Consider the following 144,179-nt stretch of genomic DNA (forward strand, 5'->3'; position numbering starts at 1 on the left):
CAGTGAGCAGCTTTTCAAAAATCATTTGCTGATTGCCTATGAGTCCCCTGCTGATCTTACCATTTGATTCTCCATCTCTCTATGCCTAGGACACTATCCTGTGGACACATTCTAGAGAGTAGAAAACAGTAGAGTATATTAAGTGATTTACATTTATAGTATTTTATTTTTAAAATATTCTTAGACATCATAACAATACCAAAAATCAAAAGAAAATACATCAATAGATATTCTACTTCCCTGCAAATCAACTTTTTATATCTTTGATCCTTTTCAGTTTTTCTAAATATATGCATCTACAATTTTGCATAGCCATAATCACAGGTTGTATATAATTTTTTATTCTTCATGGAATGTATCTTAACTTGAAATATTTGAAGATGTGTAGTGTACTACAGCCTGAATATTTAAAAAGAAAATAGGTTAATAACTGTAGTTAATAGAGGTAGTTAAAAATTAAATTAAATTGATAGATTATATTAAAATATAAATAAATAAATAACAAATGTTGAGGTGAGTTACAATGTTTTTAAAGTTAATATAATATACAATAGAAAATACTGGATTTTACTCCTACAAATAGTAAACCCCCTAAAATAGAGGTTTTAATGATATATAAGCATGTTTCATTTGGGAAAAATGTACGTCATAGATAAGAAGAGAAATAGATTTAAAAAATAGGTTAAAATATAAGGTTTGAATTTTGTATTAACAATTGTACACCAAACAAAGCAGCCTGAAAGACCAAATGGATTGTTCCAAATCTCAAGTCACTCAAAATTTTATCTACTCTACCTCAAAATAATGAAGACCATATATGACAAGCCCACAGGTAACATACTCAATGGTGAAAGGTTGAAATTTTTCCCTCTAAGATCAGGAACAAGTTTCTCACCAGTCCTATTTAACAAAGTACTGGAAGTCCTTGATAGATCAGTCAGGCAAAAAAAAAAAAAAAAAGCCAACATAATTGGAAAGGAAGAAAAGCTAAAATTGTCTCTATTTGCAGATGACATGATTTTATATACTACAGAGTACCCTAAAGACTCCACCCAAAAACTGCTGGCCCTAATCTACAAATTCAGTAAAGTTGCAAGATCCAAAATTAACATACAAAGTCAGTAGTGTTTCTATACACTAACAATGAATTATATGAAAAATAAATAAAACAGTCTCACTTACAATAACATCAAAAACAATAAAATGCTTAGGAATAAGCTTAACCAAGGACATGAAAGATCTCTACACTGAAAACTATAAGACCTTGATAAAAATAACTGGAAAAGACACAAATAAATGGAAAGGTATCCCATGTTAATGAACTGGAAGAATCAATATTGTCAAAAATGCCCACACTTCCCAAAGCCATCTATAGATGCAACACAATCCCTATCAAAGTTCCAATGAAATTTTTCATAGAAGTATAAAAAATAATACTAAAATGTTTATGGGACTACAAACAATCCTAAATATTGAAAGTAATCCTAAGAAAGAACAAAGCAGAGAACATCTCCCTTCCTGATTTGGTATTGAAAATATGTAGAAATCATTTTCTGATTTCTTTATTCTCTTCAAGGGAAGGGAAATGGTAGTGCATGTTGGAAGCTGAGTAGTCAAGATGTGTGAAATAAATGTCTGGGAGAGTGGCTGAGTGAATTCACCAGTTTCAATGAGTAGAATAGATGGGATCCACTCAGGGCTCATATGGTTATAAATTTAAATTGAGACCAACTATTAGCTTGTTTATTTTTCTGTATCCATGGACAAAGAGTGAAGAGATAGCAGTATTGAACTCAGATTGGAGGTGTGTTAAGTTGAATTCTCAGAGATAGAGGTAATAGAGTTAAGATAATAACAATTAAGTCATTAAATGTAAAGAAGGAAAAGAGTAGAATAAGAATATAAGGTATATGATAGGCTGTGGAAAGACCACTAGATAGGATGTGCCAGTGAGGCAAATTTTACTTGGGAGTTTGGATATTATAACGAGTAAAATGGAAAAATGGTAGGCAGCCATTGGAACGTGTTGATGCTTTAAGATTTTGGAAGGTGTAAAATTACTGTAAAGAAAAAGATAAAGCCATGGTAGTGTTGGGAGAGGGGATTGAGGGTCATAGGAGATGGAAAGCCTAAAGATGTAAGAAGCTCGAGAATTGGAGAGGGGGAGAGAGAGAGAGAGAGAGGATACTATTGAGAAATGAAGGCGAATGTCAAAGATATACAGGAACAAGGTGTGGTACAGGTGATATAATTAATGTAATTAGCTTCAAATGAAGATGACAGGGAGGAGAGAGTAACAGTGGTATGGAAATATTAATAAGGACTAGATAGCACAATCCTTGGAGTGAGATATAAAGTTGTTCTGCTATGTGATGTAGTGTCCCCATAGGACATCCAGTTTTCTGTTAGAGTGAGAAAGGGGATTTTCAGACAAAACATTAGGATAGAGGCAGCTTTGCTGAAGCCCTATTATGTGTTCCAGGGGTCATAGAGAAATAGTTTGGGTCATCAGGAGACATAATGAGAGAGAGTTTACAGAGATGAATGAAGCATAAACTATGAGTATTGAATATTCTGTGATTACTGAGGTTAGCACAGATATAAGTCAGGATGAATTCATTCTGAAAGTCTCTTAGAAGAGGTCAATTATCCATTTTAATTATAAGCTTCTTCCTGGAACTGGTGTCTTAGACAGATTGTGATGGTAATTTGCATAGTATGAGTAGAAAGAAAGGGGAATCCTGCCAAAATTTTCAGCATTCTATGGGTTCCCTTTTTAAACCTGCCAAGAGCAATGTCAATGCCAAGAAATTAAAATATTTCTCAAAGGCGGGAAGTTATAATATAGTTGCTAAATTTATGTTTTTGTGTATATTTTGAAATATTTGGCTAAAGAGTTTCAAACAGTCTTCTGTTAAACAACAGGTTTCCTTTTAAGCATAATTTTATGTAAGTGTTTTTAAATAATACTATGAAATACTTAAAATGATAAATATTCAGGTGTTTGCCTGTCCTATAATTCAATCTAGTGTTTCCTGGCAAGGAAAATGTAAAACAGTTTCTTTCCTATTTTCATTTATTCTTTATCTTCCCCATCATTGGAATCAGGTAGAAATAAATAAAATCACATATTGTCTAAAACTAAAAACCTAAAGCACTCATGGCATTGTATATAATAAAACAAAAAACCTATACAGAACATATCATGTATATACTAGATCACATGTTATCAAAATGTAGTCCATCGACCACCCTAATAAGAACCATCTAGGGTGTTTATTTAACATATAGATGTTCTTATTCCTCAAAGCACCTCCTAAATCATATTCTCAATGTATGGGATCCTAAAAGACTTATATATACACACACACATATATGGATATAAGGATATATATATAGAGATAGATATACACACACACGCAAGCATGCGCATGCATACACACTAAAATATGACAACCGTTCTAGTTTCAGAGAGAGTAGGATATGGAAGATGAAAAGACCACATATTGATGTTGCCAATCATCACACACTACTGTTTTGACTAGGATCATAGATAACAAGATTTTTTTAATTCTTACTATATGCTCTGTAAGTAGTGTTTTAAATTGTGTTCCCATCAAGAAGAAAATCCTAGACCCAGAGACAAAAATTTGAGTACAAATAGTTCATTTTAATGATGAAGGAAATGTTACTCAGGCAGAAAAAAGTGGTGATTTTGTACCGTGTCAACTATGTTTCCCACAATTACCTTCCCTGTATGGTTTCAGGTTAAAGTTGGCTGCGAGGTAAATGTGCACACGACTGGGAAGGCAGCCATGAAGCAGCAGCTATCATGCTGAGGAGGTCAGAGGAGAATGCCAGGGATTTGTGTCGCTCAACCAGGTTTCATTGATCTATTGGGTTGCCTTGGTAGTGAGCGGCAGCAGCCAGGTTTGCACCTCCCCCTGATCCCATGATATTCCCTCTCTAGTCTTTCAGAGTCCTGAACAGGCACATATACATTTCTGTGGCAAACACCTCAAGCTTTTTCTATGAAATCACCTGTGCCAATAAGGTCAGAGACAGTGTGAGACAAACGTGGGTTCCTGTCTATATTCGTGGATTCCACTCTGTCTCTCTTTCCCTCTCATCACGTCAAACTTCTTTTCCTGACTTCAAGGACTGCTGATGTAGCACAACTTCAGGCTCCCAAGTGATGCACAGGCAATGACCTTCCATATTTTGTTCTCCAAGCTCTCAAAACTTTGTAAATTCTAATCTCTATAGTAAGTCCTTGATTTCATTTCACTCATAGGGAGCCTACCTTCTTAATAAAACCGTAATTAAAGAGACAGGGAAGGGAAGAAAATCAGTCAAGAGGGAATGATCAAACACATTGCTATTATGGTTGACCAGAGCTCAATCCCACTGGAGACTCTGGGAGCCAATACAAAACATACCTTAGAGTTATTCCACTCTAGCAGAGAAGGAGCTGAAATATTTAGCCACCTACTTCTGTCAATCACAGGTTAACAGCAGCTCTCAAAGAGTAATTCTCCAGGTCTTCTAATCTGCTCACATCTATGAACAAAGCAGGCTCAGGTGGCCAGATAAAGCCCTCCAGCAAAGAGACACTACTGCTGGAAGATGGAGGTTGGATGACCTGAGCAGAATAGTGGCGGCCTAAAAGATATGTGGGTCACTGTAAGAATCATTTATGAGAACTTTATAAGAATTAGCTCTTTTATCATCACAGCAACTCTACAAGGTATTCAGTATTGTTTATACTTGTCTTCTGCATTAACAAAAAGAGGTTTGGATAGCTTAGGCAAATTTCCCAAAAGTCACAGAGGTGATAAAGGAAGGAGTTAGGATTTAAACGCAGGTACAGATGATTTCAAAGTCTGTATTATTAACCACTATGATAGCTGTCAATCTAATTTCTAATAAGAAATTTTAGCCAGTTTGTCAAATGCATGATTAATATTTTAAAAAATTAATTGCATCTTTATGCTATCAGAAAACAATAGCAAGATAAAATTAAATAAATTACATTTTTAAAGTGATGAGAAATACAATATGCTTAAGAGAAAATTATCAAAAAGAATATAAGACCTCTGCACCGAAAACTACGGCAGGCGAAGAGAAATGAAAGGTCTAAATAAAGGTAGGAATGTTGTTAACATGGCAATTCTTCACAAATTGATCTATAGATTCAATTTAATCCAAATCAAATCCCAGCAGGCTTCTATGTAGAAACTTACAAGGTGAGTCTAAAATTTATATGGGAATACAAGTGTTCTGGAAGAGCCAAAACAATGAAAAGAAGAACAAAATTTGCAACTTGCACCTGATTTTAATACTCTGATTAAAAACTTCCAACAAACAAAAATCCAGGACCAGATGGATTCACAGGTGAATTCTATCAAACATTTAGAGAAGAGTTAACACCTATCCTTCTGAAACTCTTGCAAAAAATTGCAGAGGAAGTAATACTCCCAAGCTCATTCTGTGAGCTTCTCATTCTACCATCAATCTCACTTCTTAGCAACATATCCAAAGAATGAAAATCCAGAGATAGCTGTATTCCCGTGTTCACTGCAGCATTATTCAACGTAGCTAAGATATGGAAACAAACTAAATGTCCATTGATGGATGAGTGGATAAAGAAAATGTGGTATATACATACAATGAAATATTACACAGCCTTAAAAAGAAGAAAATTCTGCTTATGTGACAACATAGATGAACCTGGAAGACATTATGCTAAGTGAAAGAAGCCAGCCACACAAGGAAAAATGCTATATGAACCCATTTATATAAAGTATATAAAGTAGTAAAACTCATAGAAACAGACAATAGAAAGATGGTTTCCAGGGTCTAGAGAAAGGGGGAAAATGGGGCTTTGCTGTTCAACTTGTATACAGTTTCAGTTATGCAAGATGAATACGTTTTAGAGATCTATTGTACAACGCTGTCTCTCTAGTAAACAATACTGTACTGTGCACTTAAAAATTTGTAAATAGGTAGATCTCATGTTAAATGTCCTTACTATAAAATCAATCAAGCAATCTCTTGAATAACAGTTTTTAAATTATAAATTTAAAATTATAAATTTAATTTTATAAAAAAATTATAAATTTTATTTAAAAAATTATAAATTTAAAAATATAATTTTTAAATTATACCTCATGTTGACAGTAAAAAGTAATGGCCAGGTCTAATTATTTACTGTATCACACACACCACACAAAAAGAGAGAGAGAAAGGAAACAAATAAAAATCTCTCCAGCACCTGCTTAAATAATAGCCTGACAATAAAAAAAGAAAAGGGTATTACATGAATATAGAGTGTTGCACCAGAATAACACAATTAAATTTGCTGCACTTTTAATTGATATCTATGTCATTATAATCATTCATACTAGGGTTATCAAAGTTAATAAATACTTGTTAGTTGCCAATGGCAATTTTTCACATTCTGCCTGGCAGTAACCTGCAGCTGTGCCAGAACCATTTTTGCAGCTTTAAAAGATCTGCTCTAAAGAGCTGCTGAGCATGTCATTTCACTAATAATTGATTTTCTTCCTTTCATTTTCACAACCCTTCAAGTAGAAGAAACACAGGCTAATAAATTCACAGCACCACAGGGAAAGATCTTTTCATATGTTCAGTTGTGATGCTGATATCCTATTGGGCTCTATCTAAATAAATGTGTGTACATTGTCTTATGTCTCTATGTGAACTAATACAGATTTTTTCCTCAGTATAAGTAAAACAATTATTGAATTTTATATTCTGCTTAGATGGTACTGATTACCTTCTAAACTATTCAGCACATTTAAAGCAATAATTTCTGAATGTTCTCTTAGCTTCTTGAAAGAGTTTAAATTATAGAATTATGGATTTTAATTCATTGCTTCATCTTTTATTTTTGTGTTTGCCACTCTGCTGTGTCACATCACAACTACAAATAGTAGTAAAGAACGGAAATAATTATGTGAGATTACAGATTTTTATCTACATGTATATGTAAAATTTACATGCAATTATTAAACATTTACTTTTTACAGGGTATGGAGTTGAATTTAAAGAGAGTTAAGGCATAGTTTCTTCTCCAAGATGGTCTTATAATCTCCTACAGCATGTTAGTTCGCTCAGATTCTTTGATGAGGAGAAATCAAGGCAGAATTATATGTGCAAGAGATTTATTGGATAGGGGAATGCTTTGGGGGAGGGTAAAGAGGAGAATGCATGAAAAGGCAGAGAGAGCCTTCAGACCAGCATATAATTCTGACATTTTTGAAGAAGTGGGGGAAGGAAAGAAGATTGGGTAAGGAAGAGTCTTAGATTTCAGCACAGTTCTAAGAAAATTTGATTAGGCAAAAAGAGAGAGATGTGTCAGAGTTGCCTGTCAGACAAATCCCATATCTTGCAGGAATGGTCCAGAATTAGTATCTCTACCACAGTAAGCCATCGAAGAACAGCCCACAGGAAGAATATTCCTGGCACAAATGCCACCCTAAATTTACATGAAAGCTGCTGGAGCTATCAGCCAACAACACACCTTCCAGTGGACCTAAGCAGTGCATTTCATGACCACATGTCACCACTTGCACCACAAAGATCATCTTCACCATGCAGTCAGCACACAGCTTCTATATAATTCCTATCGGGCTCTTTTTCTAAGGGGAAAACTGAGAAAAGGGAGGGCAAAGAGTAATGGGACAAATGTAGTTTCCATCACTACAGTTGGTCTTGGGCTACAACTGGTACTCATTCTCTCCAGTCAATGGATTCTAGATCAGAAAATTGGCAAAGGATCATAACTTTGTACTGGGGCTACTGCCCTCTAAGTCTTCTGCTTTGTCATTCTTCTCCTTTTCTGGTTGTAGATTGTATTAGTCAGTGTTCTCCATAGAAACAGACTTACAGGAGTTGATGGATAGATAGATAGATAGATAGATAGACTGATAGATTGATAGACGGATTTATTATAGAAATTGGCTCATGTGGTTCAGGAGGTGATACATCTCATGATCTATCATCTGCCAGTTGTAGAATCAGGAAGGTAGGTGGTATGATTTAGTCCAATTCCAAAGGTCTGGGAACAACGGGACTGATTATGTAAGTCCTTATCTGAGTCCAAAAGCCTGAGAACCAAAGGCACCAATAACTAAGGGGAGGAGAAGATGGATGTCTCAGCTCAAGCAGTGAGAGGGCAAATTTACCCTTCCTCTACATTTTTGTTCTATTCAAGCCCTCAACAAGTTAGATTATGCCCACCCACACTGAAGAAGGTCATCTGCTTTACTCATCAACTCAAATGCTAATCTATTCCGGAAACACTCGGAAATGCAGTTTTACCAACTATCTGGGTACCCCTTAGCTCAGCAATTTGACATAAAATAAACAATCACACAGATGCGAAGTAGGACCTTTGTTGGCTGCTCATCTATTTTGCCTCTAGGGAGAACATGCTCTATCAATCATTTCCACAATTCCCTGCAGATCAAGCTCCCTTAGCTTCCTCTTTAACATTGCTAATAATTGAGGTCTTCAGACTTCTGGCTGTTAGGCACTGTTAGGTGACCTCAATTACATAGGGTCCCACAATTTTATTAGATATTAATGAGCCCAACTGTGTGGCACCTCTCCTGTTGTCAGCACTTGCCTACAATGGAGAGTTATCACTGAACTTTTTTGTGATGTTGATTCCCCTCTCAGCAGAGTATTCCCAGTGCTTCTGGTGAAGGGTGTGTTCTCTGGGCCCTTCCATGGTACATAATACTCTGATGGGTCTTCTGTTCTCAGACAACACACGCTTTCCAGTGTGACCACTTCACCCTCTTTATTTAGTCTTTGAGGGTCCGCCAGGGCAATTTAGACATTACTTCACTCATTATTTTCCAGTTCTCCAGGCTTCTAAGAGTCACTTAAGGAACAATTTTGCTTTAGTGCTCAGCACAACCTTGTTAGATAGGTATATCAATATCCATATCCTGTTTACAGTTGTGGAAACCTAGGCTTTAAGAGATAAGCAACTGGCCTAACAGCATGCAGTTAATTTGTAGTCAGAAGTAAATGCAGACCTGTCTAGCTCCAAAATCCATGTTAAAAAATAAATAAATAAAGAGTAATCTGACTCCACTTTGTGTCTTTTTGCTAGGATGTTTAAATCCTGTATCTTGAGAAATGCACAAAAGTCAATGGATTCTGGGTTGTTCTGACCCACTTGGTCAGACACCCTTAAAATCCAATCCTATTCTTTTGGCTATGTCACAATACGCAAATTAATTCCTTTAGCTTCTTTATTGTATAATGCATTTCTTCCCTTATTAGGCCCAGCATGTCCCTGGCCAGGTTATGCTGAAATTTAACCCAAGTCATCAGCCTGGTCACAGGAGAGGAGATTTGAGCTTCTGAGGGGAAAACCTGCTACTCTGCAGTGGCAAGACTTCTGCAGCACCTTCTAGCAGAGTAGTGCTAGCTTGTGCTAGGGAAGGGTGGCTAGCCTCTCTAACCTCTGAGATTTGAAGAAGATCTGAGCTAAGGTCTTCAGAGATTCCACCAGATATCCCCATTCACGTTTCAGGGTCACAGTTTTCCCAGTTAGGGTTCTGTACTGATAATAAAAGATCTTCCCTGGCTGGGCATTTTTACATCTCTAAAGCTCTGGAACTCTGTTAGGTTAGCTTCTGTTCAGCTGTTCTGGCTTTTCCAGTTCAGGAGATAAAGACCTCTTTAAGCTGTCAAAGAACCTCTTTGCTCTTACATTTAGGACTTAACTGCTTGTTAATAACCTCAGTCTCTCATTAATACCACTTGGCAGTAATCAGCCAACTCTGCTGGCTTTGTTCCCCCTCATATATTTCAAATCCTTGAATCATCAAATGTACTAGGGGTGTTTTCCAAGGTCACCAGCAGTGATAACAATTGGGCTGTCAACCTGTGCTTTATTATATGACTCAGGATGGTGCCTTCTCGGAGGTGGTGAGGGAGCCAGCCTCCAAACCAATTTTTGTTGCCCATTTTCCTATGATATTTCTGGCTCCACTTGTTTTACTTTCGGTCCTCTGAAAAGCAGGTGACAAGATTATACATGCGAAAAGTGTACTGGGAGAAAGGCCTATGAAGAGTAAAGGGGAGCAAGTATGAGAAGGAGGGAAAGTTTTCACACCACTCTGCAATGCTGACGGCTGTGAAACAGAGCAGGTAAAGGAGGATCATTTAGGAAGAATCCCAGGCTGTAGCTCAGTTCTAAGGAGATTTTGAAGAGGGAGGAGTGTACTTCTCAAACCATGCTTTCCCTGTAGAACCACTCCTCATCCTGCAGGAATGGACTTCTAATATTACTCATGCTATGCTCAGTCAACATTTGGGAGCAGAATGTGGGAAGCATAGTTTTGGCTTGAATGCGGTGTAAATCTAGGAGGGCAGCAGCTGGAGCTATTCTCTTCACAAGAGAAGAGTGATGTGTTTTCATGATGTCCACATAGAGGAAGTAATTTATATAAACAAATACTCAGATACAGTGTAAAGTGATAAGAACCATAAGTGAGATATGGATGAAATGAACTAGCAGTTTAGAAAAGTAGAAATTATTTGATGGAAGGGGAATAGACAGGGAGTACTGGTCTGGAAGGAGATAATGTCTATAGAATATTTCACGAGGTAGGTGGCATTGGTAATTGAGATTTAAAGCATGTGAAAGAGGAATGGGGTTGGATTTTGAGGCACAGAGTAAAAGGGCATTCCATTCAGAGTGAACAGTCAAAGCAAAACATTAGCCTCTTTGGGAAATGGCCAGCAATATGATTTGAACTGTGTGAAATGGAGTTATGGATACACATGGAAAGATTGTTATGAGTAGAATTTGTCATCTGTTCTCCATTCTGGGCTCTGAAATCACTTCTTATAGAACTCAGTCATGTTAATTTGTGAGGTTGGTTGGTTTTTTTAACTACTGTGAACTCAAGATAAGAAATCTGATTATGATTTTTAAACTCTTGTACCTAAGAGAAAGCTAACAATGAATAATGTTCAACGAATCCGTGCTGAGTTAGAAACTGATTGCATACTAATAGAGATAAACAACTTTGGATACCGGACTTACAAATTTGTCCTTTTTGCTGCTGTTGCTACTACTTTTATTTTTTTCCTCTTGTGAGTGAGGTCAACAGTGAATCAAACATTTAAATGAGAAATACGTTAAATAAATCTTCATAGTAGTTTGTATTTCTAATAACAAACTCAAAGAGCAATGACTCATTTTTAGTTTACTTCTTCCCATTACTGTGCTAATGCTGTTTTTAAAATTACTATCTAGCTACCTCTTAATATTTGATTTAAAAGGTATTACTCTTTTTCTGATTATAAATGTAATATATAGAATAAAAATAAATCACTATAATACCACAACTGAGAAATGATTACAGTCAGTATTTTCATATAGTGTATTTTAATATTTTATTTAAATATTTCTTAATTTCTATTTAATGGAATTTAATTGGCTCAAGAGCTGCTTTCACTACATTTTAAAAATACGGTGTAAGAGGGGAGGTACAGGAGGGTTTCAACCATTTTGAAAATAATCTAATATCAATTATTGCTTTGCCCCAAATAACCAGTATGGTTCCTTCCTTTTTATAAAGAGAGATACATTTTTATATTTTCTTTATTCGTATTTGTTACTGAAGCTTGGAAACAAATATGATGCCCAGATTATAGCATCTTTTTCTAATCCTTACTCTTGATTTTTCAAATTTCATTAACCTTATTATAAAATCTTTATTCTTTTTTAAAAGGTTTGAATGCATACTTTAAAGGATCTCACTTGGATTTTTAATGTTGTCACCATTTGTCTGCCCAGAGCTCTTCCTAAAACAGACCTGTGATAATATCCAGAGGGATAAAACAGAGACTCAGGAAGTATACATAATTTTAAAATATTTAGCTATTTTATTTTATTACTCATAATACATGTTATTAAATGCTTCTGTTTTCAGGATTATTTTCAACGTAAAGGGACTCAGCCACAAAAGCATATAGTCTCAACTGTTAAAGGTTTATAATAAATAGAAGCACTGAATCATCTCTGCCTCTGTATGGAATTTGATCTGCTTGTTAATATTTAGTAAGTCTTCAAATCTATCATTAAAGCAATTTCATTTAAATTGAGGACTTCAAGAGGCTCTTGGCTTTTTGTGGTTAGTCCATTGAGAGGAAACATAATTAACATAACTGTGGAGCATAATTTCCTAAAGTGCTATTAAAAGAGTATAAGGCATTTGAGTTTATAAAGTCACATCTGTTTGTGTCAGAAGGCTCATCATCTAGTCCAATAAATGGAATGAAGATTGATGTTTTAGAAGTTTTTTTCAAAACTAAAAATTACAACATTAGAGAATATTGAGTTTTAGAATTAAGAGAGATCTTGTAAATATTCTAGTACTTGATGGCAAATGAATTTTTCTCAAGTAGCAAATCTACTTTATTGTTAGTGGTCACATGAAGTTCTCTCTTAAGAACAATTTTAATGCTGATACTGGTTCCAGTGGTGGAAAAACTGGATAGTTGTCCTTTGGTATCTGTGGGGATACCAAAATCTGCAGATATTCAAGTACCCTATATATCCAGTCAACTCTCCATACCCATGGGTTCTAACTATACTATGAATAACAAAAAACATACATTTTGACTGTACTATGGATAGCAAAACCTACATGTAGGAAATAGACCGGTGTGTCACCAGCAGGGTATTTGACAATTTTAATTTAATTCCTTCTAAAATTTTAAGTAGGAAGAAATTGATTTTCCAATATTATGTATAGTATAGTGGATCCTAAGATAGAATTTTGGTCTCCCAGTTCCTAGATTAATGCTTTTTCTGCTGTCCCATGTTTTCCCCTGCGAAAGTGCTATCAAATGGTAGATAAACTAACTGCCTAAAACACCTGTATGTAATGAGAGTATAAGTTTTAACTATAATATAAATGATTAAGTATCAAAAGCTGAGTCTTTCATAAGGCACCCATAGAACTTAATTTTTGAACAAATTAATGATGGCATAATTAAATATTATAGTATTACATTTTTGATGTTTTTGAACAAAACTGTGATACATTTGAAATAATTGCTAGTTAGAAAGCTTTAAAAAATTAAATTCATTGAAGACTAACTGTTGAGGTCAACTAAGTATATATATCAGTGAATAATTAATAAATTGTTAAAAGTTTTGCTTTCTACGAAACATATTTTAAACAAATCAAGATATTTTAGTTATATCATTGTCTATAGAAGATACTAAAACGCATGTTATAATGTTTTTTAATGATTCACTTTAATGTTAAAAATTTTGACACATTTTTTGTTGATTTTATTTCAAAATATTGCTTGTAACAATTAAAGTGGTGTCGTGGCGGTTATGTAATTGTTATGCATAGAAATTATTAGAGAAACCAATATTCCTTGGGTACTTTGAAGGCAATGTATCCAAGGAGTCAGCAAACTCTCTTCCTTTAGTTCTTATATATTTACTGTAACATAAACACATTATATGGGAATTAGTGTCACTCACAAGTCAGTAAACATTGATCTCCTTAAGGGCAAAGGTCATATCTTTGTCAAAATTCACAGCTCATAAGATCAATTACTGATTGGTGATTGAATAAGAGAGAGATAAAGAGATAAGAAAATTAAATCAGAAAAGTAATTACATCAGGGGGTTAGCCATTAAACCAGTATAATTTAAGACAGGAGTTAGAAAAATGATAAAGGAACTTTCTTATTTTACTCATCATTATCTTGATCCTGTTTTTGTTTTCTATACAACTTCCTCCACATATTTTGTCCCATAGCTCACTCATATCCTGTTCATATTTTTCAAGTACATTGTTCTCTGTGTGGCATAGTTTGGATTTTGAATATTTTGGATCGTTTCTCAATTCTATCTTCTGTAGTGTTAATCTGCTATTGATCTTATACGTTATATTTTCCATTTCTAGAATTTTGATGAGGGTCTTTTTCATACCTTCTATTTCTTTTCTCACATCATGCTCACACTTTTCCCAACCTTCCCTGCATCCCCTTCTCTCTTATACACACACACACACACACACACAGACACACACACACACACACACACACTTTTTTATTGCTTTGTCTACTACTTCCATTATCTATGTAAGTCTTGAATCTATTTCTATTTATTTTTCTCACCAATATTTTGATCTTTACATTGTTTGTTACTTTAAAAAAATTTATATTTGAGCTTTGTTCTTGGATACAGTTAAGTTAAATGAAAACTGATGCTTTTGAAGCTGGTTTTTAAATTTTGTTAGGTGGGGCCAAAACAGCCTTTAGACTGGGCATATTTGGTTCTATTCCTGAGGATCCCTTTCTGATACCGTCCTAAGGACTCCACTCAGTGCCCAGTGTATTAGGAGGAATTTGCACTCCGGTTGGGAGGCACATGGAATATTCCATACCCTTCTCTCTTTTTGAACAACTCTGCCTGTTGTCCAATATAATCATATCTTTTTTTGTTGAGTTTTTTAAGATGAGAGCCAATTTCTTTTCTTGTCACTTCATAATAGCCAGAAATATGAACCCTTTGCATAGATACTTTAACTGAGAAAAAGCATTTGACTAATTTTCAAGTAAAGATGAAAAAAATAGACATATGCATTTTCTTCTGCTCCCTCCTAAAATGGTACCAGTAAAATAATAAAATGTTTATGAAAAAAGCATACAAAACCATATGAAGGGAAAATAACATTAGCAAAATTTTGGCAACTGGAAGGCAGATGATGATTGTTACCAAACTAGGAAACCAAAGAAAACTCATTTCTAAGCAGTCAGTGGAGAGAGCCAAGAAACAGCTCAACATGCAGTGTGAAATCCCCGAGATGTGTGGGCATTAACAGTAATCAGGACTTCTAGAGATAAAAGTAAATGTTGGACTTAAGAGCATTTTTAATAAGTCACAAACACACTGTACCAAGGGAATAAAGGCAAACTCATTAGGTTGCATACTGTATGATTACATTTATATGGTAGTCTGGAAAAAGCAAAATTGTCTTCAGACAATTATTTAGCAGAAGTAGCCAAGGAAAACGTGAAGACCTGATCTCTGTGTTCTACAACTTGAGATAACATCCTGGATTGATTTTGCTTCAATTATTAGTGCCCTCTGAGAAATATTCTGGTTATATATATATATGTATATATTTTTATATACATATATATAAAAATAGCATAGATATATATATATATCTAACTTTATGGTTTTCAAACGTTTATTTATCCACTCTCCACAACTGTATAATGGAAGTTATTTTGATACATTTTTAATCATGCTACTCCAGATCTAAGTTATTACCTTGATCTACCACCTATAAAAAGAGATAGATTAGCTATGATGGTTCATTAATTTCTTTATCCAGAGATCTCAAACAAAATCCATATAAATATTTTGTGAAAGGGGTTCTACTGTCAAACTTGTGGTTCTGTAGATTCAGGCAATCACTTAATCTCTATTAGAAAATTAAGTAGCGGGTGGGCATCTTCTGGCTCTGACATGTTTCATATCCTCCATGGTTTATCAAATGCCAACATATTTTCTCAGAAATTGCATTTTCTCTTTCATTCAGTACCTTGGAGACAATGTTCTTGGCCTAAAAACCAAATTCCTTAAATCTAGCTTAGTGCTCCCTAGCCATCTATCTTGGGACTTATTTTTTCCCTTAGCCATGTACTTTCTACTTCCACAGATTAAAAATCATTTTCCCTTGACAAGATAAAAACACAATTGGAACTTAGTAAGACTTATTTTTCTGTCATCTGTAAAAATTCTGAGATCAAACAATAAGTAAATTTATTTTGTTCCCTTTCATACTCCTAACAGTTATTTCATGTTACAGGGTACTGTGGATTTTAATTCTAAAGTTATATAATATTCTCTAATTATTATTGGGTTTTTGGAGTTTATTAATATGAGACAAGATTCTTCCTTGTATGTCAGAATAATCAGTGATATCTTGATTCATCTCTTCATGGAATTAGGTTCAAGTCACATACTGAGTTATAATACATGCTATTTTTTTCCAGTAAGCATTTTCATAACTTTTATTTGAATGTATTTTAAAACTTAAGTGTAATACAAAGAACCCTCCTATACCCTTTACCCAGATGAATTAACTGACCCATTGCTTTACTATTTCTGTTCTTTTCTCTGGATCAGCTGACAGTAAATTGCAGATACTGTACCTTTTATGCATAAAGATTTTACTGTTTACTTCTACAACTACTATAATAAAGTAAGATATTTGATATTTCTATTACCTTGATATTCCTATTATCTAATCTACACTCCATATTTGCAATGATTTTTTTTTTTTTTTTTTTTTTGCGGTACATGGGCCTCTCGCTGTTGTGGCCTCTCCCTCTGCGGAGCACAGGCTCCGGACACGCAGGCTCAGCGGCCATGGGTTACGGGCCCAGCCGCTCCGCAGCATGTGGGATCCTCCCGGACTGGGGCACAAACCTGTGTCCCCTGCATCGGCAGGCAGACTCCCAACCACTGCGCCACCAGGGAAGCCCTGCAATGATTAATTTTAAGTGTCAAGTTGACTGGCCATGGGGTGCCCAGATTAAATATCATTGCTGTGTGTGTTTATGAGGATATTTCTGGATGAGATTAGCACTTGAATCAGTGGCCTCAGTAAAGTAGATTGCCCTCACCAGTGTGGACAGGCATCATCCCATTTGTTGAGGGCCTGAATAGAACAAACGGTGGAGCAAGGAGGAATTCACTCCCTTTATCCTTGTGTGACTGCTTGATATGGGACATCTCATTTTCTCTGGCCCTCAGACTGGGATTTACATTAATGGCTCCTCTGATTCTCAGGACACACGTATACAGTTGACACTTGAACAACAGAGTCTGAACTGTGCAGAACTACTTATACTCGAATTTCTTTTCAGTAAATACTACAGTTGTACTACAGCATTTGTGGTTGGTTGAATCTGTGGATGCACAACTGAGGATATAAAGGGTGGACTGTAAAATTATACTCAAGATTTTCAACTGCTCTGGGGGTCTGTACCTCAAACTTCCACATTTTTCAAGGGGTTTTCTCTGGAAAACCCTGACTAATACAATGTTCAATTTTTACCAATTTTGTTCTCTATGGCTCATTTGTTTTCCCAATCTACAATCCAGTTTAGGATCGTACATTAAATTTAGTTATGGTTCTTTAGTATCCTTTAATATGTAATATTTCTGCATTCTTTTTGTTGTTGCTTTTCATGACCTTGTTATGTCTGAAAACCCCTATCAGTTATTTGATAGCTTGTCCTCAATTTAAGGTGGTCTGATGTTTCTTCATAAACAGATCAATTTGATGCATTTTTAGCAAAAACACCAGAAGTGATACCAAGTCCTTCTTAGTATATCACATTAGGAAACACATGATATTGGTTTATCCTATTGTTGGTAATGTCAACTTGAATCATTTGGTTAAGTGGTGTCCACAAGATTTCTCTGCTCTAAAGTTATTTTTTCTCTTTGTAATTAATGAGTTAATTATAGAAACAGTTTGAGTCAGGGTAAATATATATCTAGTTCATTATCAAGCTTTCACTCATAATTTTAATGTCCATTTATGATTCTTGTCTGAAGCAATATTTCTATGATGGTTGCCAAACTGATATTTTCTAGTGTTACTAATTTGTATTGTATTGCAACTAGAGCTCTTTCTTTCTAGCACTGTAAACACATGTGTTCATATTTTATTCACTGGGGTACTATCTTTATTAATTTTGATAGTCAAATTATCCCAGATTTGGCCAGTGGGAATCCTGTATCTTTATGTCTATGCCTGTCATTTTTTCGAGCACTTTTTAAAAAAAGTTTCTAACACAACAAGATATTCCAGGCTCATTTTTACTTTCCCTGTCTCAGCCTTGGAATCAACCATTTGATTGATCCATTTTTCAAAGGATCTCTGGTCCCTTCAGAATGGTATTTAGAAATCAATATCTGGCCTCCTAAGTATTTTGTATGTGCATTAAATTAATTCAGACTTCTTGGTTGAAAATAACAATTTTACAGCTAAAGAAACTGAAAAATATACAGGTAATTTTACCGAAGTCAGGAAAATAGTAAATGACATATAAAAAATGTGAATATTCAACACCTGATTTCAGGTGGTTATATTAAATAATAGCTGCTTCCGATGTTGTATTTCACAGTAAAGTTTAACCATTCATTCAAATGGGTTTTATTAAACATTTACAGGCACTCTTATAAGCACTAGAGATACAGCAATGAAAAAATTGGATAAAAATCCCTGCATTCATGGAACTTATTTTCCAATAAGAAAAGCAGTCAATAAGAAAAAAAGAATGTTAATAACATAGTATATCAGATGGTGAAAATTACTATGAAGAAAAAAAATAAGACAATAGAGTACACTAGGTGGAAAGTCAAATGTACCAGATGGTGCTATAATTTTAAATAAATTTGTCCAGGAAAGCATCACCCAGAAGGTTCCATTTACATAGACCTGAAGCTGGTAAGGGAGATGACATGTGGATATTTGGGTATAGAGCATTCCAGACAGAGAAAGAGCGTGTGTTAGCCACTAGTGCTGGAACATGCCTTATATGTTTGAGAAACACTGTGCCTGGAGAGGAAGAGCACGGTAAGACGTTAGGTTGGAAATGCCCCTGTCCTTCTCTCAAGAAAAAGAGAATAAATAAACTTTTACACAGATAAGAAAACAAAACTATAATTTAAAAAGCAAATGAATACTACGCTTTGAGTAAAAGCTTACAAAATAATAAAAATAAAATTATAGAAACCAAAGTAAAATTTTAAATACAACATACTAAGCATATGAAAGGATCAAAGAACGGGCACAGGACCTTATGCATGGTGGTTACTCAGCTTGAATTTTGAAATGTTTAAGAGAGTAAAAGGAGCAAACATAGGCAACATTAGCAACCGAGAAGATCAGAAGTTAGCATTAAAACATAAAGGAAAATATAACAGAATATTAGAATTATTTCTTTGAAAAACTTAGCATAGTTTTTTTTGAAAATTTTAAAAAAAGAATTCATCTTCATTGAAAAAAATCTTATAGTATGTAATAGAATTAAGGAAAAATAAAATTTTACCACATGCTAATATTATCTTATATATTCTTATTTCCTCTGTATATGTGTGTGTGTGTGTGTGTGCGTGTGTGTGTGTGTCTCATAATGTGATCAACAAAATGTCCCGGGTAAATTTTCATAGTAAAAAAATTGTATCTGTACTATTTATTTTATTAGGATTCAGATACATCTTTAACAGCTAGTATTAAAGTTTTTCTTATGAGAGATGAAAAAGTAAGGTCTGTATCTGTAGACCATTGTGGAGGAGGTAGTGTGTCTTTAAGGTGCCTTGTAAGAAGCTACGAATACAAATATATGCTAAACTTTCATGAATGAGACATATTATAGGTTGGAAGTGAGATGGAGGCCAGAGAGAGGAAAGGACCCTGATATCATAGGAGGCTAGATCCTGGATTTGAAAGATGGCTTCTGGGAATTTCCTGTTTCCTGGTACATTGTTGCCACATGCTTTAAAAGGTTTTGTTATTAGTAATCAGTTCTAAATAATTTGGGACTTACGTGAGATAAAACACATACATTGTCCTAAAACCTCAGGAAAATCTGAAATAATATAGAAATTTGAGGGGTATTTATTTGCTTAAGGAACATTAACTAAAAGGTACTATGTTCAAGGTCTAGGCTGCATGTTTAACTCTTGCAAGAATGTGAACCCAGATGACTAAGAATATAAGCCCAAACTATCCAAGAGTTGTTTTTGTTTGTTTGTTTTATTTTTTACTATTCCAAATGCTTTATTTTCAAAAATTTTTATTGGAGTGTAGTTGATTTACAATGTTGTGTTAGTTTCTGCTGTATAGCAAAGTGAATCAGTTATACATATACATGTATCACCTCAATGTTCATTGCAGCACTATCCAATAGTTTTAATGGTAAATGCTTTCTCACAACTTTTTCATCCTGGTGAGGTTTTTTATTTTAATCTTTACCAAATTCATTTATTCAATAAATATTAATTAATTAACAGCAGTTCTAGGCCCTGGGGGTATAATATCAAAACAAAGCATGCTTTTTGTTCTCACAGCGCTTACAACATGGTGTATATTTGCGAGTGTAATTCAGGAATGGAGGGTAGAAGGAGAAGGTGGAGTAAGGGTAAAATAGACAATAAAAAATATTTATGTGAAAAATGATAACACAAATAAAATATAAAGAATTGATAGGTACAAAATGACATCTCATTATGTTAATTGTGTTTTTATTTCTGTGGGTGTTTCCAGAACACATCTCCTGTTTGTAACAGTAACTGAATAAAGATGCTATTCTTTCTGATCTCATTGTCAGTCCTAAAGATGCACTCAGGAAGAATATTACATGATCTATCTTTTTACAAGTCAGCAATTCAAATCTGAGTCCCTTCAGAAGAAGTAAAATTCAACTCTGCTCCACTAGAAATTATCTCCTCTTGGAATTTTCTTATACACTGAGAATACTGTAATGCATTAAGATTTTATTCAAGAATCAAAAGTACATTTATATTTCCTATATTATCTGAAAGCATTTTTCCACTTAGTGCAATTTGTTGCCCCTAATTTCTTCAATGATATGTCTAATTTTTTGCCTATTGAACATGAATGTTCTTTTATATAAGCTTGCTTTTCATTAAACTCTGGTTTTTATGGTTGAGATGTTTTATCAATTGTGTTAAGTCATGAATATTATTCATAAATGAAGTTACATCCCAGAAGACTAGTCTTCCTATATTAGGGAGCTGATGAAGCTAATAAAATAATTGGAAACTTATTTATTACGGCTTCATCTATGCTTGTTTGACCCTTTCTCCTCATCATTAACTATCTTACATATGAACTTAAATTGTTACGTTAAAGAATTTTTAATTGATTCTGTCCTTAAAAGCTCAATTTCTGTTTTTCCGTATCTCACTTGCTTTATGAAGCTGTTTTGAATACCAGATTATGACTTCAGATTAAAAAACAAACAAAACAAAACAAAAACAATTCCTAGATGCCATTAGCAATAGATAAGAAAGCGATTAAATAACATTTATTGATTGTACAGTATGGTCCAGATATTGCTAAACATTACAGAACCCATCCCATGTAGTCCTTGTGTTCTTTCACTATTTATTTTCTGTAGTAAGACTGAAAATTCTGATTCATGGTTTGCTGTGCTCTTGCTATACTCTCTTTGATTGGAGTGATAGATTTCTTTATTATGAAATAAATGCATTTTCAATAATGTAGCCAAACTTACTGTTTTTGCAAGGAAATTCCTATTTACAAAGAACTGAATTACCAGATTCTTAATAAGGGAAATGTTTGTGTCATGTGCATGCTACTAAGTATGTCGAGGGTTGGTAGTAATATAACGTCATAGTCACTTAAGGACTCAGGTTAATGTAAGCCCATCTGTGTGCTTCCAAAACACCTCAATATAGGAAAAGGACATAAATCACAATCTGGCTTATAAAGTTTTCTTCCCAAAAGGGACATATATCAATTCCATCAATACTTTATTGGCCACTGAAAATAACAATGGTCATACCTGATTTTAAAAGGGGATGAGGAAAGACATTGCTATTATGTCTCTAAAGGGAGATAGTTGAAAATATTTGGTGAACACCCCTTTGACTATCACATGCATAAGGCTTATTTTATCAATATCTGTTGTCTGATTGTATCATAAAATTTCAATAAACCACATTTAAATTGACACTATCTTTCAAAGTGATTCAAGAGTTTATATTCAAATTGATTTCGTAAAAAATCCTATGATAACTGAAAGAAAAACATCTCACTAAAAAATCAGCTGATAAACTGAAATCTAATACTTCTCATTTTTATATCAAACAGGTTAATATTATCTGCAAGGATAAGTTTCTGATTCATATTTAATTTTACAGCCCTTTTTGTGTATCAACGTTATCTTCCCTTAAATTACTATGTACTACAAAATATATTACTAACATATCAAACACACAAAATTAAAAATAACTGACCCTCCAAAATTTATAATCAACATAACAGTACTTTTTTTTCCAATATATTATCTTCCAGGCTTTCATCAAGAGACAGAAATATGTTTTTAAAAGGTAGAACATTATTGAAGGTTCAACTTTTATTTGCTTTATTTTCTTATACATATTAATTTTTGTTAACATTATGTTCAACTGATCCTTCACATGGTGACACAATAATTTATTTTTTCATTCTTTAAATGTTGCTTACACAAATTTATTAGGTAAGTAGCACTAAAATAAGTACAATCTAGGCTATGCTTTTTGGCTTTTCTTTGATTCCTAGGGATGGAATCACTGCATAATTCAAAGATGACCATAAATCATAGATGATGATTTATCTAATTATATGCACCTATGATCCATAAAAGATTACTTCACAGATGAATAAATAAGTTAAATCTTCCCATCTAAATGAGTAAGCAGTTTTATATCTCCTGTAGTCTATTTTCATTTCTTTTTACCCAGAAATTGCATCTATTATTTCAATATCTGTTTGTTTTTATTAGATTCAGGACATTTTAATAAAATTTTTAGAATACACTTTAATCTTTAAACAAATCACTGCATGGCAAAATTATGTGGTTTTTTGACAGGTAATAGGATTCTGATAGCCTTAACATGACCATTCAACATTCTTAATGACATTTGAATGGAGTAAAGCATTTTAAAGAATTAGAATAGTTGTAATTTTTAGTTTGTCTATTCATCAGTTATTCATGTATTTTTGAGTATTTAATATGTGTCAGACTCTGTTAATCATTAGAGATAAAAAGTAAATGATACAAAGTTCATATTGTGGAGATGAGGTTAATAAGAGGAAAAAGTTCACAATTTTCCGGTGAGAGCAGTCACTAGTGTGGGCATGGAAAAGCACTGAAACCTGAAAAAAAAATGTTTCTGTCCATGCTGTCCAATACGGCAGCCACTAACCACACGTGCTATATAAATTTAAATTCAAATAAAACTTAAGTAAAATTTAAAATTCAATGCTTCAGTAACACTAAATACCTTTCAAGTGCTCAAGAAACACATGTGGTTAGGGTCTATTATATTGACCAGTGCTGATTGTAGAACATTTCCATCAACCCAAACATTTCTATTCTACGTATTGTCTGAAATACAAGTCATGTGGGAATGTGGCTGGGTAGATACGTACTCCCCATTCCACTTTCCCTATTTAACTGTTAATGGGAAGAGAGAGGCTTCCTAAATTGAGTAAAAACTAATGCATTTTCTTTTTCTTTCCTTTGAGTTTCTTCTTTTTTTCTTCGTTTTTCTTAATTTATCTGATTTTTAAAAATGTGTTGGATAAAGCTGAATAAACTGTTATTTGTAATTTGCGGTATTCTGTCTCACTAGAGGTGAAGACTTCTACCTTTTGGAAACAAATTTCTTCGACTTAGGTAATCTCTTGAACGGACCCTTTAGATATTTCAGATGTGGAATGCAAAGTAACTTTACAGGCATGGCTCTGTGGGAAATCAGTGAATCTGTTTGTCCTGTAGTACTGGAGCACCTCTTCTTCAGAGACTCCTCAGATTTGTGATATTCAAGCTCACGTCAGGCCTAAACTAGCATTTATTCCTTGGGACACAGTGAGGAAGCGTAAGGGCCTTAGCTCAAAGGAGACAAGGCCCTGGTATGAATACTGTAAGTCCCCTACATATGAATGAGTTCCTCTCTGACAGCGTGTTCGTAAGTCCTACAAAGTTAGCCTAGGTACCCAACTAACACATTTGGCTATATAGTACTGTACTGTAATAGGTTTATAATACTTTTCACACAAATAATACATAAAAAACAAACACAAAAATTTAAAAAAACATTTTTAATCCTATAGTACAATACCTTAAAGAGTACAGTAGTCCAGTACTACAACTGGCATACAGGGGCTGGCATCGTGTGAACAGGCAAGAAGAGAGTTACTGACTGGAGGAGGGAGAAGAGGTGGGAGATGGTAGAGCTGAGGGATCCTCAACAATAGGAGGAGGGCAAGCTGCAATTTCACTCACACCTGACGTTGATGGCACAGGCTCTGGTTCCTTGCTAGATTCAATTCTATCTACCCTCTTGAAAAAAATGATCCAGTGATGTCTGGGTAGTAGCTCTGTTTTTTCTCATCATAGATGACACAGTAGCACTGGATTGCATTCTGAACGGCTGCTGCAGGCTTTGTGTACCATTCTATGTTCAGGTCCTGTGCCTCAAAAACTAACGGGTGCCTCCTCAAATAAAGAAAATCCCCTTGCCATTTCCTGCCTTGTGAATTTCTTTGGCTCTTCAGTTACTTCTTCTTTCTCTTGTCTCTCTTCGTTCTTTCTCTGGGCCTCCAATTCCACCAGGTCGTCATTAGTAAGCTCCTCATGTTGCACAGCAAGTTCAATGGAGTCATCCTTTTGCAGATCTACCTCCAGCTTTTCTCCTCGCTCTACTCTCTCAATTATTTTCATTTTTGTTTCCATCGTTATCACTTGGAGCTTCTTAGCAGTACCAGCTACATCACCACTGCTTTTACGCTTGCTTCCGGACGTCCTGGGCTTGAAATATATATACTGTACTACTGTACTCTACATAGTAGTGTACAGTAAAGTACACAAAAGCACAACCACTTGTAGAGGATGCATGCACATGACAATGTACGCCAGACACGTGAACTAATTTACGTGATTGGACGTGTGAACGCAAGTTTGCATCTTTGAAAGTTCCCGACTTGATGGTTTGTATGTAGGGAACTTACTGTAGTTATTTGGTCCCTGAAAGGTATGCTGCTTTGAAGCCTTCCAATAATCATTAAGGCAAAGAAGGTAAATTTGAGGTTTTTATTCTAGATTCATTTTGGATTTGATGTGTAAAATTATCATCATTATAGTTTTAATATTGTGCCACAACATAGTAGTTGAATGTTCCAGTGTGTAGCAATGGGAGATGGATACTGAAATGATGGAAAAAAAAAAAAAAAAAGTAAAATGAAAGGAGGTTGGGAAGAATTGAAGAGGAAAGAGATCAAATTTGTTGGTTTGAATATAATACAGACCATTGAAGCTCTATTATTTGGTGGTTCATCTGCATGGACAATATATCATCCTGATGATGACAGATGTTGGGATATAGGGTGTCTAGGACTGAATTGTCAAAATTGTCAGTGAGTGGAAATGGGTGACAGAAGCTTTGTTGATGACTATGACAAAGAAGGACAGAGTCTACAACAGTAAAATGAGAGATTAAGAACTTCAAAAGGGTTTTGGTTGTTACAGTATGTTTGTTTTAAGCAAGTGGAAAAGAACTATCTTGAAATTAGTGATAAGGAGCTTGAAAGTTGCAGATAATGTCTCTAGACTCCTACACCTCTGGGGTGTGAGAGAGAAAAGTGCTTTCATTTAAAAGGGACATAGGGAAAGTGGTACCTCCCAGAAGATCCAGTTGTAGTTGAGGCCAGCAGGTAGAGATTACATTGTGATAAGTGGAAGAAGTGTGGACAGGAATATTGAAAATGTTAACATGTGCTGAGGGCTATGGAAGGATAGTTGAAAGTTGTTAGGCAGAACCTAATAATCAAAGACAGAAACCAGAGCACAATAGACATAAGGAACATGACTTTGGCCAGAGGGAACTGCATTTGTTTGGTGACAAGGATGGCAGATATGAGACAAGGAGCAGGGGAAATTGAATCTCTGAAAGCTTGATTACATTCAGGGCCCAGGTGGAAGGTGGAGAAATCAGCAAAAGAAATCTTTGCTCAACATTCAATATGAGTGTTACTGAGTTGTTTGAGCATCCCCTGAAACAACAACAGCAGCAACAATCACTTTTCATAAGTTGTTAGTGGGATGAAATCTTCTGGAATTTTCAACTTTTTAAAATCGTAACTGTCCATGGGTTTAGGTGGCTCAAGATTTTCCACAGCGGACTATCAAATTTTACCCTAGAGGTTATGGGACTCAGTCAATGTTTTGGGGGACCCTGTTGTCTTTGGACCTACATTTTAGAAAGCTCATGTGCCTTTGGTAATTTAATAAGAATTTAATGAATGCCCTCTGTCAAAATGATTGGGCTAGTTCCTGATATAGAAGATAAAACCTCTTCAAGCAAGGAGCTAACAGTCCAGCGATGAAACAATTAAGACAATTAACAACAAATTAAAATTCATTATTTTATTTAATATCAGTCATTGTAAGCGCCCCACAAAAATTTATGAAATGAAATTGAGTTATCTGTAGTGAGGTGGATGGACCTAGAGCCTGTCATACAGAGTGAAGTATGTCAGAAAGAGACAAAACAAATACCGTATGCTAACACATATATATAGAATCTAAAAAAAAAAAAAAAATGGTTCTGAAGAACCTAGTGGCAGGACAGGAATAAACACACAGACGTAGAGAATGGACTTGAGGACACGGGGAAGAGGAAGGGTAAGCTGGGACGAAGTGAGAGAGTGGCATGGACATATATACACTACCAAATGTAAAACAGATAGCTAGTGGGAAGCAGCCACATAACAACAGGGAGATCAACTGGGTGTTTTGTGACCACCTAGAGGGATGGGATAGGAAGGGTGTGAGGGAGACACAAGAGGGAGGAGATATGGGGATATATATATATATGTATGGCTGATTCACTTTGTTATAAAGCAGAAACTAATACACCATTGTAGAGCAATTATACTCCAATAAAGATGTTAAAAAATTTTATGAAATGCTATGAAAGTATATTGTAGGACAAGCTGGCCTAATCTGAGTGAGTATAGTGAGTGCCTGGGGTGACTGGGGAGAGGAGAGACAGGGAAGTTTTTTATAAAGAAATACAATTTCAGCTGAAAACTGAAAGGAAACTGGTGTGAATCAAGGAGAAAGGAGGGAAGCAAAGTATATTCAAGGCAAAGAAAATTGCACACCAATTTCCTCAGGTGAGGAAAAAGAACCCAAAAAACTTGGCTCATTTGAATAACCCGAAAAAAGGAAAGTGTGCCTAGGGAAGAGTAAACTAGAGAAAGTGTGACCCTAATGTAACCATTTTCTAAGGCAATGCTTTTCCTCTTCCTTTGCATGCAAATTCACACTCTCTGGAGCAGTGGTCAAATTCTTTCCTTCCAAACTAGGTGCCTCTGTCTTCTCTAGCCCAGTGTGCTCAGCCCATCTCTAATTTAATTTTTTTCTGTGTCCCTCTGTTTTAAGTGCTCACATAGAGAGGCTCATATTTTCACTTACTTAATTGTCCTAACTACATTTGGTTTCCCACTCATATTGTCCCAGAGGGTTTCCATTACGTCTTACATTTTAATATATTGCATTCAGCATCTGGCACACACACCTGGCACAAAACAATAGGTTTTTAACTAATGCTGGCTAAATTTGTGAATTGTCACTAATAACAAGTCTTAGGTATACACAATATGCCTTTGATTATTTTCTGACCAAATATTTCTGAGCACCATCTCTGTGTTGGGCACTACTTTTTTTACATGTTACCACTGATTTTTATTTTCAAATATTCAGAAGAAATTCTTTTTTAGTTTTTATTTTATATTGGAGTATGGTTGACTTACAATGTTGTATTAGTTTCAGGTGTACAGCAAAGTGATTCAGTCATACATATATTTATATCTATTATTTTTCAGATTCTTTTCCCATACAGGTTATTACAGAGTATTGAGTAGAGTTCCCTGTACTATACAGAAGGTCACTGATTATCTGTTTTATATATAGTGGTGTTTATGTTAATCACAACCTCCTAACTTATTCCTCCCCCCACCTTTCCCTTTTGGTAACCATAAGTTTGTTTCCTCAGTCTGGGAGGCACTATTTTGAGCACTGGGGAATGCAATGATTGTTCCTGCTCTCAGCAAGTAAATGGTCACAACATTACTGGAAGTGATCAATGAAAGTGACTGCGAATGTCTTTCATGAATACATAAGGGTCTACCTACAATCTCTTTTTTTTTTTTTTTTTTTTTGCGGTACGCGGGCCTCTCACTGCTGTGGCCTCTCCCATTGCGGAGCACAGGCTCCGGACGCGCAGGCTCAGCGGCCATGGCTCACGGGCCCAGCCGCTCCGCGGCATGTGGGATCTTCCCGGACCGGGGTATGAACCTGTGTCCCCTACATTGGCAGGCAGACTCTTAACCACCGCGCCACCAGGGAAGCCCTACAATCCCTTTTCAAAAAAAATTCTTTTTGACACATATTATGTGTCATTGTTCTAAGAACAAGAGATACACTAGGGAATGAACAAGGTAATATATGCCACCGTAAAAAGCTTGCATTATAGCAGAAGAAATTCATAGATGTGCCAAAGATATAAGCATCCATGTTCTATTTTTTTTGTGTGTCATTGAGCCTGCACTGAGCCTGGCCAGTACCCACTATAGAGGACTAAGAATAAATCCCCAAAAAGGGGGTGGTATATAGCACTTTATCCATTCATTTATGGATGGACAGGTTGCTTTCATATCTTAGCTATTGTAAATAATGCTACAACGAACACAGGGGTGCATATAATTTTTTGAATTTGTGTTTTTGTTTTCTTCAGAAAAATATAGTGGAATTGCTGGATGGATGGTATGGTAGTTCTACTTTTCATTTTTTGAGGAACCTTCATATTGTTTTCCATAGTGGCTATACCAGTTTACATTCCCACCAACAGTGTACCAGATGAATGGGTAACAAAGATGTGAGATATATATATATATATATATATATATATACACACACACACACAATGGAATATTACTCAGACGTAAAAATAAATGAAACCTTGACATTTTTGACAATATGGTTAGACCTAGAGTATCATTTCATTCATATGTGGAATCTAAAAAAAATGAAACAAATGAACAAACATAACAAAACAGAACAGACTCATAGATACAGAGAATAAATAGGTGGTTGCCAAAGAGGAACGGGATGGGCAATGAGTGAAACAGATGAGAAAGATTAGGAGGTACAAACTTCCAGTTAGAAAATAAATGAGTCATGGGGATGAAATGTACAGCATGGGGAGTATAGTCAATTACATTGTAGTATATTTGCATGGTGACAGATGGTAACTAGACATATCATGGTGATCATTTTGTAATGTATAGAAATATTTAATCACTATGCTGTGTACCTGGAAATAACACAGTGTTGTAGATCAATTATACTTCAATAAAAGAAATATGTAGACACTGGGAGGAAGTGAAGCAAAATGCTGATGATGGTTATCTCTGGGGGTTGAAATTATGGATTGCGAATTTTTACTTTATGCTTTTATGTATTTCTAGTTGTCTGCAGTGATATGTATTGTTTGAAAAATTAGAAAGAAAACAATAAATGTCATTAAAAATCAAAATAAGCAAATAAATAAAGATTTAAAGAAAAAGAAGGAAATGATGATTCCTAGTAGCTACTGAGTAGCATGACTTGGCATACTGCTACCTTCTCAGCAGCTCCAAACATCATGAGGTAGTACAACACTGACTTACAGGAATGCAGAGAGCAGAATGGGGAGAGGAAGAGGTCACTGAGTTGCTTCCTCTTTAGTGAAATATCTCAAGTGTCATCTCCCAGATGTCACAGTGGCTGAAGTTTGGGATTCAAGATTGCCCTTTGGGGATATTCCTTGTGACCTGAGAATAGCTACAATAACTACGGAACAGGTTTTCTGCCCACTGAACAGGACGATGACTAGCAGGCTTTCGTACTCTTTCTGTGACAGAAAAGGACTTTATTTCAGAAAGGCTGAGGTGAAAAGTTGTTGGTCCTGTGCTCACTAAACCCTCACCTTCAGAAATTCCATACCAAATAGTTGAGTCCTTAAATAAGTCTCGCAAAGTTCGTCACTGCGTGTGGAATGCCTCAGACCTAATATTTAATAAGGTAAAAACAGTGAATGGCTTTGCTTTCCCTGGGCCCATAAATGGAAACAGTCGATCAGGGTCATTATATTCAGTCCACTAAAGCAAATATTTCCACAGTATGCCCACTTCTCCCTCCGTTAAGGCTAATTCCTCAGAACTTTTTAAGTCTGGCAGCTACATCTGTAACCTGATGTTGATCTTGAACTAGGCACTACTGAACTTGAATGTGAATGTGGCATGGAAAAAGAAAAAAAAAAAAAAAAATATATATATATATATATAGTTAAATATAGTTAAAGAACTAAAATCATGTGATAATGATATTCAGCAACAGTAAGTCTCTTTCAAGGCTGGTTTTACACAGGTTACTTTAAGAATATTTGATTACCTGGGTTGATATTTGGCTACTATCTTTGTATTTCCTTTGTTCTTTTGAGATTCATCTCCTAGCTTATATCAAGCAGGCCCTGACAGCTACTTCTTATCCACTTATTCATTCATTCATTCAATAAATATTGTGTGTTTCCTATGCTATTGATACTTGAGATGCACCAGTGGAGAAACAGAAATCCTTACCCTCATGAGGCTCACCATGTTGATTTTTATGTTGATTAACATCTTCATAATATTTTATTTCCTGTCCTATCCAGAATGAGGCTTTTTTCCTATATTTTTTCTGCTTTTTCCTCTGATTCCTGCTGTCTGTCAGTAGTATCTAGAATATACCGACCTGAACACTTAGATACCCACTTTTCATCTTTATCTTCACATCACACAATCTATTGCTTTACCAGGTCCTCTGAATAATTGGCCATCTGTGCACAGAACAAAATAATTGCCATAATATTTCTGAAAAAAGAATGATCAACAAAACCAAAACCTTGTTCTACATTTTCAAATTTGTTTTTGAAAAGCTTTTAGAAAAATCTCCATTAAATGTTGTATTTCTTTTGGCATGCTGCAGCAATTCTATTTGCTATAATGATGTCAGGATCACATAATGGCCCCTCTTCAGTAAAAATGAAAAAGTGTTGCCTGTTCTCAGAAACATTATTCCATTTGATTCCAAATTAAAGAGATAATAGAATCCTTATAAAAAGTCTGTGTTCTAATGTTACTCCTGGAGTTACTCCTGGAGTACAGTTCAAACTGTAGTTTGAACTGTATTCAAACTACATTTAGCAGGCAGTGGGGTAATCTAAAAACAATACAAAAAGAAGTGGAGCTATGAAAGGACATAGAACTATTGATAAGTTAAAAAAGGAATAATAAAATTATAATTCTAGTTTTAATTGTGAATGTAATTGTTATTTTGAAGGAAGAACTATAATGTAAAGTATTTTTAATATTAGAATTATGGCTTATTTTTATTAAAAACAATTCATGAGTTCTTACATTTAAACATCATGTACTAAATACCTTTTTCTGTGAACCTAATATTTCTGTGTGCAGTTAAACTGCCAGACTTCCAAAGTTCACGACACACACATACAAGTAGACATGAAACAAGCAGAGAGTGCATTTTGTGACTGTTATTCCTGGTGAAGAGTGATTCAGGAAGTTACCAGAAAATTAAGATTCTGTAAATCGATGGGGAACAATATTTCACTGTGTTTTGGTGAGGATGATTTTTTTCCCCTTTTGGGTGAAAAAGGCTATATGGGAAAGCCAAAGTATGGAAATGATTTTGAAATGATGGAGCAAGGAATGTGGTAGTGCTCAGAAAGAAACAGAATGAATTTCCTGGTGGAGGATTCATTGATTTAGAGAGGAAGACAAAGTTTGTTAATCAAGTAATATAAAAGAAAACATCAAAATGAGGTTAGACCCATGTAATCAAGGGTAAAGCAGAAAGAACTGCAACAGAAGACTGACTCTTAAGCTTCACTTTTTTCTGTACAGTGCCTGAGAGTGTTTAGTAGATTGTCTTAATCTGATGAGAATGAAAGGTTTATTAGCATTTTAATAATATTTTATAATATATAGATTTAAAGTATGTCATATATGTATACATACCCAAACATATACATGCACAATGCTAATTTATTATTCCCTCAGTATTGTCAATTAGAGTATTAGTAAAAATGGTTTAGGTATTACCTAGACTTATTTTGGAGATAGGGAAATAAACTATCACACATTGAGAATACATAATGCAATATTCTCAAATTGTGAAACCTATTGGATGAAGGTGACATCTATTTATAATTATTATTTGGTATTAGAAAATGCATTGTCCAAAGTAAATCCAAATGCCACTATTTGTCACTGTGAGTTGACTATTACCAAGCACCATATTTAGCATTCTCTGTGGTTATTAGTTGGTGCTATTTAAGCTACTCACTAGGAGTTTATCTAAACTATCAAGCTAATCTTAACAAACTTGAGGTTATGTACAATTCAAGCAAACTTTAAAATTTCAGGGTATTTTCTAATCTTATAAGCTATGTGATTTTACTGGAATTATTTGAATTAGTCTGAGACTTAGTTTCCTCTTCTTTGTAATAATCCTGCCTCACAAGGTTTTCCTGGGCTCAACTATGTTAGTTTTTATGAAAACATCTTGTCAACATTAAAACAGGATAAACATAAAATTTTCCGTAGTGTTATAATTAACATATTTCAAAGATATTTTACATTTTTGTGTCACCTTCATGTTTAATATGATAAACACTTTACCATTCAAAAAACTCTAGTCAAGAGTGGTGGGAAACAGTCCACTGAGAATATTTGTGTACTGTACTTAAAATTTCCATACAATATTTAAAATAACTTATTTGTAAAGGTTCACTTTTTTCTTTTAAATTACTTCATATCTATGTAAAGTTATACATAATACAAATTTTTAAACTGAGTATGATACAGCTTTCAGATAAGCCACAAATTGGGATGGTGTGCCATGAAATATCAATGTTTGTAAATGTTTATAGTAATAAAAATTCAAAATCATTTTAACAACCACTCAAATTGTTATAACAATTGTAATAATACTTGTATGGCTTGCTCTGTAAAATGCAAACATTTAATAATCTTTTTCTTATCTGGGATTTAATACATAGCCCCAGCAGTCAGAATGTTCTCTTCTAGGATCACACAGCACCTGAACTTGACTTTTTCCTTGAAACACCAGGAAAGTGTGATTGTTATTTTAGATATGTTAGAGAGCAAAGTTCTATATTTTTCTTGCAGGTGTAAAAGATCTAGTGCTTATTTTTATTTAAGTAATTCTAAATTTTTCACAATATATTTGTAGAGTAATATATGACATATCTTTATCAATAGCAGCAGTAGTAGTATTGGGTATTAGACATTTCTATACAGAATATAATTGACTATGGCATTACTGACTGATTTTTAACTTTTGATGTTAACAATTAATCAAATTCTTGCTCATAATGGAATTGTGTTATGAATTACCACCTGTTTTCCAAAATACCAAAAGTGCTCATTTGTAAAAATACTAATTGAAAATGGTTCAGCTTAATAATTCATAAAAGGGGACTTTACATCTCCAGAAAATTACTTCTTCAAAATGTTTATATTTTACATGAGCCTAAAATTTATATTATTTAAAATAATTATAGTTATTGAATTAAATGAAAATTAATATAAAATACTTTCTATACTGTACACCAGAATAATAGCTATTATATATGAGGACTATCTCAAATTTAATATTTATTCCTCAGTATATTTCTCTTCCATAACCTAAGGGTTTTAACTGCCTGATAAATAATGCAATGGTGCCAACCAGACCACCAATACCTGATGGAAAAAAAAAAAGTTGAACTCATTTCAGCTATTTCTTGTAAGTACAAATTAAGAAACTCTATGCTTCTATGAGATCAGTTACTACATTTTCAGATCAAGATTAAGAAGCTGTTTGGAAAATATTTCAATCAACTGCTAAATTCAAAATGTCTCACATAGTTGCAAAATTGCTTATTTTCCCAGCTGACTTGCAATTTTCAACGCTATGTTTCACACCAATTCAGCAAAGAAATAAGACATTTAGTATTGAAACAAACTCTTATAACATGAAACGACAACATGCCAGATGACATAAAGACAACACAAACCCAGATGATTATTAGATTTAAGAAATATCTATCACATATAGGTGACTTTACAGATGTTAGTCCCTATGCACAGTTAATAGTACTACATGGAATATTTGAAGAGAAATATTTGAAATAAATTTATTTGTAGAGTAGAAATATGCAAAAGAAACTTCAAAGCAATTAATGAATACTTAAAAAATAAGATATTCTGGAAACCTACATAGTGTTTGCAATGATGGTGCTACTGCAATGAGAGAAGGGAGACGTATTTATATCTGCAATAAAACACTGAGATGCAAATAAAACATGGTTTTAGTCACTGAGAAGCTCTCATATATAAACATATCTTATTGATCTGAATAATTAAATAGATATATTAAATATTTGCAATAAAATCAAAGTTGCTAGGTTCACCTCTCTTCAGCTTTGATGTAAGAAGACAGGCTCAGTATACGCACTTTTCTACTTTATACAGAAGTGTTGGTTGTCAGAAAGAAGAATATTGTCAAGAGTTCTACCCATTCATCCATCATGGGCGTTTAGGTTGTTTCCATATCTTAGTTATTGTGAATAAAGTTGCAATGAATATGGAAGTGTAGATATCTCTTCAAGGTCCTGATTTTAATTATTTTGAACATATACAAAGTGGTATATACATACAAAGGAATGTTATTCAGCCTTGAGAAAGACAGAAATCTTGTCGTATGCCACAACAGGGATGAATCTGAAGGATATCATGCTCATTGAAAGAAGTTGTTAACAGAAGGAAAAACAATGCATGATTTCACTTATATGAGGTATGTAAAACAGTCAAACTCATAGAAGCAGATAGTAGAATGGTGGTTTCCAGGGGCTGGGGGTAGGAGGAAATGGGGAGTTGTTGTGCAGTAGGTGTAGACTAAAAATAGAAGTTGAGAGTTATGTTTTATTCAGCAGAAATTTTTAGGAGTTCAAGCCTGGAAGGCAGCATCTCAAGTAACCCTGAGAGAACTGCTCTGAGGAGGTGAGGGGGGAGCCAGGATATATAGGAGCTTTGCAACAAAGGGGAGGTAGTCTGAACATCAAAAGATTATTGTTAATTAAAGAAAACCAGGTATCTCAAGCTAAGGAATTCAGTGCTTTTCTATGTATGGGAAGATGCAAGAGTCTAGGCTCACTGAAATCATTTCTTTGATATGCACTTCAGCTATCTGGGGCCAGTATCCTGTGTTTTCATATCCTGAGTTTCCTCAGGGCTCACCATGGCGAGTGCCTGTAGTCTGATGGCTGCTAGATGGCAGGTATTGTTTTTTCCTTCCTGACTTCCCTCAGGGATCACCAGCTCACCCTTGGCTGGTGGCTGCAATCGCTGATGACTGTGGCATCCTTTGTTTACTGATATGGCAGGCAATATTTCATTTCTCATAGGTATAAAGTTTCAGTTACAAAATGAATAAGTTCTAAACATCTGTCTTACAACATAGTGATTATAGTTACAACGCAGTACTGGGCACTTGAAATTGTTAAGAAGGTAGATCTCCTGTTAAGTGTTGTTACCATAAGAAAACAACAACAACAAAGTCATGAGGACACTTTTGGAGGTGATGGATATATCTGTTACTTTGACTGTGGTTATGGTTTTAAAACTGAGTCCCCCTAAAACGGAGTTCCTCTGCTGAGTTTTGTAAGGTCTGATCTTAACAAACGGCACTGCGAAACAGAGGAAAGCTTCAAGTGAGCTTTATTAGGGAGCGCTCCTGGGCGAGGTTCACTGGTCCGAGAGAGGGGCCAGAGAAGTCGCACCCGGGTGAGGGTTGGGCAAGATTTTATAGGGGAAGAAGGGAAAGGGGTGTGGTGAACCTGGGAGGGCGCAGGGTATTCCTTATTTAGTGGTCTTTTCGGGTATCCTGGGGGACCGTTAGTCCTGCCCCTCGAAAGGCAGGAAGGTTGGGCCGGGTGCAAAGTCCCCAGGTCAGTTCCTTGAACTGGGTGGTCCAGAAAGTCTCCAGGTCAGTTTCTGGAACTGGGTGGTCCGGAGAGTTTCGGTCTGATGCAACCTGTGAATCTGATTGTGTTCCCCTGCCTCGGGCCAGTTGGCCTTACAAGTTTATGATTATCCTTTAAGAAACGGAATATTTCCTGCCATATCAGTAAACAGAGGGTTTCACAGTCATCAGCAAAGGCAGCCACCAGGAGTGTGAGCTGGTGAGCCCTGAGGGAAGTCAGGAAGGAAAGATTACCTGCCATCTAGCGGCCATCAGGCTGCAGCCACTCCCTGTGGTGAGCCCTGAGGAAACTCAGGATGTGAAAATACAAGATACTGGCTACAGATAGCTGAGGTGCATATCAAAGGAATGATTTCAGTGAGCCCAGAGTCTTGCATCTTCCCATACACAGAAAAGCACTAAATTCCTTAACTTGAGATACCTGGTTTTCTTTAATTAACAAGGGCAGGTATATTATATTACCTGGTATTATATATTATCTATATTACCTGGCTCCCCCCACCTCCTTGGAGCAGTTCTCTCAGGGTTACTTGAGATGCTGCCTCCTCAGCTTAAGTCATAAAAATTTCCACCAAATAAAACATAACTCTCAACTTTTAGGTTGCGTGTATTTTTTCAGTTGACACGTCTCTATCCAAAATGATAATTTCCTTTCTTGTCCAACACCTGTTCTCCTCAAGACTGAGGAGTATCAAAGAGGGGATTGAAACCAAGGGGATTGAAAAAGGGGACTGAAACCAAGCAGGACCTGTGGACTTCCTAGGCACAAAAGTCTTTCTGTGTCCCCTTTTTCTTGTTTGTAGGAAATAGGCTTCATTCAGCCTGCATGACCTTCCCTGAGCTCCAAAGGGCAGGTTCAAACAGTTGCTAATCAGGGAAGGGTGGGGATGCAGAGACAAGGGAGGAGCAGTCAAGAAACAATAGTGAAGCCTTGGGGTAGGGTCCTTCCTCCTCAAGTGATATACATAAAGATATCTTTGAGTTCTTCTGCAGAACTAAAACTCCCACCAAATGGAAAATGTTAACTACTTGATGAAGCATTCTTCATTCCAGAGAGAATGTCATGGTTTGATAACCTCAAGGACCACACAGAAGCCCACCATGAGACCACCTGACGCCAGATGGTCTCTGGATTGAAGGAATGCAGGCCCTGCAGTCACCCTGATCCTTATCAGCAACCCTGCCCCTTGACTATAAGACTGCTCATGAACCACACCTCCCTCACTCCCCGGGTTGGGGACACACAGCTTTGAGGGCATTAGCCCACCGTGTCCCCCTTTGCCTGGCAAAGCTATAAAGCTATTCTCTTCTACTTCACCCAAAATTCTGTCTCCAAGATTCAATTCAGTGCTGGGACAAAGAGGCTGAGTTTCCTCATCAGTTTCATGATGACATGCATATGTCCAAACTCATCAAATTGTATAATTAGATATATCCAGATTTTTATATATTACTTACATCTCAATAAAGTTGCTTTAAATTTTTTAATGTAAATAAGCTCAAGTGCTCAACAATTTGAGAATAACTGCCACTTTTCAGGTTTGTTGAATGATAGCCATTGTCCTTAAAAATAGGTTACTTAAACGACATTTTTTAATACATGAATGAACTTAACTGTAAATTGACAGGGCCATGAACATAGATTAAGTTATTCTGATGAAAGATGCAGATTTAGAAGGGGAAAAAATCTAACTTTGGAGAACTGAGTTTAAATTTTTTTTTAAAAGTTCAGATTAGTAGAACAACCACTGTGTATTTTTGAAGGAAGCTTTCATCATTACTTTTAAATTGTTGATATAAAGAAGTCCAGTTGATTTTTCAATCTAATTTTACAAGAAATTTCATCAAAACACTTATTTCTTCCTTCCAAGTTTAATTGATATATAATTGATATACAGAAATGTATATGTTTATACAGCATAATGATTTAGCTTACATATATCATGAAATGATTACTACAATATGTTTAGTGAATATCTATTGTCTCATATAGATACAAAATAAAAACATTTTTTTCCTTATGATGAAAACTCCCAGGATATAAAACACATCAGTTTTAGCTATATTTTTCATGTTGTACATTACATCCCTAGCGCTTATTTATCTTATGACTGTAATCAGAAAACACTGAAATATAAAAACATGTCCTTATATAAATCCTTTTGTATATAACCAAATCAAATAATGGATAAGTGCTTCTATTTTTCCATTAAGGCATCATGTGAAAATGATGAGGTGCATTTTCACTAACTCAGTATATTTAGCGTGATCTGGCTTAGAATATAGATTGGGTGGAATTAACAGAAAATCACTTTGGGTCCCTGGGGAAGCTTCCAAAGGTCTTAAGAGGGATTAGCAGTTCCACTAATAAGTGTGGGGAAGTTCTGGAGCCCTGGGAGCATGTCAAAGTAATAGACCATTGTCAATCTTAGCAGCCCTGAAGGAGAAAAAAATAAGAAAGTTTTATGAGATTGCTTACTAGGGGTGATCTGGCATAGCATTGATATGTCATGAATTTAAAACAAAAACAAACAAAAAACCCACAAGTGGTTCCAAATATGAATGTCAAAATAATCATCACAAGGATTAATGCTTGGACTAGCAGGCCTCAGTTTTGAAGTCAATTTTCTTTTCATTTAGCAACACTGTGTAGTGGCCACCAAGGTGAATGGAATAATGATGGTTAGTGTCTCCCCAGAAAATCCAAAGGAATCCCCAGGTTGCCCATAACATTCCCTTGAAGGAATGTTGCAGTTTCCTATTGCACTAGGAAACACTTGAGGAAGCACATGCTGGATATGAAATCTAGCACACTCTGCTATTAAGTGTAGTCATATTTCTTTCTTCAAATGCATTACCATTTTTGAATAGTGAAATTCCCATTACAAAAATGTGGAAAATTCAAACACAAAATAGAAATAAGAAATGCTGCAAGCAAATTCTACTCAAATACCCAAGAAATTCAATATTAGCTCTTTTTCTCCAAGAGAAATGGAGTAATAGGACCCAATTACATGTTATCAACATTTAAGTCTTTAGTTTTTTGCATATTTTTGTGGATTAAAAAAAAATATATAGTTGTAACCATAACAAGTAAAGCTGAGTAGTGAACATTGTAATTGGGTAATTTCTTCACCGTTGTGTGTACTAAACCTGCCAATTAACCTACTGATCTTACTATTTCAAGAAAAAAAAAGTGTATAGGTAGATATTTAAATATGGTAGACATACCATACCACATATTGGCATAAAATTAAAGGAAAACTCTATTTTAAGAAACAAAACGATAAGTCTGATATGGAAACAAAATGTTAAAAAAAAAAAAGAAAAATGAAAAGTTATGGTCCTGGTCCCACAAGGACGTACACAAGTATGGAATCTCATAGCTTTCTCCAGATAATTATGATTAAAAAATAAATGCTATTATCAGTAATACTATTTTTACTAGGGTTTTATGAATGTAAATTATATTTGAATTAATCATAATTAACATTTTGAAAGCACAGGATAAATAACATGAGGTGAATTTTTTCCAAGTTACAATTTCAAGTTAGGTAACTTCACTCATATTTCTAAGGTTTTTATTGTAGTTCCTCAACATTTACTACAAACACACCAAACTTTCATAAATATTCCTGCATTCCCAACTGCTTCTTTTAGATAAATTACTGCATTCAATTTTTGAACACTCTATTGTATAATCTCAAGATAGTTATATATCCATCCCTATGAATTTTCAGCTTTGAAGGTTAACTTCACATGAGAGAAGTTAATGGATGAGGCCCCACTTTCAGATTAAACATTTTATTCTAACACTCCATGGCCTGTATTGTGACCGAGAATCAAAACTGCAACTGAAGCCTGCTATAATATGTTTGAGAGGAGGGAAAGGAGAAGAAACACATTTTTCATCAGTGTTTTCCTGACAGGTAAGAAGCACACCAGGTTGCAATAACTGTATAGGTTGGATAAGGTAGAGCTGGTCCCACAAAGAGATTCATTATATTTAACATAGAGAAAGGGGACAAAAACAGGTGTACTATAGGTTTGGGGGAGGTGATTACAACAATAAAGCTAGCTGCAGAAAACATGAGTTAATGAGGGTGCTGGTGTCAATCTAAATGTTCATTAGTAGAGACGTTTGATTTCTTATACTTGAGATAAAAATAAGTAGAAACAGAATATTTTCATTTTGCTTCCTTAGTTATCATCACGTGCACCTCCAGCCTGGAAATCACTAAATTACATAAAGGAAACAGTTACTCTTCAGGTATCAGCAGATTCTTATATCTGGCTATTGACTAGATATATTTTATTCCAATTTGTCATTATAGACAAGATTGATAATTACAGAATATTAATGAATACCTTTTATTTGTAATTCATTCAATAATTATAAGTGTTAGGATAATTCCATGATTTCAGATGGCTTTGATTTATCTTTAGCAGCCACAGTTGCATTTCTTAATATTTAAATGTGCATGGCAGTTAAGAGGCAGTGACAACTATAATATACTGAAGCTGTGTCTAGGTTCCAATGATTCACTTCACAGCATTTGGTCTTATGTTTTTCATGGTTTTCCTAGTAAACTCTGTATGGTTTTAGTGGCCTATTCTTTGTATTATAATTCCTGTCATCTAGTGAATAATTCAAATATATTTTTTCAATAACTGAATTAATAAAATAAAGCGGAGAAGATAGATGATCATTAGGATCACTTTCAACACAAATATACTCTAATACTAAACATTTCTTCACATGTAGCAAACAAACGCAAAGTATATCGCTTTATTTATGCTAGGGAAATGACATCATATATATATATCTCACATTACAAAAGAAAAGATTTTTAAAGATACTCGTCTCCTCACTAGAAACATTTATAAAAATTAAACATATTGAAAACAAAAACTCTATAAAGCCTTGTATTTTAGAAGAGAATTCTCTAAAGAATGTGCTTCATCTTACGATATTATCAACAAATACAAAAAGCCAAAAAAAATTGCAGATGTCATATTTTAAAAATCCATCATATCCTAAAGAATTTCTGATCTACTTTCCCTGGGAGGATTTTTATCAAAATTGAGTAAAACCCTTTGAGAAAATCTGAACTGCTTTACAAAATTAAATTTTTCAAATTTAGTTATAGGGGAGTGCAATCAAATAATAGCTCTATTTTCAAACTAAACACTTTGGTATAATTTTCTTTTTATTTATTTATTTATTTTATCCACACAGCATGTGGGATCTTAGTTCCCAGACCAGGGATTGAACCTGAACTCCCTGTAGTGGAAGCGCAAAGTCTTAACTGCTGGACCACCAGGTAAGTCTCTAATTTTTAAAAAATATGTCACTTGTACAGTTTTGATTTAAAAGATAAATATAAGAAAACACTGTAAATTAGTTAATTCCATAGCTAAATTTCTGAAAAGTATATACGCCACTTATAAAAACAGTTGACCCTTGAACAACATGGGTTTGAGCTGTATGGGTTTTTTTTTTTTCTGTTGAATCCTAAGACGCTGAACCAAGAATGAGGGGCCGGCTGTACAGTTACATGTGGATTTTCAACTGCAGGGAGAATCAGCGCACCTAACCCAGCCTTTTATGTACATCAAGTTGTACTTCCCTCTTTTTTCTTGGGGTGGGAGGGCTCTTTACTCTGATTTATTTGGCTAGTTTTCTTCCTTGAGTAGTGTCTTTTTTTTCTAGAAATGGCAATATCTTTTAGGGCAGAATGCTTGATATGTTCATGGTAGAGTTAAATATGACAAAAAAAATTTTGAAAGGAAAGAAAAAACTTCTTAAAAATTTAAATCTGAAAAAAAACCACTCTAGGTTATTATAAAAGATTTTGGAATGTCAGTAAGGGAGATGAGTAGATAAAATTAAGCTAAAAGTTTTGTCTTATTCAGGAACAGAAGTGATAAAAGAAAGACTTTTAAAAATGTTTGTTAAGATAAAAAATTAATCACCCATAAAACAAAATAGAAATAAAATTATAAATTTGAAAACAAAGAAACAACTATAATTGAACTAGAAATGGTAGGGAATAAAAGAAAAAGAGGGAGAAAAGATGATAAGCAGGAAACATAATTAAGAAGATAGGACTAATATCAAATATATATTTGTTCACAAGAAATACTTTGTTTAAAAAGTCAAAGACACATAACCCAGAGACCTGAGGCATCATTAATAACTCCCTTTCCCTTATCCCCCCATCCAACATAACATCAAGCTCAGAATATTTACCAAACCTAAACAAATGTATTTCTCTCTATATCTATTCCTACAACCCAGCTCTACGATCTGAATTGCTGAAACAGCCTACCTAACTAGCTTCCATCAAAGGTGACTAGGAATTTATGGGCACAGCTTCCCATGCAGATTCTTTTTCAAATTATATCACTAAAACTATATAACATGCTTAATATGAAACTAAATTTGAACACTGAACTATAAAATGTTGAATCATCTTGCTTATAGTTTAAAACCTAGAGACTGTAACAAATTTAAAGAATAATCTTATGATCAAAGAAAGTCCTGTCAACAGTTGGCATTTGTTTGGATCATTCCGGTTGCACAGAAATGGGGGCTTTTTCTGGGGACTCCAACTAAGACACATGGGAGAGATAAGCAAACAGTAAGAACAACAGTGTAGAACCATAGATTTTTAACAAAATTTCTTCACTGCTTTGTTATATAATGCATCCTTTTCCCACTCCGTGTTCTATACCTCTCTTAATGCTTAGGAGAAAAAAGATTTTGAACTAAGCATGATTTCTTCCCTGGTAACAGGTATTGTCAACAATAGCAGCCCTAAACCTCTAAGTATAACTAAATCTTCACTATAGCCTAGCTTTATTTCTCTACAGTATGAAGTCTAAAATTTATATTGAGTGGGTTGTTGTGTATTTTTTTACTAATATAGTTTTATTTGTGTGTATATAAATGTACTTGCATGTATGCTTCACAGTAACTTCTGCTCTACTGAATTCATGTCAATCTTATCGAAGAGCTCTTTGAAATAACAAATTGAACCAAGTGAGCTGCCTGCATACAGTGAATGAAAGTAAAATAGTTCCTATATGGCAAAACATTTCCATATTAGTATCAGGTATAGTCTAACACTGCATTTTAAGAAATTAAGATTCCTACATTTATTATTCACCCTTTTCAGAGGGTTTACTTAGGAAGGCAATGGACAATAACGTTGGAAAGAAGGGCTGCTGTCACATGAGTAGATCATTCCATACTCATCCCATCTGCCTTGGTTATATAGACAGATTCACTAACTAGATCTCTTCTACCAAATGCCAACAGATTTAGGTTTAAAAAAAAAAAGGTAATGTAGGGTTTTTTTTCCTAGTTACCTAATTAATTTTGGGTTTTCCCTATGGAAAATTTTCCTCTTAAGTCATCATATTACCTTTCCATTATAAATAAATGGGCTAGATTTGGGGGCTTTCAACGAATACGTACCCAGTAAGAATGATAAAGAGGTATGTTTAAATAAAGATAAAAATGAGTGGGAGGAAAATTTTTTAAATGTCTCATTATATAAGTGGACAAAAAACTGTATTTGTTACCTACCCAAATTCTTCTGCGGAAAGCCCTGGAAGAATAATATTTGTATCATTTCTGGTCTTTTACTACTACTATCACATATGCTTATTCATCAGTCCCTTGGGTTCTAGGTTAAAAACAAACTAATGAACAGGATTGTTCCAACAGAGCAGACCACACTGAACAAACTGCTTTGTATTTCTGAGCCAATCAACTCTCCCCTCATGTTGAGAGATATCAGAGTAGTAGGGAATGCACAGTGGCAGAAAACTGAACTCTTGTCTTCCTCAGAGAAATTATCTCTTATTTAAAGGTCTTCAAGTAGAGATCTGGCTTCTAATCAGGTATGAAAATTTACAACCTCCATGAACCAAATCAAATGGCAATATTTCAGTCTTCCTCTTTTCTTTGTAACTGTATCATAATCAATACTTACCTAATAGACATAGCCATAAAGTTGAATCATCTAATACTACAACAGCCTTGTAATATTTCTCCATTACTCATTTTGTGCCTTTTCTTCAGGATTGAAGATCTTACAAGGATGACTTGAGTCAAAGAAAATAACCATAACCACAATGTTGTTTAAATTTAATAACAATTATGTAAATAAATTTTAGGTAGCAGTTTAAAGAAATAGAAAGTTTAGCTAGAAGAGCCTACAAATATATGTGTTATTCCATATTTTTTAAGATCTTAATAAAACATTGATCTAATATTTAAAATTTGTCGAATAACTTTTTTAAAGATGTCCCCTAAAGCCTGAAAATAAAACATTGATATGCTGAGACTTTCTATTTCCTGATAATTCTTTTTAAGTACCTATGTATTTATTTGAAATCTCTCTTTTTAGAGGCCTAAAGAAACAAGAGTTAGAAGCAGTCTTTGCCTCAGATTCTTCCCAGACAAGGCTCTCAGGTAAAAGACTCAACAACCTTGTTACAGGCAAGGTTACCTAGCAACTCCCATCCACCACCTGAAGCTGTCTAAATGCATCTGTTCCAAAAGCCATTAGCCTGCAGATCAATTACTAAGACAGAAAATGAAGACAAAAATGAAGATGTTAGAGAAGTGTCCCATGGAGTAAAAGTTGTTCAGATATTGAAAGGCAAAACTCCTGTAAAATAGCTCTCCTTAAATTTTTTTTCTTTCAGAAACTTGTGTGCACAAAGACCCTGAAAGAGAAAACTTTATCATTACAAAACCATAAGTATCACTGGAGTAAAAGCAAGAAACTGTGATCTTTTTATACTGCATCTTGGCAACCTCTGAAGAGGCAAAGAAAATTTTGTCTTTGGTTTTTCTTTTTAAATGAAGCTTTTGTTTATTATAGGTGCTTTGAGAAAATGATTTCTGGAATCATTAAGGTACGATTTTAACTGATATTTGTATCTCTAGGGAGAAACTATTTAGTTTGTACGTTACACAGTCACTTGATCTCTGCTTCATAAAGCTTTTAAATTTCTCACTGAAGCTAATAACCAGGAAACATGACAGGTTAAGAGAAAGTAAGTAAAGTGAAAACCAATCACAGCCCAAATCCAGACAGACTTCATCTATAAAATGCAGTTTAGAAGAGATGTTCTCCAGGTTCTTTCCAGCCATCTTTCACTCTTCCAGCCACTATAATGTCTCATTTCACATTCTTTAGTAGTACTTGCTGCCTATACTAGTAATTCTCAAAGTAAAAGATAGTCTCCATTTAGAGGTAAAAAAAAAAAAAAAAAAAAAAAAAAAAATACTGGCAGGGCTTCCCTGGTGGCGCAGTGGTTAAGAGTCTGCCTGCTGATGCAGGGGATGCGGGTTTGTGCCCCGGCCCAGGAGGATCCCGTGCCCGCCGCGGGGCGGCTGGGCCCGTGGGCCATGGCCGCTGGGCTTGAGCATCCGGAGCCTGTGCTCCGCGACGGGAGAGGCCCTCGTACTGCAAAAAAAAAAAAAAAAAAAAGTACTGGCAAATACCTGGCTCCTAACTGCTGGTGGTTTATGCTATCCTTGAAGTTCCTTGTCTTATAGATGTATCACTTCAATCTTCATTCACTTCTGTCTTCACATGGCTTTCCACTTTGTGTCTGTGTGTTTCAAATAACTCTTTTCTTTCTCTTACTAGGATTCCAGTCATTGGATTTACAGCCATAAATCGAGGATGATCTTATCTCAAGATCCTTAACTTAATTGCACCTGTAAAGACCCTATTTCCAAATAAGGTCATGTTCAGAGATGTAAGGAATTAAGACTTGGACATATTTATTTGGTATTAGACAATTCAACCTACTACAACATAATTTTCTTAATCTTTTAGAAAGACAAACAAAACTATCAGGCAATAAACTTTGTATTGATAACTTGGTGTCTTAAATAATCTTGCCTTGCTTTAACATATTAAAAAAAGTCTCATGTCCTGTTATACAGATAATATATTTTTCTACTATGACTTCAACATAATAATACAGAGAATGCTGTTTCTAATAAGTATGTCTTAGGAAGCGATACCTCATACTTAAAAATCTCTAACAGAGCAGTTTCTTAAATATTTGTTCCTATAAGGTGAATTTTGGTAACAACCTAAAGCTGCTTTTTTCCTATGGCAATAAGGTTCATCTTGAGGCATATGAAACTCTCCACTGGAAATCAATAATAAAAAATATCTGTATTGTTGTCACCACTTCTACAGTTGATGGAGTGAGGCAAGTGAGGCAAGACAAATCTGAATTTTTTATATACATAACTCATTTCATTATCTTTATAAATTCATTATTATTATCCTCATTTTGGAGGAGACTGTGGTATATAGAAATTGGCTCAAGATCTCAAAGCCTATAATTGATTTGAATGCTATAGAAGATTTTTTATTTTTATCTTTAAATTGGGTGTGTATATACTATTGGCTATCTATTTCAACTGCTGTAAAACCATTACCAATTATAATACATCTTGGTATGAATGTGATCATAAAGCCCATGTTTCCTATTATTGAGTATACTAAAAATATCTAGATTATCCATATACTATTTTACAGGTTATTATGAAAATGAAATTTCAGGGACTTCCCCGGCAGTCCAGTGGTTAAGTCTCCATGCTTCCACTGCAAGGGGTGTGGGTTCAATCCCTGGTTGGGGCACTAAGACCCCACATGCCATGCAGCACAGCCAATAAATAAATAATAAATAAATAAATAGAAAATGAAATTTCAGAATTAAAAATACATTTTTATAGTTAAATTTAAAAATTAACAAACTTTATCTGTGGGCCTTGTTAGGGAGCCACTGGTCTACTTTTGTGGCTCCCAATGTTCAGCCCATGGTTTAATTGGGGATCCAAGATGATTTCAGCAATCTTTAGCAAAATACAGTATAAGGATATATTGATGTACACGTTTGGTTGTTCTCTGGAAGGAAAAAAAATATGCCTTATGTCTAGTTACATTAATGAGTAGTTTGTTGCAAGTTGGCAAATATAAAGATAGAATGTTAAGATGAAATCTTAAGATTTAACAGTTATTGACACATTTAAATAAGGGATGCACTTTACATATTATAACTCATGAAATTTTTAGAACTACTTACAAGGTAGGTGCTGATATCATCCCAATTTTACACATGAGGAAATGAAGACACTGAGAATTTTTCTCAAGATCAAACAGCAAGTAAGTGACAAACCCAGGCTACAAACTCAGGTAATACAAATCCAGAGTTAGCACTCTTACTCAACATACTATACTGCCTCATTGCATAACCACTAAAAAGCTGAGCACAGAGTCACCCAGAATAAGGATTATATTCCCAACCACCCCTTATATCTTTCTTATGACCACAAGACTGAGTTCTGGTCAATATGATGTATGTGGAAGTCTTAATTTTGTCTTTCTGCTTTGCTGCCTAGAATGTGGAAGTCACCATCCTCGATTGTGAGAATGGAAGCCACACCCCAGGAAAGATATGGCAGAGCCTACATACAGCCTTGGGCTACATAACCTAGATATTTATAAAAGACATAAATAAATATCTGTATTAACAGGACTCATTGTTTTGCAGTCTAAATTAATTTTACCTGATACAGGTAGCTACATTATTACTCATTTGGCAAAAGAGAAAGCCTGGGCTCAGAGAGTTGAGTTGACTGAGGTTATTTAGCTGATAGATATGCCCCTTAGACTGAAATGCAACTGTCTCTAATTCCTGAGATAATAGTACATACAGTCCTCTCTATGTTCCCATTCTACACAAAAAACAGAAAGGTAAAGAATAAAGAAAAGCATGTTGCTGCTGGATGTGGTAATTTTCTATAGGTTAACATTTTCTTTTTCCTGAATTATCCAGTAAATAGGTCACTTATTTGGTTTACTATACTAGACCTAACATTATTTAGAAAAGCACATATTTCATGTGCATTATTTTTTATATCTACCTCACAATGGGAATGAATTTTAGTCCTCCAACTTAAAGCAAAACCATATTTTGTGTTAGTGAAAATATTTAATACTATTTCGTGTAAAAACAATGTTTCAGATTTAACATTAACAATGAATTCACTCTTGAATACATTTTACTCATTATTCAAACTTTCAAATAATTTAATGCTTTAGAAATGGGATTTTCAATGTAATGATTTAAACGTTAATAATCTTTCTTTCACATAGAAAATAGAATTCAAAGCCTTCTTAGCAAACCCTATGAAATTCCTTCTATTCATTATTGCTATCAAAACTGCTATAAAATATTGCATTCTACTCATTTGCTCATATTCTTATAGGCATCTTATAATAGTTCTGCTAGAGAAGACCCAGAGCTGCATTCCTTGGTATATTTAAATCCAGGCTAAGACTTCTTTGTACCTGGAGTACCTTTTGGCATACATCACTAAGTTGCCATTATTGTATGACTCAAAAAAAAAAAAAAAAATTAAAAAAGAATGCCCCTCTAAAGAGTTTCTTTTGCTGTTGATACACTGATTAAGAGCATAAAAGTACACTTAAATTGATCTGGTTTAAGGTCAACTTTTTTAGCTCTGTGGCTTTGGGCAAAGTCATAAGTTTCTCTAAGCCTTATTCTTTTCATCTGAAAAATATTGATTATAGAACAATTAGTGTATAGGATTGCATTGTGTAGATTAAATGAGAAAATGCATGTAAGGTTCTTAATCTACTGTCTAACTGTTAGTAATATCCTGGAAGGAGTATCACCAAAGAATCTAAATATAGAGGCTGAGGAAACAGAAAAAACAGAATAGGAAGAACTTAAAGGAAAGTTCCAGCAAAATGCAGGAAGGAAAATCAAAGTTTGCAAGCTCTGTGGCTGATATCATGAACCACCCATTCAGGTGTAGGCTATGCCAGAAGACTTTGGGTAAGAAGTCTTGAGATTGAGATTAATAGAATAAGTAACTGATGCTGTGAAAGTATTTCTACGATATTTACTCTGCTGAGCGAGAGCTTGGGAGGCTGAATGATACACATAAAGAAAGCTAAGAGAATGGGAGGTGAGAATGACAATCATATCTTGCTTTTGGGTAGAAATGAGGGAGAGGGGGGAGCATGATGACTTTGCAGATGCACAGGTCAAAAGAAGTAGTGGAGGAGGGCTTCACAGTGAGCCTGCCTAAGGGAAGCAATATAAAATGCACCCAGAATTTTCTCTCTTAGCAGCATAACTAGTAAGTTAACATTGATATGTTTTTTGTTTGTTTGTTTGTTTGCGGTACGCGGGCCTCTCACTGTTGTGGTTTCTTCCGTTGGGGAGCACAGTCTCCGGACGCGCAGGCTCAGCGGCCATGGCTCACGGGCCCAGCCGCTCCGCGGCATGTCGGATCTTCCCAGACCGGGGCACGAACCCATGTCCCCTGCAACGGCAGGTGGACTCTCAACCACTGTGCCACCAGGGAAGCCCCTGATATGGTTTTTAAAGAGAGTGTCTTGAGTTATACCACAAAGCCTGCTAGGTTGCCTTAACCTCAGGTACCAGGGTCTAGCAGGGAGGGAGATAGAGAAACCTGCTTTGCTACATAATTAAAATGCAATATGATAACTGCTGAAATAACATTTTTATATCACATACACACACACACACACACACAAACCACGAAAGTTATTAAAAGTAATTGCTTGTGAGAGAGAGAGAAACTTTTCAAGGTGTAGATGCTTTGAGTTTGGGCCTTGGTATAAAAAAGTGGAACAGGCATCCAGGCAGATAAATAGCATGTGCACAAGCAGAGAGGAGAGAAAGGCAGTCAAGTGTAAGGAAAAGGAAAGTGTTTTGTGGGAAGAGAAGGAAGAAGGCCCCTGGGAATGGGGATAATATGGTATGATCATCCTGATTTTAAAAGACTTGGTACCAGAATACTGTAATGAACTTGGCCTTAAAACCTGTGATAAATGGAATGTTTTGAAGCTGAATGTTTTGAAACTTAATGTTTTAAGTTAATATATTTTAATTTAGGTATATATGTGCCTTTAAAAAAAGATTTCCTACTTACCTGAATTTTTATAAACCCACAGACTTTCTACAGTAATAGCATTAAAATGAAAGGATTTTCAGTATATATACAAACACTATATTTCTCATCCATTATATAAATGAGAAAAAAAAATCTCAAAAAGTCTCTTAGAATTTACAGTTAAATGACAGGGTGTAAACCTAACATCAGAGCCTAAACTCTTTTTGTTTTTTGTTTTAACAGCATCATTGATCATAATTGATATACAAAGAGCTGCACATATTTAATGTGTACAATGATGAGTTTGGGCATACACAGACACTCAGGATATTTTCACCATCATCAATAGAGCCTGTTAATTTTATTTTTTATCATTTTTTGAAACTTAACTGCTAACTAAATAGTTCAGAGAAAGGATGTCACAGCCTGATCTAGGAAATCAGGATTAATATATAGCATCAAATTGTAGGTCAAATTCTACTTAAATATCAAAAAAAAAAAAAGGAAAACAAAACATTTCATAAAATACAATAGACTCCCTTATCTACAGTGGTTTTGCTTTCTTCAGTTTTAGTTACTACAGTCAATTACAGTTTGAAAATATTAAATAGAAACTTCCAGAAATAAACTCATACGTTTTAAATTACGCACCATCCTGAGTAGTGTTATGAAATCTCAAGTCATCCCACTCTGTCCTGCCCAGGACGTGAATCATCTCTTTGTCAGCATATCCCTCCCATAGTAACTTAGTAGCCTTCTTGGTTATCAGATCCATCAGATCAACTGTCGAGGTACTGCAGTGCTTGTTTTCAGGTAATCCTTATTTTACTTCATAATGGCCCCAAAGCCCAAGAGTAGCGATGCTGGCATTCATGCCAAAGAGAAGCCCTAAAGTGCTTCCTTTAAGTGAAGAAGTGAAAGTTTCTGATTTAATAAGGAAAGAGAAAAACTGTATGCTGAAGTTGTGCTATGATCTATTGTAAGAACAAGTCTTCTACTTGTTAAATTGTGAAAAAGGGAAAAGAAATCCATACCAGTTTTTTGCTGTTGCATCTCAAACTGCAAAAATTACAGGCATAGTGAATGATAAGTGCTTACTCAAGACGGAAGAGGCATTACATTTGTACAATAAGATATTTTGAGAGAAAAGGGAAAGAGAGAGGCCATAGTCACATAACTTTTTTTTGCAATATGTTGTTATAATTGTTTTATTATTAGTTATTGTTGGTAATCTCTTACTGCACTTAATTTATAAATTAAACTTTATCATAAGTGTGTAGAGTTTAGGAAAAAACAGTACTCATAGGATTCAGTACTATCTGAGGCTTCAGGCATTCACTAGGGGTCTTGTAACGTATCCCCTGTGTATAAGAGGGGGCTACTATGTGTTTAATATGGTAAAATTAGCTTTAAAAAAGAACTGTTTTTTAAATGAGTTATTCAGCAATATCTTTGCATAAAAATTCATTTTAACTAAAAAATATGCAAACACAAATCTGCAAATCAAACAAACAGAAAAATGTAGGCGTTTACCAAGATGATGAAATCAATTCTAATTTAGAAAATGCCTGGGTACCAGAGTAGACATTTTTCAGTTTCTCTGACTAGAGTCTGAAACAATTTCCCGCAAACAGTGAATCATGCCATCCTTGACCACAAAGGATGACAGCAAAATTTTAAGTAATTGGAAAAATTCAGTATGAACTTTGTGTTAAAAATATTTTTCTTTAAGGAGTAATATCAGCAGGCAGCATTTGTGAAAATGAGCAAACACTGTATGATTTTTCCTACACCCTCTCACAGCATACTTATTTTAAAATATCAGGGATGTTTTCCCTCTGAATATTCTGTTGGATTTCTAAACATCATTTATTACAAGATTTATAAGGTGAAAATGGTAAAAATCCAAGTCCTCACATGATGTCAATAAGTGCTTTAGGGCTGTTCAAAAGGATGTGTTCCCTTGTAGAATACCACATAACCATGGCTAGCAGTTTGCTTATTGTAAATGCAATAACCTGAGTAACAATCAAGGATCCAGGATAATAAGGTTTTAGGGGATCATATAGAAAGAAGGCTTAATCTTATCCAATTAAAAGTCTGAAACAAGAATACACTTTTGTTTTCATCATTTCATAGAGCATATTCATTCTCAAGGGGTTCTTTTCTAACTTGGTTTATTCTCTTTACCTTTTATAAGATCCTGTAGCAGCATGTGTCATGTTGCTAGATGATAGTTTCAGTTCTCTTTGTTCTTCAGTTTGATTCAAAATTTAATAGATGTAGTTAAATATTGCCTTTGTCAATTCTTGCTTGAATTCAGTCATCCTCTAAGAATCAATACCCTCAAGTAAGAAACACTTGGTAATCTCCTTAATGTGAGGGCTGTGATCCACTTAGTATTGCTAACTATAACAAAAATGGAAAAGGTCTATAAAACTGGTTCTCAAGCTTCAATGTGCATCAGAGTATCTGAAAAGCTTGACTGTTAATTTAGGTTTTTACAAAACCCCACTTATATCCCCTGTTTTTTTAAGCATTCCTGGTACCACTTGGAGTAGTGAGGGTCCTCTGATAAGTCAATACTAAAATGAAATTAGAGGTACAAAAGAAGAATTGGAGGAGATGCCTGGTAAAGATGACAGGGAGGGAGTCAGAAAAGTGGGGAAATCATTCAGACCAAGAAGTAAGTTTGAGCCCAGTGAGAAAGAGAGGAAAGAAAAATATTTGATATAAAGAGTCTCAGACTATAGCACAGTACTAAGAATGCTTTGGCAAGACCGATGCTACGGGCCAAAGTTACCTGTTAAAGGAGCTCTGCATCATGCAGGAAATACAGCTCCTTTAGTATACCTAATCTACTCAGTCACTGGCTAGGAGCAGCCTTTATGTGAAAATGGGGGCAGATCCAAAAGGGCTGCAGTTGGGACCATTAGTTAATCTTGTTCCCTGCAGCGGGAGAGCTGAGTGTGACATTTTCATGGCCAACATAGCTTGTCAAAACAGAAATTTCTGGGCTCTACCCTGAAGAGTTTCTGATTTAGTAAGTTTGGGGGTGGGTCTGAGAACTCACATTTCTAACAATTTGCATATGCTACTGATCCAGTAACCACATCATGAGAAATGCTAGTCCATATATAACAGCATTTGTTGGTTCACTTTCCTCTTTGGGTGTTAGAGTGGGAGATAATATATGTGGTGCTAAAATTAACTCTTTTGATACAAAACGTTTTTGCAAAGCTTTATTTAATAATATACTGAATAGTTCAGTGAGTGAGAGTTTAGAAAACTGCATAAATGCTGCTATATGAAACTGCTTTAAAAGCACTTTGCTAGTACAAAAGAAAACCCCTGGGATTCATTTATTGCTTTGTCTTATTACCTCAGCTAAGAAAACCTAACTTTTCTTTGTTATATTTTAATAGTTGATAGCCTGTATATTAAAACAATACATTGAGAATAATGCATACAGGGACCAAGGATATGGGGTGAGACTATGGTTGGGAAAAGGGCATTTATTTAATGACCCAAATTTCATGCAGACACAAATTTCAATGTGTTGTATACAGAGACAGTGGTAAAAAAAACTTACTCAATGATTCTCTTGCATTAGGAACACGCAAATTCCTCCTGAGTATTTTCTTATGGAAAAATCAATGCTTGGACAAGAATTATAGGGAGTAATCTGGATAATCAGACATTATATCTAGGACTTTGGCAATAGGCAAATTTATTTTTCTCAGCAAATTGGGGAGGCAGGAAAAATGAGACCTAGGAACTTGGACAAGAATGAGAAGTGAGTGCAGCTGAAAATCAATAAAACTTATGACCTATGAAGCAACACTGGTACTCAGTGGTCTCAACAGATGATCAGATCGCTCTTGTTGTCAAAAAAAAAAAAAAGAGAATATTAGAGGAAGAATGAAATCCATTCCCTGCAGCAGTGGGACAACCAAATACTAGGTCCAGGAGAGAGATGAATAACAAGATCCCTGAACTGAAAACTAGAATGGGGGAAAAGGGACCAATGTCCTAACAGCATGCAATCAACCTTATAATTAAACAAATGAGACAGTAAATAGTGTAACTAATAGCAGAGACAGAATCTCACCTTATAGACATAGACTGGACTCTTAAAATTTGAGCTCACTGGAAGCAAGTACACAAGCAAACACTGAGAACATCCTACAATTGATGGTCATAAAACTAGAAGAGAATATAGAAAGAAAAGAACAAGACAAATACAAATTATATACAAAGAAGAGATGAAGCATCCACCAAAAATTCCTTTAGTCACATAGTTTAAGAAACCTCATCAGTTATTTTTTAAGTGAATAAGATTTCAAAAGTGTCTTCAAAACAAATTGCATACATCCTGCAAGTCATAACATATAAGTATGGATAGTAAATGGTACAAAGTTTTCCTGTGGAATGTAAGCACAACTAGTCTGTGTTTTTTTTTTTTTTACAAAGTCAAAGTGAACAAAGAAGGAACTTCTGCCTCATGGCTTTACTTGTCCAAGTTTGTATCTAAGCTCATTCATTTAAAAAAAACAAATGATACTTTATACAAAGAGATATACACAAGATAAATTCAACTAAACTCCTACCATAAAGTTTCTAAAGCTTAAGTTATAAGAAAATAAATTAAAAATAATTGAGTATTGCCTGTAAAAGTTAATTTTAATGACTATGGTGCGGTATATATGTATAGTTTACATAGTTTCCCTAAGCTTAATTAAACAATACAGTTCTATACAATGTCTAAATTATTTTTTAGTTATTTCTCTATAGGAATTGGTAAAAATATTAGTTACAGCACCAGAGGAATGAGTTTCCCATCACTTTCTGATAAGCCTTTTCTTTGGACCTGACACAGTTCTGGCTCTGCAATTAATAATGTGAATGCTAACCCTCCATATCTGGATGTTTACTGCTAATTGCTGAAAAATTATATTTTATACTGCATGTGCTCTATATTTAGTCCTCAAATATAGAAAGTGTGTGAACTCAATTTCTGAAGAGATTTTGTTTTAATTCAACATTATAGGAAAATTGCCTGCAGACAGCTATTTGAGAATGGTGTTTACACTGTGATATTAAGATGAGCCATTACATTTTTCTTAATATGTTTTCATCCTTCCTTGAAAAGTAACTTCATGTTCTGTACCCTTGTTCATGTCCACATGCTTCTTCTTCTGCTCTGTGGCCAGAATTGAAAGTGCAGGGTAGGGGAACATGGTATAGTTTATATCTGACTAATTTTGCAGCAAGAAGGACAACCCAATTGGGTGTGAACTGGAAATTATTTCCACTGAGGCAGTCATAGGCACTATGAAACATTATTATATACCTTTTGGGCTACTTCAGTTTTATCATTTCATTTGAAGCTCATTTTCCTTTAAGTACTGCTATAGACTGAATGTTTGTCTCCCTCCACCCCATACTTGAAAGCTAATCACCCTGTTTGGAGGTGAGACCTTTGAGAGTTGATAAGACAATGAGGATGGAGCTCTCATGAATGGGCTTAGTGCCCTTATAAAAGGGACCCTGTGCCATATGAGGTTACAGTGAGAAGACAGCCATGGATGAATCAGGAAGTGGTCTTCACCAAATCTGCTGGTGCCTTGATCTTGGACTTCCCAGTCTCAAGAAGTGTGAAAGATACATTTCTGTTGTTTATAAGCCACCCAGTCTATGGTCTTTTTGTTATAGCAGCTCAAACAGGCTAAGACAGGTACACTGAGACTACAATAAAGGGCAGAGGGTAGGGAGCTCTTTCAACATTATACTACTATAATGTTTCCTTTTTAAGATTTTATTTTATAGCATTTTAGGTTTATACTGTAAAAAATTAATAAACAGAAAACTCAATTAAAGAGAGTCTGGACACCAGAAAAGGTAGTTCTCACTCCCTGTGACAGTAGCAGAGTCCAACAGAAAGAACCAAGACTCCCCTTCTTTCCTGGCAAGTACTCAGCCAATGAAAAGTCAAACTCTTTGTTTACTCCCAACTTTCTTTTCCTCTCTATAAAAGCCCTCTCCTTCCCTTGCTGTGCAGGGGATTTGTACATGGCTTGCCATGGTTCCAGACCCTGAATTTCAATTGTTTGCTGATCCTAAATAAACCCATCTTTGCTGGACAAATATCTGGCAGTCTATTTGTTTTAGGTCAAAATACAAAAATAGCTCAGAAATAATTACATTTGAAAGAATGAGAGCATTTGGAGGAAGCCAGACTGTGTGTGCTTTCAGCACAGACTTCATGAGAACTTATAGTGAGCATTAACTAATGGATACAAATGAAACTACTGAACTCTTCCTGTCACATTAAAATATTTACAATTACATTTTTTTAAAAAATTGAGGATCTAGATCTTAGAATTTTATGCCTTTTGAAGTCATTAGAATACTATGAGCAAATAATTATCATAAGGATCAACTAAAGCAATATAATGTAGTCAATGAAAGAATAACCATAAATTGGACACCAATTGCCATTTTGGGAATACCATCTCACATTCATAAAATAAAATGAACATTATACGAGACAATATATAATGAAATGTTGGAATGAATTAAGTTGAATGTGACTGTTTAAGAAATTAATATGAATAATATTTGGTTAACAATAATACCATTGCCTTTTCATACCACTTTATTTCAAAGATGTATCACATATATAAAGAGAGTTAGATTTTACATAGTAAAACACATTTGATAGACATAGTTGACAAGTGTTTTAATCAAAAACCGGTATACAACATCTACATGAATTTACAATATCAAGTAAATTAAAAGCCTTCATTTGCATATGATATGCAAAAATACTTAAATCTTACCTCAGATTTGCATGTGATTTGCACAAGACATAAATTGGACAAATTCATAATCAGTCAATTTAATTATTTTTCCAGTTTTATTGAGGTATTGTTGACAAATAAAATTGTAATATATTTAAAGTGTACAATGTGATGATTCGATGTATGCATACATTGTGAAAGGATTCTCACATTCAAGTTAATTAACACATCCATCACCTCATGTAATTACTTTTTTTTTTTGGCTGAGAACTTTTAAGATCTACTCTGTTCGCAAATTTTAATTATACAATAAAGTATTATCAACTGTAGTCACCATGTTATACCTTAGATCCTCAGAATTTATGCATTCACTGAAAAGACTATCCTATTCTCATTGTGTATTCTTGAAAGTTAATTGACCATATATGTGTGGGCATAATCAGTCAATTTTAAAACAACCCTTTAATTATTTGAACTTGTACCCAAAATGTACCCTTTTATTGCCCACACACATAAAAATTGAAATTCACATCAATTGTATTATGAGTATCTCATTCAGTGAGTGAAATAAATGAACTGCATTTGAATCATGTAATGTGGAATCATTGTTCATATGATCACACTGTAAAATCAGTATATATATGTGTGGTCATATGAAAAATTTATATATACACTATGTACAAAATTTACTTGTAATTATTTGTTGCATTTTATATTTCCCTTAACAATTTGTAGATATTACTAGAAACTAATCCATCTGTTTCTAATTCATTATTTTCCTTGGCTACAAAATATTCCATGAGTTGGATGAATAGTAATTTATTCAGTTATTTTTCTATTGATGCATCTACACTTTCTTTCTACTTTTTTCCCACATTGTGGTCTTTCAAATATGAATTTGCCTGCACTTCATCCCAGATCTAAAAAACTTTTACAGGACACAGAGCCCTATCTGCTTCACCTTTACCCACCACCTCTTTGCCTCATTGACCCTCATATACCTTTGCACACCCCGAGTTACACATATACAAACAGACACACACACAGACATATACACCCTTCATTTCTTATCAGTATTTAGCTCACTTGTCACTTTTTTAGGAATCTTTCATTTGATATTTTTCTAAGTAGGTTCTTTTACACAATGAAGTGCTCCAGGGTACAATGCATTAGTACTGCACTTATTGTTAGATTGCATTGATTTGTGATTTTCATAACTGTCAACATTCTGGGTTAAAAAATAATATCCATGAATGTAGAGATATTTTTTCTGATTTTTAGTTTTATATTCCTTGTCATCTCTTTGAATCTCTAACAAAGCACTTATTATAATAGCACTTAATATAGTTAATAAATTAAAATATGTATAGTAAACACATAAAATAAAAACAAAATTACGCACAATTAAAATATTATGATGGGGAGACATTCAAGATGGCAGAGGAGTAAGATGTGGAGATCAACTTCCTCCCCAAAACTACATCAAAAATACATCTACATTAGGAACAACTCCTACAGAACACCGACTGAATGCTGGCAGAAGACCTCAGACTTCCCAAAAGGCAGGAAAATCCCCACATAAGTGGGTAGGGCAAAAGAAAAAACAGAGACAAAAGAATAGAGACAGGACATGCACTTCTGGGAGGAAGCTGTGAAGGAGGAAAAGTTTCCACACTCTATGAAGATCCTTCACTGATGGAGACCGGGGGGTGGGTGAGGAGGAAGCTTCGGAGCCACGGAGGAGAGCACAGTAACAGGGGTGTAGAGAGCAAAGCGGAGAGATTCCCACACAGAGGATCAGTACCGACCAGCACTCATCAGCCTGAGAGGTTTGTCTGCTCACCTGCTGGGGTGGGTGGGGGCTGGGAGCTGAGGCTCAGGCTTCAGAGGTCAGATCCCAGGGAGAGGACTGTGGTTGGTTGCGTGAACACAGCCTGAAGGGGGCTAGTGTGCCACAGCCAGCTAGGAGAGACTCCAGGAAAATGTCTGGACCTGACTAAGAGGCAACAGACCATTGTTTCGGGGTGCACAAGGTGAGGGGATTCCTTCCCTGTCTGCCCACAGAAGGCAGAGCACCACCTAAACAAGTTTCAGAGATGGGCACAAGTGGTGGCCAACAGCTCAGACCCCAGAGAGGGACATGAAATGCTAACGCTGCTGCTGCAGCTGCCAAAAATCCTGTGTGCAAGCACAGGTCACTATCCACACAGGCCCCACCCCCGGGAGCCTGTGCAGTCCACCACTGCCAGGGTCCAATGATCCAGGGACAAATTCCCCAGGGAGAACACATGAGGTGCCTCAGGCTGTTGCAACGTCACGCTGGCCTCTGCCACTGCAGGCTTGCCCCACATTCGAAATATAACTACCTATGTACCCCTCCCTCCCCCCAACCTGAATGAGCCAGAGCCCCCTAATCAGCCGCTGTTTTAATGCCATCCTGTGTGGGCAGGAACAGATGCCTGAGGGCGACCTACACACAGAGGTGGGGCCAAAACCAAAGCTGAACCCCAGGAGCTGTGCAAAGAAGAGAAAGGGAAGTTTCTCCCAGCAGCCTCAGGAGCAGCAGATAAAATTCCCAGAATCAACTTGATGTACCCTACATCTGTAGAATACCTGAACAGACAATAAATCATCCCAAAATTGAAGCAGTGGACTTCGGGAGCAGCTGAAGACTTGGGGTTGGCTGTCTGTGACAGATTTATTTCTGATTTTTATGTTTAGCTTATTATAGTTTTTTTTTTTTTTTTTTTTTTTTTTTTTGCGGTACGCGGGTCTCTCACCGCTGTGGCCTCTCCCGTTGCGGAGCACAGGCTCCAGACGCACAGGCTCAGCGGCCATGGCTCACGGGCCCAGCCGCTCCGCGGCACGTGGGATCCTCCCAGACCGGGGCACGAACCCGCGTCCCCTGCATCGGCAGGCGGACTCTCAACCACTGCGCCACCAGGGAAGCCCCGCTTATTATAGTTTTTATCACCTGTTATTATTGGTGGATTTGTTTATTGGTTTGGTTGTTCTATTTTTTTAATTATCATTTTTAAAAATTTTAATAATTAATTATTTTATTTCTTTTTTTCTCCCTTTTCTTCTGATCCATATGGCTGAGAGGGTCTTGGTGCTCCAGCCTGGTTTCAGGCCTGAGCCTCTGAGGTGGGAGAGGAAAGCTCAGGACATTTGACCACCAGAGACCTCCCGGCCCCATGTAATATCAATCGCTGAGAGCTCTCCCAGAGATCTCTCTCTCAACACTAAGACCCAGCTCCACCCACCGGCAGCAGACCACAGCGCTGGATGACCCATACTAAACAACTAGCAAGACAGGAACACAAAACCACCCATTAGAAGAGAGGCTGCCTAAAATCATACGAAGTTCAGAGACACTCCAAAACTCACCACCGGAAATGGCCCCACCCACCAGAAAGACAAGATCCAGCCCTACCAACCAGAACACAGGCACCAGTCCCCTCCACCAGGAAGCCTACACAAGCCACTGAACCAACGTCACCCACTGGGAACAGACACCAAAAACAACAGAACTACAAACGTGCAGCCTATGTAAAGGAGACCCCCAAACACAATAAGTTAAACAAAATGAGAAGACAGAGAAATATGCAGCAGATGAAGAAGCAAGGTAAAAATCCAGCAGACAAAGAAATGAAGAGGAAATAGGCAGTCTACCTGAAAAAGAATTCAGAGTAATGATAGTAAAGATGATCCAAAATCTTGGAAATAGAATGGAGAAAATACAAGAAACGTTTAACAAGGACCTAGAAGAACTAAAGAGCAAACAAACAGTGATGAACAACACAATAAATGAAGTTAAAAATTCTCTAAAAGGAATAGGTAGCAGAATAACTGAGAAAGAAGAATGGATAAGTGACCTGGAAGATAAAATAGTGGAAATAACTACTGCAGAGCAGAATGAAGAAAAAAGAATGAAAAGAATTGAGGGCAGTCTGAGAGACCTCTGGAACAACATTAAACACACCAACATTCGAATTATAGGGGTCCGAGAAGAAGAAGAGAAAAACGGGCCTGAGAAAATATTTGCAGAAATTATACTTGAAAACTTCCCTAACATGGGAAAGGAAACAGTCAATCAAGTCCAGGAAGCGCAGAGAGTCCCATACAGGATAAATCCAAGAAGAAACATGCCAAGACACATATTAATCAAACTATCAGAAATTAAATACAAAGAAAAAATATTAAAAGCAGTAAGGGAAAAATAATAAAAACCATACAAGGGAATCCCCATAAGGTTAACAACTGATCTTTCAGCAGAAACTCTTCAAGTCAGAAGGGAGTGGCAGGACATATTTAAAGTGATGAAAGGAAAAAACCTACAACCAAGATTACTCTACCCAGCAAGGATCTCATTCAGATTCTATTGAGAAATTAAAACCTTTACAGACAAGCAAAAGCTAAGAGAATTCAGCACCATTAAACAAGCTTTAAAACAAATGCTAAAGGAACATTTAGCATCTCTAGGCAGGAAACAGAGAAGTAAAAGACCTACAAAAGCAAACCCAAAACAATTAAGAAAATGGTAATAGGAACATACATATAGATAATGACCTTAAATGTGAATGGTTAAATGCGCCAACGAAAAGAGATAGACTTGCTGAATGCATACAAAAACAAGACCCGTATATATGCTGTCTACAAGAGACCCAAAAACAAGACCTGTATATATGCTGTCTACAAGAGACCCACTTCAGACCTAGGGACACATACAGACTGAAAGTGAGAGGATGGAAAAAGATATTCCATGCAAATGGAAATCAAAAGAAAGCTGGAGTAGCAATTCTCATATCAGCCAAAACAAACATTAAAATAAAGTGTATTACTATTACTTTAAATAAAGACTATTACTATTACAAAACTATTACAAGAACAACACTACATAATGATCAAGGCATCAATCCAAGAAGAAGATATAATAATTGTAAATATTTATTCACCCAACACAGGAGCCCCTCAATACATAAGCCAATGCTAACAGCCATAAAAGGGGAAATCAACAGTAACACAATAATAGTAGGGGACTTTAACACCCCACTTTCAACAATGGACAGATCATCCAAAATTAAAATAAGGAATAACAAGCATTTAATGACACATTAAACAAGATGGACTTAATTGATATTTATAGGACATTCCATTCAAAAACAACAGAATACACATTCTTCTCAAGTCCTTATGGAACATTCTCCAGGACAGATCATATCTGGGTCACAAATCAAGACTTGGTGAATTTACGAAAATTGAAATCATATCAAGTATCTTTTCTGACCACAACTCTATGAGACTAGATATCAATTACAGGAAAAAAACTGTAAAAAATACAAACACATGGAGGCTAAACAATATGCTTCTAAATAACAAAGAGATCACTGAAGAAATCAAAGAGGAAATAAAAAAATACCTAGAAACAAATGACAGTGAAAACACGATGACCCAAAACCTATCGGATGCAGCAAAGGTGGTTCTAAGAGGGAAGTTTATAGCAATACAATGCTACCTCAAGAAACAAGAAAAAATTAAAATAAACAACCTAAACTTACACTTAAAGCAATTAGAGAAAGAAGAACAAAAAACCCCCAAAGTTAGCAGAAGGAAAGAAATCATAAAGATCAGATGAGAAATAAATGAAAAAGAAATGAAGGAAACAATTGAAATGATCAATAAGACTAAAAGCTGGTTCTTTGAGAAGAGAGACAAAATTGATAAACCATTTGCCAGACACATCAAGAAAAAAAGGGGGAAGACTGAAATCAACAGATTTAGAAATGAAAAAGGAGAAATAACAACTGACAGTGCAGAAATACAATGGATCATGAGAGATTACTACAAGCAACTCTATGCCAATAAAATGGACAACCTGGAAGAAATGGACAAATTCTTAGAAAAGCACAACCTTCTGAGACTGAACCAGGAAGAAATAGAAAATATAAACAGACCAATCACAAGCACTGAAATTGAAATTGTGATTAAAAATCTTCCAACAAACAAAAGCCTAAGACCAGATGGCTTCACAGGCAAATTCTATCAAACATTTAGAGAAGAGCTAACACCTATCCTTCTCAAACTCTTCCAAAATATAGCAGAGGGAAGAATGCTCCCAGACTCATTCAACGAGGCCACCATCACCCTGATACCAAAACCAGACAAAGATATCACAAAAAAAGAAAACTATAGACCAATATCACTGATGAACATAGATGCAAAAATCCTCAACAAAATACTAGCAAACAGAATCCAACAGCACATTAAAAAGATGATACACCATGATCAGGTGGGGTTTAACCCAGGAATGCAAGGATTCTTCAATATATGCAAAACAATCACTATGATACACCATGTAAACAAATCAGAGGAGAAAAACCATATGATCATCTGAATAGATGCAGAAAAGGTTTCTGACAAAATTCAACACCCATTTCTGATAAAAACTCTCCAAAAGTAGGCATAGAGGAAACTTACCTCAACGTAATAAAGCCCATATATGTCAAACCCACAGCCAACAGTGTTCCCAATGGTTAAAAAAAGAAACCATTTCCACTAAGATCAGGAACAAGATAAGGTTGCCACTCTCACCACTGTTATTCAACTTAGTTTTGGAATTTTAGCCACAGCAATGAGAAGAAAAAAGAAATAAAAGGAATCCAAATCAGAAAAGAAGAAGTAAAACTGTCACTGTTTGCAGATGACATGATACTATACATAGAGAATCCTAAAGATGCTACCAGAAAACTAGTAGAGCTAACCAATGAATTTGGTAAAGTAGCAGGATACAAAATTAACACACAGAAATCTCTTACATTCTTATACACTAATGATGAAAAATCTGAAAGAGAAATTAAGGAAACACTCCCATTTACCATTGCAACAAAAAGAATAATATATCTAGGAATAAACCTACCTAAGGAGACAAAAGACCTATATGCAGAAAACTATAAGACACTGATGAAAGAAATTAAAGATGGTACAAACAGATGGAGAGATACACCATGTTCTTGGATTGGAAAAATCAACATTGTGAAAATGACTATACTACCCAAAGCAATCTACAGATTCAATGCAATCCTTATCAAATTACCAATGGCATTTTTCACAGAACTAGAACAAAAATTCCACAATTTGTATGGAAACACAAAAGGCCCCGAATAGCCAAAGGAATCTTGAAAAAGAAAAATGGAGCTGGAGGAATCAAGCTCCTGACTTCAGATTATACTACAAAGCTACAGTAATCAAGACAGAATGGCACTGGCAGAAGAAAAACCGAACTACAGATCAATGGAGCAGGATAGAAAGCCCAGAGATAAACCCACACACATATGATCACCTCATCTTTAATAAAGGAGGCAAGAATATACAATGGAGAAAAGACAGCCTCTGCAATAAGTGGTGCTGGGAAAACTGGATAGCTACATGTGAAAAAATGAAATTAGAACACTCCCTAACACCATACACAAAAATAAACTCAAAATGGATTAAAGACTTAAATGTAAGGCCAGACACTATGAAACTCTTAGAGGTAAACATAGGCAGAACACTCTGTGGCATACATCAGAGCAAGATCCTTTTTGACCCAGCTCCTAAAGAAATGGAAATAAAAACAAACAAATGGGACCTAATGAAACTTAAATGCTTTTGCACAGAAAAGGAAACAATAAACAAGACGAAAAGACAACCCTCAGAATGGGACAGAATATTTGCAAACGAAGCAACTGACAGATGATTAATCTCCAAAATATACAAGCAGCTCATGCAGCTCAATACCAAAAAAACAGACCACCCAATCCAAAAATGGGCAGAAGACCTAAATCAACATTTCTCCAAAGAAGATATACAGATTGCCAACAAACACATGAAGGATGCTCAACATCACTAATCATTAGAATAATGCAAGTCAAAACTACAATGAGGTATCACCTCACACTGGTCAGAATGGCCATCATCAAAAAATCTACAAACGATAAATTTTGGAGAGGGTGTAGAGAAAAGGGAACCCTCTTGCACTGTTGGTGGGAATGTATATTGATGCAGCCACTATGGAGAATAGTATGGAGGTTCCTTAAAAAACCAAAAATAAAACTATCATATGACCTAGCAATCCCACCACTGGGCATGTACCCTGAGAAAACCATAATTCAAAAAGAGTCATGTACCACAATGTTCACTGCAACACTATCTACAATAGCCAGGACATGGAAGCAACCTAATTGTCCATTGGCCGATGAATGGATAAAGAAGATGTGGCACATATATACAATGGAATATTACTCAGCCATAAAAAGAAATGAAACTGAATTATTTGTAGTGAGGTGGATGGACCTAGAATCTGTCATACAGAGTGAGGTAAGTCAGAAAGAGAAAAACAAATACCGTATGCTAGCACATATATATGGTATCAAAAAAAAAAAAAAAAAAAAGGTTCTGAAGAACCTAGTGGTAGGACAGGAATAAACACACAGATGTAGAGAATGGACTTGAGGACACGGGGAGGGGGAAGGGGAAGGGTAAGCTGCGACAAAGTGAGAGAGTAGCATTGACATATATACACTACCTAATGTAAAACAGATAGCTAGTGAGAAGCAGCTGCATAGCACAGGGAGATCAGCTCGGTGCTTTGTGACCACCTAAAGGGGTGGGATAGGGAGGGTGGAAGGGAGACCTAAGAGGATGGGGATATGGGGATACATGTATACATATAGCTGATTCACTTTGTTGTACAGCAGATACTAACACAACATTGTAAAGCAATTATACTCCAATAAAGGTGTTAAAAAAATTAAAATGAAATAAATAAAATACAATACAATTGTTCTCTTATGAGAAAAATAAAATAAAATTTTATGATAATTGAACTTATAAATTAATATTTGAAGAAAAGTTAAAGGAAATAGAACAAATGTTAGTAGTTTCCAATATTCTAAACATTTGCAATTGCTAAGTATAAACTATATTTTAAAGTATCATAGTAGTAAGCAAAAGGAGAACTATGGGATAAAACATGTTAGTTCTTTAGACTAATTAAAATGAAATTTCTTCCACAGAACTTAGTTCTAGGGCTTAACATAAAGTAATAATTTTCCAAAAAAATTATTTTCCTCATCCCTCTTTTGAATTTAATATCTCTTAAGAATAATGAAAATAATTATAATTTCAAACACTTATGTAGGCTTACGGCATGCTTGGTAATTTTCTAAGCATTTTATATACATCATAAGCTCTTTATGTATCTTAACTCACAACAAGTCTATTATTTCCATTTTAATGAGGGTGATGTTAAGGCACATAGAGATTAAGTAGCCTAGAGCTAGCAAAGTGAAGAAGGCAAGATGTTTAACCTTCCATTTAATGAAATAAGAACAATCGATAATAATAAATCGATAACACAGAAAACATTCTCATAGGATCTTCACTTTGAGTTTTATTTCTAATCTCCTCTCTGCACATTTATTTTTCTTCTAAGCAGCTCAAGACACTTTCTATTGTCTATTTATGAGTAACAGACCTACAAAAACTTAATGGTGTAAGCAGCATTATTTATTTCTCACAATTCCGTGGAATGATTGTGGTTAACTGAGTGGTTCTTCAGTTCCACATGACATCAGACGGGGTTATTAATTCAGATGCATTCAGCTGATGCATGGGCTAGACTGAAAGATCTAAGAAGGCTTCAATTATAATGCTCTTGCACTGGGCACCTCCTCATGGTGAGCTCAGCTTCCTCACGGTATGTTGATCTCAGGGTAGTTGAACTTTTTATTTGGCAGCTGGTTTCAGAAGAAAGAAAGTGAAAGATGCCAGTACTAGTAAAGGCTCAGCTTGGACCAAAAGGTCACTTTTACAAATTCTGTTAGATAAAACATGTCCCAAGACCAGTCCAGATTCAAAGGAAGGGAGGACAGACTCTACCACTTGATGAGAGGGTCAGTAACTACTTGTAGGGAAGGGAAGAATTGTTGGTGACTAAATTTAAGGATGCTAACCCAGACTCATATCAATGTTTTATTATTCTTTTTTCAAATATTTATTTTTCTAGTCTGTTTTGGCAGCACTGGAAATAGAATTGGAAAAAAAATAAAAGGAAATAATAGGAGTATAAGGAAGGCTATATATCCCAAATATTAATATCTTAGTTTGGAATTTAAACTAGCTCTGAAACTTCCTGATTTTTCTTTAGGATTATACAAGGGCAAGGAAGACCAAGCAACTTGAGCCAAGGGCCAGGGGCAAGAAAGAGGAATGTGGTTTTGGAGGACTGCTTATAAGTCAATAAGACTCAAAACACACACACACACACAAATGGCACTTGATGAGTGCATTAAGTGTAAGATTAGAAAGGAAAGGGAAGGACAAAATGTGGAGCACTTTGAATGAGAGGCTGAGGATATAAATTCTTGCCCAGAGTCAGCCTTGGGCTCAATCTTTTAAAATCAGTAGAGACAACATAACTAAGGGAGAATTAAGAAGAAGTTATTTTGACTCACTGAGAGATGTCCAAATCCTGTCAAGTGTTTGATCTGTTTTTGAACACATATTTTCCTGGTCTTGAAATATGATGGCAAATGCTTTGAATAAGCATGTTCTTGATAGTGCCAAACAAATTATTTCAGTGTAAAATGTTTTAAAAAGTGTCATTCTCATTCTTAGAGAAAAGATTTAAATGATCCTCCTTAGAATTACAAAGTTAAAGGGAATTATGAAAAAATACATTTTCCAATTAATAATTTTTAAAAACTCCTTCTAATAAATGATGCAGTACTATTATTTAAGATAAAGTATTTATAGCTTAACTTCTACTGCATGAACTTAGGATGCATCAATATGTTCCCATCCTCCATATACAAACATACACAGCCCATCCATGCCTGAAAAATGGCAGCAATACACATATCATCAAAAGCAGAGAAAATTAAAGGAGAGGAATTGATTAAATTATGACCCAATTTTACACTCCTTCTTGATTGAATTTATGGCCAGTGAATAAGAACAGAAAAGAGAGAAGGAACTTGAAGATTTTGAAATATAATTTGAGTTGTCTATTTTTTGGGAAATATTTAGCACATAATATGTGCTGGCCCATCCACTCTTCTAAACACTTTATAAATATTAACTCATCTAACCCTCATAACAACCTTTTGCAGTGGATACTACTATATCCTCATTTTACAAATGAGATACATAAAGGTTATAATCTCGTGGAAACTCACATACGTAATTAATGGCAGAGCCAGGCAGACAAGTTCTTTGCCATGGCTATATGCATTCTTCAAGATTTCGTCTGTTTATTTTCCAGAAGGTATCAAATATGGTATCATTCACATATTCACCAAGATTCTTAGCAGTATGGATATAAATTCAAACAAAAATCCATCTCCCTGCCTTCTTTGAACTAAATTTTTTATTAGATGAGACAAGAAATAAATAAGCTGATAAATAAAGAAGAACTTTCACAATGGCATAAATAAGTACCATGAAGGAAAAAAAACCAGACTTATCTGATGAGTAATAACTGGAGTAGAACATTTTCATTATTAGTTGGCTAGGAAAAAACCTTTAAGGAGGTAATGTTTGAATTAATTCCTAAATAATGAAAAGGATCCAGCATATGAAGAGTCAGGGCAAAAGGTTAAAGAAACAGGAAACAACATGTGTACAGGCCCCAAAGTGGAAATGAGCTTGGTTTGTTCAAGGAATAGAAAGCAGGTAAGTGTAGTTAAAGTGTAAGGAGTGAGGGACAGAATTAAAGGAAGAGAGGGTTGTAGGCACAGGCAGGCAGCAGACTTTGGTGGGGCCTGTAGAATACAGTAAGGGAGTCAATATTTTATTATTAAAAAAAATTTTTTTAGGATAGTTTTAAAAGCAGGGAAAAAATATTACCAGAAGAAAGAGTTACTGTATGTCATTTTACTTGCTTAGTGATGAGAGTGACAGTCATCAAAAATTTTAAATTTAAAGACACTGTATTCAACTCTTCTTGCTATTTTAGCATGTGCAGATCAAAAAGAATCCAAGAATGAGAAAAATGTTAGAAAAAAATATTCTTAGCAAAGGAATGAGTTCATAAAAGTCACAATATCAGCTGTGGAACTTGTTTAGAGATCAAGGGAGCCATATCTGAGCTGGAGGTTAGAGTGCTCCTGGAAGAGTGGTTTAAAAAGGTAGGTACCATGATATATATATATATATATATATATATATATATATATATATATATATATATATATATATATATAGCATGATTAAGAGAATAAATAATTTTAGTATATGACACAGATATTTGTTGTTATTAAAAAAAAGTAGAGGAAGAAAATAAAAAGAAACTTCAGGAAAAATAAATTCAAACAAAATAATGATCTATTTAAGAATATCTGGATTCAATTATTACTTTACTTAAACTAAAATTTACTATGATTCTTAACAACTGATGAAATTTAAGGAAAGAGGATTAATTCTTCACACTTGAAATCTTCTCCTTGAACGGTTCATGTTAGTAACGTAGATTAATATTTCTTTCAAAAGATCCCAATAGCATGGCACAGTAGTTGAGAGTCCGCCTGCCGATGCAGGGGACACGGGTTTGTGCCCTAGTCTGGGAAGATTCCACATGCCGCAGAGCGGCTGGGCCCATGAGCCATGGCCGCTGAGCCTGCGCGTCCGGAGCCTGTTCCCCGCCACAGGAGGGGCCACAGCGGTGAGAGGGCCCCGTACCGCAAAAAAAAAAAAAAAAAAAAAAAAAAAAAAAAAGATCCCAATAGCAGTACACAGTTCTGCAGTGAACCAGAACTTAAAATAGAGTAAGTGCTATTTATTGCCTTATTTCAATCTGTAGATTTAACTTGTAGACAAATCAGAAGTGATTTAATTATGGTTGTAAGATAATGTGTATGCTATAAAGTTTAAGAATGCAAAAACAATATTATAACTCACAGCAATTAGGAAATAGAAGGGAGGGAGGAGGTTGAGGAAATTGTAGGGACACTAATATCCTCAATTTATATAAAATGAAATGTATACATATGTGTATTATATATATGTATACAAATATTTATGTCTACTATATATAGTACATACACTATATATATATAATAGTGTGTGTATGAAGTGAAGAGATATTTAATTTTGATTGAAGAAAAAGTTTCTCTTAAAGTTATAACCAATAAGAAAAAAAATAACATGTCAATTAAAAATGGACAGAAGAGTGAGGGGGCTCGTGGCCATGATAAGTGGGCTCAGTATTCATCGTTTAACAGAGCACATTTATAGATACTGATTAATTTTGACAAATCAAGAAATAAGAGTTTAATCATATTAGAGTTATAGAGTTAACCACAAGGAGAAAGTTAAAAATCAAAAATTATTTAAAATGTCTGGTTTCAGGGCCTGGTAATGAAGTTTGTGTGAGAAGGTAGAAAAAAAATAGCATTTAATTTATGTTTTTGTATTTCGTTTAAAATGTATTATATATTTATATAACTTTTGTTCAAATATTTTTAACTGAAATGCTATTCACTTACACTTTCAGGTAAAAATTTTCCCACCAAAAATGGAAGGAATGCAGGATTGAATAGGTCATTGGGGTGATCTACAACACTCATTCTCATATTCTTAGGACAATAGTTGGCCACAAAGCATAGACAATTATGCAGTATCTAAGAAACCCACGTTGAGCAATCAATACATGTATTAGGACTAAAATCTTATACAGTAACATCTCTTTCTTACCACTGCCACTTTGTATAATCCAATCCACTGATTAAACAATACACATATATATATATATATATATAGTACTTTAAACTTTCCTAGAAGATAGAAAGCTATCATCAATATTTGAAATCCATGTTTATATACTCATTATAAATAGCTGATAGTATTTGGCTCAAATACTTTACAACATTCTCATTTCTGAAGTCCTGCATATTTATCACAGATTGTTTTCAGTAAATATATTAAGCTTCCTTTAATCCTCAAGGGATCATTTTTTTTTTTTTTTTTTTTACAAATAATGCTTTTGTGTAATTACATATTGAAATGGCTGTTTATGTTTTCCCAGGTCTCCAGAGCCCAGAGGTCATATATATACCACTTTGGATTCCCAAGTTGAAGGGTTGATTATATTTGACCTGTTTGATTTTGAAGAAATTATATTTTATGTGTAGCTCACTTGCTTTTGATATGTTAAATTTTGAGTTATTTGAAATGTACAACTTGCATTCCTATTTATTATTTCTTAAAATGTAATGGTAGCCAGTTTATTAAGCATTACTATTAACAGAGGACAGGCCTTGAATTCTGATCATCTATAAGGACACTATACTAAAGATTTAATATTATTTTGGGGGTTCAAAAGTCATACACTCAATAAGGAACATCTTTAGATTTCACAGGTGTTCAGTGCAGATGCTGATAAATAGATGCAATTCTGGAATGCCTAGCAATTTGTCAACTACTTTGCTGAGCTAAAATTAAGCAAAAAAGAAGAAGGAATCCTATTGGCCATTGGCTAACAAAAATCTATTATTTCAGTGATACATAGCTTCATCTAAGCATTGGGAGTGTCAAAAGCCTTTTAAAAATACCTGAAAAGATTTATCAACTGCTAAGAAATTATAGCTAGGTCTTAAAGAGCCCAGTATAATCAAAATACTGCATAGCCATACCTTGGTGAAAAACTGAAAATTAAATTTGCCTTGCAAAGAATTGCTCAAAAGTGTTAAGTCATCAAATCAGCAAATTTCTTTCTAGCATGGGTTTTCACTGAGTAGTTACATGCTTGATTCTATCATTGCTTCTTTCTCCACTCCCCTTTTAATAATATCTTAGAACAGATTTATGGGAAACCCATAACAAAACAGGTAAGGGCACAGGGGAAGTGGCACAAAGCAAGTTCAATTTATTTTGATTGTTCTATTGTGCATTTCCCTTTGGGTATAAAGCCCATGTATATAGTAACATTTTCATAACGATGTTTTATTAACAAGTTTTAAAAGTTCTGTGCTGGCATCTGAGAGTAACGTATAAATAAATCTTAGATATAAGGATAAATGAAAATGGCATTCTCCATTTTTAGGAGACAAGGAGACAATTTCCCCTTCTTTTCTTAAGAGTTTCCTTGGAGGCACAGTCAATCTGAGCCCATACTTCAATCTTTGGAATATAGAGAATATAGAGATAAATCTCTCTAGGGATTAAGCCCATCACCAGTTTTGAAAATGTAGAGATACCTCCAAGTTTTAGGCCAAATAACCTCTAGATATGTAAGAACATATCTCCAGAATTAGCTCAAGGATCTTTCAGGAGATGTACAGAAGACTGTCACAAGGTGCGATCCTTTGTCTATTAGGAAGGTAAAAGACATTATTGTTCGTTCTTCTGTTTTGCTGTATAAAATATGTGAGATTTTATTCTAACTTCATAATCACTTTCATGCTCCATTACATGCACATAAATCTGTTAATGCTTATTCAATAATAGTCTGTGTTCTCTCTCTCTTCTGTATTGATACCAAGAAATCTTTTTGCTGACAGGACTGTTTTATTTCCCCATCGTAGGTAAAGGTGACATGACTCACAGAATCCCATATTAGTAAATTTTAAAAGTTAGATATGAAGTCAGTACAACAAATCATCAAAAGTGTTTAAGGAGCAGACAGCTCTGATAATTATTTATACTGCTCAGGCCCTCAGCTGTAAAAACATTCTAAAATAATTCACTGAGACGACTATACAAACAGTTGGATCTTCAAATTTTGCACTCTTTAAGGTATTTTACCAGGCTGATTTATGATCTAGCTTCCTAGTTTTCTAGGAAGGTTTCTCATGAGCTACACAGCACTATATTCATAGGTTTATCAAAATTGTTTATTCCTGTGTCTGTCTCTTCTACACGGTTCAAAACTGTGAAATCTGAAACTTTCTACCCCCATGTGCTGCCTGGATACCAAGAATCAAAATCACACTTTATTGTCTACATTAACATGACTTTGGTATTCTACTGTCTTCATTAGTATTCACTTTTCCCAGACTTCCATTCTAAAGCAATAGTTTTAATATTTATTGTGGGAACTTCCCAAAAGGGCTACCATCTCAATGGAAGGCATCAACAGACAGCTTGGTTCCTACAATTCTTTGAATTTCCTGAAAAATCCTCACTTGGCTGTTTCCATCAATACTGGATTATTGTATCATGATCCCAATTCAATCTCAATCAAGCCTTCACTTTGAAAGAGCTATTTTATTTTATTTATTTATTTTTCTTTATTGGAGTATAATTGCTTTACAATGGTGTGTTAGTTTCTTCCATCAATACTGGATTATTGTATCATGATCCCAATTCAATCTCAATCAAGCCTTCACTTTGAAAGAGCTCTTTTAAATCAAAATTCCAATTCTCAGTAGCTGCTGACCTTGGAGTTCCCTTCCTTCTCCCCATGAGAAATTCTGCCAAAGCTTTGTGAATTGATATTCTCAGTTATTGCTGTGGATAATGGATACATTCAGCTTTGTCTTATCAGGAGGTACTGTTGGTGATATATAAGGAGTCCAACACTGATAGTCCTCAAAGGCAGTAACTACTTTTTTTCAGATTTTTGACAATTTGAAAAATTCATAGAGGATCAGCATAGACTAGAAATATCAAAAAAAAATAAGAAAAAATTAGGTATGTCATTAAGTATAAAATCTGTGTAGATACTAGTTTATCCTTACATAGGCATAAGGTGAGTGATATTTAATATAAAATTAATAATGTGTTAGTTTTTGTACTTTTCTACAGCTTTGCTTTCAAAGAATTATATTGCCATATAGTATGCCTCTTTCTCCAATAATTGGAGAAACTGCGTATCAATCTATCATCACAGATTTTTTTTTAAGGTAAGAATGTTTCCAATACTGTATTATGGATATGACTATAATACTGTATGCCATAAAAAATGTATAATGATTCATTCATTAGTGTATAGGCTAGGCTACCATGAGGCAGTCATTACTGATTACACTAGGCTACTGTAAAGCAATAATATTGATATTTCTTCCTTATCAATTCATGAATGCATGAATACCTGAGAATATGAATTTTTTCATATTATCTTTTTATTTTTGATGTCTAGTGTTAGTAATATGTGTAACATTTCCAGTTTTACATCATATAAGACAAAATTGATGTACGTACTGACAGACAATTCATCTTGTACACAAAGTAAACTTATTGTATCTACAAATATAGTACAGTATTTTAAATGTATCTTCTCTTCCTTATGATTTTATTAATAGTTTCTTTTCTCTAGCTTACTTTATTATAAGAATACGGTATATAATAACATAATGTATACCATATGTTTTAATAAACTGTTTATATTATTGTTAAGTCTTCCCATCAACGAGTCTATTAGTAATTAAGTTTATGAGGACTCAGAAGTTATACGTGGATTTTTGATTGCTTAGTGGGTTGGCACCTCTCTCTCTTGTTCTCTCTCTCTCTCTCCCTCCCTATATATATACATACACACACACACACACACACACACACACACACAGTGAGAGATGGAAAGGTAACACATATAGTGAGAAATAAAGAGGTATTATGTATGATACATATATATACATACATATAATGAGAGATAGAATATATAGATATATGTGTATATATATAAATTTTACAGTAAACCAATGAAGAAGGAAATAATATACTATTTCTTATTTTACAAGTATTTCCAATTTAGGGTATGTAAAGCAGAAAGTCTGAAGTTCACTGCAAATAACTTACGATTTCCATTAACCTATAGTACTTCTCCACCTTTTCATTTGTAACACATATCACAGTAGCCAGCATATCATGTTCTCAAAAAGTGCATATGAAATAAAATTTATCCTACGTAGTTATACAATAACGATAATTATTGCTATTATACTGAAACCAGTCTAATAAGAGTCATGGGTAGAAACAGAAAAGGAAAGCCATTTTGTAGTTTTATAGGAATATGATACACTCGACTATCAAGGATAAGACGAGTCTCTCCAGGGCAGAGCAATGTGAAAATTAAACTCCTCTCCAAAGGGTATCCTTTGACATATATTTACACGAACTATAAATGTTCTTTCCAATGTAAAGGAGGAAGGACAGAACTGATTCTGACTATCTAAGAATTTCAGGAGCCCAAACAGCAAATTACTTTTGTACAATAATATCACAGACTTTACAAATTTTCTGTCACACATCTTTTCTCAACTGTAGTGGAAGTATCTCATAGGGCTGTTGAGATTAAGTAAATGAATATATGTGAGTCATTTAGAAATGCCTCATGTTTATGTAAATGCCATGTAAGTGTTAACCTATTGTAAGCCTTTTCATGATACCATCTGTTTAACTTTTGATGTTTAACTGGTGCATTACTATTGTTTTTGTCTCCATTAAGGTGTTTGAAGTGTCAGGAAATAGAACCCAAATTGTGTTAACACTATGACATACCTAGAGGACACTTTTTTTTTTTTACTGAATTTCTGATTCAAGTGCTTCTCCCATAATTTCTTCCATCTCTACTTATAATCTTGCCCACTCCATCATATTTATTCCATCAACATTAACAAATAAACACAAGCAATTTATACACAGAATTGATTAAGTAGGTTCTAATTAATGGCATTTTTCTTGGCTATTTCCACTTTTTCTGAAGATGGTTAAGAAAAAATGTTAAGACTTTGAAATAAGCAAAAGATATTATTGAATATCCTTTTTTTGTAATACTGGAGCTTCTGGAGATTATCTAAACATATAGGAACATGCATATCCATTTTGTCTCTTATTAAGCTATTTATAATTCTGTAGAAATTATTACATGTGTAACACTAAAAGCAATGCAATGAAAACTGATTACTTTCTAGAGACAGACATATAAATTCTTATGGAGGTTTAATTGATACCCCTCAACCAAGAGAAAGTCAGTTTTGGGTCATTTGCAAATTCATTTCAGTATTCCTGATCTATAAATATGTCTGGTATTTATACTTTACTTAGAATTATTTCTTACTTTTTGCATTAATGCAAAATAATAATTATTGAATTAATGAGTTAAACAAAATCCTTAACACAGGTTTATTTTATATCTGTCTGAGTTGGATTTTTTTTTTTTTTTTTTTTTTGCAGTACGCAGGCCGCTCACTGTTGTGGCCTCTCCCGTTGTGGAGCACAGGCTCCGATGCGCAGGCTCAGCGGCCATGGCTCAGGGGCCCAGCCGCTCCGTGGCATGTGGGATCTTCCTAGACCGGGGCACGAACCCATGTCCCCTGCATCGGCAGGCGGACTCTCAACTACTGCACCACCAGGGAAGCCCTGGATTTTTTTATTATGCTTTCATAATATTATTTTTTTATCAACATTGTTAATTTGATTATTCAAATCTTTATATATTTCACAATATGATTTTTTTTTTTTTGCGGTACACGGGCCTCTCACCGCTGTGGCCTCTCCCACTGCGGAGCACAGGCTCAGTACGCACAGGCTCAGCAGCCATGGCCCACGGGCCCAGCCGCTCCACAGCATGTGGGATCCTCCTGGACCGGGGCACGAACCCGTGTCCCCCGCATTGGCAGGCGGACCCCCAACCATTGCGCCACCAGGGAAGCCCACAATGTGATTTTTTAAAGTTAATATAACTAAGGAATTTTTTGAGTTTTTTTTTTTCATTTTTTTGTCTAAACACTTCAAGAAAAAAAATTTATGGTTTTAAATTGGACATGATTATTTTAAAAATATATTGGTAGAAGGTCGGCGGGAAGATGGCGGAAGAGTAAGACGTGGAGATCGCCTTCCTCCCCACGGATACACCAGAAATACATCCACACGTGGAACAACTCCTACAGAACACCTACTGAAGGCTGGCAGAAGACCTCAGAGCTCCCAAAAGTCAAGAAACTCCCCACGTAACTGGGTAGGGCAAAAGAAAAGAGAAAAAACAGAGACAAAAGAATAAGGACGGCACCTGCATCAGTGGGAGGGAGCTGTGAAGGAGGAAAAGTTTCCACACACTAGGAAGCCCCTCCGCGGGCGGAGACTGCGGGAGGCGGAGGGGGGAGCTTCGGGACCGCAGAGTGGTGCACAGCGACGGGTGCGGAGGGCAAAGCGGGGAGATTCCTGCACAGACGATCGGTGCCGACCGGCACTCACCAACCCGAGAGGCTTATCTGCCCACCCGCCGGGGCGGGCGGGGCTGCGAGCTGAGGCTCGGGTTTCGGTTTTGGACGGAGCGCAGGGAGAGGACTGGAGTTGGCGGCTTGAGCATAGCCTGAAGGGGTTGGTGCGCCACGACTAGCCGGGAGGGAGTTCGGGGAAAAGCCTGCACCGGCCGAAGAGGCAAGAGACTTTTTCTTCCCTCTTTGTTTCCTGGTGCGCGAGGAGAGGGGTTTAAGAGCGCTGCTTAAAGGAACTCCAGAGACGGGCGCGAGCCGCGGCTAAAAGCGCGAACCCCAGAGACGGGCGCGAGCCGCGGCTGAGGGCGCGAGCCCCCGAGACGGGCGCGAGCCGCGGCGGGAAGCGCGAGCCCCAGAGACGGGCGGGAGACGCTGGGGCTGCTGCTGCCGCCACCAGGGGGGCTGTGTGCGAGCACAGGTCACTCTCCGCGCCCCTCTTCCGCGGAGCCTGTGCAGGCCGCCACTGCCAGGTTCCCGGGATCCAGGGACAACTTCCCCGGGAGTACGCACGGCGGGTCTCAGGCCGGTGCAGCGTCCCGCCGGCCTCTGCCGCAACGTCACGCTGCCTCTGCCGCCGCAGGCCCGCCCCGCACGCAGTGCCCCGCCTTCCCCCATCCCCCAACCCCCGGCCTGAGTGAGCCGGAGCTCCCGAATCAGCGGCTCCTTTAACCCCGTCCTGTCTGAGCAAAAAAACAGACGCCCTCCAGCGATCTGCGCGCAGGGGCAGGGCCGGGTACAAAGCTGAGCTCCTGTGAGCTGTGAGAGCAGGGAGGAGAGGGGGAGGTCTCTCCCGGCAGCCGCGGAGGCGGCGGATTGAAGCTCCACAATCAACTTGATGTGCCCTGCATTGTGGAATACCTGAATAGGCAGGGAGTGATCCCAAATTGAAGAGGGGGAATTTAGGAGCGAGATCTGTGATTTTTTTCCCTTTTCCTCTTTTTGTGAATGTGTGCGTGTATGCTTCTGTGTGAGATCTTGTCTGTATACTCTTGCTTTCACCATTTGTCCTAGGGCTCTATCCGTCCATGGTTTTTTTTTTGTTTTTTTTAATTTTTTTTTTAATAATTAATTTTAATTGTAATAACTTTATTGAACTTTACCTTCGTTCTTTCTTTCTTTCTTTCCTTCCCTCCTTCCCTCCTTTAGACAGCGAATCACCCCAGGTTGAGGGGGTGGTCTCTGGGAGCAGGATTTATGATTTTTCCCCCTTTGCCTCTCTTTGTGAACGTGTATGTGTATGCGTCTGTGTAAGATTTTCTCTGTATAGCTTTGCTTCCAACATTTGTCCTAGGGCTCTATTCGTCCATGGTTTTTTTAAAAAAAAAAATTTTTTTTTCTTAATAATTAATTTTAATTGTAATAACTTTATTGTACTTTACCTTCGTTCTTTCTTTCTTTCTTTCCTTCCTTCCTTCCCTCCTTTAGACAGCGAATCACCCCAGGTTGAGGAGGTGGTCTCTGGGAGCAGGATTTATGATTTTTCCCCCTTTGCCTCTCTTTGTGAACGTGTATGTGTATGCTTCTGTGTAAGATTTTCTCTGTATAGCTTTGCTTCCAACATTTGTCCTAGGGCTCTATCCGTCCATGGTTTTTTTTTTTTTTTTTTAAATTTTTTTTTCTTAATAATTAATTTTAATTGTAATAACTTTATTGTACTTTACCTTCGTTCTTTCTTTCTTTCCTTCCTTCCTTCCCTCCTTTAGACAGCGAATCACCCCAGGTTGAGGAGGTGGTCTCTGGGAGCAGGATTTGTGATTTTTCCCCCTTCGCCTCTCTTTGTGAACGTGTATGTGTATGCTTCTGTGTAAGATTTTCTCTGTATAGCTTTGTTTCCAACATTTGTCCTAGGGTTCTATCTGTTCTTTTTTTTTTTTTTTCTTTCTAAATATTTTTTAGTACAATAACTATATTATACTTTATTTTATTTTTACTGTATCTTCTTTCTTTCTGTCTTTTTTCCTTCCTCCCTTCCTCCCTCCCTCCCTCCCTCCTTTCTTTCCTTCTTTGCTTCTTTCTTCCTTCCTTCCTTTCCTCCTTTCCTTCTTTCTTTCCTCAAACTTCTACTAATTCTCTCTACATTTTCTCCTTCTTTCCCTCCTTCCTTCCTTCCTTCCCCCCTCCCTCCCTTTCTTTCCTTCTTTGCTTCTTTCTTCCTTCCTTCCTTTCCTCCTTTCCTTCTTTCTTTCCTCATACTTCTACTAATTATCTCTACATTTTCTCCTTCTTTCCCTCCTACCTTCCTTCCTTCCTCCCTCCCTCCCTCCTTTCTTTCCTTCTTTGCTTCTTTCTTCCTTCCTTCCTTTCCTCCTTTCCTTCTCTCTTTCCTCAAACTTCTATTAATTCTCTCTACATTTTCTCCTTCTTTCCCTCCTTCTTTCCTTCCTTCCTCCCTCCCTCCCTCCCTCCCTCCTTTCTTTCCTTCTTTACTTCTTTCTTCCTTCCTTCCTTTCCTCCTTTCCCTCTTTCTTTCCTCATATTTCTACTAATTCTCTCTACATTTTCTCCTTCTTTCCCTCCTTCCTTCCTTCCTTCCTCCCTCCCTCCCTCCTTTCTTTCCTTCTTTGCTTCTTTCTTCCTTCCTTCCTTTCCTCCTTTCCTTCTTTCTTTCCTCATACTTCTAATAATTCTCTCTACTTTTCCTCCCTTTTATTCTGAGCCGTGTGGATGAAAGGCTCTTGGTGCTCCAGCCCAAGAGGCAGGGCTCTGCCTCTGAGGTAGGAGAGCCAACTTCAGGACACTGATCAACAAGAGACCTCCCAGCTCCACATAATATTAAACGGTGGAAATCTCCCAGAGACCTCCATCTTAACACCAGCACCCAGCTTCACTCAAAGAGCAGCAAGCCACAGTGCTGGACAACCTATGCCAAACAACTAGCAAAACAGGAACACAACCCCACCCATTAGCAGAGAGGCTGCCGAAAATCATAACAAGGCCACAGACACCCCAAAACACACCACCAGACGTGAACCTGCCCACTAGAGAGACAAGATCCAGCCTCATCCAGCACAACACAGGCACTAGTCCCCTCCACCAGGAAGCCTACACAACCCGCTGAAACAACCTTAGCCACTGGAGACAGACATCAAAAACAACGGGAACTACGAACGTGCAGCCTGCAAAAAGGAGACCCCAAACACAGTAAGATAAGCAAAATGAGAAGACAGAAAAACACACAGCAGATGAAGGAGCAAGATAAAAACCCACCAGACCTAACAAATGAAGAGGAAATAGGCAATCTACCTGAAAAAGAATTCAGAATAATGACAGTAAGGATGATCCGAAATCTTGGAAGTAGAATGGACAAAATGCAAGAAACAGTTAACAAGGACCTACAAGAACTAAAGATGAAACAAGCAACGATGAACAATGCAATAAATGAAATTAAAAGTACTCTAGATAGGATCAATAGCAGAATAACTGAGGCAGAAGAACGGATAAGTGACCTGGAAGATAAAGTAGTGGAAATAACTACTGCAGAGCAGAATAAAGAAAAAAGAATGAAAAGAACTGAGGACAGTCTCAGAGAGCTCTGGGACAACATTAAACGCACCAACATTCGAATTATAGGGGTTCCAGAAGAAGAAGAAAGAAAGAAAGGGACTGAGAAAATATTTGAAGAGATTATAGTTGAAAACTTCCCTAATATGGGAAAGGAAATAGTTAATCAAGTCCAGGAAGCACAGAGAGTCCCATACAGGATAAATACAAGGAGAAATACGCCAAGACACATATTAATCAAACTATCAAAAATTAAATACAAAGAAAGCATATTAAAAGCAGCAAGGGAAAAACAACAAATAACACACAAGGGAATCCCCATAAGGTTAACAGCTGATCTCTCAGCAGAAACCCTACAAGCCAGAAGGGAGTAGCAGGACATACTGAAAGTGATGAAGGAGAAAAACCTGCAACCAAGACTACTCTACCCAGCAAGGATCTCATTCAGATTTGATGGAGAAATTAAAACCTTTACAGACAAGCAAAAGCTGAGAGAGTTCAGCACCACCAAACCAGCTTTACAACAAATGCTAAAGGAACTTCTCTAGATAAGAAATGCAAAAGAAGGAAACGACCTATAATAACGAACCCAAAACAATATAGAAAATGGGAATAGGAACATACATATCGATAATTACCTTAAATGTAAATGGACTAAATGCTCCCACCAAAAGACACAGATTGGCTGAATGGATACAAAAACAAGACCCTTATATATGCTGTCTACAAGAGACCCACCTCAGACCTAGAGACACATACAGACTGAAAGTAAGGGGATGGAAAAAGATATTCCATGCAAATGGAAACCAAAAGAAAGCTGGAGTAGCAATTCTCATATCAGACAAAATAGACTTTAAAATAAGGACTATTAAAAGGGATAAAGAAGGACACTACATAATGATCAAGGGATCGATCCAAGAAGAAGATATAACAATTGTAAATATTTATGCACCCAACATAGGAGCACCTCAATACGTAAGGCAAATACTAACAGCCATAAAAGGGGAAATTGACAGTAACACATTCATAGTAGGGGACTTTAACACCCCACTTTCACCCATGGACAGATCATCCAAAATGAAAATAAATAAGGAAACACAAGCTTTAAATGATACATTAAACAAGATGGACTTAATTGATATTTATAGGACACTCCATCCAAAAACAACAGAATACACACTTTTCTCAAGTGCTCATGGAACATTCTCCAGGATAGATCATATCTTGGGTCACAAATCAAGCCTTGGTAAATTTAAGAAAATTGAAATTGTATCAAGTATCTTTTCTGACCACAACGCCATGAGACTAGATATCAATTACAGGAAAAGATCTGTAAAATATACAAACACATGGAGGCTAAACAATACACTACTTAATAATGAAGTGATCACTGAAGAAATCAAAGAGGAAATAAAAAAATACCTAGAAACAAATGACAATGGAGACACAACGACCCAAAACCTATGGGATGCAGCAAAAGCAGTTCTAAGGGGGAAGTTTATAGCAATACAAGCCCACCTTAAGAAGCAGGAAACATCTCGAATAAACAACCTAACCCTGCACCTCAAGCAATTAGAGAAAGAAGAACAAAAAAGCCCCAAAGTTAGCAGAAGGAAAGAAATCATAAAAATCAGATCAGAAATAAATGAAAAAGAAATGAAGGAAACGATAGCAAAGATCAATAAAACTAAAAGCTGGTTCTTTGAGAAGATAAACAAAATAGATAAACCACTAGCCAGACTCATCAAGAAAAAAAGGGAGAAGACTCAAATCAATAGAATTAGAAATGAGAAAGGAGAAATAACAACTGACACTGCAGAAATAAAAAAAAAATCATGAGAGATTACTACAAGCAACTCTATGCCAATAAAATGGACAATCTGGAAGAAATGGACAAATTCTTAGAAATGCACAACCTGCCAAGACTGAATCAGGAAGAAATAGAAAATATGAACAGACCAATCACAAGCACTGAAATTGAAACTGTGATTAAAAATCTTCCAACAAACAAAAGCCCAGGACCAGATGGCTTCACAGGTGAATTCTATCAAACGTTTAGAGAAGAGCTAACACCTATCCTTCTCGAACTCTTCCAAAATATAGCAGAGGGAGGAACACTCCCAAATTCCTTCTACGAGGCCACCATCACCTTGATACCAAAACCAGACAAGGATGTCACAAAGAAAGAAAACTACAGGCCAATATCACTGATGAACATAGATGCAAAAATCCTCAACAAAATACTAGCAAACAGAATCCAACAGCACATTAAAAGGATCATACACCATGATCAAGTGGGGTTTATTCCAGGAATGCAAGGATTCTTCAATATACGCAAATCTATCAATGTGATAAACCACATTAACAAATTGAAGGAGAAAAACCATATGATCATCTCAATAGATGCAGAGAAAGCTTTCGACAAAATTCAACACCCATTTATGATAAAAACCCTCCAGAAAGTAGGCATAGAGGGAACTTTCCTCAACATAATAAAGGCCATATATGACAAGCCCACAGCAAACATCATCCTCAATGGTGAAAAACTGAAAGCATTTCCACTAAGATCAGGAAAAAGACAAGGTTGCCCACTCTCACCACTCTTATTCAACATAGTTTTGGAAGTTTTAGCCACAGCAATCAGAGAAGAAAAGGAAATAAAAGGAATCCAACTCGGAAAAGAAGAAGTAAAGCTGTCACTGTTTGCAGATGACATGATACTATACATAGAGAATCCTAAAGATGCTACCAGAAAACTACTAGAGCTAATCAATGAATTTGGTAAAGTAGCAGGATACAAAATTAATGCACAGAAATCTCTGGCATTCCTATATACTAATGATGAAAAATCTGAAAGTGAAATCAAGAAAACACTCCCATTTACCATTGCAACAAAAAGAATAAAATATCTAGGAATAAACCTACCTAAGGATACGAAAGACCTGTATGCAGAAAATTATAAGACACTGATGAAAGAAATTAAAGATGATACAAATAGATGGAGAGATATACCATGTTCTTGCATGGGAAGAATCAACATTGTGAAAATGACTCTACTACCCAAAGCAATCTACAGATTCAATGCAATCCCTATCAAACTACCACTGGCATTTTTCACAGAACTAGAACAAAAAATTTCGCAATTTGTATGGAAACACAAAAGACCCTGAATAGCCAAAGCAATCTTGAGAACGAAAAAAGGAGCTGGAGGAATCAGGCTCCCTGACTTCAGACTATACTACAAAGCAACAGTAATCAAGACAGTATGGTACTGGCACAAAAACAGAAAGATAGATCAGTGGAACAGGATAGAAAGCCCAGAGATAAACCCACGCACATATGGACACCTTATCTTTGATAAAGGAGGCAGGAATGTACAGTGGAGAAAGGACAGCCTCTTCAATAAATGGTGCTGGGAAAACTGGACAGGTACATGTAAAAGTATGAGATTAGATCACTCCCTAACACCATACACAAAAATAAGCTCAAAATGGATTAAAGACCTAAATGTAAGGCCAGAAACTATCAAACTCTTAGAGGAAAACATAGGAAGAACACTCTATGACATAAATCACAGCAAGATCCTTTCTGACCCACCTCCTAGAGTAATGGAAATAAAAACAAAAATAAACAAATGGGACCTAATGAAACTTCAAAGCTTTTGCACAGCAAAGGAAACCATAATCAAGACCAAAAGACAACCCTCAGATTGGGAGAAAACATTTGCAAATGAAGCAACTGACAAAGGATTAATCTCCAAAATTTACAAGCAGCTCATGCAGCTCAATAACAAAAAAACAAACAACCCCATCCAAAAATGGGCAGAAGACCTAAACAGACATTTCTCCAAAGAAGATATACAGAATGCCAACAAACACATGAAAGAATGCTCAACATCATTAATCATTAGAGAAATGCAAATCAAAACTACAATGAGATATCACCTCACACCAGTCAGAATGGCCATCATCAAAAAATCTAGAAACAATAAATGCTGGAGAGGGTGTGGAGAAAAGGGGACACTCTTGCACTGCTGGTGGGAATGTGAATTGGTTCAGCCACTATGGAGAACAGTATGGAGGTTCCTTAAAAAACTACAAATAGAATTACCATATGACCCAGCAATCCCACTACTGGGCATATACCCTGAGAAAACCAAAATTCAAAAAGAGTCCTGTACCAAAATGTTCATTGCAGCTCTATTTACAATAGCCCGGAGATGGAAAGAACCTAAGCGCCCATCATCGGACGAATGGATAAAGAAGATGTGGCACATATACACAATGGAATATTACTCAGCCTTAAAAAGAAATGAAATTGAGTTATTTGTAATGAGATGGATAGACCTAGAGTCTGTCATACAGAGTGAAGTAAGTCAGAAAGACAAAGACAAATACCGTATGCTAACACATATATATGGAATTTAAGGGGAAAAAATGTCATGAAGAACCTAGGGATAAGACAGGAATAGAGGCGCAGACCTACTGGAGAACGGACTTGAGGATATGGGGAGGGGGAAGGGTGAGTTTTGACAGGGCGAGAGAGAGTCATGGACATATACACACTAACAAACGTAGTAAGGTAGATAGCTAGGGGGAAGCAGCCGCAAGGCACAGGGATATTAGCTCGGGGCTTTGGGACAGCCTGGAGGGGTGGGAGGGGGAGAGTGGGAGGGAGGGAGACGCAAGAGGGAAGACACATGGGAGCACATGTATATGTATAGCTGATTCACTTTGTTATAAATCAGAAACTAACACACTATTGTAAAGCAATTATACCCCAATAAAGATGTTTAAAAAAAAAAAATATATTGGTAAATGATACTTTTAAAAAATGATCAGATTGTATTCCAAGGGCAGATAAACATTCAGAAGAAAGTTTATTCTTAAATTAACGTAATGCAAAACCCTGCTGGTCATTGACAGCAATAAGAATTTAACATAAGTGATTGAGTTGCCTACTACTTCTGCAGAAGAAAAAACTAAGTCCAAGACAAAATCAACGATGAATGTTTATTCCTAAAGTGTTGCAAAGGAATTCATATCTCATTGCTTTTACTTTAACAGGATTTCATTGGTGTTATAGAGGAGAGCAAGTTATAAAGAGTAGAAAAGAGAAGGCTGAGACAATATCTGGTTGACAAGCAGCTCTATTAAGTGAGACTGTTGAAAGTGGGGAGATTTTTTACTTGGTCTTCAGGTGCACTGCAAGGGAGCAGTTTGGGAACATTTTAATAGAAGAAGGCAAGTTTATTAAGGACTGAAGGTTCTCTGGATGGCCATATCCTGAAACAAGTGAGGGTCTACAGTGAGCTTTCACTGGTCAAGCTGTCCTGGCTGGCTGCGAGGGCTACTACCATGGAAAGCGATTTATCTGCCCCCAAAGAGTTTTCTCCTTTTTTAAAGCTATGTTTCCTATTGCTTATGCAATTTAGTTAAATGTTAAATATGCTACTTTGTTGTTGCTTTGCTTTGTACATTACTATTTACATTTTAATATATTTATATCCTGTGTCTCCCCAAACAGATATGCTCTTTAAATGCAATCCCAGAGTCTTCAATATTTTATATTATCAAGAGTAGGTACTGAAAGCTCAGTTGCTAATGAAGTTGAAAAGTCCCTTCAGTGTGTGCACGTGTGTGGAGCTCAACCCATTAAATATTTAAAAAATAAACATACATTATTTTTCTTTATTATGTTGCTTTTGTATTATTTATTCCAACATTTCAAATGTAACCTTTAGTCCATCCATATTGATATTGCTATTTAAAGCAAACAATTTCATTCGTTTAGTTGTAAGTAGGGATTAATAAATTTACGAAGATGTTATGTTAATCCCTAGGTCTGATATAACCAGTCTTCCAATAATGCCTGGGACTGTCTGCACAAACGCCTCAGTTTCACAACAGACTCTTCAAAACTCCTGAAGATTCTGATATAAAAAGTAAAATCAGGGCTTCCCTGGTGGCGCAGTGGTTGAGAGTCCGCCTGCCGATGCAGGGGACACGGGTTTGTGCCCCAGTCCGGGAAGATCCCACATGCCACGGAGCGGCTGGGCCCGTGAGCCATGGCCGCTGAGCCTGTGTGTCCGGAGCCTGTGCTCCGCAACAGGAGAGGCCACAACAGTGAGAGGCCTGCGTACCGCAAAAAAACAAAAATAAAAAAAAAAAAAGTAAAATCAGAAGATAAAAGTGTATGCATAATAAGTAGTGATTAAATGCCCAAGTTTATAATACAACCTTGTGTGGGGGGGTCTGTGTCTGTTTTTATCATAGGACGAAACAATACAGAAACATGATCCACTAAATTAAAGTGGCTACAAATTTTGAAAAATTCTGTACACATAGAAATGAAAATAAACCTGCCAGTAATAATACATGGAGCAAAGATCTGCATGAAAATCTAATCATACACTTTTAAAGTATACCCTTAAAAGTCCACACATTCAAGGGGAGGGAGGGCAAAAGAAGTTGCATGATGTGAATGCTTATGGCCTCTTCATAACCACATATTGTGGCTCTTCACCTGGAAACACACATCCAATTATTGCATGCCTCAGAAAAGCCATCAACATCGGGAGGAGGAAATGATCCAAAGAAACGTGGCCTGTTCACTCCAAGGGCTAAACCGGAAATCACAATGAACTGTGAATATTGATTTAATGCCTACTCATCATTAAACAATATGCCTGTGGACTTGTAATTATTGGTTTAGAAGGGCAGGCAGTGATACATATGAATCTTTTATACTGGAAACTTAAGTTTTTGCATTAACATTTGTCTTAAGTACCACAGTATCTGTAGATGATCAGTATAAAAAGTTATACTCAGAGACTGTCCACATGTGCACTCTAAAAAAAGAGACTACACTGCGTGCATAGCAGTCTAGAAATTTAATAGTTCAAAAAAGATGGCACACATGAAGAGGAAGATATAGGTTTTATCATGACAACCTGAAAAGACTGATATTCTGAGAAGTTACGTGGGTTATTTACTAGAAAATGTGTGCTTGACAAAACACAATGACTAGTAATGTATTATTCTAATACATAAAATCTTAATACATTTCAGCCTAGAGAATACAGCAGGTAAAGAGAATCATTTTCTATATATATAATAATAATTACTAATTGTGTATATAATATATAATAATATCTGTTTATGTAATAATAACTATATTGTATATTAAATACTAAAATTATACATCAAAGTTCTCTCTCTTCAGAACACACACACACACACACGCAAAGAGAAAGAGAGAACAAGAGAGAGTCAGGAAGTTGAGATTAGCAGGGGAAAAAGAAATCTTTAAACTTCAGGCATACCTTGTTTTACTGTGTTTCTCTATATTGCACTTAACAGACACTGCATTTTTTACAAATTGAAGGTTTGTGGCAACCCTGTGTTGAGCAAGTTAGTCTATTGGTGCCATTTTTCCAACAGCATTTGTTCACCTAATGTCTCTATGTCACATTTTGGTAATTCTCCCAATATTTTAAATTTTTCCACTATTATTATATTTGTTATGGTGATCTGTGACCTTTGATGTTACTACTGTAATTGTTTTGGGGCACCATGAACCATGCCCATGGAAGATGGACAACTTAATTGATAAATGCTGTATGAGTTCTGACTGTCCCACCAGTGTGCTATTCTGTGTCTCTCTCCCTCTCCTCAGGTCTCCTTATTCTTTGAGACACAACAATATTGAAAGTAAGCCAATTAATAACCCTTCAATGGCCTCAAAGTGTTCAAACGAAAGGAAGAGTAGCATGTCTCTCACGTTAAATCAACAACTAGAAATGATTAAGCTCAGTGAGGATGGCATGTCAAAGCCAACAAAGGCCAAAACCTAGGCCTCCTGCACCAAACAGTTAGCCAAGTTGTGAATGTAAAGGAAAACTTATTGAAGGAAATTACAAGTGCTACTCCACTGAACACAGGATGATAGGGAAGTGCAACAGCCTTATTGCTAATATGGAGAAAATTTGAGTGGTCTACAGAGAAGTTCTAACCAGTCACAACATTCCCTTAAACCAAAGCCTAATCCAGACCAAAGCCCTAACTCTCTTCAATTCTATGAAGGCTGAGAGAAGTGAGGAAGCTGTAGAAGAAAAGTTTGAAGCTGGCAGAGGTTGCTTCACGAGGTTTGAGGAAAGAAGCCGCCTTCATAACATAAAAGTGCGAGGTGAAGCCCAAATGCTGTTGTAGAAGCTGCAGCAAGTTACCCAGAAGATCTAGCTAAGATAATTAATGAAGGGGGCTACACTAAACAACAGATTTTCAGTGTAGACAAAACGTCCTTATATTGGAAAAAGATGTCATCTAGGACTTTCATAGCTAGAGAGGAGAATTCAACGCCTGACTTCAAAGCTTCAAAGGACAGGCTGACTCTCGGGGTTAATGCAGCTGGTGACTTGAAGTTGAAACCAGTGCTCATTTACCACTCTGAAAATCCTAAGGCCCTTAAGAATTTTGCTAAATCTACTCTGCCTGTACTCTCTAAATGGAACAACAAAGCCTGGATGACAGAACATTAGTCTACAACATGATTTACTGAGTATTTTAAGCCCCCTCTTGAGACTTATTCCTCAGGAGGAAAAATAAAAAAAAGATTCCTTTCAAAATATTACTGTTTACTGACAATGTACCTGGTCACCCAGAGCTCTGACGAAGATGTACAATGAGATTAATGTTGTTTTCATGCTTGCTAACACAACATCCATTCTTCAGCCCATGGATTAAGGAGTAATTTCAACTTTCAAGTCTTATTATTTAAGAAATACATTTCAAAAGGCTATAGCTACCATAGACAGTGATTCCTCTAATGGATCTGTGCAAAGCTAATTGAAAACATCCTGGAAAGGATTCACCTTTCTAGATGACATTAAGAACAGTCATGATTAAAGGGAAAAGGTCAAAATATCAACATTAACAGGAGTATGAATGAAGTTGATTCCAACTTTCATGGATGACTTTGAGGAATTTAAGACTGTAGTGTTAGAAGTAATTGTAGATGTGATAGAAATAACAAGGGAACTAGAATTAGACGTGGAGACTAAGGATGTGACTGAATAGCTGCAATCTCATGATACAGTATGAACGGACAAGTTGTTCTTATGGATGAACAAAGAGAGTGGTTTCTTGAGATGGAATCTACTCATGGTGAAGATATTGTGAAGATTGTTGAAATGACAACAAAGGATCTTGAATATTACATAGACTTAGTGAATAAAGCAGCAGTAGAGTTCGAGAGGATTGACTCCAATTTCAAAAAAAATTCTGCTGTGGATAAAATGCTATAACTGCATGCTACAGAGAAATATCAGTAGTTTGTGAAAGAAAGAGTCAATTAATATGGTAAACTTCATTGTTGTCTTATTTTAAGAAATTGCCATAGCCACTCCAACTTCAACAACTCGAGGCAAAACCCACCACTAGCAAAAAGATTGACTCACTGAAGGCTCAGATGATCTTGGCATTTTTTAACAATAAAGTAGTTTTAAATTACGGTATGTACATTGTGTTTGTAGGCATAATGCCTAAAAACATTCCTAGACTACAGTACAGTACAAACATAACTTTTATATGCACTGGAGAATCAAAAACTCTGTTATGACTCACTTTATTTCAATATTTGCTTTACTGCAGTGCTCTGGAACCAAACCCCAAATATATTTGAGGTATGCCTGTATATTTGCTGTTGATTGCTGGTGGGTGAAATTCTTAGAGTTGAAAAGACCATGGTTTTAAACTATATGTGTCAAATAGTATGGATTATGCATAACTAAAGAATTATCATTTTGCTCAAAATTTAAAGTACAAATTCTGAACTTCTAGATTTTTAAATTCTATTTTACACAGTAATAGTGCCACTTTCCATGAAGAAAGGAAGAGAATCATCATTATTACTTAGCTAATATCTACTGTGTGACAGGTGCTGTGAAAATACATCCTTATTTGTATTTTTATTTAATATTCATTGCAACCTTTAGAGTGATGGTCAACTGACATTTTTACATACAGGAGAAAACTAAGTGTATTTTATGCAAATTAGTAAGTAACGGAGCTGTAATTCATATTTATATTTCTAAAGTTCATGGATACTGCCATGGGACTGTGCCACAGTTGAAAACGTTTATTTGTAACCATTTGCTATTCAAACACTGCCTTATTAAACATTTCTTCATACCGCAACCAATAATTTGCATACTCAACAGAGGACAGTGACTACAAATTAATCATATTTAATTCTACCACATATTCATATTGCACAGTATGCTTGTCCACAACAAATTCCCTTTTTTTTTTTTTTTTTTTTGCGGTACGCGGGCCTCCCACTGCTGCGGCCTCTCCCATTGCGGAGCAACAGGCTCCGGACGCACAGGCCCAGCGTCCATGGCCCACGGGCCCAGCCGCTCCGCGTACCCGTATCCCCTGCATCGGCAGGCGGACCCCCAACCACTGCACCACCAGGGAAGCCCCCAAATCCCTATTTTTAAATGAATTCTAGAGAAGAGATAATTGCTGCAAAGGTGCATAAGAAATTCTTGTACCTAATGCCAAGAAAGAGAAAGGCATTGTGTTAGATTTTCTGCACTCCAAGTCAATTCTATCCCTTTTTATTTTCTCCCCTCTATCATCGAGTCTGGAAGCCTCTACATTCTGGAAGATTCTACATTTTCTAGAATCTCTTTTGGGCAATGTTCCAAGTTACAGTGCACCAATTATAAGCAGACTTACAAGAAAGCCTGAAAAGCAGAAGCCTTACGAACCTGTAGCAATGGCAGGCAGCCATCTGCTTTCTCAGACATAAGATCTGACATCAGCTTCTGGGTTTCACCTGTAAATCTCACTTTCTTTTTCATTTCAGCTGTGAACCTTGTGAACAGTTTCCTGATCTATGGCGGAAACAACTTTCAGATTGTATTACCAGGTCTGTGAGCTAGTAGTGAGATTTCTTGACCACTTCTCCCTTCCAGTTCTTCTTTTTTTTTTGCAGCATGTGGGCCTCTCACTGTTGTGGCCTCTCCCGTTGCGGAGCACAGACTCCAGACGCGCAGGCTCAATGGCCATGGCTCACGGGCCCAGCCGCTCTGCGGCATGTGGGATCTTCCCGGACCGGGGCACGAACCCGTGTCCCCTGCATCAGCAGGCGGACTCTCAACCACTGTGCCACCAGGGAAGCTCCCTTCCAGTTCTTTTTTAAGCAGCTCATTTCCTGAGCGAAATCTCTCAATGCCTAAACATTCTAAAGATGCTTCTATTTTCCAGACTGAACTCTAAGAGGGGAGACAAGAAAAATGACAAATGCAATGATTTTTCCTGGTTAGTTTCCACTTAGAGACACCACTGTACATCCACATACAGGAAGAAACTTCAAGTCTAGAGATAAAAACACCTAACAATATTTTAATGTATTTAGTGGGCATCATCAACTGAGAAATGTTCCCTTCTTGCATTCTGACGTAGGTCTCAATGTTTCTCCTTACTAGGCAGAATTATATAATTTTAACACCACCCACAGTGACTTCCTATCAGTGCCACGAAGCCTAACAGTGCTTTCCACAGTCTCCATCGATTCCTCAACAGCTCTTTCTTTCAAGAGGTGGGCAATGGACTATGCTTTCAACTACCAGAACTTTGATTGTCCTAATTGATAATTCCCAGATTTCAAGACTTATTTAAAGGATTCATCACCTCCTATTATTATTACTATTATTATTAGTTACCATTAAAATAATTAATTCAAGGGATTGGTATTATTAATCTATTACCAACAGGGGTTGCTGTGGCTCCTTTTTAAGCCTGAAAGATCTTTTATAAAATAAAATGCTTTACTTATGAAAATATAATTCAATATGTCATTTTCTTTCTTTAAGGTAATGTTTGATATTCTGATTTAATATTGTAGAGCTTTGTACTCTTTTCTCCTCCCTTTATTGAGTGGGAGGGCGGTTGGAAAGAGGTCTGGAACTAGAAAAAAAAATGTAGACATCTAACAACTTGTATATACTTCAAAGGAATAAGGCACTTACTAAAAGAGGTGATGGAAGTTGTTCTCTGGAACCGAATAAGCTCTGACAGTTAATGGAAATAATTTACGAGTGAAATGATGAGGGAAATGATTTATTTCATGCATATAGGAAGTTGGAAATATTGGTGTCATGGAGGTGAACATCTAAAATTACTCTATCTTCATATTAGAAAATAGCAATTTAAATTTTAAAAATATCGTTTCTTTAAAGCTTAAAAAAATCATGCTCAATTCCCAGTATAGGTCATAAAGGGATGGGGCAAGAGGATAATCTACTAGAATCCCCTTTATATATTCAAGCATCCAGACAACTAGGGCTCATTTAGTCACATAAGCCCAAAATAAAAATACTAATCTAGGTATAAGAAAATCAGAAAATATGTCTGATTTGAGACTTTACTCACTGACCCCACCTGTCACCTTCTTGAAATACCTTTGCTAATAAGGTTGTACAATGGTAAACAGTATAAAATAACCAAAAATTTATACTAAGGCCAGAACCACGTTTTTAATATGGCAAGCCATCAAGAAGGTATGAATTGAACCAAAACATCTCTTTTCCTTTCATTTCCCCATGCCCTTGAGACTGAGGTTTCTGATTATCAGAACAGAGATATTGATAATCTTTTTTTTTTTTTTTTTTTTTTTTTTTTTTTTTATGCGTTACGCGGGCCTCTCACTGTTGTGGCCTCTCCCGTTGCGGAGGACAGGCTCCGGACGCGCAGGCTCAGCGGCCATGGCTCACGGGCCCAGCCGCTCCGCGGCATGTGGGATCTTCCCAGACCGGGGCACGAACCCGTGTCCCCTGCATCGGCAGGCGGACTCTCAACCACTGCGCCACCAGGGAAGCCCCTGATAATCTTAAAAGACAGATGTAGTGAGATTATTTTTGGAACTATAATTTAAAGAATATTGAGAAATTGAATTTTGTTTAAAGTAATATAAGAACTCATATTCTATTCCCAGGAAAAGAAAAAATATATATATTTTTCTGAGAACATGCTAAGAATATGGAGTAATTTAGAAAATAAGGTAATTTACTTTTTAGACTCCTTGGTATTTTGCTAATAGGATACTTTTCTCTATGTATCTGATAACTTCCCAAAGGAAAACCTGTCCATCCACAATAAGACAGGCTTATGTTAGGTTAATTAGAACTGTTCCCCCCGCCAATGTAACATATCTCAAGAAAATAAAAAGCATAAATCAATTTTTTTCTTGAAAAATAAAACACAATTATGACATTTTAATTTAAAACTTAAATAGTCAAAATTTTCAACTCCTAAGTTAGTATTTTTTTTTGTATTTGAGCAAGTACAGATTAGCTGACAGACCTCTGGGTCTTTTCTGAATGATTATGTACATTTGCATTTAAGGACCTCCCTGAAATAACTTGTTTAGGATCTCCTCCCACAAAATTTGTTTCAACGTGTTTTATATTTTATAGCATATAAGATATTGCTTAGCATACAGATATTCTAATTCTCTGCAAGTCTGCATTCAAAACAATTCTCCAGAACTAATAAAGTGTTTTTTTTAAAATGTGTTTTGAAAATAGTGAGTCCGTATTACAAGACTTCAAGAAAATGGTAGCAAATAACCTCTCAGAGGCACTGTAGCTATGAATGGTATGGTAATTTGAGTTACTGAGATAGATTCCAATCCTGGAATCACATCAGAGTTATCTGGTGAGCATTTAAAAATAAATATAAGTGTCTAAACTCAGATCTAATGAATCTTAACGTGTAAGGAATAGGTTCCAGGCATACATATTGTTAATAAGCTACCTGAGTGATTGTGATCTATCTGGTCTATAAACAATATTTGAGAACCACAGGATTCAATTTTTTTAAAGACATATACACAAAACAAAAACTTTTAGTCAGGTAAACAAACTACAGAGAATGAATCACACTTGAAGTGCATCCATCACTTAATTATAGAATCCTAAATTGTTAAGATTAATATAAAATTTAGTTTCTCCATGGTGATCTGGTTCTCTATTATGAGTTGGCAAAGTGATTTGAATAACAGATCTCAGGGAAAACAAGCACTACATTTTTATTCTTGCAATTAGATTTTCATTCCTACATTCAGTAAAAAATTACTAAGCACCTCTTAGGGACCAGGCATTATTCTCTTGAACTCCTTGATATCCTAGAGTCATCACTTTTACAATTCTGGTCCCCACTCTTAAACTCCTCCATATGTATCTCTTTTTCTTGGCATAAGGCTATGAAGGATTGATTACTTCAAATAACCTATCTGACCCCCAAATTCTATTTTCAGTGTTATACCACATGTGGGGAGGAGGACAACCTACACACAGGCAGATGTCCTGCCTTTCTGAGGACAAGTGGCCTGAGATCTAATCATTTCACAGTTGACCACAACACAAAGACAGTAGCTGCTTTCAGCCTTGATTCAGTATTGAATCTACTTCACTTTAATGAATCTGTGAAAATCAATTCCAGATTCTTCGCAGTTAAGGATATTTATAAGAAAAGGATTCAGAAGCATGTTAAACACACAGAGATGCTGAGTGGAGTGGAGAGTATCGCCAATTGCTTGGTTCAGTTTCTAGAGAAAAAAATCTGAGGATGTGGGTAACGTAACATAAAAGATGCCCCACTGTAAATATAGTGAGCACTTCTCATTTAACCATCTCTGCCTCAACTTCCTATAAAATCTGCATTTAAAAAAGGATATCTAGTTAACATCTGTCACCTTACATAGTTAGGTGAAAGAAAAGAAATATTTTTTCTTGTGATGAGAACTTTTAAGATCTACTCTCTTAGTAGCTTTCAAATATACAATATGGTATTATGAACTGCAGCCTCCACGTTGTGCATTACATCTTCATGACTTATTTTTTTTATAACTGGAAAGGTGTACCTTTTGACCCCCTTCATTCATCCATCCACCCCCCACCCCCACCCCTTGCAACCACCAATCTGTTCCCTGTACCTATGAACTTCATTTTACACCTGAAATTAATTAGTGTTATATAAATTATACCTTAATAAAAATAAATTTAAAGTCACAAAAAAGATATCTAAGGACTGGCCTCATGAGGTTTGCATTTTTGCTAACATAGCTGTATTAATATTCCAGTTGTATTCACTCAACTAACAAGACAAAAGTAGAAGAATCAAACATCAAAATTACTCAGTCTGAAACTGGCTTAGTTAATAATATTGGAGAGAGGTTCTTTGTTTCATCAACATTTTTTTTTCACACCTTCAATAAGAATCCCACATTGATGGCAAATAAGCTTCAAGTCACATGCTAATGTAAAATAATTTGTAGCAGCTACATGAAACAACCTATTGAGAAAGAAACCAAGTTCAGAATCAACAAAAAATAGAGCCCTGGAAGACTGTGTATGTCTTCCTTGTGCCAGTGAATGGGGATGGTGACACTTGGAATGTGTTCATGCCAACCATGTCTGCATTACTGCATTATATTACAATTATCTATGGCTCTGCCAGTATAAGCTTTTGTTGATCAGCAATTATATTGTATTCATCTTTATATCACGACTTACTCACATAGTTCCTGGCCCACAAAAGATACCAATAATTGCTGAATGGTAATCATTGGTAAGTTGTAAGTAGTTCGTTACTACTTCACAGACAGTAATTCATGGAAGTGAAGACCCAGGCAATGATCGCATTTCTGTTCTTTTGCCAGGTAAGGTCAAATCTCTGACTGCGTGTGTTAACTGAAATACCCCTCCCGATCACTCCAGTGTCCAGATGAAGCTAACGTTCTGAGTAAAGAAATTAAAATAGACTAAAGTGGAGATGTGCAAATACTTGGAAGTGTATTAAATAACTATTCATGATAGGTGTTAATACTTAAGCTTTGGTATTATTCAGTGAGACTGAGGTGATTATCTAATATCTCAGAGATCACCTGATATCCAGAAGATCTCACTTGCCTCCAAACAACTTTCTTTTTTATAAGCATTTACTTATCAAACATTTACTGGCAATCCTGCTATAAAAAGAGAATTTGGAAAGATGTAAATAAGTTTTTCATGTTTTCTGTGACTAAGAAACTTGCAGTCCATTGAGGGGGAATAAAGCATCTGTAACGAGATAAAGAAATGCTATGGAAAAGTAAAACAAGAGTCACCATTTAGCAGTTCGACCCATAAACCTGGCAGCCATCATTGACACCGCTGTGTCCCTTCACTACCACACACTCCCATCCAGTCATAACCAAGTCAACATTACCTGCCAGATTTCTCTTTATTTCTACTATCAACACTATTACCCACTTTGCCACTATCTCCAGTAACTTCTTTAAGAATACCCATATTCTCAGCCTCTAGTCCTTCTCAGTGAGAGTGATGTTGCTTAAACAGCCCAGTTTATTGTTTTTATCTTGATAAAAAATCCTTAATAGCCATTTGTTTTGCTTAAGAACAATTTCTCTCAGAAATAACTTTTGCCATCTGGTCTCAGCCTCCTGACCTGTCTTGCAACTCTCGCCTTTGTTTTCTGAACTTCAACCACCTTGTCTTTGTTGTAATTAGAGACATAAGTTCTGTAAGTTCAGAAATATAGTAATCTTCTTTATATTTATCAAAGAAGTTGAACACTGTATGGTATGAATTTTGGAAAGGCATAGTAAAATTTAACAATATTGAGAAAAAAATATTGGAAAGACTTAAAAACGATATCATGGGAATGTAGTAGAGAAAACATTTACTTTGCCCTTACTGTATCGCAGTCATTGTCTCATTTACTTTTTCTAATACTTTCACAGGGAGAGGCAATTATGTATACAAAGAAATTGTCTATCAAAGTTAAAGTATTTATCCAAAATCAAATGTCATTAAGTGGCAAAGCCAGAATTCAATTCCAGATCTCTATGACATGTTCTAACAGCCTATGCAATGTAGGATATTTTAACTTTATCCTAAAGGAAATAAGAGATTTGTAAGACTTTTTAAGCATGGAAATGGAATAACATGATAGACATATTATAAATTTTAGTTTGGCAACAGTGTACATGAGTTAATTAAAGAGAGAACAGATTGAATGTCATGGAAGTAATAAAAACTTATGCCGTGATCAAGAGGGATGCATGCTGGGACAGAATAAGGAAAAAGAAAAGGAAGAGATAACTTCTGCCACGCATTATATTTCAGTGTATATATACATATATATATATAAATATAGCTGGGGGAAGAATTCAGAGGCAAACTTCAAGATATTAAAAAAATAAATGTGATGTGCTTGTTAGCCTAGGTTAGGAAAAGTGCTGCAAAATGAATCCAATTTCTGACCATGCTGTGATAACCCATTTAGGTAACTGTAGTAAAAGGAAATAAAACCCATTTAGGTAACTGTAGTAAAAGGAAATAAAATGTGATGTTTCTAACTTCGTTAGTTGAGAACAATCTTCCAGCAAATTAAAAGGAAATGCAAGACTAAAAAGTAAAAAGTATGATTACTTTGTCAAAATGTAACCTCCAAGTACACTAATAAGAGGCAGGTATTAGAGGATAAAGAATAGATCCTCTTTTCAGTAAAAGATTCACAAACCCTGATCTGAATGTTGGAAACACCTGAAGATCAGTTTATTAAGACAGCCATCCTCTTTTGAGTTCCATCATCTTTTAAATGGGAAAGTGCTTATTAATAGGCTGATGGTATAGCATAGATGGTTTTAATAAAAATAAAATATGCAAAGCTAAGAAAGAGATGATGCAATCTGACAATTATAATTATAAATTTTACAAAAGTGATAGCAAAGAGGAGGCACAATGATCAACAGATTCAAGCAAAGCTAAAAGGACAGAAAAATACTAAAAAAAAAGACATTGTACGATATCTTTGTCAGGGTAAACTGTAAGTTACACTTTATTATATCACGGCATCTGATAGATAGAAATTGTAACTCAGTTTTACACTAATAGAACTCATTCATACAAAATCTTCAACTTTTTAGAAAGAGTAATGCTAATATCAGATAATTGTTTATATGAACACTAGTTTCATGGGACAGGCAAGATACACATATTTGTATACAAAAGCAGAAGAAGATACACACTGAAAATTCATTGTAGGATTTGCTCTGAGAGGAGAAATAAATTTAGGAATAGCCTGAATGTCCAAAACTGAGAGTCTAGATAAGAATATCACATTCCCTGGGAGAAATTTTAAGGCAATAAAAAATTTTAGGCAATAAAAAAATCAGAAAAAAAGATGATATATATGCATTTGAGATGTTATCCAAATGGTAACCACCAGTGAGTGATGTGTGATTGTTTAAATTTAAATTTATTGAAAAAACACTATGTTGGACAATACTGGTCTTGAAGGGAATAAATGGGAACATGAAAACATTATTTGTATATAATGGGACTGTTCACCTATTTTTTCCTATTACTTTAATTTGTGTAACACATGCTGCTCTTATAAGTTATGATTTAAGTACTTGGTTACATTTTAAAAAATTACAAATTATATATAAAATTATACTTTTATTTTGGATAGAAGTCTACTTATATTTTTAATTGTTTAAATACCATTTTGTCCAGTTCTACTGTCTAATGAATTTATGTATCCCTGCTAGCCAAAACACTGGCACACAGAAGTTGCTCACAAATGGTCTAATCAATAGTTTGATAGTTAAAGAGTGTGGATTTTGGAGCCAAATTGCCTGGCTTAAGGTCAGAATTGCCACTTACTGTCTAGGTAACCTTGAACAGGTTTCTTTTGTATTGAATGACTTGCTTTTCTCATCAGTAAAATGTGTTAATAACAGTAACAATATTTACTTGCACTGTAAATACGAGGATCAAGTATGTTAAAACATGTGAAATATTTACCTGAGTGTCCAAAGCAGAATGAGGGCTTAGGGAAAGTTAATTACTATTAGGAAGAGAGCAGAAGTTGATATGTTACTCTTTCTCCTGCAATTGAAGCAGGTTTTGTATCTTATTCTTCGTTGTGCACTCTGTATCTGGCACAGTGATCGACACCTAATCCACGATCCAATATTTATTTATTTACTCATTTAATCAATTAATCTATAAAATAAAGATTACCTTTTTGTGGTTTTGTTAAAAAGGTTTTATAAATGAATTTAATATTATTTATAGTCCCAACTGTAAGTCAGGCTTTATGCTAAACAATGAATCTATAATGAGTCCCTATCCTAGAGGACTTAAAAGTGTGATGAGAAACAGGACAAATAAACAGAGAATGAAAGTACATGGCAATGAGTTTTTGTTAGAGGAAGGTATAAGCAGTTGTGAGACATCAAAAGAGAGAAACTAACTCAGCCTAGAAGAGGGAAGGTTTCCCAGAGAAGGAGATTCTGCTTTGGTGTTTGGAGTCAATGGACGGACAGTCTTATGATTCAAATATTGCAAACACAGGAAGTAAAAAAGGTCTAAGGCCATGGGGAGCCTCTATGCTCATGATGAATGTGGGTGCCTCTGGAACATACAGATAGCATCTCCAGACAATTAATGAACACAAGTAGATCTACATTTTGAGAAGTGCTTTTAAAGAAGAAAAAATACAGTAATATGATTACAAAATTAGATATAAAAGTGAATACTTATTAAGAAGTATAAGAGGGACTTCCCTGCTGGCTCAGTGGTTAAGAATCCGCCTGCCAATGCAGGGGACACGGGTTTAATCCCTGGACCGGGAAGATTCCACATGCCACAGAGCAACTAAGCATGTGTGCCACAACTACTGAAGCCTGCGTGCCTAGAGCCTGTGCTCTGCAACAAGAGAAGCCACCGTAATGAGAAGCCAGCACACCACAACAAAGAGTAGCCCCCACTCAGTGCAACTAGAGAAAACCTGCACACAGCAACGAAGATCCAATGCAACCAAAAATAAATAAATAAATAATTTTTTTAAAAAAAGAAAGAAAGGCAAGCATAGTTTAAAAAAAAAGTATAAGAGAAATAACAACATATTATTAAGTGTAAAGATCTGGCAAATATCAAATAAATACAAAATCCCCCCAAAATAATGTAACTGAAGCATTTACTTAGTTGACTGTCTCACCTCTATGCTACTGTTTTGTTACATTTTTAGTTGTATACTATTAGCCCACCTCTTTCATGACAACAATTCTGAAATAAGATTTTCTATAGAGAGAACAGAAAGATAATTCAGCCTTCCTGCTGGTAGTTGATTGAAATGTAATTTGTTTCATAATGGTTTACAAAAATTTCTTTCAGATTCACAACCCCTTATTGAAAACTTGTCTATAATTTTCTCTGTAGTTTTTTACTCAGGTTATGCTTCTTGCTAAAGGAAAAACCTTATGGAAAATCTGATCTGCTCATCTCACTTGGCATAGTCCATATTCAGCTGAGCCAGGACTCTCCCGCTTTCCTCTCCTTCCTGAGCCTCTAGAGCATCAGGAGGTAGGGGTAGGGACATAGAAGATAGGGGTATGGAAAAGTGGCTATGAGGCCTGGGCCTTAATGGCTTTCAAACAGGGAGTAGAGCAACGTCTAGGATAAGCGTTTTTCTTGGGTTCAAATATAGGGTCAAGAGAATTGATGAATTCCAGTAAGGCAGGTCTTTACTTGAGAAGTGAAGAGATTGAGTAGGGAGGGTTATAATGGAGGAAACGATATAAGCCCATTAGCCTCACCAAAGATACAGGATCAGCATGAAGAAAGAGAGGGTAATTCCAAGTTGGGGTAGTGTTCTATGGATTGGCTAACTTTTTTTTTCTTTCTGTAAAGGGTCAAATAGTAAATATATTTGGCTCTGTGGGCCATATGGTCTTTGTTGCAACTACTCAACTCAGCCTGCAAGAAAGCAGCCATAGACAATATATAAATGAGTAGATATGGTCGTGTTCCAATAAAACTTCATTTACAAAAATAAGCAGCCAATGGGTTTGACCAATGGCCATAATTTGCTAACCTCTGCTTTAGCCTATCATTGGAGTTTGAAGACTTAGCAGGGGTCTCAGCAAGGAAAAAAAAAAAAAAAGCCCTCTAGTTGTCTTTGGAGCTAGAATAGGGAGGACAACTCTTTATGTGTAAAATATGATTCTGTGTTAAAAGAGTTTACAAGCTCATTGGGAGAATCCAACAGATTCAATTGCTCATACAATAGCCAAATGCAAATTTACAGAGGCAAAAGTCATACATTTTAAATGAATGTCACAGACAACAAATGCTAGAGAGGGAAAAAAGATTATTTCATATTGGGTGGTCAGAGAAAACTTCATGGAGCAGATGAACCTTTAATAATCTCTTAAATCACAAATAGAATTTATGTAAATGTAGAAAGTGGAAAAGTATTTCAAGTCTAAAAAAAAATGGGAACAAGATGCTAAGGTTAGAATCTAGGGTATCAAATACCATTACTCCAAGGAATCATATAAAACTGGCCATTATATGTAGCCAGTGTTTATGAGGAAGTAGTCTTCTAACTATAGTTACACATGTAATAGAGTCTGTTAAACTTTTATCTTCAGGTGAAGTAGAAATACAAAGAGAATGATTCCCCCTCCTTGATGATCTATTCCACAGACACTGTAATTTACAGATGCAGAAGAAATAAGTACAAAGTCAAGCTGCCATGTAATAAATCCACCTGGACTACATTGGCTATGAAAGTTATCACTTCTCTGTAGTGCATGAGATTTGTAGCCTCGATCCCCTAGGACATCCTATAAAATAGAGACAATTCAGCACATCCCTTGAGGAACTGCAATGATAATGAAGTGTTTTGCCTCCTGTATGCCTAGCTAGATTACAAATAAAAATCTGGAGCTGCATTAGCTCCATTATCTGCATTTGCAAGCTGTTCACAAAGAGTAGGCTGAATGATACAGATTTGTAAATCCAGTGCAATAGTATTGAAAAAGGAATAATAGCTATTCAAATAAGTAGTAAATACATTCTCTCAAAACATAATTTCCCACTAGAAAACAAAACAAAAATATTAAGAACAGCTTTTTTTTGGACAAGAAATAGCAAAGTGAGTGCCAAAATGATCTTTGTTCTACAAACACTCATATTCTATTACATTATCTACAAGTTTTCACTAGCAAGTCTTATTTTCTTTCCCCATTCATTTTAACTCTATGAATGCATAAGTAGAGTATCGATCTCAAAGGTAAAGAACCTGTGTGGTCTTATTAGGAGTTTGATATTGGACTTCTCTCTAAAGGCTAAACTTTTAAATATGGAATTGCTCCTTAGCCCAAATTAATCCATGTGAATCAAACTACAGTTGATCTCTCCCACTCTTCTTACTCTGACTGCTTAGTCTTAGAGAAAAAAGGACGAGAAAAAAAGAGCACTCTACATTTCTACAAAATAGCCCATTTAAAATGTTTACTTTTCAACTACAAATGTAAATTTCAGTACCTTAATATTAAATGTAACCTTTCTTGATGGTTACTTTTTATTAAATATATATCTGGAAAGAGTACTTTTTGTATATTAAACTTTCTTCTTATAAAAATTATAACTAAATACTAGTTGCACTTACTATGTCAGATATTTTGTTGTTGTTTTATATGTATTCACTTTTTTGATTGACATAAAAACCTCATGAACCAGCTATTATTATATTCTGAACTTTATTAAACTGAAGCAGAGTTTCACCAATTTAAATCCAAACCATTCTGACTCAAGAGTCTACGTTCTTTCAACCACTGCGCCACCAGGGAAGCCCAAGAATCTATGGTCTTAAACACTAAGTTATTGCTTCTTTAACTGTCTATAAATAAGATGTTTGCCAGAAGCACAGCAAATGTTAATTGAATTCAATATTTAAACAAATTTAAAATTTATAATGGAGATTCAGTTCCTTATAAGAAAATAATTTAAAAAATTTTTAAAGTTTAGCAAAAGACTCCATCTGCTTCTCCAAAGAAAACTACTATTTATCCAATCAATACTTTCTAATTACCATCTATATTTAGATCACCCTGTATTAGGGAGCTTTGAATAACATTATTCTGAAGGAAAGAGACCTGGGACACTTAAGAGATCCTATGACTAAGCTCTAGAGGGGCAGGATCTCCCTGAAATTGCATACAAATTTTTGAGTGGATTCATATGCTTTTCTAAGTTGGGGGTATAATGTGGCTTTCATCACATTGACAAAGGATCATTGACAATCCAAATTTAATTACCACTGTCCTGGAAGAAATGGACCAAGGCAGTCAACTTTTGGACTAAGCCACTTAGGACTCCCAACCTAAGTGAGAAGATCCCACACATACCCCAAAGAACTTATTCTAATCCACCATTCACATAGGGTGGAAGATTCAAACTGTGATACCAGAGCTCCTGCTGTATACATGAGGATTGTAGAACTTGAGTACAGTCACCTGTCTAATGCTTCCTACCTTGGAGATACAGCTAATTCAGCAACTACATTATCAGGAATGATGGAGTGACAGGAAAACAAGTAGAATTAACAAAGTGAGCACTGATGATAGTGACCCACCTAGCTTTGTGATAAAGATTGTTTCATGGTTAAAAAAAAAAGTTCTTAATGTTGATAAAAAATGGGAGTTTTGCTGTTTCATATTTTAACTCATTAAATGAGTGCCTCTCTTCATCCCTAAGTGCAGTAGATACAACAGTTTTAAGACATGACAAAATTACTGTCTTTGACATTTTTTTTTAAGATATAAATTATTCCATCATTCACCATCATTGTCATGTTTATTTAGTTTAGGAGTCACAGTGTGGGTGAACAAGTGTTAGAAAAAATTGCTGGAGTTTCAGTCTGCATGATTAAGGAATGAATGGGGAACAACTGGACAATGCTATGTGAAAACCAGGCTGCCTAGATTCCACTTCCAGGTCTATGTCCATCCGTTAAGCTTTCCTCTTTGCTTTTTTTTTTTTTTTACAGAGGATTCCAGGACCAGCGGTGGTGTCAGGCTTATCTTAAAGGTATGTAAATATAATATATTTTGAGGCAAGTCTATTACTCCCATTGATTGGGATGTCTCATTAGCAGAATTAAATTCCCAGTTTAACAGTTATTTCGGGTACTTGAAATATATAGAACATTTCACATGACAAATGTTTGTGAGCACTTCATTTAGTAGGTTGTCAATTCTAATTCTACCTAGCATGCAGTACCTTAATAAATGAAGTCTTTTGAAGAGGATTGATAATGTCATGCATTGCTTTTCCTTGTAAGGAAAATTATTCCTACTTATGTTAAACACTAATTTATAGCTATGTGAAAATTAAAAATGTATACAAACTAATTACATTAAAAGTCTTCAGTATCTCACTTTAGTCAGCAAGAAAATATCCAAGTTATTATAATTAGCATATAAGGCCCTAGAACCCATGTTTTGCAGGGTATCTTTCCAGCTTTCCTCTGGACACATCATTACCCAACAGGTAAACTATATGGTCAAGGGAATATGCTGTATGAATGTCTGTGGAGAGCTTCTTTGTGGGAGATGTGCCGAGGGTCAGGGGATCTGCAAGCATGGGCGACAGGCATTTTATGGTTTAGGGTGGAGCTAGGTTTGGCAAAAGAAGAAAGGCAAACCACAAGGAAAAGCTCTCCTCTTACTGGATCATTTTGGTGAAGAAATTCAAGAAGTTTGAGATTTCTAAATTAGAGCCTGGCTTGTCAGACCACTGTGAAAGTATGTATGTTATGTACTTAACAGCTAGCTTAATTCGTAACTTATGAAATTTAGACATATGGTATATGGGCATCCATGTGTCTATTTGCCTGGGTATGATTTAAAGATAGGTCTACTTATAGATGTAATCTTTGACTATCTCTCTAGCCCCATCTTTTTTCAGTGCTGCCACCTTCATTGCAGTATGAATTGGAAACATCATTTATTATACATAGCTTATTGTTTCTTATCTTTCTACTTGGGTCTTTGCTTGTGTGCATAGTTTTCTTCATCTATTCTGTGCCCCAACCTCCACTCTACCTTGTCTAATAAGCAAATTCATCTCTTAAGAGACAGACAAAACATCTTCTCTTTGATGAGTCCTTTACCAATGTCCCTGTTCTGCTCTCACTATCCCAGATGATCCTTAAGGAATTCTTTCTCTATGATCCCACTTATACTATACCTTCACCTATAAAATTTGGGGATGGTCATGGTGAACCTCAATATAGTGTTAAGCTTGAAATCAATAACAGAAGAACAACAATACAATCACCAAATTCTAAGAAATTAAGCAACTCACTGCTAAATAATCCATGAATCAAGAGGAAATCCCAAATGAAAATTTGAAAAAAAATATGTAGAACTGAATGAAAAGGGACACCAACCTATCAAAATTTGTGGAAAGTAGACAAAGCAGTGCTTAGAGCGAAACTGATGGAATGAAATGCTTATAATAGAAAAGAGGTAATATCTCAGATCAATAATCTAAGTTCCTATCTTAAGCTAGAAAATAAAAAGAGCAAGATAAACTCAAAGCAAACATATGGAAGGAAATAACAAAGGTAAGGGCAGTAGTGAATAAAACTAAGGAAATACAATAAAGAAAATTGATGGTACAAAATTTTAGTACTTTAATTTTAAAAATCAATAAAATTAAACCTCTAGCAAGTTAAACCTTGATAAACCTCTAGCAAGTTTGACAAACATAAAATGTATAAGACATCAGTATCAGTAATAAAACAGGGGATAGCACAACAGATCTTGCAACCATTACAAGCATAATGAGGGCATACCACAAACAACTTTGCACTCATAAATCCAAACAGAAGACATGGACCAATTCTTCAAAACCCACAAGCTACCAAAACTCAGCCAAGATGAAAGACATAACCTCAATAATCCTATATCTACTAAAGAAGTTGAATTTATAATTAAATAGCTCCTGAAAAATAAATCTGGAGATCCAGATAGTAACTGGTGTATTTTATCAAACATTTTTAAAAAAAGGTTAATGACAATTTTATACAATCTATAATAGGAATTAGAAGGGAGGACACTTCCAATGAATCCAGTTTAAACTGATACCAAAGCCCAACAGGGACAGTAGAAAAATCAGAAAATCAAAATTACAGGCCAATATACCTAATAAATTTATATGCAAAAACCTCTAACAAAAAAGCAAATATAATCCAGCAATGTGTTTTTTAAGATACACCATGTCCAAATGGGTTTTCTTCCAGGTATGCAAGGCTGGTTCAAAATTCAAAACTCAATCAAGGTAATGAACCATTTTAAAATTCTTTAAAAAAAAAAATCATACGATCAATGAACACAGAAAAAAGCATTCAACAAAATTCAACACTCATTCAGGATAAAAACTCCCAGTAGAGTAGGAATAGTGAGAAACTTCCTTAACCTCATAAAGAATATGTACAAAATTCTACATCTATCATCATATTCAATAGTGAAAGGCTGAAAGTCTTTCCCTCTAATATCAGATGAAAGGCAAGAATGTTTACCATTCTTATTTGATATACTACCAAATGTTTTGACCACTCTAATAAGGCAAGGCAAAAGCTATACAGATTGAAAAGAAACAAATAAAACTGCTTTTATTTGCAGACAGCATAACTGTCTACATAGAAAACCCACAAAATCTGCAATAAGAAAAAAAACCCTCCTTGAACAGAAAAGTGAGGTCAGTAAGGTCAAAGGATTCAAGGTTAACACAAAATCTAATTGCATTTCTATATATCAAAAGCAAACAAATAAAAATCAATATTTAAAAATACAATATCAAGTACAAATGTTCCATTGCAAATGAAATGCCTAGGTGTAAATCTATGGTGTAACAAGACAGGAACAGGACTTATATGATAAAAATTGTAAAATACTCATGAAAGAAATCAATGAAGTGCTAAATACATGGAGAAATATACCATATCCATGGATCAGAAGACTCTCACTTAAAATGTTAATTCTTCCTAAATTGAACTATAGGTTTAACAAAATTATTATCTAATATTAGCAAGCTTCTTTGTAAACATTAAAAACGTGTTCTAAAATCTATATGGAAAGGGAAAAGCCCTGGAAGAGACAGAACAATTTTGAAAAAAGAAGGAATAATTGAGAGGAATAGTGATTCCTGATAATAAAGATGATTACACAGTTGCAGTAATCAGTAATCAGGAGAATGTGGTACTGACAAAGAGATAGACAAATAGAAAAATGAACAGAATGTGAGAAATAGACCCACATAAATATGCCTGCCACACAAATATGCCCAAGTAATCAATTAATTTTTGACAAAGGGACAAAGTAGCTCAATGTAGTAGAGATAGTCTTTTTAGCAAACTGTGCTGGAGAAATTGGGCATCCGTAGGTTAAAAAAGAAGAAAGAGAGAGGAGGAGGAGGAAGGAGAGGAGGAGGAGGAAAATCTTGATCTAAATCTGGCACCTCATATAAAATCAACCATATTAAGGTGGATCATGGTCTTAACTGTAAAATATGAAATAATAAAACTTCTAGCAAAATGACATGGGAGAAAAACTTTACAGATTTTTTGCCCTGATAAATAAACAAACAACAACAACAAAAGCCTGCATTTCTTGTCTACCCAAAGGACTGTACAAGATCTTATAACATGTATTTGAAGTATATATTTTACCCTCAATTAATCTTCCCTTTCTACATTAAAAAGTATTTTTTATTTATTTCACTTTTACTCCTATTGTATTAATATATCTGAATAAGCAATTTCAAATCATTTTTTTGAACTGAGGCAGAATTCCACACAATGACTTTCCTAGAATTAAGCCATTTGGTATATGCTCCATAGACAGTTTCAAAATGATATACCTGGCTAGAGGGAAAATAATACAAATAATTGTCCCCATAATTAAGTTGAAATCTTCAAGGAAAATATTACCTCAATATAAAACAATACTGATATTTTCAAAAACATTATTTCTGGTGCCAATAGTGTAATGCTGGCCATTCTATTCTTCAGATTGCTGTAGCAGTTTTAGAGAGAATGTTAAAAAGACAGCATGGCAATGTAAAATTAATGAAACCAGCATTTCTCCAAATTCTATGTTTGCATTTTTTATCAGTTTGCATTTGCTTATACTTTATGTAAATCCTGAAATGGATTTAGTCTTTACATATTTTTGGTTTGAGTTATTAATAATGATTGAAGAATATTTGCTTTACTTACTTCAAAAGACTGCTATATCTAAGAACATTGTGTATAATTTAAGAACCTTGAAAAAGCAATAAAAACTCATTAAGCATCATTTATGTGTTCAGGTCATTGATGGTTAGCTTCCTCACCAGTTCATAAAAGTAAGCCATGGATAAATTCCAGCAATTTGTAAATCCTCTTCCTACTTCATTTTGATCACTGCTGTGAAACTCAACTTATTTTCTCAATGCCAGATTCCTAACTACAAATACTGAATTCCCTTTCTGCTCCAGGTATCCCTCAAATTATTTGCTCTCTAAATCCCTTTATGAAGTGTTAACCTCCTTTCCTTCCTTTCTTTCATTCATTTTTCTTTCTTTTCTTTTTATCCTACATTTTATAAGGGAAAGTGGTATTGGTATTTGTTAAATTGGGCTCTGGATTTTTTTTTTTTTTTGAGTGAGAAATTCCTCACTCTGATACCTGATTCTTCATACACTGGACTCAGAACACTCCAATAAAAGTGGGGACTGGGCTTCCCTGGTGGCGCAGTGGTTGAGAGTCCGCCTGCCGATGCAGGGTACACGGGTTTGTGCCCCGGTCTGGGAAGATCCCACATGCCGCGGAGCGGCTGGGCCCGTGAGCCATGGCCACTGAGCCTGCGCGTCCGGAGCCTGCGCTCCGCAACGGAAGAGGCCACAGCAGTGAGAGGCCTGCGTACCAAAAAAACAAAAAAAAAAAACAAAAAAAAAGTGGGGACTAAGCAGAAAGATTCTGATATCAGGGAGTAAGAATTTAACAATTTCCTAAGAGACTAAAATTAGTACATTCATTTATATTGATCCCATCTTTGTCATCATCTGTTCATTATTTTTAATAAATTTTATTGACAAAAAATTAGATACAGTAGAATGTACACATTTCAACTGTGCCATTCAATGAGTTGAAAAAATGTGTATACCCAAGTATTCACCATCCTAATCAAGGTATAGAGCACTTCCATCACCTCATAATGTTCTCTCATTCTTCTTTGCTGCCCATCCTCCACTAAATCAGATAATCACTGCTCTGTTTTCTATCACTAGCTTTCTCTGTTCTGGAACTTCATAGAAAAATGTCACACAGTATGTACTCTTTTGACCCCATCTTCTTTTCCTCAGCACACTATTTTTATTCACACAATAAAATGTTTTTGAGATGCAATCATGTCATTGCAAGTTGTGATGCCTTATTTCTATTGAGGTGTAGTATTCCACTGTGTGAACATGCCTCAATTTTTGTATCCATTCATCTAATGACGGAAATGTAGCTTGTTTCCAATATTAGGTTCTTACAAATACAATGCTTGTGTATATTTTATAAAAAATATTTTTGTGAATATATGTTTTTGTTTCTTTTATGTAAGAATTGCTGGGTCTTATGGTCAATGTATGTTTAGCTCCCAAAGAAACAAACATTTTTCCCAAGAAGTTGTATGATTTTGCACTCTCATAAATAACATATTAGAAAATCTAGTCACTCTGTATTCTTGCTAACCTTTGGTATTGTTGGTCTTTTTAACTGTGGTTTGAATTTGCATTTTCCCAATGACTTATTATTATTCACTTATGTAATCATCTTTTATAAAACACATGTTCAATCTTGATTTTTTGATTGGGTTTATCTTTTTAAGTTCATTGAGTTGCAAATTTGCTCTATTCTGGATACAGAGAATTTGTAAAATACACATAACGTAAGTATTTTCTATCGGTTATTTTCTTTTCATTTTTTACAATTACATTTGAAGATAATTTTTTAAATTAATTTATTTATTATTTTTGGCTGTGTTGGGTCTTCATTGCTGTGCACAGGCTTTCTCTAATTGTGGCAAGCAGGGGCTATTCTTCGTTGTGATGTGCAGGCTTCTCATTGCAGTGGCTTCTCTTGTTGTGGAGCACAGGCTTTAGGCGTGCGGGCTTCAGTAGTTGTGGCTCCCAGGCTCTAGAGCACAGGCTCAGTAGTTGTGGCACATGGGCTTAGTTGCTCCATGGCATGTGGAATCTTCCCAGACCAGGGATTGAACCCATGTCCCCTGCATTGGCAGGTGGATTCTTAACCACTGTGCCACCAGGGAAGTCCCATGAAGATAATTTTTAATGAAATAAGTTCTCAGTCATGTTTCTTATACAATTATTAATTTTGTTTGCTAATAAGCATTTGCCTAACTCAAGTCAAAAAATTTTCCCATAGATTTTCTTCTAGGAATTTTATAATTTTAACTTCATATTATGTTTTTGATAGATTTGGGATTATCTTTTGTGTATGGTGTCAGAGTTCAAGGTCCATTTCTTCCACATGGATATCTATAATTCTAGAATTATTTTTAAAAGACTTTCTTTTCTCAATTTAATTACCTTGGCATTGTGCAGTAAATATCAGACATGTCCAAAAAAAAAAAAAAAACAGGTTTGGCCTTGTCCAACTCCTAGAAGATAATCTCTAAGCTCATGGAATGTACTACCTGATAAAAGTGTCTTTGCTTACCTGGGAACCTTGAGTCATGCCTGATAGTCTATGCTAACAATGCATTTTATAATGAGAACTTTGGGCCATGTAATACCATCTGGACCTCTGGAGGTACTGGAGACTAAGGTCAGTCATAGAGGGTGGTCTATCATGCATACTTCACTGATAGCCAGTACAATTCTTGGACACCATGGCTTGGGTGAGCATCTATGTTTGACAATACTCCATTCTGGGAGAAGTAAGTGCTGTCTAAATGACTCCATTGGAAGAAGATAATGGGAAGCTTCCACCTAGAACTCTCCTGGACCCAGCCATATGTACCTTTTCCCATTGCTGATTTTATTTTGTATATTTTCATTGTAATAAATCATAACCATGAATATACAACTTTACTGAGTTCTATGAGTTCTTCTAACAAATTATTAATTCTGAGGGTAATCTTGGGGACCTGTCAAACTGCAGGTACTTTTGTTGAAAATTAATTTACCGTATATGTGGTCAATTGGACTCTTTTTTTCATTGCATATTTATCTACTTTTAGCTCACAATCTTAATTACTGTAGCTTTATATTGTATTTCACTATCATAAAGTATACGCCTTGCATATTTGTTTTTAAAAATTTTGTTTTGGTTACTTGAAGTACTTTGTATTTCTGTATAATTATAGAGTCATTCTTTCATTTTCTACTAAAAGCCCTGCTGATATTTTGAGTAAGATGTAAAATTTAAGACCAATTTGGAGAGAACTGACATCTTAAAAATGATGAACTTTCTAATTCATGAACATGGATATCTGTTCATTTACTTTATTTTTTTCATTACTATATTCTCATCTCTCGACATTTTCTAAATATCTATCTTTCCACAGCATCTGTTCTCCAGCACAAAAGCTGCCACGTATTTAAAGCTGTAGGGATATCATGCTTCTCTTGTGAGGATGAGAGGGGACCTCAGTCCTCAGGCTAAGGAAAGACCTGACCAGACAAGGTGGGTCTCTGTCCAAATTTGAAATATATTCTCAATATTCCAGTTATGCTAACCCGCCAGGAATAATTAAAGATTAGAAAGAGGAAAAATAAATGGAGGGAAGGAGAAAAGGAAAGAAGTGAAAGAATAAAATGTGTTTTCTATGTTAGATTACTATAATATTTTAGAGAACAGGGACTGTGTATTTAATTACTCTGTGTTCCATACAGTCCCTCTCCCCTTCCCAACACACATTATAAGCACTACATACTGATTAAATAAAATCTGAAGTAAAATCCCTATTGTATTTATGACTTTTATTTGTGTCCTTTATTTGTCATAAACCGTTTTTAAAATATTCAATATCTAAAAGATAAAACGCTATATTCACAACTTTGATTCACGTAGCATTTTAATATAAGTTGCAGCAACTCATAATTTCAAAACTATATAGATTGAAAATAGAGGAAACAACTTCAAACACAGTCTATACTTTTTTAAACAGTACATGCCTTTCCAGGTTTAACTTGAATGCCAAAAAGAGCAAGACTTAACTGTTAAAAACACATCTATCTGAAAAAGACAGTTTATATTAACAACACTCACAAAAAGTTTTGTTGTTTTCATCATACTTTCAATTGACTTTTTAAAATGAAAATAATGTATACTTCAAAAATTGTTTAATTTTTTGACTTTTTTTTAACCTTCATAACACATTTTTTCCTTTACTCTGCAGTAAAAGATTTTTTTTTTTTTTTTTTTTTTGCGGTACAAGGGCCTCTCACTGCTGTGGCCTCTCCCGGAGGCCTGTGCGGAGCACAGGTTCCGGACGCGCAGGCTCAGCGGCCATGGCTCACAGGCCAGGTGGGATCTGCCCGGACCAGGGCACGAACCCGTGTCTCCTGCATCGGCAGGCGGACTCTCAACCACTGCGCCACCAGGGAAGCCCGCTAAATTTTTTTTATAAGCAGATTTATTCATTTTTCTTTTCACAAATGTACAAGCTAAGAGCACACAAAGATCATAAATTTGATATTGATTTGACATTCACTATGTAGATTTTGAGGGTTTTTTTGTTTTTTAACCAGCCTTAAATTAATGAGGTTTCATACCTTATGAACAGGATCTGAAGATGTGCTCCGCATCGGGAGAGCCCACAACAGTGAGAGGTCCGCATAACGCAAAAAAAAAAAAAAAATTTAGCAACTAGACTATAGGAAGAAAATCATCTAGTAGAAGTTATTCTCATTACTCCTTTAACTGCCTGTTCTTTTGAATAATAGCAATATGGGAGAAAAGATCATATGATGTGGCTTTATGTGTTTGTTGTTTTTACACATTTCTGGTAACATAATTAAAATATTAAATATGAGGATCTTTGTGTCACAGGGTGATGTTCAGTAGGGAGATCCTCACAGAAGCAACACTAAAAAAACAGGTGGACACAATTATTTGGCCTGTTGAAATCCAATCGCTTTCTTTCATCAACCACCCAAAACTGATACAATTAGCACATTTATGGAATAACTGTGGTTGCTGGTATGGAGGCTATGGATAGGCCCAACTGCATGGATCCCTAGTTATGAAGGTGGCTTTAGCTATTGTTGTTACTATTGCCAGCCACAGAACCAAAACTAAGTTTCTAATACAGTGTGATCCCTCAAATAAATCAACTGTACACTTGATGGTAAATTGACTTCACTTGACCCTGTCTACCCTGGAAGAGGCTAAAGTTCATTCTGACAGAGAGAGACACACAATCCAAGTATGTGTTTGACTTCAATATCAACCAGAACCACCATCTGAGGGCTTAGATGATGTTTGATCCATCAGTATGAGATCTCATATAGCATCATATCAAACCACAGGACCCACAAAACATAACAAGGAATATGCAGGAGTAGGCATATGATCATGGGATTTACTGCTCATATCACATATTTGAAAACCTAGAGTCTGCCAATGTTAAAAATTTATCAAAATGCCTTTTGGAGGCAAAGCTAATGCATCAGGTTGGAGTCAATACTTGGTTAGGGTGCTTTGCTATTCTTAAGGATTCAGTTAACAACTTAAATCAACTTAAATTTTATGTAGTGCCGTATCTCCAATAAATAGAATATGCAGTATAGAAACCAAGGGTGGAAGCAGTAGTAGCCCCACTTACCCTCAATCTCATTGAATTATTTGGGGAATTTGTTCTTTCTGTTCCTGCACCTCTGGGTCCTGTAGGTTTCAAACTGCACCTCTGGGTCCTGTAGGTTTCAAAGTCCTATTTTCCAAAAAGGAAATACTTTTTCCAGGAGGAAAACAAGAGACCTAATGAACTATAAGCTACAGTGCAGCTTCAACACTTCGGGGTTCTTATGCCAGCAAACCAGGAGGCAAGACAAGAATTGTTCTCTTGGCAGGAAGGTAGGGACACTGTTAAACACTATAGGCTGGGAAGAATGTGTATTGGCACCCAGCGGATTCACTTAGATGCATTCTGGTATGCCCTAGCTCACTTGTTATGGTAAATTACAAGAGAAGTAAGCATGACTTGAAAAAAGCCATGGTGATAAGGAGTTTGGGTCTCTAATAGATGACTCTGTGACACATAAGCCACAGAACCACCAGAGGTGCCAGACTAGCTGAGTATACAGTAGAATGACATTACTTCATTGTCATTTTTATGTCCAACCCAACTACAGTGAAAGGGCCTGCAGTTTCTCTAACCTTTATCTTCTAAGTTTCTTCCAGGAAAGGCGGCCCACTGGTATCTTGGAGGAGTTGTTTTCACAACTTACTTAAAGAAGTAGATTTCAATGGCGCAAAAGGTTTACAGGTGTAGACACTTGTATATAATTCCCATATTCCTCTTCAGGAATGAACAACTTTAATCCTGGCTGCTGGAAATGCAGCTGAGCCAACTTTATTTCTGAGTCCACTATATATTTTGCTACCTCAAAATATGACAAGAAGAAAAAAATTGCAAAAGGATGTACAACATCTATGATCAATTTTCTTTAGTTGAGAAAATTTTCAATTTTTTTCTCTGTTCCCAGAAGTTCATTCTATGATGATGCTCTTTGGCTTCAGTTTTGACCTAGGTAAAATATGAATTTTAACCCTCAGCCATTTGTCCTCCTGCCACAATGTATATTTGGCATACCTATAGAATTTAGTGTTGGATAAATTCTACCTAATTTTATACACTGCCATGCTTCTGCCTTCTCAATAATGAGAATGCTGTAATTCATGTGTTCTTTTTTATACAGGCTGTCAAAAAGCTCAATCAGATTAAAAGCCCAATTCCAATAATAGCGTTAGCTCCTCTGAATAAAAATTTTCATTGTCAATTTTTCACTGGTCTTGTTGTCTCTCTACTTTCTTTTTCGTTTTTTAAATTATGAGATATTTCAATCTTATCACTAAGCACACAGGTATAATATTTTAGTTATGCTTTCTGTCAGTTAAGTGTAAATTTTTTATCTCAGAAAGGAACAAGTATAGTTTTGTAGATCAGTAATTACTAACAGTAATTTCCACAACACGCAAGACTTTCCACCAGTATATCTGTAAGCAGCTTTTGGCAAGAAAGAGCTCCCTGCCTGAGGCCCCTTTCTCTTGTCACTAAACTTAAACCAGGCACCCCCATACTCTACTCATCTCTGGCTCTAGCACACCTTTCAAATCTCTTGATCACACAATACCTTGCCAAAGAAGTAGAAATGAAGAATAAGTAATTAACAGGTGACCAGATCTCTTCCCTAGCCTCCCCTTCAGTAATCTCACAAACAAACCGTGTGAACAAGGTACATCTAAAGAAAAACCACAGGAAGTCAACAAGCCTGCACAAAAGCCTGCACACAGTAGGGAACGGAGACAGTCTATTTCTTCCTGAGGGAGATTTTAGACAAGCAAAATTAAAGACAGTGCTTTCGCCAAGGCAGCTAAAATGACTCAACTAATTTTGCTAGCTGAATTTTAATTATTCCATTCGTGAGCTCTACTGATGGAGGGGACTGGACAATTGTTTCATTTGAAGATTTGTAAACTGAGCCATTTGGATCTGAGAATCCACGGCTCTGGTAGTTTTCTGTTCAGATTTCTGGGCAAGAGTCCGAAAGAGTGTTCAGCTAGAGTAGCCAATTCACAGGGTCTCAGAGTAATCCATGTTAAGGAATATTGTTTAACTAAGGCACTTAAGTCATCTTGTAATCCTGCCATAAAGACAGAGTTAAATAAACTGGCAGTTTTATCTGTCAGGTCCTCAATGTTTTTTTCAAAATGGCCATTATAGTCATAGATATTTTCATCAGGCCATTGGATGCACTGTTGAATAACACACCAGTCAGTATATTTAGGAAATAGAAGGGAAATTTGTGGAGCTCTTCAGCCAGCTTTTGAGATCTGCTTGCCTCATTATGCCTATTCTAGAAAAATCATCAGGAGGACCTTTTCAATCAACACCTTCCATTCATTCTCTAGCCATAAGCTCTCCTATAAGCAGATGTATTAATTGACACAGGAATGTCAAATGAGTCCCAAGTGGATCAACAGAGTTTCAAATCATCTCGGGTGATTTTAGTCCAATGCAACAGAAATTTACAAGAGGAAGGTATGTACATTTTAAACATAAAATGAACTGGAGTTCTGGACAGTACTCCAGAGTCTTTAAAAAGTGGCAGAGCCTTTAAAAAAGTGAACACAACATAACTGAGTACTCATCAAGATGAAGGATTCCCTTCCCAGATAAAGCCAGCAACAGAGGACATCTAAATAAAGGCTCAGAACCTCAACCAAAATGGGAGGTTCTGAACCGAGATGACTTACCCCCATAATCCAAGGCCAATGAGGAGACAAGAGAGTACAAGGGACTCCTGCAGGTGTCTTACTTGCAATAGAGGGAGAGGTGAGTCACTTCAGATCCCACTGCTAATGCCATGTAATGTTGGACAATAATCAGTATGGAGGCTGAAAAGGACAAAGAGATTTATTTGAGGTCTTAGGAACTGCAATTCAAGAAAAACAGATTTAGGTAAAACTGAAAGTGTGTTCCAGGAAAAAGAAAGAGTTAGGGGCTTATAAAGGTCAAAGCTTCAATGTTGTTAAAGTTGTCTTGCAAGAATTATGATTGGCTCTGAAGCAAAAAGGAAATATTTATTCTTAAGGGACAGTCTGTTGTGAGTTATGCAGGGTAAGGGTTCAATGAGTATCTTAAGTTTCTGGAACATTGTGCAGATGTTCTGGATGCCCATATTAAGACAATAAGTGGTCAAAGTTTAGATTCCATCTGGGCAGAGATGTGCATAAGTCATATTCAATACTTCTTCCATGGCCTCCCTGCTCCATTTTCGAGAGCTCTCTTAGCCATTCTGACTCCATGTTGATTTTCCTTTCATATAACTTCTACTCAGTTTTTAAAAATTTTCCTATGTTTTCTATTTCTTAAAATAGCAGCCTAAAATAATCCATTTTCCAAAGAGACATATTTTAGGGTAACAATTCTGTTTCCCTTCAAAATTAAATATGGAAATCATTTCCAAAAAATCATCTTATGTTTATCTTAATTTTATGTATTAGGATAGCTTTACAATATATATATATTTTTAAATTTCAACTAAAGAAATAGCTATAAAAAAGAAACAAAAGCACTTTATACTTGTGATTTGGTTGATCTTCCTTATCCATATTTTCTCTGCAGAATATATTTTTCTTTAAAAATTAAAAATGGTAGAATGATCATTCATCAGTTTGTATATCCCCCATGTTGGAGGAAACTAAAAAATAAAAATACTTCACTATGATAGATTTAAAGTCTCATAGATTGAACACCTTCAGAGGCAACAGTCTTATATTTGAATATATATACTTTTAAAATTTTTATTGGAGTATAGTTGATTTACAATTGAATATATTTTCTTAAAGTTAATGTTTTTGAAGAATAAAGGCAAAACTTTCCCACTGGATTTAAAGCAGCCATAGCTGCTTCATGCAAATTTCTTGCTCAAAATATTCTACCAAATTGTGTTCTAGAAATATTTATTTGCAAATTGAACAGGGTATTGTTTTGTGTTAAACAGAGCTCAATACTGGTGAAGAACATAAAGACTACAGTAACTGGACATTGAGGGCTAAAGAATTTGCAGTTATTACTGCTGCAAAATTAATTAGCCCAATAACAAAACATGGAAGAAATTGTTTATTTTCCTTCCTGAAAAGTGTAAAACATCCTGGTACAAAAACACATTTTGAACAAATCCACCCAGAAGGGAAGCAGAATTTGTCACCCTAAAGCAGTGGTCCCCAACCTTTTTGGCACCCGGGACTGGTTTCGTGGAAGACAATTTTTCCACAGATGGGGGGCGGGGGGGTGGGTGGTTCAGGCAGTAATGCAGGCGATGGGGAGCAGTGGGGAGCAGTGGGGAGCAGCAGATGAAGCTTCACTCGCTCTCCCGCCACTTATCTCCGGCTGTGTGGCCCAGTTCCTAACAGGCTGCAGGCCAGTAGTGGTCTGCGGCCTGGGGGCTGGGGACTCCTGCCCTAAAATATACCTCTTTGGCATAAGGATTATCTTGGGCTGGTTATTTTTTTTTTGCGGTACGCGGGCCTCTCACTGTCGTGGCCTCTCCCATTGCGGAGCACAGGATCACAGGCTCCGGACGCGCAGGCTCAGCGGCCATGGCTCACGGGCCCAGCTGCTCGGCGGCATGTGGGATTCTCCCGGACCGCGGCACGAACCCATGTCCCCTGCATCAACAGGCAGACTCTCAACCACTGTGCCACCAGGGAAGCCTGGGCTGGTTATTTTTAATAAACTGCAGGCACAGGAGAAGCTCTGAAAAGGTATAGAAGTTAGTTAACCTTTTGTAAGAAACCTTTACACTTATGGGGGAAATCTCCATCTGTAAGTATGTCTTCCTCTCTGTACCAAGAAGAAGGGGATGTCTAAATCAGTAGAAACTCTTATCACTGGAGAAGGCAAGGACTTAAATATGCAGAACAATGACACCCTGTTTACTGTGCTTTGCCTGACAACCTCCCATAACTGCCTTCATCCCCACCTCCACATCTCCTTTTGTCTTTAGCTGGAAGTGGTATTTAATGTGATGGCTTGGGCCTTTTTGTTCAAGTTACTCAATTTTACTGGGTCTCCCCCATGTATACAGGAGGTGTACATGTTATCAAAGTCCTGTTTGTTTTTGAATGTCTACTGGGCATTCCTGTGCAGGACAGTATGTGAGTGAATATCTCTAGGATGCTTGAGAGACACAGATAACCCTTGTATAGCAATATGGACTTTTACTCCATCTCTGGCTGGGAAGAGGAGCCATTGCAGAGGTGAAAACTCAGATCTTTGCCAAGGTGAGTGGTGAGCTCAGCCATATTGCTGTCTGGCTTCCTCACCTTCCCCAACTCCCTACTATTGTGACAATTACATGAAATCAGAAATCTTTGTTTTATTAATTGATGAGAACCAAGAATTTGATACATAGCATGTGACCAAAATTATTTCTTATAGGAATGGATAAAAATGTCAGCAGATGTTCAAGGGGATTCCTAGTCACCATAGTGGACAGATTTTAGAAGTAAAGACAACAATATAGAGATATATTTTGAAACTATAATATGTTTGTAGCTTTTGTTTGTTTTATAGAGTGATTATATGCTACTTATAAATCCAAGACCAGTATGTCTACTCAGGGGTCCAGCAAGAAAAAGAATAGGAGCTACTGCTAAGGAGAGATAAACCTTAAGAGACTGAGTAAGAAGACTAGACTCCCAGAGCAAGTTCTTAGGAAAGAATTATAAGAGCTCTGAGCTTGTTTACTGGTCAAGGCCTGAGAACAGGTCAGAGGTATTCTCTATGCAGCCTCATCCAACACAGGTTATTGGATAAACTAAAAACAATAAAGGATTGAAAATACTTAGATGACTGAAATGATTATATGTCATTGCTATATTCTAATTTCTATAGTATAAACTGCAAACTGTCAAAATCCAGAAAAAGCCTAGCATTTTGGTTAGTTTGTTTTGAATGAAGTAAAAGACAGAAGGTAGAGTGGTAATTTCAGAACTGAACAGCAGCTTGAATGAAGACAAAAGCCAGGATATGCTTGATCATTTGTAGGAGACAGAGTAACCATAGCAAAAGAGGAATCTGTTCTTACTGTTTGCCTCCTATTCCCTTATGTTACTCCTAGGTTGTTGGAAAGTCTGCAAGGAAGTTTTGGGCTAAATCCCAGACAAAGGTATGGGAACTGAATGTGGGTTGGAAAAACCATTTGACAAGAAAAGACAATGATAGATGTTGTATCTATTGGAAATAACACTGACCAGGTACCACAAAGTCAGAATCTTCAGCCGATAGTATAATTAGGCATTGAAGCATTAGGACCCAGGAAGCCATTGAGGGTCATTGATCAAAAAGCGAATGATAGGGCTTCCCTGGTGGCGCAGTGGTTGAGAGTCTGCCTGCCGATGCAGGGGACACGGGTTCGTGCCCTGGTCCAGGAAGATCCCACATGCCGTGAAGCGGCTGGGCCCATGAGCCATGGCCGCTGAGCCTGTGCATCCGGAGCCTGTGCTCCACAATGGGAGAGGCCACAACAGTGAGAGGCCTGCGTACAGCAAAAAAAAAAAAAAAAGAAAAAAGCGAATGATAAAAAGCAATGCTTAACGACGTTTAATTGATGGTGGTACCCAGTAGAAAGATAATGTAGGAAATAGGACTTTAGAGAAATAAGACATAAAGGTAGAGAGTTTTGCTATTGTCTCCATAAAGAATTTAATCATAGTGGAAGCAATGGAAAAAGAAAGGGCATTGTGAAAATAGTCAGATTTAAGAAAATATCAGGATTAATCTCCAAAATTTACAAGCAGCTCATGCAGCTCAATAACAAAAAAACAAACAACCCCATCCAAAAATGGGCAGAAGACCTAAACAGACATTTCTCCAAAGAAGATATACAGAATGCCAACAAACACATGAAAGAATGCTCAACATCATTAATCATTAGAGAAATGCAAATCAAAACTACAATGAGATATCACCTCACACCAGTCAGAATGGCCATCATCAAAAAATCTAGAAACAATAAATGCTGGAGAGGGTGTGGAGAAAAGGGGACACTCTTGCACTGCTGGTGGGAATGTGAATTGGTTCAGCCACTATGGAGAACAGTATGGAGGTTCCTTAAAAAACTACAAATAGAATTACCATATGACCCAGCAATCCCACTACTGGGCATATACCCTGAGAAAACCAAAATTCACAAAGAGTCATGTACCAAAATGTTCATTGCAGCGCTATTTACAATAGCCCGGAGATGGAAAGAACCTAAGCGCCCATCATCGGACGAATGGATAAAGAAGATGTGGCACATATACACAATGGAATATTACTCAGCCTTAAAAAGAAATGAAATTGAGCTATTTGTAATGAGATGGATAGAACTAGAGTCAGTCATACAGAGTGAAGTAAGTCAGAAAGAAAAAGACAAATACCGTATGCTAACACATATATATGGAATTTAAGGGAAAAAAATGTCATGAAGAACCTAGGGATAAGACAGGAATAGAGGCGCAGACCTACTGGAGAACGGACTTGAGGATATGGGGAGGGGGAAGGGTGAGTTTTGACAGGGCGAGAGAGAGTCATGGACATATACACACTAACAAACGTAGTAAGGTAGATAGCTAGGGGGAAGCAGCCGCAAGGCACAGGGATATTAGCTCGGGGCTTTGTGACAGCCTGGAGGGGTGGGATGGGGAGAGTGGGAGGGAGGGAGACGCAAGAGGGAAGACATATGGGAACATATGTATATGTATAGCCGATTCACTTTGTTATAAAGCAGAAACTAACACACCATTGTAAAGCAATTATACCCCAATAAAGATGTTTAAAAAAAAAAAAAGAAAATATCAATAATTTTGATATGTGGCTGAATATATAAGAGAAAGAAAAAGTTTAAAGATAACTCCATTATTTTGGTCCTAAATCAAAATACAGTAAATTTCCACTGAAGAGAAGGAAAATTGGGAGAGCTAATGTCTTACAAGTTTATCATCTACAAGGTACTAAAATTTATTTCTCTGAATTTATTATTTCATTTAATATCCACAGCAGGCCTATGCAGTAACACCATTTCTCTGTTACAGATAATAAAACAGGCTCAGAGAGTTTGGACAATTAGGTCATTGTCTAATAAGAAAAAAAAAAAAAATTAGAGAGCCAGGTTTCAAGTCTATCTAATTCTAAAGCCCATAATTTTCTCTAATAACTTGCTACAAAGTACCTTTCATTAGCTAAGATTAATGTAAAGACATTAGGGGAAATAATAGGTCCTGAAAAAACATACTGTCAAGGTAATAACAGGAAAGAAAAACTTGAATATTTAAAGTTATTAATACATAAACTCATGTTAAATAAGTGGGAACTAGAATGTATATACATATAAAATATACATATTAAAAGTGAAAAAAATGGTTGGCTGGAATTAATGATTCACATTGCAATTACTGAGTTCTTGTAGTTAGACTAATAATAAAATGTACACAAATTAACAGAAGTAAACAAATTTTAATTTATGTGGACTATGTCTCAGAAAAATGGGACCTAAGAAGTAAGAAGTGGCCAAAGCAAGCAGCTTTTACACTTTTTAGACAAAGAAACAATACATTTGAAAGGAATGGAAAGTACAAAGCAATTTAGGTTTTGGGTCCACAATTCATGAAGAATTTAAACAGAGTTTGAGCTTGAGATAGTAAATTAAAGTAACAAAGTTTTATATAGGCTTCTCATCCAAATTCCCTATCTCTGTCAGTAAGGATGTCCTCTACCTACAGATGCAAGGAGTGAACTTTTAACATGGGAGATACATTTCCTGCTTTCAGGAAAACAGAAAGGAGGGTCTTGCTCTGGTTGTTTCTTAAGTAACTTTAATACAAAATAGTCAATACACCATTGTGACATATTTGGGGGCAGCCCACCTTGAGCCCCAATACTGTAATAAGAAATGTAAAAGTTTTTGATAAATATATTTCAGGCATTTAATTTTAAAGGGATGTGTCATTCCTAAGTCAGAGATAATTTATTTGTAGTCAAGGAATAAATAAATAATTTTTTCTCATACCACCATCAACTCAATTTCACTTGACCCCCCACTGTATTTCCATAAAACTTTGTGTTTACCTCTCTCATTTACAATACCACGATGCAACTATGGATTTATGTTCAGTCTTATCCACTAGGTGGGTACCTCTAAGGGTAAGAACTCTGCCTTATCCCTGTATATATTCAGGACTTAGTATGATACCGAACATATAATAAGAACTTAAAATGAGAAGAACAAGACCATCTAGTATTAATAGCATGCCATTGGCCTAAAAACTGCAAATCATTATTTTGTTTAATCCTTACAATCCAATGAGGTAGATATTATATTATCTCCATGTTGCAGATGTGAAAATTGTAACTTAAAGAAGAAAATATATTTGTCTATAATCACAGAAATAGTAAATTGTGGATGTGGCAGCCAAAGAATCTGACTCCAAAGTTAGCATACCTAACCGCTTGGTTATATCATCTTTTCATTTACTAGGCATTCAGTTATTGTTTACTCAATAAATGAAGCAACTAAAATAAATGCTTGTATGATTATAAATTAAAATCATATTCCTGGAATCTATATAAAAATATCCTTATTGGAGAAAGACAACCACACCCTTACAATACATTGATGCATAGAGTTATCTAATAAACATAGGACACATTCACATTTTGATTTTAGTTTTTTTTCAAGAGTCAGAGAAACAGTGTGTATTAGTTAGGGTTCTCCAGAGAAAAGAGACTCAGTAGAATATTGGATAAATATATACAAACATATACACAAATTTTATATATTGGAAATAGGATATATTAGACAAATATATATAATAAAATATATGCATTTATGTAAGATATTAAATAAAATATATATAATGTTAAATATATATAAAATATATAACATGTATAATAGTAATCATTTCACACTATTATAGAGGCTGAGAAGTCCCATAGTCTGCTGTCTGCCAGCTGGAGAACCTGGAAATCTGGGAGTATAATTCTGTCTTAGTCTAAAGGCCTGAGAACCAGGGGAATTGATGGTATAAAACCCAGCTTGAGTCCAAAGGTCCCCAAACCAAGAGCATGAATGCCTGAGGACAGCAGAATGTGTATGTCCCAGCTTAGGCAGAAAGAGCAAATTCACCCTTCCTCTGTCTTCTTCTTCTATCTGGGCCCTCAATGGATTGGATGATGCCTACCCACATTGGTAAGGGTGACATTTTTCACTCATTCTATACATTCAAAGGTTAATCGCTTCTGGAAGTACCCTCTCAGACACACTTGGATATAATGTTTTACAAGCTATCTGAGCATCATTAAGCTCAATCAAACTGACACATAAAATTAACCATCACAGGGAAGTTACATGAAAATGTCAGAAATGCATTAACCCGCACACAAGCATAAAACTCACAACTCCTCTCCTAGGAGGGAGTTTAATGGAATTAGAGACCTTGGAACTAGCTTGAAAAGTTGATATGCTATTTAAATTTTCTGTGTTTTGGTCATGGGAGTGGGGAGAATATGTGCATTTAAACTAAAGTTGTGGGGGAAAAGACAGTATTTGTAACTTTTCAGAAATATTTTCTATGTTTTGCTATTCTTGGAAATATAACTAATGTTCAGTTTTTATACTGCATATGTTGTACAGACTCACACCATTTGTCTTTTTCTTTTTTAATTAATTTTGGCTGTGTTGGGTCTTTGTTGCTGCGTGCAGGCTTTCTCTAGTTGTGGCGAGCCGGGGCCACACTTCCTTCAGGTGTGCGGGCTTCTCACCACAGTGGCTTCTCTGGCTGCAGAGCACGGGCTCCAGGCCCACAGGCTTCAGTAGTTGTGGCTCGCGGGCTCTAGAGCGCAGGCTCCGTAGTTGTGGCGCACGGGGCTTTGTTGCTCCACGGCATGTGGGATCTTCCCGGACCAGGGCTCAAACGTGTGTCCCCTGCATTGGCAGGAGGAGTCTTAACCACTGCGCCACCAGGGAGCCCCCATTTGTCTTATACCAAACAAACAATCTTACAAAGAATGCTCATCTTGAATATAGGTTTTGCTTTGTTTTTTTCCTTTAACTCTTTATTGGGAAATTAAAGAAAACATAAGTATAATAAAACACTGAATCATTTATTTAATTTGTTTGCATAGTTTTCAAATCTATGAGCTTATCATAAATGATTATCCTTTATTTCAGGACCAAGCTTTCATCCGTATTATTCTGCAGCTAAAGTGACATTAAAATAAAATTTCCTTCTATACAACAAACAACAGTGTTAAATAAACTTTGAAGGGTTGTAAAACCAGCTCTTCAACAACCTGGGACATTGGTCCTAGCACTGGTTTCTTCTTCCCTGAGTCATTGGGTATAAATAAATTAGATTTTTAACAAGTCTGAGGAGACTTCACTAATGGTTGCTTGATCAAAACTTAAGGATGTCTCTGGTTGTTGCAGGATTAACTCATACATTAACACACTGTTTTCATTTATCAAATAAGAAAATAAAGTTTTGACTCCTCCAAGTAAATTTTGAACTAAGTGATCTTAAATAACTAACTTTTATCCTGTGACCTTGCAAAAAAGTTATAAGATAAAAATATATCTCTATGTCAGAACAATAAAATTTTCCTCAGACTTGGACCATCAATGTTAAAATGTAAGATTCAAAAGTTTGAAAATAAAAGATTCTACAATTAAATGAATATTTTATCTTTGACCATTAACATAGAGCAAAATACTTGACTCTAAGTTGCAGAAAGACATAATGGGGTACATATATATATACATATTATATATTTCTCTATATTTTACACATATATTTTTAAAAATCATAATTGCTTAGCACTAAAAAAGGAAAAAAAAAAACTCTAGTCCAACTCTCATTTTACATGAGAAGAAATGCAAGCTCAGAGAACAAAATATGCAAATCCTGAACTTCCCCTGGGATACCACATCCACCCGGAAACTTTACAGACCCTTTCTTCATCCTTCTTCCCTACCCTACTTAAGGTCTCCACTAGCCTATATGGACCTTTCAGCAAATTTAAAAGAGATGCCTGCTATAGGCAGATAAAGCAGAAAAGTTTCCACCACATGTACCCTTCCAGTAGTTCAGGAGAGAAGGGACAATATTGTGAAGAAAATGCTCCCTCCCTTTCCTCCCAGCTGACTTAGTTTTTCCCTGAATACAGTGTTAGTCAGCATAGACTAGTTAGGATTTCGGACCCCATTTGCACCTCAACCAGATGTCTTTGTATGGTGTGCAAGAAGCACAACTATCTGGGGTTGCTCTGTCCCTTTTTTGAACCATGCTTCACGTAAACTTTAAGTTTGTTTTCAGAACCCTTTCATATAACCAACCCAGTTATCTGCTTGTATTTCTAGCAATGGTAGTTTTTCCCTTAGAGCAATTCTTGTCCCTTACATTATTATCTTCTAATTTACCTTTTTTATTTACTGTGGTAATCTTCTTATGCTATTCTCTTTCTCATTTAACAACATTTAATTAATTTTCAAGTGGCTGCCTCTAAATCATTTATATAATTTTGTTTTTTTATACTTTATCTTTATAAAGATACCTACTTAAACTTAGGGAAACTATTATGCCATATATATATACCTTACTAAGTAAAGAAGCAATTTTGTTTTCTTTTGTTATTGGGTTTTTTTTAACATTTTTATTGGAGTATAATTGCTTTACAATGGTGTGTTAGTTTCTGCTTTATAACAAAGTGAATCAGCTGTACATAAACATATATCCCTATGTCTCCTCCCTCTTGTGTCTCCCTCCCACCCTCCCTATCTCACTCCTCTACATGGTCAGTAAGCACTGAGCTGATCTCCCTGTGCTATGCGGCTGCTTCCCACTAGCTATCTATTTTGTTTAATAGTAGTTTGCTACTTTAAAATATCATGAAATTTCTTATATCCTTTTCACTGCAAATAAGACTCAACTTAGTTTTTCTTATTCCAGAGCACATAGCTATATTCCATCTCCCAGCCCCTTTGCAGTAGAGGGTGGCCATGTGATTGAGTCCTAGCCAACAGATATGAGGAAACTGATCTACTCACTTCCAGCCCTGGCTGGCCAAAACTTCCCAAATTGTAATATTCTTTCCCCATTCACTTATGTAATACAGATTAGCACTGCAAAAGTACAGGCCACTTAAAGTGGTAACATTAGAATTGGAAATTGCCAACTAACTGAAGAACAACCTCTCTATTGTGTGAGGAAAAAAAAAAAAGCTGTCAACTATATTTGAGCCAGTATATATTTGGGGATCATTTTTTGCAGGCATTATCTTAACTAATACTTGACAATTACTTTAAATTAGAAAATAAAGCAAGTATCTTTACTTGAAAACAAGCAGAAACTTTTTAAATGATGATAGGTTCCAAATTATGTATTTATAAAGGTTTTATCTGGATGAATATTTCTGTTTTACATATAAATACATATGTGTTTATGTGTGAACACAGTCAATATCATATCTATCATATATATTTTGTATCATATATATTTTTTCTTCATCATATATATGTAATTTAATAAAATGTTTCAGTAAAATGAACAAAGAGAGAGAGAAAACAGCTGACAAGCGTTCAAACATTGAGAAAAGATGGTTATATTAGACATGGAAGGGTATAGGACAGGAGTGATGCAATTTTTTTTATCAGACTTTATATTAGGTTTGGATGTTTTAAACTATTACATTTAATTCTAACAAAACTTTTGTGGAAATAATGTACATAAATTTTGCAAGTAAGAAATGTGGTGTTTAACATATTTTCTTACTACGGTGATGTCACATCTTATTAATTAAATTATATTCGGGAAGTCTATAAAGTCTGAAATTGGACAGCTGTTTCTGTCTCAAGGTGGCTAAAAGATTAAACTAAAAAAATGTTTAATATTCTTATGAAACTCTGAAAGATGAACTTTTCTTAAAGTACTAGATTGAGATTCAAGTTAGTCCGTAGTTGTCAGAAATAGATCTTTTGTCTCAATTCATCTTTGCCACTTTAGAGACTATTATATTAACAAGTGCTGTCCGTGTGCCCTTTGATTAATGACTTTCAAAGAAAGTTGGAATTTACTAGGATATCTATATACATTTTCTAAATTAGAGACAGAGAAGTAATGTCCTTAAGAAAGCAGTTGGCAGCAAGACTATTACACTGTGAATATTTAGAAAACATTTTAAGTTAAAAGCTTATTCATATCTAAATAAATGTCCAATAAATAATTTAAGACAATCTTACAATTTAATTCAATTTACAGTGTTGAATCATTTAAACACAATCACCAAACACAGCACATATGAGTAATTCATTTCCATGGTTATATCTTTCTCAAAAAATAACTTTTAAATGAGGGTATAACATCTCTATCTCTATCATATGAATTATGAATGATATTTTAATCTAATATTTTCAGTAATATGAGTATATTTCCAAAATTACATGCATCTTTGTAAATTATCTTATGGACATTCATTTAAAGCAAATGGAAAATACTGAAACTTTAAGGTGACAAATGGCCATCTTCTGTTGTATTAAATCAGGAATCATTTCTCTTTATTTTGAACATGAGAAATGAATACTAAAGACAAGAAACTTATTAGTTCTCAAGTTAAAATCTAAAGTAACTTTCAGAAGAATACAGTGGACATGTACTTTAACATATCATTTTAACAACACTTACACCTATTTTGTGAAGATAAAATTGGTTCATTATTTGTCATTCTGGGTAGGATACTGCTTCAGAGGAAAAACAGGGACAGATATTTTCTTACACTCTTTAGAGCTTTGCATCAATTTGGTCATACCAAGTGTTCACGCTCTAAGTCAATGGGTTGGTTCCCAAAAACAAGAATAACATAGACTTTCCATTTACTCATATTAATGTTCATAAAAAAACAATGGAAATGAAATATAAGGTAAATATATCTTAGAAAATACAAGCAAAACCAGGGTAAAACAGCACCCACTGGCTTTCACAGTGAAAACTCAATGTATACTTATGCTAGACAATGATAAATATATGAAAAACCTATGATTTTTAATTTTACAATGTATATTTTGGGCACAATGTTTTCTTTATTTTTTTTTTTTTTTTTTTTTAATGCGTTACGCGGGCCTCTCACTGTTGTGGCCTCTCCCGTTGCGGAGGACAGGCTCCGGACGCGCAGGCTCAGCGGCCATGGCTCACGGGCCCAGCCGCTCCGCGGCATGTGGGATCTTCCCAGACCGGGGCACGAACCCGTGTCCCCTGCATCGGCAGGCGGACTCTCAACCACTGCGCCACCAGGGAAGCCCTGTTTTCTTTATTTTTATGTTACATACATTATAAGTTACAATTTGGCACACTTACTATGAGCCAACCACTTGGCTAAGAATTGCATGCATTATCTTCTATAATCTTTGCAACCATTACATGAGGGATTTAAGAATATACTCAGTTGTAAGGCATCCCGCCCACCTGTGAGTCACTTGGTGGCCGTCTGGGTTATCAGACCAACTGGGGTGTCACAGGGCTTGTACTCAAGTGACCCTTATTTTACTTAATAATGACCCCAAAGCAAGAGGAGTGAAGCTGGCAAATCGGACACGCCACATAAAGTACTTCCTTTGAGTTAAAAGGTGAAAGTTCTGGACTTAATCAGAAAAGAAAAAAAGGTGTCTGCTGAGGTTGCTGAAATCCACGGGCTTAGTCCATACAAGACTAGCACTTTCTTCTGGATACCTTGAAATACTTACAAAAATGCGTCTGCTTCAGGAAGAAGCTAAGGCCGTGTGGCTAACAGGGTCTTGGTGTCTGGCCGGGTGTCAGGCATGAGCCTCTGAGGTGGGAGAGCCAAGTTCAAGACACTGGCCCACCAGACACCTCCTGGCCCCAAATAATATCACATGGCAAAAGATCTCCCAGAGATCTCCTTCTCAATGCTAAGACTCAGCTCCACTCAACGACCAGGAAGCTATGGTGTTGGACACCCTATGCCAAACAACTAGCAACACAGGAACACAACCCCACCCATTAGCAGAGAGGCTACCTAAAATCATAGTAAGTTCACAGACACCCCAAATCACACTTCCAGACGTGGTCCTGCCCACCAGAAAGACAAGATCCAGTCTCATCCACCAGAACACAGGCACCAGTCCCCTCAGCGAGGAAGCCTACAAAACCTACTGAACCAACCTTACCCACTGGGGCAGACACCAAAAACAACGGGAACTACGAGCTTGCAGCCTGCAAAAAGGAGACTGCAGACACAGTAAGTTAAGCAAAATGAGAAGACAGAAATACACAACAGATGAAGAAGCAAGGTAAAAACCCACCAGACCAAACAAGTGAAGAGGAAATAGGCAGTCTACCTGAAAAAAATTCCCAATAATGATAGTAAAGATGATCCAAAATCTTGGAAATAGAATGGAAAAAATACAAGAAATGTTTAACAAGGACCTAGAAAAACTAAAGAGCAAACAAATAATGATGAACACCACAATAAATGAAATAAAAAATTCGCTAGAAGGAATCAATAGCAGAATAACTGAGGCAGAAGAATGGATAAGTGACCTGGAAGATAAAGGAGTGGAAATAACTACCACAGAGCAGAAAAAAGAAAAAGAATTGAGGACAGTCTCAGAGACCTCTGGGACAAAATTAAATGCACCAATGTTTGAATTATAGGGGTCCCAGAAGAAGAGAAAAAGAAAGGGACTGAGAAAATATTTGATGAGATTATAGTTGAAAACTTCCCTAATATGGGAAAGGAAATAGTCAATCAAGTCCAAGAAGCACAGAGAGTCCCATACAGGATAAATCCAAGGAGAAACATGCCAAGACACATATTAATCAAACTATCAAAAATTAAATACAAAGAAAAATATTAAAATCAGCCAGGGAAAAGCAACAAATAATGTACAAGGGAATCCCCATAAGGTTAAACAGCTGATCTTTAAGCAGAAACTCTGCAAGCCAGAAGGGACTGGCAGGAAATATGTAAGGTGATAAAAGGGAAAAAACTACAACCAACATTAATCTACCCAGCAAGGATCTCATTCTGATTTAATGGAGAAATTAAAACCTTTACAGACAAGCAAAAGCTAAGAGAATTCATCACCACCAAACCAGCTTTACAACAACTGCTAAAGGAACTTCTCTAGGCAGGAAACACAAGAGAAGAAAAAGATCTACAATTAACAAACCCAGAACAATGAACAAAATGGTAAGAGGAACAAACATATCAATAACTACCTTAAATGTAAATGGATTAAATGCCCCAACGAAAAGACACAGACTGGCTGAATGGATGCAAAAGCAAGACCCGTATATATGCTATCTACAAGAAACCCACTTCAGACCTAGGGACACATACAGACTGAAAGTCAGAGGATGGAAAAAGTTATTCCATGCATATGGGAATAAAAACAAAGCTGGAGTACAATACTCAAATTAGACAAGATACACTGTAAAATAAAAACTATTACAAGAGAAGAAAGGAAGGACACTACATAATGATCAACGGATCAATCCAAGAAGATGATATAACAATTTTAAATATTTATGCACCCAACACAGAAGCACCTCAATACATGCAAATGCTAACAGCCATAAAGGGGAAATTGACACTAACACAATCATAGTAGGGGACTTTAACACCCCACTTTCACCAATGGACAGATCATCCAAAATGAAAATAAATAAGGAAACACAAGCTTTAAATGATACATTAAACAAGATGGACTTAATTGATATTTATAGGACATTCCATCCAAAAACAACAGAATACATTTTCTTCTCAAGTGCTCATAGAACTTTCTCCATGATAGATCATATCTTGGGTCACAAATCAAGGCTTGGTAAATTTAAGAAAACTGAAATCATATCAAGTATCTTTTCTGACCACAAGCTATGAGACTAGATATCAATTACAGGGAAAAAACTGTAAAAACTACAAACACATGGAGGCTAACCAATATGCTACTAAATAACCAAGAGATCACTGAAGAAATTATAGAGGAAATCTAAAAATATATAGAAACAAAAGACAGTGAAAACACAATGACCCAAAACCTATGGGATGCAGCAAAAGCAGTTCTAAGAGGGTAGTTTATAGCAATACATTCCTACTTCAAGGAACAAGAAACAGCTCAAATAAACAACCTAAACTTACACCTAAAGCAATTAGAGAAAGAAGAACAAAAAAACCCCAAAGTTAGCAGAAGGAAAGAAATCATAAAGATCAGATCAGAAGTAAATGAAAATAAATGAAGGAAACAATAGCAAAAATAAATAAAACTAAAAGCTGGTTCATTGAGAAGATAAACAAAATTGATAAACTGTTAGCCAACTCATCAAGAAAAAAAGGTAGAAGACTCAAATCAATAGATTTGACACTATTAGACACCACAGAAATACAAAGGATCATGAGACATTACTACAAGCAACTATATGCCAAAAAAATGGACAACTGGGAGAAATAGACCAATTCTTAGAAAAGCACAACCTTTTGAGACTGAACCAGGAAGAAACAGAAAATATAAACAGAGCAATCACAAGCACTGAAATTGAAACTGTTATTAAAAATCTTCCAACAAACAAAAGCCCAGGACCAGAAGACTTTACACGTTAATTCTATCACATTTAGAGCAGAGCTAACACCTATCCTTCTCAAACTCTTCCAAAATATAGCAGAGGGAGGAACACTCCCAAACTCATTCTACAAGGCCACCATCACCTGATACCAAAACCAGACAAAGATGTCACAAAAAAAGAAAACTACAGGCCAATATCACTGATGAACATAGATGCAAAAATCCTCAACAAAATACGAGCAAACAGAATCCAACAGCACATTAAAAGGATCATACACCATGATCAAGTGGGGTTTATCCCAGGAATGCAAGGATGCTTCAATATAGGCAAATCAATCAATGTGATACACCATATTAAGAAACTGAAGGATAAAAACCATATGATCATCTCAATAGATGCAGAAAAAGCTTTTGACAATATTCAACACCCCCTTTATGATAAAAACCCTCCAGAAAGTAGGCATAGAGGGAACTTAACATAATAAAGGTCATATATGACAAACCCACAGCCAAGATCGTTTTCAGTGGTGAAAAACTGAAACCATTTCCACTAAGATCAGGAACAAGACAAGGTTGCCCACTCTCACCACTATTATTCAACATAGTTTTGGAAGTTTTAGCCACAGCAATCAGAGAAGAAAAAGAAATAAAAGGAATCCAAATCAGAAAAGAAGAAGTAAAACTGTCACTCTGCAGATGACATGATACTATACTTAGAGAATCCTAAAGATGCTACCAGAAAACTACTAGAGCTAACCAATGAATTTGGTAAAGTAGCAGGATACAAAATTAATGCACAGAAATCTCTTGCATTCCTATACACTAACGATGAAAATACTGAAAGAGAAATTAAAGAAACACTCCCATTTACCATTATAACAAAAAGAATAAAATACCTAAGAATAAACCTACCTAAGGAGACAGAAGACATGAATGCAGAAAACTATAAGACACTGAGGACAGAAATTAAAGATGATACAAACAGATGGAGAGATATGCCATGTTCTTGGATTGGAAGAATCAACATTGTGAAAATGACTCTACTACCCAAAGCAATCTACAGATTCAATGCAATCCCCATCAAACTACCAATGGCATTTTTCACAGGACTAGAACAAAAAATTTCACAATTTGTATGGAAACACAAAAGACCCCAAATAGCCAAAGCAATCTTAAGAAAGAAAAATGGAGCTGAAGGAATCAGGCTCCTGGACTTCAGACTATACTACAAAGCTACAGTAATCAAGACAGTATGGTACTGGCACAAAACCAGAAATATAGATAAATGGAACAGGATAGAAAACCCAGAGATAAACCTAAGCACATATGGTCACCTTATATTTGATAAAAGAGGCAAGAATATACAATGGAGAAAAGCCAGCCTCTTTGATAAGTAGTGCTGGAAAAACTGGACAGCTACATATAAAAGAATGAAATTAGAGCAGTCCCTAACACCATACACAAAAATAAACTCAAAATGGATTAAAGAACTAAATGTAAGGCCAGACACTATAAAACTCTCAGTAAAAAACAGGCAGAACACTCTATGACCTAAATCACAGCAAGATCCTTTTTGACCCACCTCCTAGAGTTAGAGAAATAAGAACAGAAATAAACAAACGGGACCTAATGAAAGTTAAAAGCTTTTGCACAGCAAAGGAAACCATAGAAAAGATGAAAAGACAACCTTTAGAATGGGAGAAAATATTTGCAAATGAAGCAACTGACAAAGGATTAATCTCCAAAATATACAAGCAGCTCATGCAGCTCAATATCAAAAAAAACAACCCAATCCAAATATGGGCAGAAGACCTAAATAGACATTTCTCCAAAGATGATATACATATTGCCAACAAACACATGAAAGGATGCTCAACATCACTAATCATTAGAGAAATGCAAATCAAAACTACAATGAGGTATCACCTCACACTGGTCAGAATGGCCATCATCAAAAAAATCTAGAAACAATAAATGCTGGAGAGGGTGTGGAGAAAAGGGAACCCTTGTGCAGTGCTGGTGGGAATGTAAATTGGTATAGCCACTATGGAGAACAGTATGGAAGTTCCTTAAAAAACTAAAAATAGAACTACCATGTGACCCTGCAATCCCACTACTGGGCATATACCATGAGAAAACCATAATTCAAAATGAGTCATGCACCAAAATATTCATTGCAAGTCTATTTACAATAGCCAGGACATGGAAGCTACCTAAGTGTCCATCGACAGAGGAATGGATAAAGAACATGTGGCACATATACACAATGGAGTATTACTCAGCCATAAAAAGAAACAAAATTGAGTTATCTGTAGTGAGGTGGATGGACCTAGAGACCGTCATACAGAGTGAAGTAAGTCAGAAAGCGAAAACCAAATACCATATGCTAACACACATATATGGAATCTTTAAAAAAAAAAGTGGTTCTGAAGAACCTAGGGGCAGGACAGGAATAAACACTCAGACATAGAGAATGGACTTGAGGATCCAGGGATGGAGTAGGGTAAGCTGCCACGAAGTGAGAGAGTGGTATGGACATAGATACACTACCAAATGTAAAATAGATAGCTAGTGGGAAGCAGCCACAGAGCACAGGGAGATCAGCTTGGTGCTTTCTGTCCACCTAGAGGGCTGTGATAGGGAGGGTGTGAAGGAGAAGCCAGAGGGGGGAGATATGGGGATATATGTATAGGTATAGCTGATTCACTCTGTTACACAGCAGAAACTAACACACCATTTTAAAGCAATTACACTGCAATAAAGATGTTAAAAAAAAAATAATATACTCCAAGTAAAACTTTTTATTTTTTAAAATAAATACTTAAATGCTTATTATATGCTGGGCTATATTTAAGCACTTTATAAATACGAACTCAATCTTCATTACAACCTTCCAAGTAGATAACGTTGTTACTCACATCTTGCAGATGCAAACTGAAGCAAAGAGAGATTAAGTAATTTGCCCAAACTTGTGCAGCAATTACATAGTGGAGCAGATAGGCAAATCTAGTCACTCTGGCTTTAAACTATAGATTAGAGTGGTTAAGACATTTATCTACGATTTAATAGCTAATATTTAATAGGAAGGATTTATTAACCTGAGGTCTATCTGTAAAACTGCCCTTAGACCCAGGCAAGAGAGTCCTCTTCCCTGACTCCTAAACTTTAGGGGGCCCTCTTCTGTCCCCGCCTCTGCTGTGCCTTTTTCATGGAGAAAGGAGACACAGGATAGACAGGAGCCCTTTCCAACTCTCTCCAAGCCCCCATACCGGTACTTGAGCCTGCAATGTCCTGCAGATAAGATTCATGGCTGCTTCCATAGCCTGTTCAAGGCTCTTCTCCAAATCCATCCGCCTGAAGTTGATCACACTTCCAGTGTGTGCAGTTAGCCAAAGGAATTGCCAAGGTGGCTTCTGAGGAAATTCGAATTGATATTAGAAGTGCAGGCTGAAGAGTATGCAGTATGCTCCTGAGGCCATCCTTGGTACAGGGTGAAGTAGGGAATTAAGAAGAAACGGGTGGGCCATTGTCTAGGGACTTGCAGCCAGCTCTTTCTGTACCACGATGTCCCTGGTTTCCAAGAATTTTAAAACAAAACCTGGACATCAGGTCATTAAGAAGGTATAGACCTTAAGAAGGGAAAGAAAGTATTTTATTTATTTTCAACTCTTGTCCTATACCATAAAAATACTGGGGACTGGTCTTTCCAGAAAAACACATTCCTATTCTTTATGATAGTTTACTTCTTCATTTATTTATTTTAAAATTTTTATTTATTTATTTATTTGTGGCTGCATTGGGTTTTTGTTGCTGCACACGGGCTTTCTCTAGTTGTGTCAAGTGGGGGCTACTCTTCATTGCAGTGTGCGGGCTTCTCATTGCAGTGGCTTATCTTGTTGCAGAGCATGGGCTCTAGGCACACGGGCTTCAGTAGTTGTGTTATGTGGGCTCAGTGGTTGTGGCTTGTAAGCTCTAGAGCGCAGGCTCAGTAGTTGTGGTGCATGGGCTTAGCTGCTCCGCGGCATGTGGGATCTTCCCAGACCAGGGCTCGAACCTGTGTCCCCTGCATTGGTAGGCAGATTCTTAACCACCACACCACCAGGGAAGTTCTACTTCTTTAAATCTGGTATAAAATGTATGGATGAAAATGGTAGAAGAGCACACAACCTTATTATTAACATGGTAAAGGAAAAAAGTGTTTCTCCTTCTCCCCTCAACTGTATTTCATTAATATTTTGTTTGACAGGTTTCTTATAAATCACTGATATACTGGCAAGTCTGAAAGCTGACAATGGAGATGTAAAATCATAATATAAAAAATAACGAAGTAATCCATAAGTCATTGACCTGGTAGTGCATCTAAAAAATGGTACACTAAAATGTAGTCAACTTCAGGTTTCCCATCCTTCCATCAGCTACCACCATTTTCTCAAACCCTTCGTCAAATGAAAGGAAACACATTGATTTCAGGTTTCTTTGTAGGTTTTTAAGTATTGATTGTACATTTTTTGCTGTTGAAATACTCCCCATATATATTTTTTTGTTTCATTATAATTTTTAAAAGGAAGCTAAAGGTTTTTTTTCTTTGTTATTCTATCAGATTAGCTATTGATTTCATACAGTGTCTCACAGTGAAGAAGTAGTGTTTTATTTGCTCCAAAAACGCTTAAGGGGGAAGAGACGAGACAGGGTATGGGATTAAGAGGTACAAACTACAATGTAAAAAATAAATAAGCAACAAGGCTATATTGTACAGCACAGAGAAAGATAGGCATTATTTTGTAATACCTTTAAATGGGGTATAATATATAAAATATTGAATCACTATGTTCTACACATCTAAAAGTAATATAATATTGTAAATCAACTGCACTTCAAAAAATGCTTCCAACACAACTGTTAAAAACTCAATATTTGGACATTAGTTGGAATATAAGAAGAATTGAAAACTAGTATACTACGAATAGCCAAAAAGAATGAAAAGACAATCATAAAAGGTCAAAATTTCTTATCAAAAGTAGAACTTCCGATTCCCCAAATCATTATTTTTAATTAAAAGTTAAAATACTTTCATTCTGAAAATTCAGCTCTGAAACTCTTAGTCATGCATGAGTATAAACAATGTGCTGTACTGTACAGAGCCAATCAGTAGATGGATGCTACATGCTTCAGCAAAACAAAAAGAACTAATACAGAAAAAGCACAGAAACATATTGTATTCCATTAAAAAGGTTTTCTGTGTGATCATTTTGAATAGCTTTTTTATTAGAAGATCATTATTTTATGAAGGTGAAATGGAAGTATTTGCCATATCTATCTAGCTCTCTTTAAAACATCCCCAATTCTATAGGAAGAGACCAAATTGGCCTCTTTTTCAGATTTCAACTTTTTCTGAGCCAAATTCTGCTTATCCACCATGCCACTATTATGTAATTCAGTTAAACTGTTTAGGTAGAGACCACTGCACTATGGAAGGGCACCTGTCTTCCTAAATCTCAGCCTTTACAACTCATCCTTTGTGGTGAGTCAGGAGATATTTAATTCATGGTATAGTGTCTCAAAACAACTCTGATTTTTTGATTTTTTAACAATAACAGGTGATGAATATGCATTACCATTTGGCACTGAAAATAAAAAACAGAAAGCAACAACAAAAAAGAAGATAATCAGCAAACTGCCTACACCACAACAGTCTGTAGGGGAAAGGAGAAAAGTAGTCTATCATTTCATGGCTTGCCCATGCAATCCCCAGAATTAGGATGATTAGATGAATTACATGGATTTTTCAGTGGCATGGCATATCATGTAAATATTGGCAAAAGACAAAACAGAACCACACATGTGGTCCACTAGAGAACAGCACTGTTACTCAATGAAACATTTAGGAAAACAGATGGCTTTAGAATTTTAGCTTAGATTTCGGAAAGCATTCTTATTTATATTGTATTGTGTTGTAAGCTGTGATTATACAATGCCAGAAATATTTGAAAAGTGAAATAGTTCAACAAATGTTCTATTCATTGGATAAAATGGTTTGACTAACTTTCTCCCTCCACCCCTCACACACACTGAATCAAGGAATTTTGGAACTTGAGAGTCTCATCACAGCAATCTGTTGGATGTGGCTAAACGCTAATCAAAGGACTATTTTAGAAAAGTTTATGTTCTGTGGTTAAAATAGGTTTTTTTTGCACTGTGAGATCTTACACTTTGTAGTAGCATAAACACACACTGATGGCAACATTTAAAAGGCCTATGAATATCTTTGGGGAGAAAGAAGAGTTAACAGTGTCATGATATTTTTTCCATCACTTTTGTCAAAGATCATTTAAGGTTTTTAGCTTCTAAAAAAGCTTTGAGTCCATGTTGGGATTTGCTAAATCTAATTCTAAAGAGGTAAATGAAATAAGAGTGAAATTCAATCATGCTTGAAAGAGCTATTTATTAAAAACAGAAATGAAAAATTTTAAAAAAAGGAAATAGATATGCAAAGCAATGCATTTCAAGAGCTTGCAAATCTTTTGTCTTTGTTGTGGCTACTTAAGATGTCCTTGGCATTTGGCTAATTCATGCTGAAGATAGTATATTGATGAATATTAAGGTCTTATACATATATGAGACATTTAACAAATGATATGAGAGTAAATATTCTATTGGTGCATATGTGAGTACAGATTCTATTGGGGCATATTTGAGTACAGATGTGGAGTGCAAATGGGCCTGAGAATCTATGGTGCTGGATACTGGAGATAAAACAATAAGTAGAACATAACTCCTTCCCTTTGAGGAGCTGACAATTTATTCTTTTGCAATGGCCTTATTTTGATAAATAAACAAATATGGGACATAGAATATTTCCACTAAATCATAAGGGTTGTGTTATATAAAAAATGTTCAGGTTATAGGTTAGAGAGTCTATCCCTGGACTGGCCCACTGATTTCAAGAATTTTATATAATAATGTTCAATAAAGTTAACAACTTTACCATAGGTTCTCATATTAGTGTTCCAACTGAGGGAATCAATAGCTGCCCTGGGGTTAGTTTGATACCAACATCAAGGCTGCAGAAGTAACCTATCATCAAAAAGTCTAGAAATAACAAATGTTAGATAGGATATGGAGAAAAGTATACTGTTGGGAATGTAAATTGGTGTAACCACTGTGGAAAACAGTATGAAGTTTCCTTAAAAAACTAAAAATCAAACTACCATACATCCAGTAGTTCCATTCCTGGGTATAGATCCAGAGAAAATGAAAACACTAATTCAAAAAGGTGCACCCCAATGTTCATAGCAGCACTATTTACAATAGCCAAGACATGGAAGCAACCCAAGTTAAGTGTCCATCAACAGACAATTGGATTAAGAAGAATTAGTATATATATACAATGGAAAATTAGCCATAAAAAAGAATGAAATACTGCCATTTGTAGCAATATGGATGGACCTCGAAAATACTATGTTTAGTGAATAAGTTAGACAGAGAAAGACAAAAACTATATGATATTACTTATATGTGGAATCTACAAAATATACAAACGAATGTATATACAAAACAGAAACAGACTCACAGACATATAAAACAAATCTTTGGTTTCCAAAGGGGCTAGGGAAGGGAGGAAGGACAAATTAGGGGTGTTGGATTAACAGATATAAACCACTATGTATAAAATAGATGAGCAACAAGGATATACTATACAGCACAGGGAATTATATCCATTATCTTGTAATAACCTATATTGGAATATAATCTGCAAAAATACTGAATCACTATGTTGTATACCTGAAAGTAACACAATATTGTAAAACAACTATACTTCAATAAAAAAAATATATTTTTGTAAAGATTGTAGAAGTGGAAAGCCAAGTTTTGTTCATTTCTCTTATGTTTCTAATTCATCATCTAACCTCCTCTGGCATCTTCACCTCTACTCCCATGGTTCCTGAATCTAAAAGGTTCTTATTGTCTCATATTATTAATTTTAACAATAACTGCCAAAAATAACATTTACACAATGTTTGTACTGTATCATACACTACTCTCAGCATTTTACATATATTAATCCTTAAATCCTTATAGTAACCATATAAGGTAGGTAGTATAATTATTCTCTTTTTACAAATGAGGTATTTGTTTTTGGAATAATCAATACTCCATCAATCAACCAATTAATTAATTAATTAATTAATTCAACAATTATTTATTTGATACCTACCCTGTCCCAGGCATTAAAATAGGCATGAAGGCACAACTTCTGAAAAACCCATTCTCTTCCTTCACAGAGTTTATAATCTAAAGGTAGGGCAGTCAAATTAATCAACAGCTGTAATATAATAATTTCTAATAAATGTAAGTAAGAAAGTGCCTTAAGTCACAAAAGAAGGCCATCTAAAAACATCAGTAAAGGTCTTGAAACATTTCCTCATATACGGACCCTTAATAAAGTAGCAATTGTATAGGGAAAAGTTTGTGAGGGGAGTAAAGATTATTCCAGGCAAGAGGAACAATATCCATCAACATGACGCTGATTATTTGTAAACAGCCCTCTTTGTATGTAGCCATTTGTACTTTTGTTAATCATATGCTCTGCAAGAATGATTGGAGAAGTGGGTCTTTAACCCGTGAGAAACCCTAGCTAAATGCCCAACAGCCAAATTCAAAGGATTTTGTGCCCTGCTTAATTCACATCAAATCTCATGATGTGATGAAATCTATGTCTGCTTATTAAAAATATGTAAAAGTTAAGATTATGATTAAACTTTGATGTGAGCATATGATTAGGATATTTGATAGAGAGGTGGGTGAGAGCCTAAAGAAAACTGGAAACTGGAAACAAAATTTTTTTTCACAAGCATAAAGGTCTTGCAAAACACCCATCTTGGATGTTCTTCAAACTGTTGACTCTGTAGTTCAATCTAGCTCTGTGTAACTGTATGTGATTTCCCCCTAAATGCTTCTTGCTACTAAAATTGTTACAAATATGCTGCTGCAGTTTAAAAGACAGAACATATTATTTTGAATAGCAATTTATATTTACTTGTTTCTATATTTTAATCACTCTGTGATCCAAAATTGTCCCACAGTAAGTATTTCAAGTAAGCAAGACAGCATAGCATTTAGAGCATAACTCTTTAATCAGGCAGACTTAGCCTTCCCTAAGGCTGGCAGTGCAGGTAATCCCAACACAGCCTTACCTGGTAGGAACTATCACCAATGTCTTGCCATTTAGATTCCTCAGAACTGGAGGCTGAATGAGTTAATGACCATTTTTAATTTTTTAGGTTTGTGTCAGTCATCAGTTCTTTGTGATTATCACTACAGGAAACACATTTCAAACTTAATCATGTTTAAACTGGAAGCTAAACAAGGGGACAGAAGGCAGCCACCTTATTTCTCTCTATACACAGGGACTAAGCACAAAATGAGCTCTCCAAGTACATCTTTCTACGAGCATGCTTTTCTACTCTCTTGATTCATTCATATTCTAGAAATGGATGAGAGTTCAAGTGTTATGAAGCAGGTTCTTCTTCATTCTCTTTATAAAATATGTACGGAGTCAGGGAATGCATTTTGTTTTACTTTCATTTTTATGTTATTAAAACATTTTAAATGGTGGCAAGAAGAGTGCCATTCTAGCATATTATATAAGAGTTTGAAATCAAATCCAACTCTGATTTGAACTTTAAAATTTCCTTCAGCAGTACTCTTATAATATAGGTTTTACATATAATTTACAAACTAAAGAAATCAAAGCTTTGAACCCACGGTAGACTCACATTTAGCAAATCCTAAACAGGGAAATGAATTAAGAGTGAAATTCGAATAAATGCTTTTGTGGCTACTTCGTACACTGAGAGTGAGCCAAATGCCAGATTACTCAGTAAACAAGACAATCTTTGTAAACTCTTGATACTTCTGCATCATATCAGTTTTTTAAGGTACTGTTTAAATTGATACAGTAAGTTCAGCAAAAAAAGATATTAAGACAACAAGCAAAAGCCATAAAAATATGTATTATTATTGTTCCTGTAATGTGTGTGTTCAAAATTTATTATAAGCTTATCTATATCCAATAAAACAAACCATAAAGAGATGAATAGATAAGCAGACAATTTTCCATATAATTAGGAAACAACACAAAGACATAATACAAAGTAATGGCAAAGTGAATAATAGATTATCAACAGAGAGTAATTCGTCATAGTCACTTACAAAGTCCCACGAACACAGGAAAGTTTTATTGATTTTAAAAGCAGAAGTTCCATGCACATGATGATTGCAACTATGTAAACCGCATATACATGTATGTATCTGCTCACCTTGCCCCAGTAACACATCAAAATACATCTACATGTGGAGCAACTCTTGCTGAAAACAACCTGGAGACTGGCAGAAAGGCTCTTCTACAATGAAGGCTGTAAAGAAAGATCCACAGGGAACAGGGTAGAAAGGGAGGAGAAGCGATTAGACCAGGACCCATGCCCTTACCAGGGGACAGAAGAGGAGGGAGATATCATGGGTGAGGTGATCCTCCCTGGGGAGTGAGGAGTTCAAGCCACATATTAGGCACCACAGCCCTGGGCTCTGACACAGGGAAGATGAGTCCCCTTAGCTGGTTTGAAAACAGTGGGAATTACCAGAGGGCTGTACGAAACTGAGACTCTGCTTTTGAAGAATGCAGGCATATGCCTGCTTACAACCCCTGGAACAGCGAGGAGGAAGTTGATTGAAAAGTACCTGTGGGCTCTGAACAGTTTATTGGGGACCCTCTCAGCACACATGCCACCCTGCAACTGGTGCCCGCTCCAGAACCTCTTGCTCTGGCACTCTCTCCACTAGGGCTGAGGTGCCATTGCCAAAGAGAGTGTGCATACTTAGGAGAAATAGAACCAGCTTGGACCATATCCACAGGATTTTTGCTCCAGTACCTTGGACCCTAGCCCTGATAGGGCAGTTAATGCCACTGAGCACAGGAGAAGCCCTGGCTCATACTTGGCTCTGGCTCTGGTCCCTCCATCCCCAGGTCTACCTTTGACCAAGGTGGTAGATGCCAGCACACCAAAGGGGAACAAGTGACCCATGCTCACTTCAGGTCCAGCTGTCCCACTAAAGCCACTGGACACATGCAGACTGCATAGGGACACTCTCACACAAGTACGCCCCTTCAAGACTGGGATGGGTAACTATTTCACCTAATTTCATAAAGAAAGACAGAGAAAGTTAAACAAAATGAGAAGACAGAGGAATATGTATCAAGTGAAAAACAAGGAAAAAATCCTGAAAACATTGCTAATGAAACAAGAGATAAATAATTTACCAGATAAAGAATTCAAAGCATTAGTTATACAAATGGTAAGAGAACTTAGGAAAAAAACAGATGAACACAATGAAAATTT

Source organism: Phocoena phocoena, chromosome 8 (genome assembly GCF_963924675.1).
Source record: "Phocoena phocoena chromosome 8, mPhoPho1.1, whole genome shotgun sequence".
In the NCBI taxonomy this organism is placed as follows: Eukaryota; Metazoa; Chordata; class Mammalia; order Artiodactyla; family Phocoenidae; genus Phocoena; species Phocoena phocoena.